This window comes from Scyliorhinus torazame, chromosome 17 (assembly GCF_047496885.1).
Source record: "Scyliorhinus torazame isolate Kashiwa2021f chromosome 17, sScyTor2.1, whole genome shotgun sequence".
Classification (NCBI taxonomy): Eukaryota; Metazoa; Chordata; class Chondrichthyes; order Carcharhiniformes; family Scyliorhinidae; genus Scyliorhinus; species Scyliorhinus torazame.
In genome coordinates, this window is record NC_092723.1 from 157,269,158 (window position 1) to 157,413,336 (window position 144,179).

The 144,179-nt window shown below is 48.1% G+C and overlaps 1 protein-coding gene across 4 annotated transcripts; it reads left to right on the forward strand.

Annotated features, from left to right (window-relative positions):
• Nucleotides 1-2,337: 2,337 nt before the first annotated feature.
• On the forward strand, nucleotides 2,338-97,815 carry tbc1d24 (TBC1 domain family, member 24). Of its 4 annotated transcripts, none has more exons than XM_072481391.1 (8): nucleotides 2,338-2,428; nucleotides 45,929-46,105; nucleotides 57,284-58,329; nucleotides 73,353-73,511; nucleotides 73,663-73,726; nucleotides 74,114-74,209; nucleotides 89,439-89,703; nucleotides 93,126-97,815. In XM_072481391.1, the coding sequence occupies exons 3-8, from the start codon at nucleotides 57,368-57,370 to the stop codon at nucleotides 93,278-93,280; spliced, it is 1,701 nt and encodes a 566-aa protein (XP_072337492.1). In that variant the 5' UTR covers nucleotides 2,338-2,428; nucleotides 45,929-46,105; nucleotides 57,284-57,367; the 3' UTR covers nucleotides 93,281-97,815. The 4 variants fall into 4 exon arrangements, with proteins under 4 accessions (XP_072337492.1, XP_072337491.1, XP_072337493.1 ...); XM_072481390.1 differs by having other exon boundaries at nucleotides 45,929-46,022; XM_072481392.1 differs by having other exon boundaries at nucleotides 2,340-2,428; nucleotides 45,929-45,998.
• The last annotated feature ends 46,364 nt before the right edge of the window (nucleotides 97,816-144,179 follow it).

A 144,179-nucleotide genomic window follows, 5' to 3' on the forward strand; every position in this document is an offset into this window, starting at 1 on the left:
ATCATTGGGCTACATTCCAGTCTTGGGTGATTGTGTGGAGTTTTCACGTTTTCCCCGTGTCTGTGTGGGTTTCCTCTGGGTGCTCCAGTTTCCTCCCACAGTCCAAAGATATGCAGGTAAGGTGGATTGGCCATGCTGAATTGCTCCTTAATGTCCAAAGATGTGCTGGTTAGATAGATTGGTCATGCTAAAAATGACCCCTTATGTCCAAAGATGTGCAGGGTAGGTGGGGTTGCAGGCAGAGGGGAGGGGATTGGGCCTAGGTTGGGTGCTCTTTCAGAGGGTCATTGCAGACAAGATGGACGGAATGGCCTGCTTTTGCACTGCAGGGATTCTATAGGTTCTATAGACTCACCACTAAGGAATGAATGCCAAATCTACAGGATGGAGGCACAACATCGGATCACCAAAAATATTTTTGGGAAAGAAAACAAGTTTTAATAATTAGTGTCACAAGTAGGCTTACATGAAGTTACTGTGAAAATCCCCTAGTCGCCACATTCCGGTGCTTGTTGGGGTACACTGAGGGAGTATTCAGAATGTCCAATTCACCTAACAAGCCCGTCTTTCAGGACTTGTGGGAGGAAACTGGAGCACCCAGAGGAAACCCACGCAGACGTGGGGAGAACATGCAGACTACAGACAGTGACTAAGCCGGGTCTGGAACCCGGACACCTGGCGTTGTGAAACAACAGTGCGAACCACTGTGCTGCATACCACTCTTAAGGAGTTCAATTCATTTATAAAAGTCAATTTCGTCTTCAGTTTAAAAGAAAAAGTTAATGATTGGAACAGTTATATTGATATAGAGGGTTATTATATTCATTGTCACACTGTGCTGTGGGCTATTTAATAATGTATCAGTCTATCAGCACATGGAAAGATGCAAAAAAAATGTACTCGATGAAGCTCCAGCATTTTGAGTAGAAAGAAATTATTCTTAGTTTACGGAATCAGAAGACATAACACAACCTTCTACATGATGCAATCTTTACCACAGTCAGATACTGGCTAGCTCCCTCTTAGAAGGCATACAAGAGAATCAGTACCTACCATGCAGTCGGCGATGCATTCCAGAGACTCACTTTTCTCTGGTTAACGGAATTGTCTAATGCCCAGTGTACAGCTACTCTGCAATGGTTTCAACAATATGCATGCATTGTGTGCAGAGAAATTAAGTGATTTGGAGTGGCTATCTGAGCAGTTACATGTGAGAAGAATTTACTGCTTTTATCTCCATTTATTAGTGGGAGTGGTACCTCAAGTATATGGATTGTGACTGAAAATCTCATACTTTGGACTTTGGTGCAAAGCTCTGGTACCACAGGTGTACATGGTATGTACAGCACAAAAAGAAGCTACGCAGCACAGCCGGCCTATGCTTATGCGCCACACGATTCTCCTCCCATTCTTTGTACCTCATCTCAACCTTTCAGCATGCCCTTTTCTGTTGAATACTCGTCTAGTTTCCTTTTGGAAACATCCAAGCCCTACCTGCCTCAACCCCTACCTGTGGCAGGAAGTTCCAGACTCAACCCACTAGAAGAAAATTAGCTTCCTCCTAATTTTCCTTGTGGATTTATGAGTGAAGTTGCCGTGGTCCCAGATGATCATAGGCTGCTTTCTCCCTTGAGGGGGAGAACTGACTGGTGGTGATTTAACCTGAGGGGGTCACCATACTTCAGGCGAGGGGCAAGGTTGAGAAGGCAAGACCTTCATGAAGGATCACAGCCTAGTGCAGCACGGTGGTGCAATGGTTAACTGCGGCCTCACGGCGCCGAGGTCGCAGATTCGATCCCAGCTCTGGGTCACTGTCCGTGTGGAGTTTGCACATTCTCCCCGTATTTGCGTGGGTTTCGCCCCCACAACCCAAAAATGTGCAAGCTAGGTGGATTGGCCACGCTAAATTGCCCCTTAATTGGAAAAAATTCATTGGGTACTCTAAAAAATGTTTTAAATGAATAATCTCAGCCGATACGGGAATTGTTGGTACCCGAACTGCTGGCCTCGCTCTGCATCATGAACCAGCTGTCCAGCCAACTGAGCTAAGTAGTTATTAGTAGCTATCTTGCATTTACAGTCGCTAATTTTACAATGTCCCACAAATGGAAACATTCCACACCTACCCTGTCAAACCCATTCAGAATTTTAGATATCTCGAGCAAGGCTTCTGTTTTAAGGTACGATTAGATCAAGTCAATTGACAGACTGGCGTGAAACACTGAGCTATTCCTTTCGCTCACAGGTTGAAATTTGGAAGTGAACAGCATTTAAAAAAAACTGACATTCATTCAGTCATAATGTCAACAACAGCTGCTCCTGCGCCTGCGCCCTGGCGAGGAGCCCGGGGCGCATGCGCGCTGGCGTCGCCGCCAGTGGGACACGGAGGGACCGGCGGCGGCGGAGGACGACGACGACGACAGGCAGGGTGAGTGACAGAGTGACAGGCGGCGGGGAACGGATACCGCGACCCCCCCACCCTACCACTATGTCGATTTGTCGCGGCCCCTTTCGTGTAACTGTCCTCCCTTCAGCTGCTGGGGGAGATGCGCTCAATCTTCTCCCCCCCACCCACCCCTGGAGCTCGAGCCCCCGAGGCAGTTGGCGCCGCTCCACCCGGCTCGGTGTAAAATGCGGGAATCTGATCTTGGTGCCGCCGGCCAATTTCTGTTCTGCATCAGGACTGCGCGCAAATTGACAAATGCACACTGACAATTGCGGCTTGGCAGCAGCCAGGGATTTCCTCGGTAGATTGTCAGTTGCTTGGAATTAGACTTATTTTTTTTTGCATTGGAAAATGTGCTTATTTCCTCATTGCCTGCTCGCTTGGAAAATTTATTTTTTTTAAAAGCGTTTTTGAGTCTTGTAACAAGTTGCATGATTTGCAGAGCGAGCTATTCAACATTTAAAATCATTAAGTGCCGTTTGAGGGCGTTTTGGGACATAGCGGAAGGGGTACGCCAATTTAAGCAAGCAGTCATCATTAAAGTTATATACAGTTCACAACACTACTGTGACTCAAAAGCGAAGTTTTAGTTGTCTGAGTCTGTGCCGCTGCATTTCACTTCTTATGTAACATCGACTGCAAACCGAGGAAGAATAGGAAATTTGTTGCTCATTACTGAGTCGGAGAAAATCAAACTTTTGTGTCAAGTGTCGCTTTAATAAAAAATCAAGTGTGTGGATCCATGACTAGCCAGGGCAAACATTGCTGACCAATGCAACGTTTTTAAAACCTAAAACTGACAGATCCTTATTTGGATTCAGTGAGATTGAATAATTTCACCACGTCAGGAAGCGCCCTAGAAATTGTTGCATTTGACGCTGCAATTCTTGCTTCATTCCTCCCTTTCCACCCATCAATGCGAAACAAACACCCTCACACCAAAATAACGTTTTCTGAGATTTGTTTGTTTACACCTGAAGCAATGTTTGAGCATAGAATCATAGAATTTACAGTGCAGAAGGAGGCCATTCGGCCCATTGAGTCTGCCCCGGCCCTTGGAAAGAGCCCACACCTCCACCCTGTCCCTCTAACCCAGCAACCCCACCCAACCTTTCTGGAAGCCGAGGGCAATTTAGCATGGCCAATCCACCTAACCTGTACATCTTTGGACTGTGGAAGGAAACCGGAGCACCCGGAGGAAACCCAAGCAGACACAGGAAGAATATATCCGCACAGACAGTGACCCAAGCTGGGAATCGAACCCAGGTCCCTGGCACTGTGAAGCAACAGTGTTCAAACTTTTTTGCCAAGGAACAAACTTAACTGACTTGGATTTGAGTCTTTCAGCAGCCTTGCTTCTGTAATTATTCTCTAGTGCATGGGAAAATACCGTGGACGCTGGAAATCTAAAATAAAAACAAATTGCTGGATGAACTCAGGAGGTCTGGTGGCATCTGTGGACACAAACCAGAGTTAATGCATTGAGTCCATATGACCCTTTGACAGAACTGAAGAAGGGTAGAAATGCAATGAATAGTTGGAGAGGCAGGTGGAGGAGGTGGGCAGAATAGAAGGACAGGGATAGGTTGGAGCAAAGAAGAAATTGACAAAGGGTCATGAACATAAGGCAAAGGGATGTGTTAAAGGTGCCATTGTGAATAGTGAAGAAAGATAAGATAGGAGAACAAAGGTCAATGTAAGCTTGGAGCAAAACTGATGATCTGATGGTAGCACCCTCAGTCACTGAATAAGACTGGCAGTCCTGCAAGTGTTCCTGTAATCTCTGCAGATTTTAAAACATTTTTATATGTGCTAATCATAGAATCTACGGTGCAGAAGGAGGCCATTCGGCCCATCGAGTCTGCACCGGCCCTTGGAAAAAGCACCATACTGAAGCCCATGTCTCCACCCTATCCCCGTAGCCCAGCAACTCCACCTAACATTTGGACACAACGGGGCAATTTAGTGTGACCAATCCTCTTCTTTTGTTCTATCTTAAACCCTCTGTAAACCTGAGGTAATCCAAAATACTTATGTCCAGCAGATGACACCAGGTTGTGTGAGAGGGTGAGCTATGAGGAGGATGCAGAGATCCTTCAGTGTGATTTGGACATGTTGGCCGTCATTTAAAAAAAAAAAAAATTTAAGAGTACCCAACTCACTTTTTCCAATTAAGGGGCAATTTAGTGTGGCCAATCCACCTATCCTGCACATCTTTGGATTGTGGGGGCGAAACCCACGCAAACATGGGGAGAATGTGCAAACTCCACACGAAAAGTGACCCAGAGCTGGGATCGAACCTTTGACCTCGGTGCCGTGAGGCAGCAATGTTAACCACTGTGCCACCGACTGCCCTCACTTTGGCCTTCATAGCGAGAGGATGCAAGTACAGTAGCAGCGATGTCTCGCTGCAATTATACAGGGCCTTGGTGAGGCCACACCTGGAATATTGTGTGCAGTTTTCGTCTCCTTATCTGAGGAAGGCTGTTCTTGCTCTAGAGGGACTGCAGCAAAGATTTACCGGATTAATTCATGTGATGGCGGGACTGACGTATGGGGAGAGGTTGAATTGGTTATGATTGTATTCGCTGGAGTTCATAAGAATGAGGTGGGTCTCATAGAAACCTACAAAATTCTAACAGGACTAGACAGGGTAGGTGCAGGAAGATGTACCCGATGGTGGAGGTTGTCCGGAATGAGGGGGTCACAGTCTGAGGATATGGGGTAGACCGCTTAGGACAGAGATGAGGAGTAATTTCTTCACCCAGAGAGTGGTCGGCCTGTGAAATTCGTTACCACAGGAAGTAGTTGAGTCCAAAACATCGCATGTTTTCAAAAAGCAATTGGATATAATACTTGGGGGTAGTTTTGGCAATCTATGGGAGGATCCTGGAGGAGAACAGGGCATCTGCGGACAGGGTTAAGGCGAAGTAGGAGGAGAAGTTGGGGGGGGGGGGCGATGGAAGAGGGACTGGGGTGTGAGGTGCTGCGGAGGGTAAATGCCTCAACTTCGTGTGCGAGGCTGGGGCTGATACAGGTGAAGGTTGAGTATAGTGCGCACCTTGCAAAATCAAAGATGAGCCGGCTGTTTGAGGAGTGGAGGATTTCTGTGAGCGATGTGGGAGGGGCCCCGCAAACCATGCTCACATGTTTTGGTCCTGCCCGAAGCTGGAACGGTATTGGTGGCAGGTATTTAGCACAAGCTTGGGGATTTTGCATACCGATGTGGAGCCCAGTCCCCTAGAAGCTATTTTCGGGTGCTGGACCGGCCCGAGTAGTGGGCGGGGGTAGACGTTTTAGCCTTTGCCTTGCTGATCTCTCATAGGCGGGTCCTGTTGGGGAGGAGGTCAGCCTCTGCGCTGTGTGCCATGGCATGGCAGGGGGACCTGCTGAAGTTTTTGAACCTGGAGATGGTGAAGTTTGAGCTGAGGGGTGTGAAGGATGGATTCTACAATTCTTGGGATTTATTTATTGTGAACTTTCGGGAGTTGGTTGCTGTTGAAGGTTGAGAGGGGAGGGAGGGGAGTTGGGCGGGGGGGCTGCTATCTTTCTGTTTTCTGTTTTTTTTGTTGGGGTTGTTTTGTTTCTGTTTCTTTTTGTATGGTGAAAATGATGAACATATGGCAAATAAAAATATTTTCTAAAAAAGATATAGCATTTGGGACAAAGGGAATCAAAGGATATAGGGGAAAGCAGGATTGAGTTGGATGATCAGCTATGATCATAATGAATGGTGGAGCAAGTTCAATGGCCTCGTCCTGATCCTATTTTCTATGTTTCTATGTCCATGTCGTAACTCGCATCAAGTCCCTATCACCAATCACCCCTGTTATTTGCTGTGGTGGCTCGTGATTAAGCAACACATCGATTTTAAAATTTTCATCTTTGTTTTCAAATCCCTCCAAGGCCTTGTACCTCCCATTCTCCAGCCCTAGAAGCCGCTGCCTCGGCCCTAAGCTCTGTCATTTCCATCTGACACCTCTCTGGCCCTCTGCTTACAGTACACCTCTTTGACTATATTTTTGGTTATTCATCAGCTGGGTTTGTTCTGCTCACGGCAGAGGAAATTGAGGGGCGATTTGACAGATGTGTATAAGATTACGACAGCGTGGCGCACAGTGGTTGGGACTCCTGCCTCAGGAAGGAAGGAAGAGTCTGTTCACGCCGACCAATGTTAAACTGGCTTCTGCATAATTCTTTTGTGGAGTATCAAGCTTGGAGTTAGGGAGTCTCTGGGTCTATAGATTTTGAATTTTGTGTGGGTCCGCAAAAATTAGCATGTGTAAGGCAGGGTTTCATTTGGTCATTAATCAATAGGGAGCATTTAAGAAACTTGAGGCAGAAATTGCAAAAGTCTCCGGGGCTGTCAGCAGCCATATCAGTCCACATTAATGTTCATTTTTTAACAGGTCAGTTCTGAAAGATTCCAAACTAATTTCTTTTGTTTTTTAAAAATAAATTTAGAGTGCCCAATTCATTTTTTTGTCCAATTAAGGGGCAATTTAGCATTGCCAATCCACCTACCCTGCACCTCCTTTGGGTTGTGGGGGCAAAACCACGCAAACACGGGGAGAATGTGCAAACTCCGCATGGACAGTGACCCGGGGCCGTGATCGAACCTGGGACCTCGGCGGCGTGAGGCAGCAGTGCTAACCACTGTGCCACCGTGCTGCCTCAAACCAATCTGTTTTAAAGTTATGGATAGGTCATGCCTCTACTGGGTATGACAACAGATAATGAAAAGTTATTCCCAATAGCTGATGGTACATATTTAGATGTATTTTTATTAATCTGAAGGTATGCAGGTTAGGTGGATTGGCCATGCTAAAGCTTCCCCGCCTCATGTCCAAAGATGAGCAGGTTATGGGGATAGGGCAGGGGAATGGGCCTAGGCAGGGTTGGTATGTACTCAATGGGCCGAATGTCCGCCTTCTGCACTATACTATGGTTCTATGGATGTGGATGTCACTGACTAGACCAGCATTATTGCCCATCCCTAATTGCCTTTGAGAAGGTGGTGGTGAGCTGCCTTCTTGAACCGCAGCTGTCCATGTGTTGTAGGCACACCCATAATGCTGTTAAGGAGGGAATTCCAGGATTTTGACCCAGTGACATTGAAGGAACGGTGATATTTCCAAGTCAGGTTGGTGAGTGGCTTGGAGGGGTACTTTGAGGTGGTGGTGGTCACATGCATCTGCTGTTCTGTACTTCTAAATGGCAGTGGCCGTGGGTTGGAAGGTGCTGTCGAAGGAGCCTTGGTGAATTCCTGTAGTGCATCTTGTAGATAGTACACACTGCTGCTACTGTGCATCGGTGGTGGAGGAAATGAATGTTTGTGAATCAAATCAAGTGGGCTGCTTTGTCCTGAATAGTGTCAAGCTTCAATGTGTTGTTGAGGCTGCACTCATCCATCACACTCCTTCCTGACTTGTGTCTGGGGAGTCAGAAAGGTGAGTTACTCACTGAAGGATTCCTAGCCTCTGACCTATTGTTGTAGACACAGCATTTATATGGCTAATCAATTAAGCTTCTGCTCAGTGGCACTCCCAGGATATTAGTGGGGGATTCAGTGATGGGAATACCATTGAATGTCAAGAGGCAATGGTTATATTTTCTCTTGTTGGAGATGGTCAATGGCTGGTACTTGTGTGGCGCAAATGTTAGATTCTAGCTGTCAGCCTGAGCCTGGACATTGTCCAGGTCTTGCTGCATGTGGACATTGACTGCTTCAGTATCTGAGGAATCATGAATGGTGCTGAACATTGTGCAATCATCAGCCAACATCCCCATGTCTGACCTTATGATGGATGGAAAGTCACCGATGAAACAGTTGGGCCTAGTACGAGAGAGAGAGGGAGAATGTGGGGAATAATTTTTTTATGCAGCGAGTGGTAATGACCTGAACATTTTATTTGTAAGGGTGGCGGAAGTGGAAACGATGAATGATTTCAAAAGGAGATTGTTGGGTACTTGAGCGTAATATGTTTACAGGGATATAATGGGAAAATGTGACTGATTGGATCGCTCTACAGAGAGCTGACATGGATTTGATGGGCCACATATCCCGTGACATTGCCCTAATATATGTGGTTTTGTCAAATTGTGTTTGATAATTCTCCTGTGTAGACCTTGGGATGTTTTATTATGTTAAAGATGCCATATAGATGATCTTAGCATTATCTCTCCTCTTTAAATCATACTTGGAATCACAATATTGTTCAACTGCAGTCCTTTACATTAGAGAGAACTGTGAATGCGTTTGTGGTTTGAAAGATTCCAAATTTTTCAGTTATGAAAGTGAACAATGATAATGTATGGGTGCACATGTCAATTGAGGATTTCATTTTGGTTCTTGTGTCTAATTTCCCAAAATCTGAGTGAAAGCCAAGCTGATAATGATGGAACCCACTCCTAGTCATTGGCCACAAATAGTTTTAAAAAATAAATTTAGAGTACCCAATTTTTTTTTTTTCCAATTAAGGGGCAATTTAGCGTAGCCAATCCACCTAACCTTCACATCTTTCGGTTGTGGGGGTGAAACCCATGCAGACACAACGAGAATGTGCAAACTCCACATGGACAGTGACCTGGGGCCAGGATCGAAACCGGGTCCTCAGCACTGTAGGCGGCAGCGCTAACCACTGCACCACCGTGCCACCCCCTTGGCCACAAATATAATGTCCTATATCTCACTGTCCATACTGTGTTGACATTGTAATTTTTTTACTTGGCCTCTTCACCGTGCCACCCCCTTGGCCACAAATATAATGTCCTATATCTCACTGTCCATACTGTGTTGACATTGTAATATGTTTTACTTGGCCTCTTTTTGTCAGCAGGTAGTCCTTTTGAGGATGTTGTACATCATTCTAATTCTGACAGCAATGCATTGTAATTGAGTAATTGGATTTGTTTACTGTCACTGTACTGAGGTACAGTGAAAAGTATTTTTCTGCGAACAGCTCAAACAGATCATTTGGTACACAAAGAGAAAAGAAAATAGGGCAACACCATGTAAATACATAGACACCGGATCGGGTGAAGCATACAGGAATGTAGTATTAATCAGGTCAGTCCATTAGAGGGTCGTTTAGGAGTCTGGTAACAGTGGGGAAGAAGCTGTTTTTGAATCTGTTCGTGCGTGTTCTCAGACTTTTGTATCTCCTGCCCGATGGAAGAATGAAGAGTGAATAAGGCGGGTGGGAGGGGTCTTTGATTATGCTGCCCGCTTTCCCAAGGCAGTGGGAGGTGTAGATAGAGTCAATGGATGGGCGGAGGGTTTGTGTGATGGGCTGGGCGGTGTCCACGACTCTGAAGTTTCTTGCGGTCTTGGGCTGATCAGTTGCCATACCAGGCTATGATGCAGCCAGATAGGATGCTTTCTATGGTGCATCTGTAAAAGTTGGTAAGAGTCAGTGTGAACATGCTGAATTTCCTTAGTTCGCTTTTTTTTTCTTTTTTAAATTTTAGAGTATCCAATTATTATTTTGCTTCCAATTATTATTTTGCTTCCAATTAAGGGGCAATTTAGCGTGGCCAATCCACCTAGCCAGCACATCTTTGGGTTGTGGGGGTGAAACCCACGCAGACATGGGGAGAATGTGCAAACTCCACATGGACAGTGACCCGGGGCCGGGATTCGAACCCAGGTCCTCAGCGCCGCAGTCCCAGTGCTAACCACTGTGCCACCGTGCTGCCCCATTTCCTTAGTATCCTGAGGATGTCTCACGCTGTCATGCTTTCTTGATGGTAGCGTCGACGTGGGTGAACCAGGACAGATTTTTGAAGCTGTCAACCATCTCCACCTCGGCCCCGTTGATGCAGACAGGGGTGTGTACAATGTTATGGGTCAGGGTTTAAAAAATACAAAAGTATATTATGGGGTTCACCTGACCTATAACTATTTATTGATTTTGGTTATGATGAGCACTCTGCCTTTCAGGTGTTATTCAACAGTTCTGAGGCTCTTTTAATTTGAAAAAACAAAGCTTTATTCTATGAACTTAACATTTGTATAAACACACACAGTAATAACTTTTATCAACTACAAACATAAAGACCCCACACAGCTACAATAATCTATGTATAACCCTTAATGAATTCCCCCTTAACTGTTCCAATTCAATAACAAAATCCAAGTAAAACCAGAAACCCCTTTTCAAAGGTGCGGCCCAGCATACGATATTCTTACTAGTATAAGACTTGTTATTGATACTCTGTTCCTCTTTTCAAACAGCAGGTTTGAATTCCTTCCAGAAAGCAATTATCTCTTTTAAGTTATCAAGCAGTCTGGAAACAGCTTTTAAAATGAAGATCGAGAGACACTTCTTTCAATCTGTGCAGTTCAAACTAGTCCAAACTCAAAGCGAAAGTAAAACGCACTGAGCCACAGCCCAGCTCCACCCATACAATAACATTACTGAAGCCATGTGATAAGATAAAAACATTTCTTAAAGGGACACTCCCATAACAACAGTACTTTGCTTCCTGAAGTCAATGATCAGCTCTTTAGTTTTACTGGCGTTAAGGGATAGATTGTTGTTGTTACACCACTCCACTAGGTTCTCTATCTCTATCCTGTATTCTGACTCGTTGTTCGAGATCCAACCCCCTATGGTTGTGTCATCAGCAAACCTTTAGATGGAGTTGGAACCAAATTTTGCCACGCAGTTGTGTGTGTTGTAGCCATCTGGGTTGGCCAAGTCCCGATGTAAAATGGAGAACAGCAAAGGCTGAAGGGAAACTCAGGCAACACAGGCAGAAACTAGCAGGTGCAAGTTACTGTGTATTAAACTCTGCAAAAGCCCAGACAGCATCGATACAAGCAGCCATCTGCATAATAATGTAGCAGCCATCTACATTCTAATAAGCGATCCCCAGGAACAATCACAACATTTGGGATAAACAAAGCCAATTGAACCAACCAAAAGTTAGCAACAGTGTATAGGGAGTATAGTAGGGGCCAAAGTACGCAGCCTTGCGGGGCCCAGGTATTGAGGACTATTGTGGAGGCGGTGTTGTTTATTCTTACTGATTATGGTCTATGGGTCAGAAAGTCGAGGATCCAGTTGCAGAGTGAGGAGCCAAGTCCTAGGTTTTGCAGCTTTAATATGAGCTTGGCTGGGATTATGGTGTTGATGGCGGAGCTGTAGTCAATAAATAGGAGTCTGATGTAGGAGTCTTGTCTTCCATCCCTTCAAACATGTTCTCTCTTCTGTTTGACCATGACTGATCTGTATCTCAATTCTGTTTCCTCTCTTTTGCGCTGTATCCCTTGATGTCCTTACCTTACAGAATTCTATTGATCCAAACACCAAAATTCTGTCACCATGACTGATCTGTATCTCAATTCTGTTTACCCTCTTTTGCGCTGGGATATCCCTTGATGTCCTTACCTTACAAAATCCTATTGATCCTAACACCCAAATTCTGTCACTCAGAGCTGAGTGAGCTGTCCCTGCCGATTCACATTCAGTGTCCTATTTGTACAAGGTGCCTTTTAATATCGTCCACCTCTCGGGCAGCACGGTGGCGCAGTGGGTTAGCCCTGCGGCCTCACTGCGCCAAGGTCCCAGGTTCGATCACGGCTCTGGGTCACTGTCCTTGTGGAGTTTGCACATTCTCCCCAAGTTTGCATGGGTTTCGCCCCCACAACCCAAAGATGTGCAGAGTAGGTGGATTGGCCACGCTAAATTGCCCCATAATTGGAAAAAATTAATTGGGCACTCTAAATTTAAAAAAAAATATCCTCCATCTCAACCAGTAAAGTAGTTCAGTCCATTGACATGCTTTCCCTAAGATGTCATTGAATGAAATGCAGGTGATCTAAGCAGTACATTCTCAATGCAGGAGCAACCAAACCAGTTTATGTGGAGCAGGGTGTGACCATCCAAATCCAACATGTATCTTAGTTGATATCCAATTTCAATTCTGTCACAATCTCCAAACGAAATGGAGAAGTTTTGCTTTACTGGTTTAGTTTTAAAATTGAATGTTTAATACTGTTTATTTAGTGTTCTCTCGTTTCAACTCAGACTGGTTTATTAAAATGTGAATTATTATTTGTGCCTTGGATGGTTTCTACTGGGCCACATCTCAGGAACAAAGTTCTTTGACTGTTTGCAAAGTATATTCCAATGCCCTCCCTCTTGCTAAAAGGGATTTTTCCCCACCAGAAAAATGTAACTATATTTTTTAAATATAAATTTAGAGTACCCAATTATTTTTTTTTCCCAATTAATGGGCAATTTAGCGTGGCCAATCCACCTACCCTGCACATCTTTGGGTTGTGGGGGTGAAAGCCACGCAGACACGGGGCGAATGTGCAAACTCCACACGGACAGTGACCCAGGGCCGGGATTTGAACCCGGGTCCTCAGCGCCGTAGTCCCAGTGCTAACCGCTGTGCCATCTGCCGCCCGATTGAGCTGCTTATATCGGGTTTCATATGGGCGGGGGAAATCCCGAGGATTCGGAGGGGGTCTTGCAGGATAGATGGTCAGTGGGAACTTGCGCTGCCAAATTTGATGTTTGTTACCGTGCTGCCAATGCAGGGACCCGGGGTCTACTTGGATGTGGATGGCATCTGGGTCATGTACAGGATCCAGTTTGGGGGCCCTGGCAACTCTGCCATTTGCTATAGCAAAATATTCATCAAATCCACTTTAAAAATATGGAGGCAACTCCGACAGCATTTCAAGTTGGGGTCAGCGTCAAGGCTGGCCCCCATTGGTAGGAACCACCTGTTTGAGCCGACGAATTTGGGGGGGTGGAAGGAGTTGGGGCTGGAGAGAGTGAGTGATTCATTCTTGGAGGGCCGGTTTGCCGCCAGTCTGGAGGATTTTAAAGAGCAAGTTCTCAGGCTCAGATGCGTTTAGGTACCTCCAGGTGTGGAATTTTGTTCGCCGGACGTTCCCAGTGGCGCCGCCATCGACCTTGCTGGAAAGGATTTTATCCTGCGAGTGGTTGGAAGAGGGTAGTATGTCTGGCATATATGGACAGATTTTGGGGGAGGATTTGGTCTCCGTGGAAGTGGTGAAGATCAAATGGGAGGAGAAGCTTAGGCCTATATTAGAGGAGGGGGTATGGAGTGAGGCTCTCCACAGGGTAGCCGTTATGTCATCCTGCGCGATGCTGAGCCTGATCCAGCTCAAGGGACTGTTTAAAGTACACCTTACTACAGCCAGAATGAGTTGTTTTTTTGCGGGATTGAGGATAGCTGTGAGTGCTGTTTGAGAGGGCCCACAAATCATACATACATGTTCTGGTCCTGTCCCAAGCTTGTGGGTTTTGGGGTTTCTTTTTTCAGCACCATATTGTCATTTTTGAACATTGAGCTGGAGCCTGTCCTTTAGTGGCTGTATTTGGGATAGCGGTCCTGCTACGGATGGTGGTGGGGGAAGATATCTTGGCCTTTGCCTCACTGGTTGCTCGGAGGCGAATCCTGATTATTTGGAGGCTGGTGACTCCACATAGTGTTGGTCGTGACAAGGTGACTTAATAGGGTTGTTCCACCTCCACCTTGAGAGAGGGTCAATTGAAGGGTTCAACTGGAGATGGTAACCGTTTATATAAATTTTATGGAATTGGTCACTGTTAGCTATTAGAGGTGGGGAGGGGAACGATGGGTGGGGTGGTTGTTGGCTTTCTGGATTATTGTTTTCATTCTATTAGTTTATTGTTGTTTGGATATTTTGAATTTTTTGCATATTTTGGTATAAAATTGGAAAAGTTTAGTAAAAAGTTTTTTAAAAGTATTTATTGCCCATCCCTAATTGCCCCTGAGAAGATGCTGGTGAGCAAATTTCTTGACTGCTAGGTTATTTCAGAAGGCAATTCGGAGTCAAACGGATTGCTGTGGGTGTGAAGACACACACACCCCAGACGAAGTAAGGATGGCAGATTTCCTTCCCTGATAGTGAACCAGGTGGGCTTTTAGGGTAATGTAATTTCATGGTCACCATTATCGATACCAGCTTTTTATTCCAAATTTTGTTTAATTCATTGAATTTAAATTTCCTAGTTTCCGCTGTGGGATTTGAATTAAAGTTTCTGAATGATTACAAGTAATATAGCCACTATGCTACTGTTTCCAACATTTGGAATACTACTTTCAGTTCTGATTGCCACATTAAACAATGGGATATAGAGGCAATGGAGAGGCTGCACAAAGATTTACGTGCATGATATCAGAAATGTGAGGTTATTACTAATCGGGCAGGATGAACAGTCAGGGTCTTTTTTTTGTCAAAATGGGAAGGCTAACCTAATACAGATGTTAAAATCATGGAAGGTTTTGATGAAATAGGCACAATATGTTCCCATTTATGGGGAAATGCAAAACTAGAGGCCATTAATATAAGATGGTCAGGGCGGCACAGGTTTAGCACTGCTGCCTCACGGTGTCGAGGACCTGGGTTCGATCCCGGCCCTCGGTCACTCTCTGAGTGGAGTTTGTACATTCTCCCCGTGTTTGCGTTGGTCTCACCCTCACAACACAAAGATGAGCAGGGTAGTTGGATTGGCCAGGCTAAATTGCCCCTCAATTGTAAAAAAAAAGAATTGGGCACCTAAAATGTATTTTTTTAAAAGACAGTCATCAAGAAAACAAATGAGAAACTCAGAAGAAAGCTCCTTGTCCAGAGAGTAGTAGAAATGAGGAACTTGCTACCATAGAAAGTGGTTGGGTCGAATAAAATGGTTGCATTTAAGATAAAGCTGGATAAGCACATGAGTGAGATAGAAATACAGGTTATGCTGGTAGAGTTATTTGAGAAATGATGCTTGAGTGGAGCATAATGGGCTGATTAGGCTTAATCTTTGCTATATATTCTATGTAATTCTATGTCAAATTGTCATAAAGGATCTGTGCTTTTATCTTCAGAAATACAATTCCTCTGTTCGAAGTCCCTGCTTATCCTGGTTACATATTGCTTGCATTGTATGCATTCTGCTGGATTAAACACATTTTTGCTAAACGCATGGGTGAAGACACAGTTGGATTCTCATTTATTTTTATTTTGTTTTATTAATTTATGGGAAATGGATGTCGCTGGTTAGGCCAGCATTTATTGCCCATCCGTACTTGCCCTTCAGAAGGTCGTGGTAAATTATTTCTTGAACCGCTGCAGTCCTTGAGGTATAGGTACACCCGCTGTGCTGTTAGGGAGGGAGTTCCAGGATGTTGCCCCAGCGACAGTGAAGGAACGGCGATATATTTCCAAGTCAGGGTGGTGAGTGACTTGGAAGGAACTCCCAGGCGGTGGGGTTCCCAGATATCTTTTAATCCTGTGGTTTATGGATTAACACCCATGATGTATCAATAGATACATACATTACTCCTAAATTTGGATTTTCTCAGGAAAGTAATTTTGCTGCTGTTATATTTTGGAGGGATTCTCATCTAGCTTTGTACTCCTTCAGAAAAGTGAAGAGGTAAAAATTGTTCAAGAAAGAGGGGGGAAATGCCAGAAAATAGACTTTCCCAATTAAGGGACAATTTAGCGTGGCCAATCCACCTACCCTGCACATCTTTGGGTTGTGGGAGTGAGACCCATGCAGACACTGGGAGAATGTGCAAACTTCACACGGACAGTGACCCGGTGCCGCCCCAATCTTTTGTTTTTCATTCACGGATTCTAAGGTGTCACTGGTATGGTCAGTATTTATTGCCCTGAGGGCCTCAAATAAGTGGACAGGGATAGTTAGGGGTTGGGTGGAACACAGGGTGCCTTTGTATTCGGATGACCTCTAACAACTGCGCCACCATGCTGCCCAAAGATAATAGACTTAACATCTGTTGTGGGGAAGTTATTAGAATCTATAATTAAGGGCAAGTTGATTGAACACGTAGCGAAACATGAACTGATAAAATACAGCAATCATGGATTTGTAAAGGAAAGATCATGTACAGCAAAGATATTTGAATTTTTTTGGAAGCAACTAATGCAGTAGGAATGCCAATGAATGTTTCATTGGGTCACTGTCTGCACGTTCTCCCTGTGTCTGCATGGGTTTCCTCACAGACCAAAGATGTGCAGGTTAGGTGGATTGGCCATGCTAAATTGCCTTTAGTGTCCAAAAAGTTTAGGTGGGGATGCTGGGTTACGGGGATGGGGTGGAGGTGTGGGCTTGAGTGGGGTGCTCTTTCCAAGGGGCGGTACAGACTCGATGGGCCGAATGGCACTGTAAATTCTATGATTCTGTAAGAAATAAGTACTGGTGTAGACGATGGCCTGCCTAGCCTGCTCTGCTATTCAGTGCAATCATGCTTTATCTAGGGCTTGAACTCCTTTTCCTGCCCACTCCCCATACCCCTTAAGTTTCTGTGACCAAAAATCTCTTTGTACTAGCCTTCAATGTATTCAATGATTGGGCATTCACAACCCTTGGGGGTAGAGAATTCCAGATTCACAACCTTTTGAGTGAAGTAATTTCTCCTCATCTCAGTCCTAAAATCTATATTCAAGTATTCTCATAACACACAGATTTTTTGCATTGTGCATAGTGCAGACATAAATATAAAATTACAAAGAGATCTAATTAAGTGAGTGGGTAAAACTGAGGCAGATGCATTTCAAAAGAAGTATGCATGATGTAATCCATTTTGGACTAACAAGAACAGATCTGAGTATATTTTAAATGGTGTTAAGCTAGGAGCTGTCAAGATCCAAAAGAATCCATGTACTCGAGTCACTAAAATGTATTTAGCAGGTACAAAAAAAATAACCAAAAAGGCCAATGAATTGTTAGCCTTTATAACTCAATGGCTAAGGTAGAGGAGGGTGTTTTGCTGTAACTATACAAACCCCTGGTTGGTCACATTGGGAGCACTGTGTACATTTCTGACCACTGCACTTCGCCTTGGAAAAAGTGCAGCACATATTTGGCATAATGGTACTAAGACTCCAAGAGTTAGGCTATGAGGAAGGATTACCTAGGCTTGTCTTCACTGGAATATAGAAGGTTAAGGGATGAGTTGATTGAGGTTTTTAAGAATTTGAAAGGAATTGATGGAGTAGATAGGAACTTCAGGAGAGAAATTTGGAAATACCTCTTCATGCAAAGGACAGTAGATGCGTGGAACAACAAAAATAAATAATTGCAACTCCGTTAATGATTTTAAGTCTGGGATTAATTTTTACTAGCTGAGGATATTAAGGAGAGGGAGTTGGATGGAGCTGGGATATGGGTCAGTGACAATCTCATTGAATGGTGGAACAGGCTTAGTATGGGGTCAGGAGCTGAATGACCTACACCTGTTTCTATGTTCCTGACTAATGAACTGTGGTATTATCACTGCAGTGTAGTACACTGTACACCAATTTTTGGTGCCATTGGGGCTGGGAATGGGGGAGGATGGGTTAATAGGCTATTCTGTAAGGACCAACAGTACAGTATCCTATCCATTATTCAATCATATCTCGCACTTGGATCACACAAAAAAAAGTGTGTTAGGATTGCATAGCAGTCAGGCATCACTTGAAAAAGACGGTGGGTGTAATACTTCACTTTTAAGGTGAATTATTTCCCTACACCTGCATGTTGAGTTTCAAAGAAGGGCCCCACCTTGAATCCATTGTTTTCAATTGATTGATTTTCTCATTTCCAGTAGATTCTATTTTTCTTTAACTTTCCTGTTTATAATTTTTCAGTTATGTGCCATGGGCTTTCCTTACCAAAGAAATGACATGCATCCTCTATCTAGAGGGAGTGTAACGGAGATTCACTGGACTGGTTCCTGGGAGGAGGTGATTATCCTGTGAAAAGAGATTAAGTACCCTAGACCTTTATTCCTGGTGTTTAAAAGGACAAGGTTATATAATTCAAACATATAAGTCTTCAGGGGTTTGACAGGGTAGATGCTCAGAAAACAAATCACAGGTCACAGAACCTAGAACATATGGTCACAGTCTCAACAGTGGCTGGGCATTTAAGACCGAGATTGTGAATCTTTGGAATTCTTTACTCGAGTTCTGGTTGTGCAGTTGTTGAGTATATTCAGAACAGAGGTTGGTAGATTTTTGGATACTAAGGGAATTAAGAGATATGTGAATAGTGTGGGAAAGTGGAATGGCCAAATGTCCTACTCCAGGGTCTGTTTCTCACATATGGGAAGAGCATAGAATCTAAAAGTGGAGATGCAATAATGAATTTACTTAACTTGGTAAGATCACAGATCTATTTCTAACCTATATTAATGATTTAGACAGAGAGTAATGCATAAAGTTTGCCGATGATACAATGCCAGGTAGAAATGTCAGTAGTAAGGAGAACACAGAGAGGCTACAACGATCTATAGACAGATTAAGGGAGTGGGCAACAAGATGGCAGATGCAGTATCATGTGGAGAAGCGTGAGGTTATTCACTTTAGTCATAAAAATAAAAAAGATGATTTTTAAAAAGATGTGAAACCTGTAAATGATGATGTTCAGAGACACTTGGATGTGCTTGTACAAGGACCTCAAAGCTAGCATACAGGTACAGCAAGCAATTGGGAAGGTAAAAGGCATGTTGGCCTTTATTGCATAGGGATTGGAGTACAGGAATAAAAAAGTCTTGCTACAGTTGTATAGGAATTTGGTGAGACCACACTTGGAGTGCTGTGTTCAGTTTTGGTCTCCATATTTAAGGAAAGCAAGACAGCGAAGGCTCACGGAATTGTTTCCTGGGATGAGAGGGTTGTCTCCTCATGAGAGGCTGAATAAAACTGGGCCTATATACTCTGGAATTTAGAAGAATGAGAGGTGATCATTGAAACATAAAAGATTCAGCAGGGACTTGACAGGGTAGACACTGAGAGGTTGTTTCTGTTGGACCATGGGTGGGGCACAGTCTCAGGTGAAGAGGTCGTATAGGTCTGAGATGAAGAAAAATTTCTTCATTCAAACAATTGTGAATATTTATAATTCTCTGCCTCAGAGGGCCGTAGATGTCCCATCGTTGATTATATTTAAGGCTGTGATAGAGTTTCTTGGTGTCTCAGGGAATATAGGGAGTGAGCAAGGAATTTTGGTGTTGAAGCGCTGATCAGTCACAATTGTAATGAATACCGGAGCAGGCTCGACAGTCCATATGGTCTACTCCTGATCCTATCAGTTGTGTTTTGCATGACATAGGAAGGATATTGAGAAAACAGAGTGAGTACAGTGTAGATTCACAAAGATCTTGCCTGGTGCAAGTATATAGAAATTTAAAGTAATTTATGAAAATTTGGGGCGTTTCACTGGAGCAGAGGAGATTAACAAATGATTTGACAGCAGTCTTTAAAATTAAGAATGGATGTGAAAGAATAGATAGAAACAGACTCATTCTAGTGGTTGAGGAATCCATAATGAGAAGATATAGAAACAAAATATGAGATTCAGGATAGAAAGCCGGATAAACTATTTTTTCTCTGCACAGGGTTGTGGGGCTGTAGAATGCACCATTGGCAAGGGCGGCACAGTGGTGCATTGGTTTGCACTGCTGCCTACAGCGCTGAGGACCTAGGATCGATCACGGGCTCTGGGTCACTGTCCGTGTGGAGTTAGCACATTCTCGCCGTGTCTACGTGGGTTTCACCCCCCACAACCCAAAAGATGTGCAGGTTAGGTGGATAGGCCATATAATTTTATTAACACCATAACCATCACCTTTTACAAGGCCAAACAGTACAAACACTAATTTTGGTTGGAGAAACAGGGTACCCTCCCCTCTGTACCAACGTACATGGAAGGGGGGGGGGGGCGGGTAGGATTCTCTGATTATTAAAACAGTTCACAACACAGTTGTACAAAAAACAAATGGTACAAGCACCAAACTTTGCGCTGGAGAGACCAGATACCATTGCCTCTGTACCAACAGAAGGGGAAGGAAGGGGGGGTTGGTGGGAAGGGAGGGAGTCGGGGTGTTGGTGGAGGGGGGCCCAATAGGGCAATGCCTAAACTATCTATGGAGGCAGAAAAACAAAAGAACCATCCCATATCTTTTTATTAAAACAGTTAAAAATATATACAAGGCCAAACGGTACAAGCACTCATTTTGTGTTGGAGAAACAGGGTACCCTCCCCTCAGTACCAATGTGCGGGGAGGAGGGGGGGGATACTGATACTCTGATTATTAAAACAGTTCACAACACGTTTCTACAAAAAACAAATGGTATAAGGACTAAACTTTTTTCCCCTTAATTGGAAAACAAATTGGGTACTCTTAAATTTATTTAAAAAAAGAATGCACCATTGGGGGTTAGTGGTTGAAGCAGAGACCAGGATTTAACAAGATTGAAGATCAAGTAATGTAGGTGATTGAAGGAAAATGGGATAAAGTGATGTGGGAACAGGAATGTTTTCCAATTAAGGGGCAATTTAGCATGGCCAATCCATCTACCCTGCACATTTTTGTGTTGTGTGGGCGAAACCCATGCAAACACGGGGAGAATGTGCAAATTCCAGACGGACAGTGACCCAGAGCCGGGTCCGAACCTGGGACTTCGGCGCCATGAGGCTGCAATGCTAACCAATGTGCCACCGTGCTGCCAAGCTGTTTGGTAATTTCTATAGATACTTCATAATTGGAAAATCAGATTAGTTGAACATTTGTACAAGAGATTGACAGACCTTGAGGAAGCTTGAGCACAAACACCATATAACTTTTTTTTAAAGATAAGCATGAAATGAACCATAACAGAAGCAGCACTTGCTGTACGGTGCAAGTGCTCCAGGTTGCAATACATAGGCTAGCATAAAGTTAGCATTCTGTATTAACAGATGTCCTCTGCGCCTGCCCCTCACATCTCAGATCCCTGCATTCCAACTTCTCTCTCTCAGATCTCAAGTCCATCTTGGATTGAAACCACCAACGATATCAACACTGATAGTAATCAAATATATTCCAAACATCCTTAACAAACAGATTAATAGTGTAAATATAATGTGCAGGTAAAAGTGCCACATTCAGCCTCTTCGAATCTCTACAAAATAGTACGCCATATAAAGCTGATGGCCACCCTAACATCTGATTTTGTTCATTGCCATAGGAACCATAGTTTGTGTTTTATGAACATTAATGCAATATAATGTGGTTTTTTATCTAATTGTGCTGCAGTATATTCTCTGAGAAATAATCGTAAGAAATATCAAATGTTTCTAAAAACAGCTGGCATTCTTGCAGTGTAATCATATTTTCCTTGGAAGATGTGTGTAATTCACCAACAATGTGCACAGGATTTGTTCTGCATGCCTTCCTGGTATATTGCCAGGAATTAATCAACCAGTGATATTGCTGAGTAACTTAAATGGACCGAGCTGCTCTTAGCTGTGCTGCCATTTTATGCTTGTATTGTGTATATACTGGATTCCCAGTGCAGTTATTTATGTTTAACACCTTTATTTAATATTACGCCTGAATTATCAAAAGAGAGTACACTGTTAATGTTTATAGTTAAAAGCACTATATTGCATTGTAATTGATTTTATGGGCTAGATTAAGTCACATGCAAGGTTGTAGTACAACCAATTTCAGAAGGTCAGGACCTCTGTATAATGCAGCAAGGTACTTGCACTATGACCCAACGAGAAAGTAATACTGCATTGCAGTAACCTAGTTTTTTTGTGGCTTGTTTAAAAAATAATGGTCTGTTGGAAATTGCCAGTGGAATTGAGTGTGGAAATGTGTAGTTAAGCTTTTAACCTGTGGATATGCTTTGATGCTGTGCTCTTGCTATTTGGTAACAAGGCACAATATAGGAGTTGTTGTGTATTCTTAAAAATATGATGGGGATTCTCCGGGGCCGCTAACCCGAGATGGGAATTGCAATGGCCCATTGAATTGGTGCAAGCACAAAACCCATTGCTAGTTTTGCCTCGCAGGTCCCAATGAGATTCTCACCCAGAGTGGGCAGGAACATGCAAACACCTAATTAAACTTCATTTCCATATCATTATCGGGCAGGAAGCCCGATTCACTGTCTTCCTGGCATATTCCAACACACACAAACCCCCCCCCCGGACAGGAATTACGCTGGTGTGAATTTGGTGCAAGTTCTGAGAAGTGGGGACATGGTGCCATGTGCCTTCTCAAAAGAAGAAGCACTTCAGAGCAAATGGACCCTTGTAGAGCTATAAAAATAAACAATGGTGCCCCTCCTTTGAAATTGCCTATACATGTCAATCAAGAGGCTTGTAAAAGACAATGGGCCATGAAATTGAATGTGGGGCGGCACGTGGCACAGTGGTTAGCATTGCTGCCTGCGGCGCTGAGGACCCAGGTTCGAATCCCGGTGCTGGGTCACAATCCGTGTGGAGTTTGCACATTCTCACCGTGTTTGCGTGGGTTTCACCCCCACAACCCAAGGATTTGCAGGTTAGGTGGATTGGCCACGCTAAATTGCCCCTTAATTGGAAAAAAATAACAATTCGGTATTCTAAAATTTCTTTTTAAATGAAATTGAATGTAAACAATTCAGTTCAAAGCTCTTCTAAGAATTCACACAAGCTTGAAAAAGTTAAAGAGCAATCAAATTGACTGTGTAAAAAGTACGTCAAAGGTTTCTGCCACATTCATCGGAATGTCTTCTGGCATTGGAACATAGGAATTAGGCAATTTAACCCTTTGAGTCTGCTCCACCATTCAATTAGATAATGGCTGATCTCTTCCTGGTCTCAAATCCACCTCCCTACCTGTTCCCCATATCCCTTTAACCCATTTTAAAAATCACCTTGAAATCATTTAATAACTCGCATTCCACCGCATTATGGGGCAGCGGGTTCCACAAATTCACCACCCTCTGAGAAGTCGTTCCTCCTCATCTCCGTTCTAAATCTACCACCTCTCAACCTATATCTGTGACCTCTTGTTCTAGATTGTCCTACAAGGGGGAACATTTAGTCTACATTTACTTTAGCAATCTCTTTTAGTATCTTGTATATCTCAATCAGATCCCCTCCCATCCTTCTAAACTCCAGTGAGTGTTTAAGGCCAAACGGTTTAATATCTCCTCGTACGTCAACTCTTTCATTTCTGGAGTCAATCTGGTGAATTTCCTCTGAACTGTCTCCAATGCCACCACATCCTTCCTCAACTAAGGAGACCAAAACTGGACACAGTACTCCAGATGTATACAATTGCAACAACACTTCTCTTTACACTCCAGTCCTTTTGCAATAAACGCTAACTTCCTATCTGCCTTTTTAATTACATGCTGTACCTGCATACCGACTTTCTGCGATTCATGAACAGACACCCAGATCCCTCTGCCCAGATGCATTTTGAATCTGTTTTCCATTTAGATCATTGATATTGATTGGGAGAGGGTTTAAAGGTTTTAAGGCTACAGCGGGAACACTTTCACTTTCTTCTGACAGAACTTTGAACTTAACATGCTGGGAGAGACTTTTAAAAATAAATTTACAGTACCCAGTTCTTTTTTTCCAATTAAGGGGCATTTGGTGTGGCCAAACCACCTAACCTGCACATCTTTGGGTTGTGAGGGTGAAACCCATGCAGACACGGGGAGAATGTGCAATCTCCATACAGATAGTGACCCAGGGCCGGGATCAAACCCGGGTCCTCAGTGCTGTAAGCAGCAGTGCTAACCACTGCGCCACAGTGCCACCCCAAAACTGAAACTTGACATGCTGAAAGACAGTTTAATGATTTTCAAAGCTACAGATGGGAAGACCTGCTAAACAACCTCCATCCCGAGAAAAACCACCGACGATGCCCTCAAGCCCAAGCCCCCCCCCCTCCCCCCAATCTCACCCCCCAACCCCTACATCCCCTGGAGACAGGTGTATAAAGGATACTTACCGCCTTGCCCCTATCGGAGTCCAAGGTGTAGGTTGGACTGCCAAGGGCCTGGGCCTCAAGGTGGGTGGGCTAAGGAAAGGAGCATTTGGCAAACCCATAACGGGGTGTCGCTCACTTGGGGTGGCGGAGAGCCTTGCCAGTAATTTGGGGGTGCTGCAACATTATTCTGAGATCGGGTGCCAATCTTTGAGGAGCAGGACCTATCAACAAGTTTAGGCCCCATCCCTCTCAAGTCCAATGAAAAAAAAATTCTAAGTACCATTGAATGCCACGTGAGCAGCGCTCCTAGAGCCAGCGGGAAACAGTCCCGAGTCAAAAGAGGAGAATTCCGCATTGTTTTTCAGATAAGTGATGTTTGGTTGCAAGATTGCTACTGGAGAGCTACTTGGCCATGATCCTCGGATTAAAAATATGGGGAAAGAAACAAACATGCTGGAAGCACTCAGTACATCTGTCAATGTCTGTGACAAAGCTAATAGGTAGAATTTTGAGCCTGTGCTAGCTGTGAGTGTAAAGGGCGAAATGGGCCCAAAATATCGCGAGGGTCGGGAAACAAGATTCTCGCTTGAGGCCCTCCGGTCTCAGGAGGAGGGAAGTTCTCATTTATGTGGCGTCCCACAGTTCGGGGCACCTTTGCTGGGGTGCAAACGCTGGTCCATGTGAGGGAATGGCCTTTCTGGGATGGTAGCTTGAAGGGATGGGAATGGGAGCAGACACCGGGTAGGCACTGCGATATTCCTAAGTGGTGTTGGGAACCACCTCTGCGCAGCTGGTCACTGTGGGAGACATTGAAAGTGGGTTATGATTTGCTCCATGTGGGCAGAAGGACACGGAGACTGAGGGGACAACAACACCACTACCATATCTGTCCCACCCTCGGGTTGCAATGCACAGCTGTAGGGCCTGAGCAGTCTGGAGAGGCCCTGCCATTGGTCTGGGAAGCCTGGCCAACTGTGCTGGTGGCTTGGTGTTCAAAATGCAAGTCTCGTATGAGCCGCAACTGAGGAAAGCAGGAGGATGCAGGTTATTGTTAATGATCAAGTAGGGGCGGCATGTGGCGCAGTGGATAGCACTGGGACTGCGGCGCTGAGGGCCCGGGTTCGAATCCCGGCCCAGGGTCACTGTCCGTGTGGAGTTTACACATTCTCCCCATGTCTGCGTGAGTTTCGCCCCCACAACCCAAAGATGTGCAGGTTAGATGGATTGGCCATGCTAAATTGTCCCTTAATTTGGGGGAAAGAAAATAATTGGGTACTCTAAATTTCTTTAAAAGAAATGTTTTTAAAAGTTAATGATCAAGTAGAGTTTAATCTGAGGTCTTGACAATAATCAGCTCACCCATGCCTACCACGGGAGGATTCTTTTGAATTCAATTTTGATCTTCTACCTTGGTGGGATTCGAGCCCAGGACCTCTGAGCATTATCCTAGGTTGGTGGATTACCCTATTTTGGGTTTAAAAAATTAACCAATTAAAATAAATAAATCAAACTGAAGGTCATAAATTTCCAGCTCACCCATGCCTGCCACAGGGTAATTTACCATCTACTGGGGTGGGATTATAGCCGTAACCTCAGAGCATTGCCCTAGGTATATGGATTACCAGTTTAGTGAACCCACTTGCTTATTAACATTCCAGAGCCTTTCTAGATGAGTCAGTTATGCCCTTTAAATTAGTTGTGTGATGTATGAATCTGCCTCTAATGATTGGCACTCACATTAACCCTTTGGATGATGAGACCCCCCTCCCTCCCCCATGCATTGAAGTCCGTGGCTTGCGCCCAGTATTCACAGAGAGCGCTAACGGAGGTTATGCACCCAATACAAAGGGCAAAGTTTACAGAGTTCAGCAGGCAACCCTGATCCAACATGTGCTGTTGCAGCGGCTTACCACTGGCACACCCGTACGGAGACCACAGAGTGCAGCTGAGACTCGTTAGAATGTATCCCATGTTGTAACTCACCCATTTGAGAAGCAGACAATCGTCCTCAAGGTGCGGTTAAAGTGCCTGGACCCGTTGGGGGAGCCCTCCAGTATAGCCCCCAGAGAGTAGCGCGCATATGTGCTGCACACTCCATAACCTGGTGCTGCAGTGGGGTGAGGAGCTGGGAGAGGAAGAAATGGAAGATCATCACATCACCTCAAATGAGGAAGATGTCAAGGAGGATGCTGAGGGAAACCCCTGCAAGAGGCAGAGGAAGGGCTCAGGCAATGGCAAGGGCCTGAATGGGGTGCAGGGCATGAGACATTCTGTTAGCCTCACTTCAGGGATGAACAGAGCTAGGGTGGGCAGTGATATCCACCCATGGGGGGTGGGCCTTCATCACCTGTGTGGTGTCAGAGGAGAGTTAGCTCTGAGATTGCTCCTTTCATGGGCAGGGAGCACCAAACCATGTAAGACGGTGATGATTGCTTGGAATGAGGACAGAGCAATGCTCTTCATATATCTCCTGCAAATGTCCTACCTGACAGAAAGCTTGGGAGCTGCCACTGAACAGGGTGATCTCAGGGCAATGAAACTCTGAATGACCCATCTCTACTGATGCCGCCTCCTCAAGAGATTAGGGATGTCAGTGCTGCCTCATCAGACGTTTAGGGATGCTGATGAGGATCTGCATCACTAGTGCAAGTTGAACAGCTCTCACAAGGGTTGAGCCAATGGCTTCCTCATGCTGAAATCAAACTTCCTCAGATAAACGGTCTGGGTGTTGACTTGGAGCCTGGAGGAGGGGTGGTTGCTCATCACCAGGTCTGCACAGCATCACAATGTTGTGACAGTGTGAGGGAAGAGCAATAATTCAGCTGACACCCTCGCAGAAAGGAGAAGGAGGATGTGCTGTCATTGGGCATCCAACCGAGGTGTGGAGAACGGCAGTGCATGCTGCAATAAAATGAGAGCAGGGAGGCACCAGGTGGGTGCTTTATGTGAGTTTTAATACACTAAATGGTGGTAATAACAGTGCTTACTATCTTATTGTGCCTAACTTCATCTGTACCCGCCCTGTGACTATAATTTCTTTCCCTTCCTAATCCTACAGCTACGTCTAGGTGTTTCCCCAGGATCCACAGCTGAGTTGGAGATGGCTTGCTGCCTGCCGCACCCTGTTGCCTGAGATGATGCTGGAGGGCTGGGACCTTGAGGTCCTGCTTTCAGGCAGCATGGGTGTTGTAGTGCCACCCTCCTTGGTGTGCGGGGCTAGAGGTGTGTCGGTCACAGAAAGGGGGGAGTTAGATGCGCTGGACACCCGAAAAGTCTCCTGGGTGGAAGATAATGAACTCTGCACCAGACATCCTCCTCCATGTAACTGCGGGGGCCCCTGGTCTCCTCAATGGGCTAGGGAGGCAACTGGAGTGAGATCCAAAAGCCCGCAATCCTCTAACGCTGACACTCGTGGATGCCCACAAGTGCCTGCACCATGCAGTTGATGCCATCAATCATGGAGTGCGTACCCTGAACCATGGAGTGGACATCCGCCGCCATGGAGTGTACATCCTAGACCAAGGTGTCTACTGTAGATGCCACGCTCGCAGCGTTGGCCTCGTTGTCTCAGGTGCCAATGCCATCTCCTCAGACAGAATGACTTCTCCAGTTAACCTTGCAGTCTGAGGAGTGTTACAGATATCCTTTCCTGATATTTGCAACTCTGCCTTTGTAGCTCCAGCAGCTGGGGGACGATCGAACCCAGTAGCACGACATCTGACCAGCGCCCAGCATAGTTCTGGCCTCCAGCATTCCTTCGAGTGCTGGATCCCTAGGATGTCCCTGCCTCCACCTGCTGTGGATCATCAACAGTGAGATGCATATCAGTGAAGTGACCCAAAAGCCTGTCTACTAATTTTTCCCATCGAGGTGCGAGAATTTGCACTGGTGGTGGAGGGTGCAGGTGACAGCGATGATGCCTCTTTGATGCTAATATTCAAGATGTTATCCTCATAGCTGCTTGGATCAGATGTTTCCAGAGGCCGAGAGTACGTGTCAGGTTGGTCGACTGATTGACCTGCAAGGGAAGTGAGATGGCATTAGTGCCTGGCAGGGGCATAAGGATAGCACATATGTAACTCAAATGAGGCTGATGCCGTGACTTGATTTGTTGAGAGTTCTCACTTTTGTCTCTTGCCTTCATCTCACCCTTAGCACAAGTGCAGTCCTGCTCCTCTCCAGCCAGCTCAAGGGCTCTCTCCTTGAATGGAGTTAAGGTTTTCAGCATGGGCATTTCTTCAGCTAGCTATGCTCGCTCCTGCCGATTGTGCTCAAGCTTGTCCTGCAATAAGACAGATGGTGAAAAGTGTAGGCAGGGCTTGTGCCAGGTCAGGTGGCAATGATGCCTACATTGCGTGGTTAGTGAGTGGGAGCTGGGATGTTATCAGCATAGGACCTGCTATGGGGATAAGGAAGGATGTGAGAGGGTGAGTGAACAAAGAACAGTAAAACACAGGAACAGGCCCTTTGGCCCTCCAAGCCTGTGCCAGTCATGATACCAACTTCTGCCAAAACCCTCAGCAATTCCTTGTGCCGTATCCCTCTATACCCATCCTATCCATGTGTTTGTCAAGATGCCTTTTGAATGCCGTTAATGTATCTGCTTCCACAACCTGCCCTGGCAACGCGTTCCAGGCACTCCCAATCCTCGTAAAAAATCTGCCTCACACATCTCCTCTAAACTTTGACCCATGGACCTTAAACCTATGCCCCCTGGTGACTGACGCCTCCACCCTGGGAAAGAGCGGTACAACATTAGCTATTCTCCAGTCCTCTGGAATATCACCTGTAGCCAATGAGGATATAAAGATGTCAGCTAAGGCCCCAGCAATTTCCTCCCTTGCTTCCCTCTGAATTCTGGGATAAATCCCATCTGGCCCAGGAGACCTATCCACCGTAATATCTAGTAAAAGACCCAATACTTCCTCCTTTTCGATGTTAACATGATCCAGACTGTCCACACACCCTACCCAAGAATCAACTTCCACAAAGTCCCTTTTAGTGAACACTGATGCAAAGTATTCATTTAGTACCTCGCCCATTTCCTCTGGCTCAACACATAGATTCCCCCCACTGTCCTTAAGTGATCCAATCCTTTCCCTGGCCACCCTCTTGCTTTTTACATATGAATAAAAAGCTTTGGGATACACCTTAATCCTACTTGCCAAGTACTTTTCATGAGCCCCTCCTAGACCTCCTAATATCCCGCTTCAGTACCGTGCTACTTTCTTTATACTCCTCTAGGGTTTTGACTGCTCCCACCCTTCTAGACAGTACAAAAGACTCCTTTTTCTTTCTGTAAAAAATATTTTTATTCTCCTTTTTCACATTTTCTCCCAAGTTTGCACCCACCAACAATAAACAATAAGCAGTAACAAATATAATGTCAATCCCCATATCAACAACAACAATCCCATCCTCCCACCAACCCCCAAACAACTGCCCGCATGTTAACATAAACAAAAAAGGAATCAGGAATCACCCATTTGCGCATGGCCAATCCACATACCCTGCACATCTTTGGGTTGTGGGGGTGAAACCCACACAAACATGGGGAGAATGTGCAAACTCCACACGGACCTTGGACCTCGGCGGCGTGAGGCAGCAGTGCTATCACCACCGTGCCGCCGTTGGGCTGTCTTCCTGGCTGCCACTCCCCTGATTGGACTTGAAATGAGTGCTGAGGGGAAAGGTGCACCCCCTGATTGATGAGCTCAAGTGATGCTGCCACAGGAGTGATGTGAGACTTGTGGAAAATTGTTTTCTTTAGTGGCTGAAGATATGGCGCGATTTCTTGCTGACAATGTCAGTAGGATCTCTCCAGTTTTCTCGCTGAAAACAACACTTTGCCAAAATATCAGGAGATTCCACTCAATGTATTGGGTGAGGAACTTTCAGAACTGAAAATTCTGATCAACAAAAAAATAAAAAGGGAGAACACGCAGAAGAAACCTCAGTGAAATTATCTAACCGATTGTCTCAGTTATGGTATCATGGCTGAAATGCTGACAGCAACCGTGGGTATGATGTGAGGAGGACTCAAGAGTGGAGGCAGCTGCCAATGGAGTCCCGTAGAGTGAGTGTTGAGAAGGCTGCTTGTAATATTTATAAATAACTTCCAGGATAGAATGTTGTACATATGTGTCTGCGACTGACACCATTATTTCCTTTTTCCTAGGCCTTCCTTGCTATTTACTAACCCCTTTGTTTCTTTAATATCATAATGCCCTGTCTATTACTTTACTGCGATGATCTGTTAGATCATTTCACTTAATTCTCCTGATGCCTCGTGCATCATTTGCATCACCTGTGGCTCCCAGAATCAGGCACATCATAATTGAAGGTTCTCTTGTTTTTCTGCCTCTGTAGATAGTTGAGGCAGTGCCCTATTGGGCCCCCCTTCGCCAACACTCCGACTCCCTTCCTCCCACCACCCTCCTTTCCCCTCACTCCCCACCACCCCCCTTCCTTTCCCTTCTGTTGGTACAGAGGCGAGAGTATCTGGCCTCTCTAGTGCAAAGTTTAGTGCTTGTACCATTTGTTTTTTGTTGAAATGTGTTGTGAACTGTTTTAATAATCAGAGTATCCCCCCCCCTCCCCGTACATTGGTACTGAGGGGAGGATACCCTGTTTCTCCAACACAAAATTAGTGTTTGTACCGTTTGGCCTTGTATATATCTTTTACTGTTTTAATAAAAAGATATGGCCAATCCACCTACACTGCACGCCTTAGGGTTGTGGGGATGAGACCCATGCTGACACAGGGAGAATGTGCAAACTCCACACGGAGAGTGACCTGGGTTCGAACCCAGGTCCTTGGCGCCGTGAAGCAGCAGCGCTAACCACTGAGCCACCGTGCCTCCTAACATGCTCATGTCTGAATTACAAGGTTCCAATTTTAAATTCCATTCCAGGGCCCCAGTTAAGTGCCAACGGACCATTGCACTGTCAGGTTTCACCTTTTGGATGACATGTTAAGCAAGTCCCCATCTGCCTGTTCAGTTGGATATAAAAGATCCCACTGTGCCATTTCTAAGAAGAGTAGGGAAGTTATCCCTAGAATTCGGGCCAATGTTTATTCCTCAATCAACATCACAAAAACATGATCTGGTCATTATCTTGTTACTACTGTTTGTGGGAGTTTGAGCACAAATTAACTGCTCTATTTCCAACAATGCAACAATTTTGAAGTCAACTTCAAAAGTACTTAATTGACTGTGAAGTGATCATCCCAGATACAAATGCGTCTGCCTTTTATTACTGTCAGTCTTTCAGCCACACTACCTTTTCTAAATACAGTACGAAGTCTTACAACACCAGGTTAAAGTCCAACAGGTTTGTTTCGATGTCACTAGCTTTCGGAGCGCTGCTCCTTCCTCAGGTGAATGAAGAGGTCTGTTCCAGAAACACATATATAGACAAATTCAAAGATGCCACATCTTTTCTAAACACAGTCTTTACTAACCAATGGTCTGGATTAGCTGCACACTGCCTTTATCCACAGAATTAGTGGGGGATCACCTGATGTGAGCTGCGTTTTTGGGAGCTCTGACTCAACTCATCTTCTATCGTTATTTTTATCCTTATCCTTGAGACTATCTTTTGTGTGTCGTTTCTCGGTTTGCATGGCTTTTACCATGTACCGAGATTTGTTGGTCAATGTTTCAACACTTTTGAGTTGAGACAATATGCTTTAACCTTGGTTGATATGTGGCGGCTGGAGTGAGTTGGAGCGGAGCCTTGTCTTTGGTGGCGCAGCTGCCTTTAAGAGGCTCTCTCTCTCTCTCTTTCTCTTGGTTATCCTGATTTAACCAGGTTTTATCATGTTATGCTGAATTTTGATTTCAAGATTTGTGCACAACTTCTTTATCCAAATCTTATCCGGGGGGGGGGGGGAGATGAGCAGAGCCGGAGCGGGTGGACGGCTTGGGTGGTAAGGTTACTTCTGTCCTTGCTACGTTCGAGGAATGTCCCCATATTCAGAGTTTTCTTTTGGTTGTGCCTTATTATCTCCAGACCCTGGTGGGCTGTATTATCCTGCTGAGGTCTGGGATTTGATGGACTTCCCTTTCGTGGGGAGTTGGTCGGTTCTTCTGAAGCAAATCTTGCTTTTGATTGTTCTCTTAGTCTGGCTGAGTTGGATGGTTAGTCTTGGTGTCAGGGACTCTCACATACGGAACTATGTTGGCTTTTGGGTGGCTAGCATCAGGAATAAGGTTGGTGAGCTTGAAGCATGGATTGGTACCTGGGATTACGATGTTGTGGCCATTACAGAGACGAGGATAGAACAGGGGCAGGAATGGTTGTTGGAAGTTCCGGGGTTTAGATGTTTCAGTAAGATATGGGAAGGTGGTAAAAGAGGTGGAGGAGTAGCATTGTTAATCAAGGATAGTATAATGGCTGCAGAAAGGCAGTTTGAGGAGGAACTGTCTATTGAGGTAGTGTTGGCTGAAGTTAGAAATAGGAAAGGAGCGGTCACTTTGTTAGGAGTTTTATATAGGCCCCCAAACGGTAACAGAGATGTGGAGGAAAAGATTGCAATGCAGATTTTGGATAGGTGCGGTAGTCACAGGGTAGTTGTCATGGGTGACTTTAACTTTCCAAATATTGATTGGAATCACTATAATTCGAATAGTTTGGATGAGGCTGTTTTTATCCAGTGTGTGCAGGAGGGTTTCCTCACACAATATGTGGGTAGACCGACAAGAGGCGGGGCCACATTGGATTTGGTACTGGGTAATGAACCGGGTCAAGTGTTAGGTTTGGTTGTGGGAGGGCCCTTTGAAGATAGTGACCACAAATCGGTGACTTTCACTATAGCAATGGAGAGGGATAGGAACATACGGCAGGGCAAGGTTTATAACTGGGGGAAGGGTAATTACAATGCAATTAGGCAAGAATTGGGGAGCATAAGATGGAAACAGGAACTGTCCGGGATAGGCACAATTGAGATGTGGAGCTTGTTCAAGGAGCAAATACTGCGTGTCCTTGATATGTATGTCCCTGTCAGGCAGAGAGGAAATGGTCAAGTGAGGGAACCATGGTTTACAAAAACGGTTGAATGTCTTGTCAAGAGGAAGAAGGTGGCTTATGTAAGGATGAGAAAACAAGGTTCAGTTAGGGCACTTGAGGGATACAAGATAGCTAGGAAGGAGCTCAAGAAAGAGCTTAGGAGAGCTAGGAGGGGGCATGAGAAGTCCTTGGCGGGTAGGATCAAGGAAAACCCCAAGGCTTTTTACACTTATGTGAGGAATAAAAGAATGACCAAGGTGAAGTTAGGGCCGGTCAAGGACAGTAGTGGGAACGTGTGCATGGAGTCTGAAGATATAGGAGAGGCCCTAAATGAATACTTTTCTTCAGTGTTCACAGAGAGTGGCCATGTTGTTGAGGAGGATAGTGCGATACCGACTGGTAGGCTGGAGGAGGTAGATATTCAGAAGGAAGATGTGTTCGAAATTTTGAGAAGCCTGAGGATAGATAAGTCCCCTGGGCCTGATGGGATATATCCTAGGATTCTTTGGGAGACGAGGGGTGTGATTGCAGAGCCTTTGATCTTCATGTCCTCACTGTCTCCAAGAATAGTGCCAGAAGACTGGAGAGAGGTGAATGTTGTCCCCTTGTTCAAGAAAGGGAATAGGTATAACCCTGGGAATTATAGACCGGTTAGTCTCACTTCGGTCATTGGTAAATTATTGGAAAGGGTCCTGAGGGATAGGATTTATGATCATTTGGAAAGATACAGCTTAATCCAGGATAGTCAGCACGGATTTGTGAAGGGTAAGTCTTGCCTCACAAGTTTGATTGTGTTCTTTGAGGAGGTAACTAAGTGCATAGATGAAGGTAGAGCAGTTGATGTCATATACATGGATTTTAGTAAGACGTTTGATAAGGTGCCCCATGGTCGGCTCATGCAGAAAGTAAGGAGGCATGGCATAGAGGGAAATTTGACCGATTGGATCAGTAACTGGCTATCACATAGAAGACAGAGGGTGGTGGTAGATGGTAAATTTTCATCCTGGAGCCCAGTCACCAGCGGTGTACCACAGGGATCAGTGCTGGGTCCTCTGCTATTTGTGATTTTTATCAATGACTTGGATGATGAAGTTGAAGGTTGGGTTAGTAAATTTGCTGATGACACCAAGATTGGTGGAGTAGTGGATAATGTGGAGGGCTGTTGTAGGCTGCAAACAGATATTGATAGGATGTAGGGCTGGGCTGAAAAGTGGCAGATGGAGTTTAAACCTGATAAGCATGAGGTGATTCATTTTGGTAGTACAAATTTGAATGAGGATTTCAGGATTAACGGCAGGGTTCTGAAGAATGTGGAGGAGCAGAGAGATCTCGGAGTTCATGTCCATTGATCTCTGAAAGTTGCCACCCAAGTGGATAGAGCTGTGAAGAAAGCCTATAAAGTGTGTTAGCATTTATTAACAGGGGGATTGAGTTTAAGAGCTGTGAGGTTATGCTGCAACTGTACAAGACCTTGGTTAGACCACATTTGGAGTATTGTGTGCAGTTCTGGTCACCTCCATTGTAGGAAGGATGTGGAAGCATTGGAAAGAGTGCAAAGGAGATTTACCAGGATGCTGCCTGGATTGGAGGGTAGGTCTTATGAGGAAAGGTTGAGGCAGCTGGGCTTGTCTCATTGGAGCGAAGGAGGATGAGAGGTGACTTAATTGAGGTGTATAAGATGATGAGAGGGATAGATAGAGTGGACGTTCAGCGACATTTTCCTCGGGTGGATGTAGCTGTTACACGGGGGCATAACTATAAGGTTCATGGTGGAAGATATAAGAGGGATGTCAGAGGTAGGTTCTTTATTCAGAGTGGTTGGGGTGTGGAACGCACTCCCAGCTATGGTAGTGGAGTCGGACACTTTAAGAACTTTCAAGCGGTTATTGGATAGGCATATGGAGTGCACTAGAATGATTGGGAGTAGGTGTATTTGATCTTAGTCTCAGACTAGTTCGGCACAACATCGTGGGCTGAAGGGCCTGTACTGTGCTGTACAGTTCTATGTTCTATTAATCCTTTCCTTTTTTTGAGTGGTCCTGGTTGGGAGAGGGTTCTCCCCAGTTTGGGGGTTGCTCTGACAGCCCTCCTGTCCTGGAATGGGTTTCTCTGCTGATCGATGATTGGGACCAGTCTATACTGCTTTTGGTTCTTGGCCCCACAATATCCTGTTGTCCTCTTGAGCGAGGTACTGGTGCTAGTGATCCAGTGATCTGTTTTGTCCTTATCTGAGACTGAGAGGTGGGATTCTATGGGATCCTGAGTATTAAGGTTTGGTTGTGCCTGGTCCCCTCTCTATCTTTGTTTTTGCCACCTTGAAGGCAGTCTGTCCTGATCTGGATCTGGAGAAGAGTTTGCATTGTAAGAGTTAGCTGCTTTCTCCTTGGCACTGAGGTTCCCAGGGTATTGTTTTTTTCTGTGATTTTGTTTTGTAGCTATGGGTGAGATTGAAATGTCTATAATGTTGCCTGTATCCTGTTTGGGTGCAGACAGCTAATTTATCCATCCAGTGAGCATGTTTGGAATTTTGTCTCCGACTCATCCGGTCATATTTGTTCCCAATTATGTAATGACTATTGTTTTGTGCTGTACCTGCTGTTCATTGATACCTATCGCTATCTTTCTGCATTTGTTTGTTTGAGGCAAATTTTTGTAAAAATGGAAAATCTCAATCAATAAACATTTACAAAAAACAGAATTAATGAGGGAGCCCTTGAATGTTTCTAATAAATCTCTCAAATTAATTGGAGTTCCTTTCCGCCTACACACTTCTAAGAATTTGAGCCCATCATTCAGATGTGAATAGGCAGTTTATTTGCCAATTTAATTAACTGGTTTTGCCCTGCATAGAGAAGGTTAGGGTTTCAATCAAAGTCAAACAATGATTGAGAATAGCAAAACTATTTAGAGCTTTAGAGGAGTAAACTATGCTTGTTTATTCTGCATATCAATGTCCTGAGAGGCTGAAATGATCAGGCGGTTAAAAGTTTTGTAGTTTTTCAAGATCTTAAATTAATTTTTATGCCTAGAAGAACTTGTCTCTCCTCAAACTGGCAACACATCATAATGCAAGAAATCTGTTTTTTGTTTGTTTTGTGCTGTCTGTTGGGACTGACGAGACGTACCAAGACATGGACAGCATGTTCACACTGCAGCTGAGACCTAAGGTTTCCAAAACTCCACCCTGCATCATGTGTTTGTTGTGGACTAATTGATGATTGATTGCTATGATTAGCCAACAACTCAATTATCATTGTATCATGCAATTACCAAGATGATGGTAGGTAAACTGGATTGAACTTGATCTTGTTTTGTTTAAAAATTCCCCTGTTCCCAGGGTAGTGTGTTCTCCAGGTTGTTGAGATGACGAGGAAAAGCATGTTACATTCTGTACCAGGAGAATGAAACTTGGAGGGTGAGTAAACTGGACTACTGCTTCTAGCTGCTAAAAGTCTGGAACTTGAACAGGTGACTTGCCTTTTCCTCTCTTGTTGGGACAGAGCTGCAGTTGAACCACTGGTGCAGCAGCGCGGATACACTGTCATCCTGCTCCAGGCAGCAGGAGGAGAGAATATTGAAAATGAAATGAAAATCGCTTATTGTCACAAGTAGGCTTCAATGAAGTTACTGTGAAATATTGTGTATTTTTATTCTGTACTGACACTAATGGATTTTGGAAACTCCCTTTACAGGGGCTTAGAAGGGGAGCATTAACACAGAAATAGTGCAGCATGGCCGCACAGTGGTTATCACTGCTGCCTCACAGCAATGGGTCCCGGATTTGATTCTGACCTTGAGTGACAGTGTGGAGTCTACACATTCTCCTTGTGTCTGTGTGGATTTCCTCCAGGGGCTCTGGTTTCCCCCCCCTCAGTCGAGTGATGTGCAGGTTAGGTGGATTGGCCATGCTAGATTGCCCCTTAGTGTCCAAAGGTTAGGTGGGGTTACAGGGATGGGTGGGGGGAGTGGGCTTGGATAGGGTGCTCTTTCAGAGGATCAGTGCAGATTCGATGGGCCAAATAGCCTCCTTCTGCACTATAGATATTCTATCTAACAGAAATAATTGTTATGTAATCCTGTTTCTTTGCAGTAGTCTAGTTCACTGAACTGGTAAACCACAAACCTATAGCAATATTGTGGGATCCTTGGTTCAAATCTTACCATAGTAGAGGCTTTCAATAAAAAAAATCATCATCTTACTATTTTAACTTGCATTTTGTAATCTTAACATTTGGATAGATTCACCTCATCTTTTTTCCAATTAAGACTTACTTTTGATGGCGTTAGAGGAGGGATTGTGGTGTGAGGTGCTAAGGAGGGTGAATGCCTCAACCTTGTGTGCGAGGCTGGGATTGATACAGCTAAAGGGGATACACCAGGGCGCACCTGACAAAGTCAAGGATGAGCCGGCTGTTTGAGGGGAAACGAATATTTGTGGGAGGGGGCCAGCCAATCATATAAATATGTTCTGGTCCTGCCCGAAATTGGAGAAATTTTGTAGGTTGTCAGCGGTCTTGCTTGTGCACTTGGAGCCTAGTCCCCTGGGGGCCATATTCGGGTTGTCAGACCTGCTGGAGTTGCAGGTGAGAGCGGAGGCCAATATTTTAGCCTTCGTCTCACTGATTGCTCGCAGGCGGGATTTGTTGGGGTAGAGGTTAGCTTCTCCACCCTGTGCGTCGGTGTGGCTGGGGGATCTAATGGAGTTCCTGCATTTAGAGACGGTGAAATTTGCCCTAAGAGTTCCACAAGTGTGACCACAATTCTGTAAGTGTGACCACAATTCTGTAAGTTTTAGGGTACTTTTGGATAGGGATGAAGGTAACCCTCGTGTTAAAGGAGAGGGAGAACGGGACGGTCTGGAACGCCGCCTGCTGGCCCTGCAGTCTAAAAATCTCCTGGTCTCCCGCTGGCAGGAGGTCCTTCCCGACGCACTCCACTCCATCCGATCGCTCCTCTGCACCGCAACTATTGAGACCCCTCATGAACGTGTGTTTGCCTTCCCCGTGGAAGTCCATCACTGGGGTCTCGTTTCCAACATGGCTGACAGTTCCTGGACCCGTCCTCCGGAAGCATGTGCGGACCCATAAGTCAGGCCCCTTGGCCGAAAAGGTCCACCTCTTGCATGCAAACCCGCAGTACGCCTACGTGGCACATCCCGACAGGCACCAGGACACAGTCTCCCTCCAGGACCTGGCACCCGTTGGATCCCCACTCCCGACCCTCGTCCTGACTGCAGGCGGCGTATAAAAGTGTGTGCTCTCCGATGCTGCAGCCATTCTGGTTCCAGCTACAGAAGGCACAACATCTTGCTCAATAAAGCCTCGATTGTTCCACCATTCTCGTCTTGTGGTAATTGACGGTGCATCAGAGGAAACGTAGCTCATCAGATTAGTAAGTTCATGGATGACACCAAGGTTGGTGGAGTGGCAGATAGTGTTGAGGATTGTCAGAGGATACAGCACATGGGATGAGGCTAAAACTAGAAGCCCTAAATTCAAGATATTTACCAATAAATCCAATAGAAATTGAGAAATGTCTTTACTTGCAGGGTCCGAGGAGGGTTCGCAGGACAGTAACACATCTGAAATCTATGGCAGATTCTATCAGAAGAAGTAAGCTCAATGGATGGAGTGAAAGCAAAGTGGGAGAGGGAGCTAGGCCCAGTGGTAGATGATGAGGTGTGGAGTGAGGCCCTTCACAGGGTGAACTCCATGTCCTAGTGTTTGAGGTTGGGCTTGATTCAGCTTAAGGTAGTTTTTAGGGCACACTCAACCAAGGAGAGGACAAGTAATTTTTTTCCCCCCGAGGTGGACGGTAGGTGTGAGCGGTGCTCCAGGGGCCTGGCAAACCTCACACATGTTCTGATCCTGTCCCAAACCTGTGAGCTTTTGGGTTTCCTTCTTTAGCAACATGTCGGCGATTCTTGATATTGAACGAATCTTGCCCTTTGGTTGCATCTTTGGGGTGTTAGATTCACAGGGGCTGTAGATGACGACGGAGGCAGAAGTCCTTGCCTTTGCTTGGTTGATCATCCGGAGGTGAGTCCTGCTGGGGTGGAGGACTTCAGCCCCACCAAGTGCCCAGGCATGGTTAGGGGATCTAATGGAGTTTTTATACCTAAAGAAGGTTAAGTACACCATGAGGGGATCAGTCAAAGGGTCCTATCAGAGGAAACGGTCTTTTATTACTTACCTCAAGGAACTAATAACCATCAGTTGCTGGGCGAGAGGGTGGATGGGGGGGTTGTGGTGTATAGGATTGTGTTCTGTTTTGTAGTTTTCTTTCTCTTGTTTGATGTTTCAAGGGTTTTGTAAAGGTATATGGTTTGTACGGTCTTGTAAAATTGTAAACTTTAATAAAAATATATTTTTTAAACATCAAAGAAAAAGCTTTATAATTATCCATTAAACAGTTCTTAAACAAAAGGAAAACACTTGAACATACTATCAACTCCTGCCACTAATTCCAATTAAGCACCCAAATACAGTTCAAATGTCACTTATAAATAAATTTAACAAACAGGTTGTTTAGCTGTGTAGTGACCTTTGGAGAGAATTCCTTTCAAGAGCAGATCCAGTACACTTTTGCTCAACTTAACAGCGTTTGGCAAAACTGCTGTTCAACGTAACATCCTATAACAGACTGCAAAAATACAGACAGACCTGGCTCCTCCTATCAATTACATCATCTGTCACCCACTAAGTTCCACAACCTGCTTAGCTAAATTCAATCCCTCAAAAATTATCTACACTCCAGGGAGCCATCCAAAAATATAAACAATGCCCCATTAACCTTTTGTCTGCCACCACGTATGTGGTAAAAATCAGTAATTATCTCACCTTTTATGACTTAATTACAGCTTTAGCAGACACATTGCCTGCACGTATTTCAAACCTGTGTTTTTAGTAACATTATTATCACAAAAATAAAATATATTATGTAACACTTTCACAATGTAAAACTTTGCTGTTAATACCTCCCTAGTCCGCAACTTCCATCACTCGGAAGCCATTCCTTACTCATCGCGCAGTCAAAATCCTTGGACTTGCTCCCTAACAGCACTATGGGAATACCTTCACCACACAGGCTGCAGTGTTTCAAGATGTCCCAATACCACTTTCTCAGGGCAATTAGAGAAGGGCAATAATTGCTAGCCTTGCTAGTGACACCTGCAGTCAAAGATTTTAGTGATTTACATTGTTGTGTTTTTTGTTCTGCAGTCAATGACTGTTGATATTCCCAGATTAGGTATGCATTCCATTGTATAACTTCCCAAATGCAACTTGGTTAGCATTCTTCCTTTATCTCTCAGTAGGGTTGACTACTACAGCTTTTTGTAAGAGAGGTACTGCATGTTCCTATTGAATTGGGTCATAATCCATTGAGTTTGGAGCTGCAAAAGATCTGTTGTGTATGTTGTGCCAAATGTACAACATGTACTCATCAAACTGCCGTATGGATCATTCCAGACACCATGAAGTGCAAACTCTTCGTTTTTGCTTTGCTGATTATTTTGTACATTTAAAAAAAAATTAGAGTAACCAATTTTTTTTTTCCACTTAAGGGACAATTTATCATGGCCAATCAACCTACCCTGCTCATCTTTGGCTTGTGGGGGTGAGACACACACAGACACGGGAAGAATGTGCAAACTCCACACGGACAATGACCCGGGGCCGGGATCGAAACTGGGTCCTTGGTGGCATGAAGTCGCAGTGCTAACCACTGCCCTTTTTACATTCTTTCTGTTCTTTTCTGAACTTCCCTTTATTAAAATCAAACTTAATTTCTTCCATTGTCATTGACGCTGCAATGATGCCTGGTTTTAAATAGCCCTATAAGTAACTGATTATAATTAGTCTACTATCTTGCTCATCTTCAACCTACTTTGTGGAACTTTTTGTTGGCATCTTAGGTATTCTATCACTTCAATGTATTTATTTTACAAACATGGGAGAAGAAAGCACAAGAAATAGAGGAAAACACGGGATTTCAGAAGATGATTGAAGAGCTGGAGGAGGTTAGGTGGGATGTTTGAGGTCAGGATTTTATAAATGTTTTATTGAAAATTTTTTCCCAAACAACAATTTTTCCCCTCTTACAAAGCAAACGCAACAATAACAATACAGAAATTTTAAACAATACACAAGTAACAAAACCCCTTTATCTTTGACCTAAACTAAACCCCCCCTCCCCCCCCCCCCCCCCCCCCTCCCCCTGGGTTGCTGCTGCTGGTCATCTGTCTTCCCTCTAACGTTCCCCTAGGTAGTCGAGAAATGGCTGCCACCGCCTGGTGAACCCTTGAGCCGATCCTCTCAGGGCAAACTTTATCTGCTCCAGTTTAATGAACCCCGCCATATCATTTACCCAGGCCTCCAGTCCGGGGGGTTTCGCCTCCTTCCACATGAGTAGGATCCTGCGCCGGGCTACTAGGGACGCAAAGGCCACAACGTCGGCCTCTTTCGCCTCCGAGGTCAGGATTTTAAACACAATTTAAAATTTGCATTTTGAGGCCGAGGCAACAACAGTGGGTTTAGTGTGGGGCTAGAATATAATGCAGAGTTTTGGATGAGTTGAAGTTTACAGAGCTTAACTTGTGAACTTAATTGTGGAATTGGCAAGTGATCGAGAGCTGTCTTGTTATACCCAAATAACTAATGAGTGCACCAGCTCTCGTGCTACAGTTTTTGTGTTTACTGTGTTTTCAGTTTAAAATATTATTGAAATGCATGCAGTGGATATCAAACATTTAATGTAATATAGTTTACCTTGTGGCCCAGTTGTTGAGTATTAGATTTTTCAATCAAGGGATTCCCATTTATATTCTATTACCAATGCTAGTTCTTACACTAGTAATTCTAGGCCTCTCAGCTGGCATTGCTTGGAAATTAAAAGTAGTCTTACACAACTGACGCCTTTCTGCAAGAAATACACATTCTTGGCCTGGTGTAAGTGAAAAATGGGCACACCAATACATGCAGCCTTTGATTAAGTTCTTCCTGTGGAAGATTATTTATCAACCAACAATCCCAAAGCTGCCATGTATGGTTAGGTTGAAAGTTTCATCTACTCATGACCTTAAACCATATCGTTGTTGAAAATCTGGTTACTATTGCTGTGTTACCTCTGGTGACATGCTGCCAGTCATCTGCACCATGTTATATCACTGCACATCAACTGAGGTTTAAGCAGAAGCGTTGTATTGCAGCATGAACATCCAGTGATACTACAGTATCTGAAATCCTCCACTAAAACCAAACTAGCACATAGGGGAACCACACTGCAGTTCAATATTCTTGAGGTATGGAGTGAGCTCAACCTGGGTTCCTATTCAGTTGCAGAACCTGAAAACTCTGCATGGGTGGACAATGGGCGGTCACATGTTTGAGATGAAATGGTCACATATTTGAGATGGGATTCCTGTCCTCCACAATCAACCAACAATAAATGTTGGACTCTTGGATTGAATACTGGTGGGTGCTCATGAGTGGAACTCAGTATGGACTGCTCCTTCTACAGAGATGGGGAGACCCTGTGAGAAAGTAGAAACCAAAACAGACACTTGCATTTTGAAACAACATCTTTTCCCAAGACTATTACATGTGTTTGAGTACCACTGTGAAAGCTTGTATTTGCTACTAGAAAGCAAACCCATTGCGCACCCAGAGCACACAATATAAGCTGCTTTCATTCAGTTTTGCAATTTTGAGTACACATTTTGTATTACTTTGTGATCCAAAATCAAACACAAAACTTACAACCTTGAAATTTAAACTCATCAAATCGACAGAAGTAGAGTTGCAAAAGAGGTGGGTTCAAGTGATTGTTTTTAAATGTATTCCAAACTGAAATAGCTTTGCTACTTGGAGATGAGTTATCACCATCTTTGGTGGTGTGACCTAGAGGTTAATGCGCTTAATGTTCAACACTAGTTTGTTTATACTGCTTTGAAGGTATTTGTCTGAACTAAAGATCTCTGGATAAAGACAGTTGTTCTAGCCTTTGTGATCTGTGAACACACTTGTGTGTTGACTCTTAAACACTCAGGATGATGTAACCTCATCAACACTCAAAACTTGGAAAATAACTCTGCAGCTGCAACACCATTGCATCCCTTTATTTTGGCAATCCTTGAATCCACACAAACATGTTGGTTCAAATGGAACACAGTTGGAATCTAGCCAAACATTTATCTGATTTATGCTGGATAATAAGCAGCTTTCTTTTTAAATATTTTTATTCAGAAACATTTTTCATTATAACAAGGTAAAACAATAACATATAACAAAACACCACCTCCAAAAACAAACAAAACTTGACAAAAAACAGCCCCTCCCTCAGCAACTGACGGTGACTAATTCCCTGAAAAGGGAGATGAAAGGCTGCCACCTCAAGTAGAACCCTTCCACCAGCCCCCTCATAGTATCCTTAAACTCCTCAAGATACAAGCATTCTATCAGATCACTCAGCCAGGCCGAGGCATTAGTATAGGGGACTTTCACCTGAGTAGAACCCGCCTCCAGGCTATTAATGAGGCAAGGTCGTCCGTCCGCCTTCACCCCTGCCTGTAGCACCGGCAAGTCCAATGCTCCAAAAAATAGCCACTAATAGTTATTGCTGCAGCTGAATAACCAGACTCCCCGACATTGTGCTGAAAAAGGAGATGCAGAAGCTTACAAGTTTAGGGCAAGACCAAAACATGTGCTTATGGTTCATAGAATCAGAATTTACAGTGCAGAAGGAGGCCATTCAGCCCATCGAGTCTGCCCAGCCCTTGGAAGGAGCACCCCACTTAAAACCCAGTCTTCCAACCTATCCCCGTAACCCCACCTAACCTTTTTGGACACTAAGGGCAATTTAGCATGGCCAATCCACCTAACCTGCACGTCTTTCGGGACTTGTGGGAGGAAACCCACGCAGACACGGGGAGAACGTGCAGACTCAACACAGACAGTGACCCAAGCCGGGAATCGAACCTGGCACCCTGGAGCTGTGAAGCAACTGTGCTAACCACTGTGCTACCGTGCTGCTCATTAGGGTTAGGCCACTAGGGTTCACCGGTCCCCTAGCACAATGATCACATCTATCGTCCATCCCCGAGAAGAATCCACTCCGCGCCCTGACGAAGTGTGCCCTGTACACCACCTTGAACTGGATCAAGCTGAGCCTAGCACAGAGGTGAAGTTGACCATGTGAAGAGCCTCACTCCACCCTACCCCCACCCACCCCCCATCGAAAACCAGGCCAGTATACCCTCCCACTTTCTCTTTACTTCCTCCAACGAAGCCTGCTCTGTCGACAGGGTGGCACAAGGCACAGTGGTTAGCACTGCTGCCTCACAGCTCCAGGGTCCCAGGTTCAATTCCGGCCTCGGGTGACTGTCTGGAGTTTTCATTTTCTCCCCGTGTCTGCGTGGGTTTCCTCCGGGTGCTCCGGTTTCCTCCCACTGTCCAAAAATGTGCAGGTTTGGTGGAATGGCCATGCTAAATTTCCCCTTTGTGTCAAAAAGGTTAGGTGGTTTTACTGGGTTACGGAGATATGGTGGAGGCATGGGCTTAAGTAGGGTGCTCTTTCGGTGCAGACCCGATGGACTGAATGGCCTCCTTCTGCACTCATTTCTATGAGGATCCGGCCATCGATATTTGAAACCCTCCCCTCGCCCAACTGGGCCATAGACAAGATCCTATCCAAGAGTGAGGGTGACAGTGTCGGGTAAATAAAGGCATCTCATTACACAAAAAGTCACAATCTTGCAAGTACCTAAATATCTTCGTTTTCAGGAGCTGGAACGTCTCGAACAACAACTCAATAGCGGCGAAGCTCCTTTCAATAAACATGTCCCCAAACCTCTCCAATCCGCCCTCGCCCAAACCTGAATGATGATTCCAAGCCAGATGGCGCAAACAAATGGTTCCTGCAAATAGGGGCCAACGTCGACATGGAGCCCAGCCTAACATGCTGCCTAAATTGCCTCCAAATCCTCAATGTGGCTACCACTACCAGGCTCGTAGTGAATCCTGCAGGGACAAAAGGAAGCAGGGCAGTGACCAGGGCCCTCAGAGTCAAACCTCTACACAAGCCCGGCTCCATCGGATGCCATGAAGAACCTGGATCCCTAAACCACCCCAACACCTTCTCAACACGTGGTAGTACCAACCTTCCCCCCCCCCCCCACCCCCCCAAGCTCCCCCTTTCTCTCTGTAGAAATGTCCTACGAGTACATGGGGTCCTAGAATAGAATCCTTAATAATAATAATAATAATAATAATAATCTTTACTGTCACAAGTAGACTTACATTAATACTGCAGTAACAAGTTACTGTGAAAAGCTCCTAGTTGCTACATTCCGGCGCCTGTTCGGGTACACAGAGGGAGAATTCAGAATGTCCAAATTACCTAACAGCAAGTCTTTCAGGACTTGTGGGAGGAAACTGGAGCACCTGGAGGAAACCCACGCAGACACAGGGAGAACGTGTAGATTCCACACAGCCAGGAATCGAACCCTGGAGCTGTGACGCAACAGTGCTACCTACTGTGCTACCAGAAGAATGCCATTCGGCCCATCGGGTCTGCACCAACAGTCTGAAGGAGCACCCTACCTAGGCCCAATCGCCTGCGCAAACCCCCTAACTCCACCTAACCATTGGACACTGAGGGCAATTTATGATGGCCAATCCAACTAACCTGCAAATCTTTGTATTGTAGGAGGAAACCGAAGCACCCGAAGGAAACCCATACAGATGAGGAGAATGCAAACTCCACACAGTCAACCGAGGTCGGAATCAAGCCCAGATTCTTGGTATGAGGCAGCAGTGCTAACTACTGTGTCACAGTCTTGCCCTCCCAAATGAAGGAGGATACAATTTTATTGACACTACAAAAGTAAGATTTGGGGAGAAAGTCTGGGAGACACTGAAACAAAAACAAAAATCTTGGGAGGACGTGCATTTTCACAGTCCGCACCCTGCCCGCAAAGGACAAAGGGAGGACATTTTCAAGTTGGCCTTGATCCCATTCACCAGACTTAACAAAGTTACATTTGTGGAGCGAGGCCCAATCGTGGGCAATGCAGGATTCCCAGATAACGGAAGCTTGACCTGGCCAGGCAAAATGGCAATTTCTCCAGATCAGCTCCCCTCCTGGGGGACCCACGGGAAAGTATTCACGTTTGCCCAAACTCAGTTTATACCCCAAGAAAGAGCCAAAACATAGCTTTATTATCTCCCCTACATTGGAGAGTGGATCAGTGATATACAGAAGCCAATCATTCGCATATTAAGACACCCTATGCACCCCCTACCCCCCCCGTTCTATCCCCTTCCACCCATTGGACAATTTCAACCTCATGGCCAGAGGCTGTAGTGCCACGGCAAACAAAAGAGGAGACAATGGACAACCCTGCCTTGTATCCCTTTTTAATTGAAAGTAACCTGTACTCGGGTCGTTTGTACGTGCATTTGCGGTGGGGGCCTTGTACAGGAGCCGAATCCATGATATAAATATTGACCCAAAGCCAAACCTTCCAAGATAAAAGCAGATTACTGCAGATGCTGGAATCGGAAACAAAAACAGAAAATACTGGACAATCTCAGCAGGTCTGACAGCACCTGTGGAGAGAGAAGGGAGCTAACGTTCCGAATCTGGATGACTGGATGTGTTTTGACAAAGAGTCACCCAGACTCGAAACGGTAGCTCCCAAACATAGAACAGTACAGCACAGAACAGGCCCTTCGGCCCTCGATGTTGTGCCGAGCTTTGAACCTTCCAAGAATTTCAGGACGGCATGATGGCACAATACCACACAGTATCGAGGACCTGGGTTCGATCCCGGCCCCCGGTCACTAACCATGTGGAGTTTGCACATTCTCCCCCTGCATGCAACACCACAACCCAAAAAGGTGTGTAGGGTAGGTGAATTGGCCAGACTAAATTGCCCTTTAATTGGGAAAAAAAAGAATTGGGTACTCGTTTTTAAAAAATAAAATAAATAAATTTAATTTTTAAAAAAAGATAAATAAATCATTTCAAATAGGGTACCCCCACTCAACCCTTTTTCAGCGTCTAGTGAAATAATCACCTCTGGCTTAGGTACTGGGGAGGGGGACAGAACAACATTAAACAATCTTTGTATGTTGGTCGATAACTGCCCGCCCTTAACAAAACCACTGCCCGCCCTTAAAACCAGCCTGCTCCTCCGAAATCACCCCCGGAAGGCAGGGATCGAAATGCATTGCCAACACCTTCGCCAATAACTTAGCGTCATCGTTTAGCAACAGAATGGGTTGGTACGACCCACACTGCATAGGATCCTTATCCTTCTTCAGGATCAGAGAAATTGATGCCTGCGTCAGCATGGCCGGCAACACTCCCCGGACCAAGGAATCACTGAACATATCCAACAACAGTGGGGTCAACTGACCAGCAAACCTTTCATAAAATTTGATAGGGAACACATCCAGACCTAGAGCTTTATCTGACTGAATTAATCCGACATACTTATAACTTCTTGCGGTCCCATTCTCACCTCCAACTCCTCCCTTCTCCCCTGCCCCACTATCGGGAAGGACACCCCTTTCAAAAACTGGATCATTGACAGTCTCTCCTCTGGAGGCTCTGACTTGTATAGCTCTCGATAAAAGGCCTCAAATGCCACGTTAACTTTCCATGAGATGAACCAACTCGCGACTCTAATCCCTTATCTGCTCTATCTCCCGGGAGGCAGCCTGGCATCTCAGATGGTGCGCCAAAAGATAATAATGATGACTAGCCTTCTCCCCATATTTGTAGAAGGTTCCCCTTGATCGCCACAGCTGGTTTACTGCCTTGCCTGTCGAGAGCAACTCAAACTCTGTCTGCAGTTTCTTCCTACTTGCCAGCAGCTCTGGTGTCTGTGCAATCGACTACTGGTGGTCCACCTCGGGAATGGAATCCATCAGACTTTGCCTGTCCACCCTACCAGATTTATCCTTGTGCGCCTCTAATCACCCACCGCCTTCAGAGCTTCTCACAACATGGAAGGAGAAACCTTGTTCCTATTGACCTCATTGTATTCCCCATAGAATCCGTTGTCCACCAGCAATGCCGTGTCCAATCCCCATGGGGGGTCACTGAGCAGCAGGGCCCGGCTCCAACATTAGATCCATAAATTGCGGAGCATGATCCGAGATAACGATCGCTGAGTACCCTGCCCCCTTCACCTCAGGAAGAAGAGACGGTACTGCCCCCCATAAAGAAGTCAATACAGGAGTAGAGCCGACTGACGTGTGAGAAAAAAGAAAACTCCTTATCCCTTGGGTACATAAATCTCCACAGGTCTGCCCCCCCCAATCTGCTCTATAAAAACCAATATTGCCTTCACTACTCCGGATGGATTTGGGACTTAGCCTATCCAACCTAGAATCTGAAACGCAATTGAAGTCCCAAAATTAGTTGATGTGAATCCAGCTCCGGGATAGGCGCCAACACCTTATTAATAAACACCGATTTCCTTTGGTGGCACCTGCCTGAGGACTGGTTTGTTTTTGGCCCTTCTTGCCTGTTTTACGGGGGTGGTGCAGGTGGAAAAGTAGTAATATTGAAGGACTAGGATTTCCCCTCCGGTGGGTGATGTTGAAGAGTTACCAGGCAAGGAGCATGTCGAGCATTCTTTGTACCTGGAATACCAAGGGGCATTCTTCGTACCTGGAGCACACGTGTGACACAGGAGGGGAACAGATTGCGGAGGAATCTGTGGTGTCGTTGCCCACATAGTGGTTGACTGAAAAGTTCGCCGAGTTCCTAACAGCCAAATTCAAAAAGCAAAGGCTGGCGGTCACTGTGACTTGGCGAGAGTGGCAGAGCCAATTCGGGTTGCTCTGGAGAGGGTGGAAAAGTGACTGGAGATGCAGGTTGCATTGATCCAGAAGGTGGAGGAGATGGTTGCTGACCACAAGGATCGTATTGCCTCTTTGAAGCAGAGATTTTAATGATGTCGTAGGGGTAAAATAAGCTGAAGGTGACGATCGATAATCTGAAGAACCGCTCAAGGAGGCAGAACTTGAGGATTGTGGGGCTGCCCGAAGGCATTGAGGTGCGCGAACCACAGAATATGTGGCCAAGATGTTTGAACAATTGGTGGGGGGGAAGGGGTCTTTGACCGCCCTCCTGAAGTAGACCGGGCCCATCGGTCATTGAGGAAGAGGGCAATAGGTGGGGAGCCACCAAGGGCGATTATCGTATGGCTCCATCAATATTTGGAAAAGGAACAGATGAGGTGGCCAAAGAAAACCTGTGAATGTAGCTGGGAAGGCCATACTGTCCAAATAATCAGGACGTGGGAGGGGCTGGCAAAGTGGCGAGTGGGGGTATAGGCACTGGGTGTATTAAAACACTTGGGGGTGGGGGGGAGAGACGTGGGTATGGAGGAGTTTGGGTCACGTGAAGAAAGAAGGGTTGGGCGGGGGGGCATTGTGGGCTTTTTGTAAATAAAGTTTGTGTTTGGCCTCCGGTAGGGGTCACCCTGCTGCAGAAAAGCTGGTTAATGGAAGTGAAATGGAGCAGGTGGGGGAGCCATGGCTGGCTATTTGGGGGGATGGAGGTTGATTTTTTTTCTGTGTTTTTTTGTTTTTTGTGTGGGTTGGACAGCAAACCTGGGGCAGTGGGGCCTTTTTTTGTTTTAGATGGGGGAAGGATTGGGGGTAGGGGTGGGTCGCCAACGACATAAGCTTCTTTATGGAATCATTGGACGGAGGGAGGTGGTGGAGACAATCTTGGGTGGGCCCGGGAGGCGTGTGAGGTAGGGACTTGGAGGAACCCATTAGGATTCTTTTCACATTGAATGTGGGCATGAAGCCCTTGACGGGTCAGGAAACTGAGGTGATAATATATTTGGATGGGGAGAGGGTGTTTGACTGGATGTAATGGGAGTATCTTTTCGAGGTATGCTTTTGGAGATCATTGGCTGGATTAGGTTGTTGTACAGGGCCCCCAAGGCTATTGTTCGCACTAACGCAACAAGTTTGAGGTATTTTCACTTACACTGGTGTACAAGGCAGGAATGTCTACTTTCCCCGTGCATTTTGCATTGGCAATTGAGCCATTGGCGATGGTGCTTGGGGCATCAACAGAGTGGAGGGGAATAGTGGTGGGGACATCATGTGTCCCTATATGTGGTCAACTTGCTGTTATATGTGACGGGCCCGATCTCTAGTATGAGTAGGATTGTGTAGATGCTGACTAAATTTGGCTCTTTTTTGGGGCACAAAGTAAATGTGGGCCTGGAGATGTTACCGTTTCGGTTGGTCAGTTTGAGTTTTCGGTATCTGGCGCATTGCGGGGCTCTTTTGCACAAATTGAACGTGGTCAACTTGGTAGAGGGGGTGAAGGAGGATTTAAAGCGGTGGGATGTTCACCCACTATCGTTGACAGAGTTTGTTCAAACCGTAAAAATGAGGATCCTTCCGAAGATTTTACTTATTTTGCAGAATCTTCTGATTTTCCTGCCAAAATCTTTTTCGGGAGGGTAAATAGGATCATTTTGGTCTTTGTATATGGGCAGGGAAGGTGCCTCATTTTTGAAAAGCCTTTTTTCCCCCATAAATTTAGAGTACACAATTCATTTTTTCCAATTAAGGGGCAATTTAGCATGGCCAATCCACCTAGCCTGCACATCTTTGGGTTGTGGGGGTGAGACCCACGCAAACACGGGGAGAATGTGCAAACTCCACATGGACAGTGACCCAGAGCCGGAATCAAACCTGGGACCTCACGCCGTGAGGCAGCAGGGCTAACCCACTGTGCCACCGTGTTGCCCAACGCTGGTATCATTATAACGTTAGGCAGCCGCCTAAAATTGAACGTCAGGTGCCTGCCTTTCACAAATCCTGTCTGATCCTCCCCGATTACCTCCAGGACACAATCTTCTATTCGAATGGCCAAGATCTTTGCCAGCATCTACATTCAAGAGGGAGATTGGCCTGTACGATCCACAGCTCTCCGGGTCCTTGTCTCGCTTCAGGATGAGAGAAATTGATACCTTCGATAGTGTTGGGGGGAACACTCCCAGCTCCTTGGACTCATTAAAAGCCTTAACCAGAAGCGATCCCAGTAACCCAGAAAACTTTTTATAAAATTTCACTGGGAATCCGTCAGGTTCTGGGGCCTTACCCGATTGCATCGCCCCCAATCCTTTTATCACTTCCCCGAGCCCATTTGGGCCCCCCAGGACTTCCACCAGCTCCTCATCTACCTTCGGAAACTAACCTCTCCAGGAATTGATTCACACCCTCCTCCCCGACCGGGGGCTCTGACCCATATAGTCGACTATAGAATTCACGGAACATGTCATTAACCGCCCCTGCGTCCATCACTACCTTCCCCCTCATATCCTTTATTTTCCCTATTTCGCCGCCTCCTGCTTCCTGAGCTGATGTGCCAGCATCCTGCTAGCTTTCTCCCCATATTCCTATATTGCCCCTTTTACCCTCCTCAGCTGTCCCTCCGCCTTACCTGTGGAAAGGAGCCCAAATTCCATTTGGAGTCTCTGACGATCCTTCAGGAGCTCCTCATCAGGAGATTCCACATATCTCCTGTCCACCTGTAAGATTTCTCCTACCAACCTGTCCAGCTCCGCCGTTCAGTCTTATCCCTATGGGCCCAAATCAAAATACATTACCCTCTAATAACTGCCTTCAATGCCGCCCACACCACCCCAGCCGCGGTCGTTCCCATATCATTGTTCTTTATATATCCCCGAATGGCCTCCCTCACTCGCTTACAGATCTCGTCGTCCTGCATCTAATCTCCACTGCGGTCGCTGGGACTTTCCCGTGCTTACCCATAGGTCTATCCAATGTGGCGCGTGGTCTGACACCAAAATTGCTGAGTACTCCGTGTCCTCCACCCCCGCTAACAGTGTTTTACCCAGTACAAAGAAATCTATCCTAGAGTATACCATGTGCATATGCGAGTAGAATGAATATTCCTTGCTCCTTGGTCTCCCGATTCTCCATGGATCAACCCCTCCCATGCTCTCCATAAACCCCCGCAGTTCTTTCCCCATTGCTGATACATTCCCTGACCTAGAACTCAACAAGTCCATTCTCGGATCCACGACCATGTTGAAGTCATTCCCCATAACCAACTGATGCGAGTCAAGTTCCGGGATGTTTCCCAGCACCTACCTGACAAATGCGACATCATCCCAGTTGGGGGCATATATATTTACCAACACCACTCCCATTCCCTCCAGTTTCCCACTAGCCATAATAAATCTGCCTCCCGGGCCTGCCTCTATCTTCTCCACCTCAAATGCCACCTTTTTGTTAATCAGGATGGCCAACCCCCTTGTTTTAAATTCCAGTTCTGAATGGAATACCTGTCCGACCCATCCCTTCTTCAGTCTAACCTGGTCTCCCAGCTTCAAGTGTGTCTCCTGTGTTATGGGCCTGGGTTCAGAGAACCCCAAAGTGTAGCATGGAGTTCACCTGACCCCCAACTTTTAATAGATTGTGGTATGGGGAGCACACGGCCCACTCTACAGGTGTGGTAGAGCAGAAATGGAAAAGTATTTTTTATAGCAAAACAATGTTTATTCTATGAATTCAAGTTAACCTTTTTAAAACATACAGTGAACTTACAACATCTTATCAGTCTCATCACCTTCAAACAGAGCCAAACACAATAGAAGAAAAATCAAACAGGAGAAGAGAAGATTATGCATGCAGAAACTCAAACGTCTTTATTTTTGTTCCCTAGAACATCGCAACTTTAAAACTTTTTTACTGTATCTCGGTACATATAACAACGAATCAAATCAATCAGAGACATCCTTCTTTTCCCGATCAACACAGCTTAAGTTACAGTGAAAGGCTGAGATTCTATAAATATAAAGCAACACAAAACTTTTAACTCAGCCCACTACCATCTAGATTTTAAAGTCTTTATGCCTCTCTACCAGATTATTGTCTTTCATGAAGGTCGTCACTTCTTCTGGTGAGCCAAAATACAGTTCCCAGTTCTCGTGGGTCACCCAAAGACGGGCCGAGTAGAGCAGTCCGAATTTTATGTCCTTTGTATACAGGGCCGCCTTAACCTTATTAAATCTCGCCCTCCGCTTTGCGAGTTCTGCTCCCAAGTCTTGATACACCCGGATCTTTGAACCGTTTTGTCTGCCTGGCCCACCTCATAATGCGTTCCTTGTCCAGGAACCGTTGCAGCCACACCACCATCGCCCTCGGGGGCTCACGACCCTGGGGCTTATGCCTGGGCACCCTGTGAGCCTGGTCCACCTCTAATTGCCTGTCAAACACATCTTCCCCGAGCATCTTCTCCAGCATCTTCCCCACATACGCACCGGCATCCCATCCCTCCTTTCCCTCTGGCAGCCCGACGATCTGGATATTCTGCCTGTGCGAAAGATTCTCCTGGTCCTCCACTTTCTCCAACAACCATTTCCTGCCGATCCTGTAAAATATTAATTTCCAATGCCATCGCAGTGGACTGCTCCTCTTGTTCCGCCGCAAGCTCTGTGGTGAACCACTGTAATAGGAGATGTAAGGTAGGACCTGCACTACAGGTTCGCCGGTAGCTCCTGCCGGCTGCTCCACCCACGGAGAACTGTATAAATATGCATGACCTCCAGTGCCCTGCCGTTTCACCAGCTGCAGCAGGAGGCAACACATCTGACTGTAATAAAGCCACAGTTGTACCCAACATTAGTCTTTGTGCAATTGATCATGCATCAATTTATTACAGTCAGATTTTCCACAGAATGGATATCCGAATTAAGCCCGATCGCCTGCAGCTGGATCCGCACTCGCCCGACGCCAGGAAAGACTTTACTCACTGGCTAGTATGTTTCGAGGCTTACATCAACGCGGCGGATCCCGAGCCAACGGAGGCTCAGAAGATAAACGTCCTGTACTCCAGACTGTGCTCCAGCGTGTTCCCATTGATCCAAGACGCCACGAATTACACAAAAGCAATGGAACTCCTCAAAGAACACTACGCGCAGAAGGCAAACACACTCTTCGCCAGGCATATACTTGCTATAATTATAAGATCTTGTATCGCCCCGGTAAACTCAACGAGCCCCCAGACGCCCTCCCCCGAGGTACATGTGCCAGCGCACAAGTGGACCAACTCCGGGCCCTACACGACAGCCTTTCTGTCACCCGGGGGTCATTTGATTGTACCATCTGGTCAAGGCTCGCAATCTGCCCTACTCCGTCGAGGAAGTAAGGACAGTCACCAGGGACTGCCAGGTCTGTGCGGAGTGCAAGCCGCACTTCTACCGTCCAGACTGTGCGCACCTGGTGAAGGCTTCCCGCCCCTTTGAACGCCTCAGCGTGGAATTCAAAGGGCCCCTTCCCTCCACCGACCGTAACACGTACATTCTCAGTGTGGTCGATGAGTACTTCAGATTCCCCTTAGCCATCCCATGCCCCAATATCACGTCTGCCACCGTCATCAAGGCCTTCAGCACCATCTTTGCTCTGTTCGGTTTCCCCGCCTTCATCCACAGTGACAGGATCCTCATTCATGAGCGATGAACTGCGTCAGTTCCTGCTCAGCAGGGGTCTAGCCTCCAGCAGGACGACCAGCTACAACCCCCGGGGAAACGGGCAAGTAGAGCGGGAGAATGGGACGGTTTGGAGGGCCGTCCAGCTGGCCCTACGGTCCAGGAACCTCCCAGCCTCTCACTGGCAGGAGGTCCTCCCTGATGCTCTACACTCCATCCGGTCACTATTGTGCACTGCCACTAATAACACACCCCATGAACGTGTTTTTACCTTCCCCAGGAAGTCCACATCTGGGGTGTCGCTCCCGACTTGGCTCGCTGCTCCAGGACCGGTCATTCTGCGTAGGCACGTCCGACTCCACACGGCGAACCCCTTGGTGGACAGGGTTCACCTGCTCCACGCCAACCCTCAATATGCCTACGTTGAGTTCCCCGACGGTCGCCAAGATACGGTCTCATTCAGGGACCTGGTACCGTCAGGTTCCACCCCAACACACACCCACCCACCAATGCGCCCCACCTCCCACCGCGCCGCCAATATTGACCCCACCAGAGCACCCCCCCCTCCCCTTTTCCGCACAAGAGGACGAAGAGGACTTCTGCACGGAGTTCCCCGATGACTGGCCAGCATCAGCACCGCCATCGGTGCCACCTCCACCACCGCCAGCACCGACTTCGCCGCCACCGTTACGCCGCTCCCAACGAAGCACCAAAGCACCGGACCGGCTGAACCTTTGACGGACTCCGGACCGTCAACATGGACTTTTCTTTCCCTACTACTGTACATAATTGCACTAATTGTATATAGTTTTACGTCACCCCCGCCGGACTTACTGTAATAGGAGATGTAAGGTAGGACCTGCACTACAGGTCCGCCGGTAGCTCCTGCCGGCTGGCTCCGCCCACGGAGAACTGTATAAATATGCATGACCTCCAGTGCCCTGCCATTTCACCAGCTGCAGCAGGAGGCCACACATCTGACTGTAATAAAGCCACAGTTGAACACAACTTTAGTCTTTGTGCAATTGATTGTGCATCAAGCTCCTGCTACTTTTGGATCGCCTGTCCCTGGGTCATCACTTCCTCCTCCACCCGGTCGACCACCTCCTTAATCGAGGCCACCGCCCGGGTCAGGTCCTCCACACATTACGATGCCGGGCGAACTTCTTGTCCAAGTATTTAACCCACAGATCCATCGTCCATTGAGCTGGTGTGGTCGAACTTTGCTTCTCTGCCATTGCATCCACCAAACCCTGAACTTCACTCACTTCCAAACAACTTTTGATTTCTTCTTTTACGATTGTTTCTTGGGCTCAGCTCCACAAAATAGGCGTCGCCTTCTCCTCTCGCTTTTATCCACTTATGTTGCAAAATTCCCACAGAAACCCAGCTTAAAAGCCGTTAAAAAACAGCTAAGGGCGGGAGCTGCTAAATGTGCGACCGTTCACTCCATGGTCACCACCGGAAGTCAGTAAGCAGCTTCCTAAATGTAGTATATCAATCTATGCCTGAGCAAACTGTTGCTGATAATTCAATGCATTAAAAAGTCTTAAGGTGAAAAAAAACTATAAAGGAAAATATTTAAGGGGAAAATGGTGTTTATACCATAAATTTACCTGCACCCTCATTCCGTTGTCATTCATAGTGTTGGGGGCAGTGCCTTTTGTTTATTTTTTTATTTAAAGTACCCAATTCTTTATTTCCAATTAAGAGGCAATTTAGCGTGGCTAATCCAACTACCGTGCACATCTTTGGGTTGTGGGGGTGAGACCCACCCAAACACGGGGAGAATGTGTAAACTCCACACGGACAGTGACCCGGGGCCAGGATCGAACCCGGGTGCACGGCACCTTGAGGCACCACTGTGCCACCGTGCTGCCCACGGAAAGTGCCTTTTATATTTCAATATCACTGGAATGCCTGCTGTGAAACTGGGATCTGATGTCACCTTGGGATGGTCCAAAGTAACTAATTTTACTTCGGCAAACATGGTAGCAGTTTGAGACTGGCAAAGTCGCACTAACAGCAAATGGATATAATCTGTTAATTACTGTGTTGAAAGAAGGAATGTCGGCTGAGGCAGCAGAAGTTCTCACTCTTCACAATATTGCTATGTTTTATATCCATCTGAATCTGGGGCCTCACCCTGATGTGAAAAGTGCTATGTAAATACAATTTTTTTTTCTCTTGGGCACTGTGTGTTGTGGAGACCTTGCCTTTAAAGGTACATGAACAGGTCAGGCAGAGGAAAGAAATATATAATTCTAGAGCACCAATCATTTTCAAATGTAGAGCAACTTAAAAATAGGAAAGAGTGAAGTTTATTTGTTACATGTTCAGATTTATGGTGTCACTTGCCTTCTCTGACAGCCCATGTCCTCATCCCTTTATCCCTTAGATTTCCTCTTGAATTGGGAATGTTGATCCCTCTCATTTGAGTATTCAAGCCATATTCCTTTTGTCAATGATTAGTCCTCAGTTCAACTTTATGTCTCTCCTTATAGATGCTTAAAGTTATAATGGATGCAAAATGCTAATTTTTGATATCCTTTGTCCAACAGTGAAAACATGATTGCCCCTTCAAATTCCACCCTACTCACCCCAACTCTCAAGAATTGAAACCGAACAATCAGCGTTCTCCAGCTATGTCTGACACACAGTGTGGACAGTTTGTGGACTGGGGCAAGATGGTTGACCTGGAGAAGGATAGTCCTATGGTCCCATCCATCATAGATGGCAACTTGCTAAAGCAGTATGCCAGACAAGGTTACTGGGCAAAGAGCCACTCTCTAAGAGGCAAAATCTATGAGCAAATTATCAAAGCAGTCTCCTGCAGAACCGTGACTCCTGATGCTGAGGTGTACAAGGATATTGTTGGAAAAATCACTGGGAAAAGGAGCCCCTCCAACATACCGCTGCCGGAATTTGTGGATGGCAGTGTTGTGCCAAACTATTGTCTGAACACAGATGGAACTGTTGCAGTTAGGAAGATTGTGGTGTGTATTTCCAATCAGTTTCCAGACATCTCTTTCTGCCCTGTGTTGCCGGCCATTGTGGCACTGCTCCTGCACTACAGTGCAGATGAAGCAGACTGCTTTGAGAAGGTGTGTCGGCTCTTGGCCTGCAATGACCGTACAAAACATTTCATAGACCAAACCTTCCTGGCCTACGAGTCCTCCTGCATGACCTTTGGAGACCTAGCCAATAAATACTGCCAAGGCGCTCACAAACTGATAGTGAGCGCTTCTGAGGATGTGCTGGAGGTTTACTCTGATTGGCTGCGGTGGATGTTTGGAGACCTGCCCTTTAACTATGCAGCAAGAGTATTGGATATATTCTTTGTTGAAGGATTTAAAGTACTGTACAGGGTAGCGCTAGCTCTCCTTAAATTCTTCCGAAAAATCAGAACCAGACAGCCTGAAAAATCTGCCAACATTCGAACTGATATTCAGAGCTTCGTCCAAAGCATCGCTGAGCACATCCCAGTTGAGAAGCTGTTGGACAAAGCGTTTTCTATCCGCCTGTTCTCCAGGAAGGAGATACGTTTGCTCCGAGATGCCAATGAAAAAGCACTGAAGCAAAAAGGCATCACAGTAAATCAAAAGAGGTATTTTACTCTGGTTTATTCAGCACTAAAATTATTTCAACCTAGAATCTTTTAGAATTGCGATGCTTAGCCCTCTGCTTAAATGTTTTCTCCATCACATTTGAAAAAAATTTAATTTAGAGTACCCAATTGTTTTTTTTCCAATTAAGGGGCAATTTAGCATGGCCAATTCACCTACCCTGCGCACCTTTTTAGGTTGTGGAGGTGAGACCCACGCAGACACGGGAAGAATGTGCAAACTCCACACGGACAGTGACCCGGGGCCAGGATCGAATCCAGTTTTGCCGTTCTCCATCACGTTTTGACAGAATTTTCTTTCAGTTGATTTTGATTGAATGGGAGCTGGAAGGAATTCCATCCTTTATCCATAGCCACTTACTAAAGATTGACATTATTCAAAAACGTTATCTGAGAGGTTTGTCATGAAGTAGAAGTGCTGTGAAATGTTCCTCTGCAGAGGAACTGATGTAACCACACTACCAATGTTGGCTTTCATTTCTACCTCATTAAGTTTGTTCATTTTTGTTTTATGCATCATGTTCCCGAGTCTGCATCCGACGACCACCTTGTCCAAGGTGTGAATAGGGTCGAGCTACTTCCTGTGGGGCAAGACAGGCCCTGACACTTGAGTCGCCTACCCTGTGCTTTTCTGATGATGTTGCCAAGAGGCAGCATGTGAATAAATAGGTGGGGGGCTAAGGATAGATTGTTGGGAGGTAGCAGAGCTGATGATCCAGGAGCAAGCAGGCATAGAAGTCATTGCAAGTGGATATGATTTGATACATATATTTGGAACTCTGCATTTCTCACCTCCATTCCCTGCATCTCGCTTCTTCCCTCCTTGTTCTTCCCCCCCTCCCTGCGCTTGCCGCACTCCCCCTCGCTCCCACCGTCTTGCACACTTCCCCTCTCTCTGCGCCTCGCGCACCCCCTCTCTCTGCGCCTCGCGCACCCCCTCTCTCTGCGCCTCGCGCACCCCCTCTCTCTGCGCCTCATGCACCCCCTCTCTCTGTGCCTCATGCACCCCGCCTCTCTCCGCCTCACACACCCCCTCTCTCTGCGCCTCGCGCAAACCCTCTCTCAGCGGGTCACGCACCCCTCTCTGCAGCTCTCGCACCCCCTCTGCGCCTCGCGCACCCCGCCTCTCTGCGCCTCACACACCCCCTCTCTCTGCGCCTCGCGCAAACCCTCTCTCAGTGGGTCGCGCACCCCTCTCTGAAGCTCTCGCACCCCCTCTCTCTGCGCCCCTCGCACGCCCTCTCTCGCACGCCCTCTCTCTGCACCTCGCACACGCCCTCTCTCTGAGCCTCGCACAAACCCTCTCTCAGTGGCTTGCGAACCCATCTCTCTGCGGCTCGCGCACCCCTTCCCTCTGTGGCTCGCGCACCCCCTCTCTCTGCGCCCCACGCACCCCCTCTCTCTGCGCCTCACGCACCCCCTCTCTCTGCGCCTCACGCACCCCCTCTCTCTGCGCCTCACGCACCCCCTCTCTCTGCGCCTCACGCACCCCCTCTCTCTGCGCCTCATGCACCCCCTCTCTCTGCGCCTCACGCACCCCCTCTCTCTGCGCCTCACGCACCCCCTCTCTCTGCGCCTCACACACACCCTCTCCCTGTGGCTGAGGCACACCCTCTCTCAGTACCTCGCGTACCCCTCTCTCTGCATCTCGCGCACCCCCTCTATCTGTGGTTCGCGCACCCCATCTCTCTGTGGTTCGCGCACCCCATCTCTCTGTGGTTCGCGCACCCCATCTCTCTGTGGTTCGCGCACCCCATCTCTCTGTGGTTCGCGCACCCCATCTCTCTGTGGTTCGCGCACCCCATCTCTCTGTGGTTCGCGCACCCCATCTCTCTGTGGTTCGCGCACCCCATCTCTCTGTGGTTCGCACAACCCCTCTCTCTGTGGTTCACGCACCCCCTCTCTCTGCGGTTCGCGCACCCCCTCTCTCTGGGGTTCGCGCACCCCCTCTCTCTGCGGTGTGCGCACCCCCACTCTCTGCAGTTTGCTCACCCCCTCTCTTTGCTGTTCGCTCACCTCCTCTCTTTGCGGTTCGCACACCCCCTCTCTCTGCGGTTCGCGCACCCCCTCTCTGCAGCTTCCGCACCCATTCACTCAGCACCACGCACATCCCCTTTCTCTGTGGCTTCCGCACCCCCTCTCTCTGCGGCTTCCGCACCCCCTCTCTCTGCGGCTTCCGCACCCCCTCTCTCTGCGGCTTCCGCACCCCCTCTCTCTGCGACTTCCGCACCCCCTCTCTCTGCGGCTTCCGTACCCCCTCTCTCTGCGGCTTCCGTACCCCCTCTCTCTGCGGCTTCTGCACCCCCTCTCTCTGCGGTGTGTGCACCCCCTCTCTCTGCGGTGTGTGCACCCCCTCTCCCTGCGGTTCGCGCACCCCCTCTCTCTGCGGTTCGCGCACCCCCTCGCTCTGCGGTTCGCGCACCCCCTCTCTCTGCGGTTCGCGCACCCCCTCTCTCTGCGGCTTCCGCACCTCTCTCTGCGGTTCGCGCACCCCCTCTCTCTGCGGTGTGTGCACCCCCTCTCCCTGCGGTTCGCGCACCCCCTCTCTCTGCGGTTCGCGCACCCCCTCTCTCTGCGGTTCGCGCACCCCCTCTCTCTGCAGTTCGCGCACCCCCTCTCTCTGCGGTTCGCGCACCCCCTCTCTCTGCGGTTCGCGCACCCCCTCTCTCTGCGGTTCGCGCACCCCCTCTCTCTGCGGTTCGCGCACCCCCTCTCTCTGCGGTTCGCGCACCCCCTCTCTCTGCGGTTCGCGCACCCCCTCTCTCTGCGGTTCGCGCACCCCCTCTCTCTGCGGTTCGCGCACCCCCTCTCTCTGCGGTTCGCGCACCCCCTCTCTCTGCGGTTCGCGCACCCCCTCTCTGCGGCTTCCGCACCTCCTCTCTCTGCGGCTTCCGCACCCCCTCTCTCTGCGGTGTGTGCACCCCCTCTCCCTGCGGTGTGTGCACCCCCTCTCTCTGCGGTTCGCGCACCCCCTCTCTCTGCGGTTCGCGCACCCCCTCTCTCTGCGGCTTCCGCACCCCCTCTCTCTGCGGTTCGCACACCCCCTCTCTCTGCGGTGTGTGCACCCCCTCTCCCTGCGGTTCGCGCACCCCCTCTCTCTGCGGTTCGCGCACCCCCTCTCTTTGCGGTTCGCGCACCCCCTCTCTCTGCGGCTTCCGCACCTCCTCTTTCTGCGGCTTCCGCACCCCCTCTCTCTGCGGTTCGCGCACCCCCTCTCTCTGCGGTGTGTGCACCCCCTCTCCCTGCGGTTCGCGCACCCCCTCTCCCTGCGGTTCGCGCACCCCCTCTCCCTGCGGTTCGCGCACCCCCTCTCCCTGCGGTTCGCGCACCCCCTCTCTCTGCGGTTTGCGCACCCCCTCTCTCTGCGGTTCGCGCACCCCCTCTCTGCGGCTTCCGCACCTCCTCTCTCTGCGGCTTCCGCACCCCCTCTCTCTGCGGTTCGCACACCCCCTCTCTCTGCGGTGTGTGCACCCCCTCTCCCTGCGGTTTGCGCACCCCCTCTCTCTGCGGCTTCCGCACCCCCTCTCTCTGCGGCTTCTGCCCCCCAACTCTCTGTGCCTCACGCACCCCCTCTCCCTGCGGTTCATGCATCCCCTCTCTCTGCGGCTTCCGCACCCCCTCTCTCTGCGGCTTCCGCACCCCCTCTCTCTGCGGCTTCCGCACCCCCTCTCTCTGCGGCTTCCGCACCCCCTCTCTCTACGGCTTCCGCACCCCCTCTCTCTGCGGCTTCCGCACCCCCTCTCTCTGCGGCTTCCGTACCCCGTCTCTCTGCGGCTTCCGCACCCCCCTCTCTGCGGTGTGTGCACCCCCTCTCCCTGCGGTTTGCGCACCCCCTCTCCCTGCGGTTTGCGCACCCCCTCTCCCTGCGGTTTGCGCACCCCCTCTCCCTGCGGTTGGCGCACCCCCTCTCTCTGCGGTTCGCGCACCCCCTCTCTCTGCGGTTCGCGCACCCCCTCTCTCTGCGGTTCGCGCACCCCCTCTCTCTGCGGTTCGCGCACCCCCTCTCTCTGCGGTTCGCGCACCCCCTCTCTCTCCGGTTCGCGCACCCCCTCTCTCTGCGGCTTCCGCACCCCCTCTCTCTGCGGCTTCCGCACCCCCTCTCTCTGCGGCTTCCGCACCTCCTCTCTCTGCGGCTTCCGCACCCCCTCTCTCTGCGGCTTCCGCATCCCCTCTCTCTGCGGCTTCTGCCCCCCAACTCTCTGTGCCTCACGCACCCCCTCTCCCTGCGGTTCATGCACCCCCTCTCCCTGCGGTTTGCGCACCCCCTCTCTTTGCGGTTCGCTCACCCCCTCTCTTTGCGGTTTGCACACCCCCTCTCTCTGCAGTTCGTGCACCCCCTCTCTCTGCGGCTTCCGCACCCATTCACTCAGCTCCACGCACACCCCCTCTCTCTGCGGCTTCCGCACCCCCTCTCTCTGCGGCTTCTGCACCCCCTCTCTCTGTGCCTCACGCACCCCCTTTCTCTGCGGTTCATGCACCCCCTCTCTCTGCGGTGCGCACACCCCTTCTCTCTGGCTCGCGCACCCCCTCTCCCTGTACTTCACGCACTATTCTTGCTTCCTGCATTTCGCACTCTCCCTCTTTCTTCATGCATCTCAAACTCCCCCTCTCCCTTCCTGTTCATTGCACATCCTCGCCTCGTGCTCCCTCTCTGGTTGCCTCTCCCTGTTCTCCATCTCTCACTTCCTCACCTCGTGCTCCCTCTCTCGCTTCCTGCCCATCGTGCTCCCCCTCTCGTTTCCTGCCCCTCACACTTCCTGCCCCTCGTGCTCCCCATCTCGCTTCCTAACCCTCGTGCTCCCCTTCTCACTTCCTGCCCCTCGTGCTCCCCGTCTCGCTTCCTCACCTTGTGCTCCCCCTCTCGCTTCCGGCGCCTCTTGCTCCCCTCTCGCATCCTGTTCCTCGTGCTTCCCCTCTCACTTCCTCACCTCTTGCTCCCACTCTCGCTTCCTCACCTCATGCTTCCCCCTCTAGCTTCCTGTGCCTCACTCTTGCTTCCTCAACTCGCGCTACCCCTCTCGCTTCCTCGCCTCATGCTTCACCCTCTAGCTTCCTCAACTGACGTTACCCCTCTCGCTTCCTCACCTCATGCTTCCCCTTCTAGCTTCCTGAGCCGACCCCTCTCATTTCCTGCACCTCGCTCCCTCCTCTAGCTATCTGCGCTTTGCCCTCTTGCTTCCTGCGCCTTCAATCCATCTATAACTTCCTGAGCCTCCCCCTCTCGCTTCCTGCCCCTCGCGCTCTCCCTCTCGCTTCCTGGCCCTCACGCTCCCCCTCTCGCTTCCTGCGCCTTCAGTCCCTCTATAACTTCCTGCGCCTCCCCATCTCGCTTCCTGCGCCTAGTGCTCCCCCTCTCACTTCCTGCGCCTCCCGCTCCCCCTCTTGCTTCCTCACCTCGTGCTCCTCCTCTTGCTTCCTGCGCCTCTCGCTCCCTGCGCGCCCCACTTCCCCTCTCGTCCTGCGCCTCCCGCTTCCACTCTGGCTTCCTGCGCCCCCTACCCCCTCGCTTCCTGTGTCTCCCGCATCCCCTCTCACTTCCTGTGTCTCCTGCTTCCCTCTCGCTTCCTGCACCTCCCGTTCCTACTCTCGCTTCATGTGTCTCCCACTTTCCTTTCTCACTTCCTGCACCTCGTGCCCCCTCTTGCTCCCTGAACCTCGCACCCCCTCGCTTCCTGCACCTCCTACCCCCCTCACTTCCTGTGTCACCTGCTTCCTGCGCCTCCTGTTCCTACCCCTATCGCATCCTGTGTCTCCCGCTTCCCCTCTTGCATCCTGCCCCTCCTGCTCCCCTCTCGCTTCCTGTGCCTCCTGCTCTCACTCTCGATTCCTGCGCCCCCCGCTCCCACTTGCGCTTCCTGCGCCTCCTACCCCCCTTGCGTCCTGTGTCTCCCTCTTCGCCTCTCGCTCATTTTTGTCGATTATGCCTTTATCTTTAGCTCCATTTCAATTTCTTCTGTTAGTCTTGGTACCTTTAAACCTTTTTTGCCCCCTCCACTTTTCTTTGATTTCCCTCCTAACATTTGACAAATAGCCTCTTGGAATTGATAGGTTACTGCCTTGGTCACAGTTTAATCTCTTTGTAAGGCCAAATCTCTGTTTTGGATTTTGCCTCAACTGGGAGCGCATTATTCAGAAAAGATATTCAATTTTCCTTTGTTATTAACAAAAAACATGTCAGATTGGTTCAAATGCAGACATGTTCCCGTCTTGGTCTTGACGGCACCTTTGCCAACAACAGTTGTTTGGAGAGAGAACCAGGTTTCTTTTTTTTCTTAATTTATTCTTACATGAGTCCTATCTCTCATCACCCTTGAACTGAGTGAGAGCATTTAAGAGTCAACCACTCTTGGAGTGATCCGGAGTCAACTAAGGATGGCAGATTTCCTTCCCTAAAGGACATTAGTGAACCAAGTGAGCACTGAATAGTTCTCAATTCCAGAATTATTATTATTTTTTATAAATTTAGAGTACCCAATTATTTTTTTTCCAATTGAGGGGCAATTAAGCGTGGCCAATCCACCTACCATGCTCATTTTTTGGGTTGTGGGTGCTCATTTTTTGGGTTGTGGGTGTGAGACCCACGCAGACACGGAGAATGTGCAAACTCCACACGGACAGTGACCGGGGCCGGGATCGAACCCGGGTCCTCGGCGCCATGAGGCAGCAGTGCTAACCACTGCACCACCATGACGCCCTTCCAGAATTATTAATTGAATTTAAATTCCTCCAACTGCCGTGATGAGATTTGAACTCGCGTCCCCAGAGCATTCACCTGCACTTCTGAATTACTCATCCAGCGACATAACCACGTTGTCACCATCCCCTCTCTATAGCTCTGTCTCTCATTTCTGGGGTCATGCACTTCTGGGGTCATGCACTTTTTCCTATCATTGCATGACCAAAGCACTGGGTCCTGCACTCGCTATTCGATGTTACCATTGACTTGTCTTTGCATTTTGCATCTTGTTCTGTATTAAAAGAAAATGTGTTGTGGTGCTTTAAGTTCACATGAAAAAATGACATTATCTTTGTGATAAAGCCAAGGATATCTGTCTCCGGAAAGAATGAATCCCAGATCAGAATCTAGATTTAAAAATCCCAAGTAATAAATGCAGTATAAAACTCTCCCATGTTCTGTATCAAACTCGGAGGAACATCCTGTGCTGTGTCAGGATGACACTTCTTTGTCTCTCACCAATGTTAGAACAGTGGCTGTGCCAAAGTGCAAGCCATTTTAAGCTCCATATCTCTGTGCACTAGATGTTGTCTTGAATCTGCCCACTCAATGTATAGTATTGCTGTTAGCCAGCAAAGTTGGTGACTTTATCAAGACCACTCTGGACTAGTTTCCCAGCGGATTTTTGGTAGTGAAAGGGCAGTGTGCTGAGACTTCCACCTTGCTCACTATGTTTTTAGCACAAAACGATGCGAGATAATTGCAGTCATATTACAAATCACTTTGCTTGATGAGCCTTTAAATTTAAGGTCAGCCACTTTAGGTAAGTGTTGATGCTGAACCTTTATTTGTGGCGAGTAACTGTCATGTGTGTCTTTGTGTGTGTGTTTGTGCATAAATCATGTGCAGACATTTTTCTCTGACCCATGTACACTGGCTCTGTGCACAGTTAATCAAATGTTGCAATTTAAAGGAATTTCAGGCACTTTGTGCCATTGTCAACTGCAATTTGGGTTATCAACTAAATAGTTCAAAGAAAATTATATTCCTGAAAATAGTGTTTTAGAATGTATTATCTAATCGGTAACAATTGATCATCTGTCTGTAATTTGAAATATAGTCCATTCATTGGAAATTAAAATATAGTGATTACATCTGCTCTCTTCGGTGGATGTAAAAGATCCCGGGCGTCATTCTCCGACCCCCCGCCGGGTTGGAGAATCGCCGGGGGCTGCCGTGAATCCCGCCCCCGCCGGTTGCCGAAGTCTCCGGCACCGGATATTCGGCGGGGGCGGGAATCGGGCCGCGCCTGTTGGCGGACCCCCCCGCTCGATTCTCCGGCCCGGATGGGCCGAAGTCCCACCGATAAATTGCCTGTCCCGCCGGCGTGGATTAAACCACCTTTTGAACGGCGGGACAAGGTGGCGTGGGCGCGCTCCGGGGTCCTGGGGGGGGGCGCGGTGCGATCTGGCCCCTGGGGGTGCCCCCACGGTGGCCTGGCCCGCGATCGGGGCCCACCGATCCGCGGGCGGGCCTGTGCCGTGGGGCACTCTTTCCCTTCCGCCTCCGCCACGGTCTCCACCATGGCGGAGGCGGAAGAGACTCCCTCCACTGCGCATGCGTGGGAAACTGTCAGCGGCCGCTGACACTCCCGCGCATGCACCGCCCGGGGATGTCATTTCCGCGCCAGCTGGCGGGGCAACAAAGGCCATTTCCGCCAGCTGGCGGGGCGGAAATTCCTCCGGCGTCTGCCTAGCCCCTCAATGTTGGGGCTCGGCCCCCAAAGATGCGGAGCATTCCGCACCTTTGGGGCGGCGCGATACCCGTCTGATTGGCGCCGTTTTGGGCGCCAGTCGGCGGACATCGCGCCGTTTCGGGAGAATTTCGCCCCCCATTGCACTATCTTGACGAATAAGGGGGGAATTCTTCTTGGTGCTGTGGCTAATATTTATCCCACAAACAACATCACTTTTTTTTTAAATCTGGTCGTTATTACAGTGATGTTTGTGAGAGTTTGCTGGGTACAAATTGCCTGCTGCGTTTCCTACATTCCAACAGTGACAATGCTTCAAAAGGTTTTTTTTCGGCTGTAAAGCACTTTGGGATGTCCTGAGATTGTGAAAAGTGCTACAAAAATGCAAGTTTTTAAAAGAATAACAAGTGACTGGCATTTAACAGAAGCAAATGATATGTGGGACTATTGGGAAAGTGCCAGTTGTAGAGTAGATTAAATAAAGGTTCAGCTGTCGGGCTGGAATTGGTCGCAACCTCAGTTAAATTTCACGTTTACTTTATTCCTGTCCTTCTGATATAATAACTACATTGTCCTAATGGAGGGTCACCCAGTACTCTTAAACATGATACCAGCCCATACTGTGCTTTTGGGTTCAAACTTTGGTTTCAACGCTTTGCATTATCATGTGTGGGCAGATAGTAGCAGAGCAGGTGAGAGCTACTGAAAAGAATTGTCCTGTCGTTCCCCACATAACTTGCTTCTCGTGGGTCTGCCAGATGCTTAAAATTCCCTCCATACGACCATAAGACATATGAGCAGAAGTAGACCACTCCAATTTTGATTCCTGCCATTCTGCTGGCTGAGATACCACCTTCGAGAGAGAGAGGGAGCACAAGAGAGAGAATTAGTGAATGCAAAATCTAGACCTCTGTTGCTGCCTTTCCTGTTTGGTGGGGTTGGAGTCTGCTTGTATAGTGACCTAATGGGATAGGTTAGGAGGTAACATTTTGAAAGCCAGTGCGCTTCTTTTGTCGGTAGGCGATTTCACCTTGTGAAATTTTCCTTCATTCTTTCCCAGTGTGGTTAAATCTCTCTATTTGTTTCGGAATTTCCTTGGTTAATTTTGGCAAGGAAGCAACAACAGTTCACAAGAACATTCCTTTTCTTCTAAGTAGTTTATTAATACATGCTGTTCTTTGGTGGACTAGTTAAAGAATGCAGGTTGGAGTGGGGGTGTAATTGCAATTTGCCTCAGGCTCATGATGCATTTTTTTCCCAGAAGGGACTAGTGGAGGAGGTCCTGCTTTGCAAAGCTAACCTTGAATCCTTTGATTAATGTACTTCAGAGTTTTAAACTGAAGATTCACAGTAGCAATAGACTTTCATAGTATAAAAATGAGAGATTTTAGGGTTTTTTGATCCCCTTCTTTACTCAGACGATCGCCCTCCAAAAGCCACAGTAGGATTGTGATGATTTTCACATTGTCTTGATCAGGGTATGAAGGCAGAAATTGCTCCTAATTGCTCAAAGTGGAAAAGCAAAATAAAACAATTGAGCAACACAATTTCCTTTCGATTATTACTAGATATTGACTTTTCTTGAGAGTTGTCTGAATAGTTCCATGAGAATCCCTGTTGTGCACAGAGCCAGGGTGTACGGTTTTGCTTAAATGATTATGATTTTGTTTAATCAAAAAGCAGTATAATGCAGATGATGGAAATCTGAAATAAAAACAGAAACTGCTGGAAATACTTAACAGGTCATGCAGCATCTGTGGAGAAACAGTTGATGTTTCAGGTCAATGACTTTTCATAGTTGAAAACATGGTGGTCTCTACATTGGGAAGACCAAATACATGATTGGGTGGTCACTTTGCAGAGCACCTCACTAATCCAGTGATTCCAAACCTTTTCAGTAATACGGCACACTTCAAAGAGACAATTGCATAGCACACCCATTTTTTTCAGCTGAATCAGTTGCTCATAAACGTCACATTTATTTACATTTGCTATGGTTACAGTCTTGCTAGAGAGGTGTGCAACATAGTGCGTGCAATAATTTAAGTGCCCAATTCTGTTTTTCCCTATTAAGGGGCAATTTAGCGTGGCCAAACTACCTATCCTGCACATCTTTGGGTTGTGGGGGTGAGACCCACGCAGACATGGGGAGAATGTGCAAACTCCACCTGGGGAGTGACCCGGGGCTGGGATTGAACCTGGGTCCTCGGTGCCGTGAGGCAGCAGTGTTAACCACTGCGCCAATGTGCCGCCCTTACAGCAATTTAAATAAGGATCAAATGTGTTAATCATAGAATTTACAGTGCAGAAGGAGACCATTTGGGCCATCAAGTCTGCACCGGTCCTTAATGTTTCTAATCACCACAAAGTACACCGTCTTCGACAGCGAGCACAAGACACATTTTCAAAATCAGCTCAACTCGGCTATTTCTTTTTTTTTTAAATTTAGAGTGCCCAATTCATTTTTTCCAATTAAGGAGCAATTTAGCATGGCCAATCCACCTAGCTTGCACATTTTTGGGTTGTGGGGGCGAAACCCAAACAAACACGGGGCGAATGTGCAAACTTCACACACTGACCCAGAGCCAGGATCGAACCTGGGACCTCGGCGCCGTGAGGCAGCAGTGCTAACCCACTGCGCCACCGTGCTGCCCTAACTCGGCTATTTCTAACCATTCATAGCCCTAATCTATTCCACACGTAGCACTTGGTTCGGATGTCTGAATTTGGCCTTTTCGCGTTATGAATTTATTTTTGTTTCATCAACAATTGAATAAGCAGAGGAATCAAACTTATCAGAGGATATAAAATAGATCCGGCAAATAATCGTGGATACGGTCAATTTTGCTGCATCTGCTAGCTTGTTTTGTCTTGTTTTGCTATTAGTACTGGCAACACGGTGGCACAGTGGTTAGATCTACTGCTTCACAGTGCCAAGGACCTGGATTCAATTCCGGCCTTGGGTGACTGTGGAGTTTGCACTTTCTCACATATCAGCGTGGGTTTCCTCCAGATGCTCCGGTTTCCTCCCACAGTCCAAAAATGTGTAGGGTAGGTTGATGAGTTGTTGGGATAGGGCAGGGAAGTGGAGTGGAATGGAGTGTTCTTTCAGAGGGTCAGTGCAAATTTGATGGGGTGAATGGCCTCTATCTGCACTGTAGGGATTCTATGGATTCTACTATCAATAAAATAGTGAGCAAACACCATTTCTTGGTTTCTATGGTGACTAGTAAATACTATCATGTCATCTCAATTTCACCCTGTGGCCATCTGCGTTTAGAATGTTCACATTTTAGAGTCGAAAGACCGATACTTTACTTTTAAAGTATTTGATGATTAATTTTCATGAGTTTAAATTTTGGTTGGATTGAATATTGTTTAAAATGAAACCATATGTTTGTTTTACATTGATTTTCATTATCTTTGTACAAAATTTTGTGGCACACTTGGACAATCCTCATACCACACCAGTGTGCAGTGGCACACTGGCTGAAAACCACTGCCCTCGTCCACAAGCTGGCATCTCTGTCTTTGGCCTGCTGTACTGTTTCTGTGAAACTCAACGTATGCTTGGTGAACAACACCTCATTTTTCGATTAGGCATTTTACAACATCCAAACTCAACATTGACCTTAATAATTTCAGACCATAAACTCTGTCCCACCTTTTGGTTTCCTTTTCTTTGCATATTTCGTTTTTTCTCTTACTTTTGCTTTCAACATAGTAGCACACCTGCTGTCGGCACATCTTTTGCTTCTTTGTTTCTTTTCTTGCCCCATCACCTTCCCTTTGGCCCTGTAAGACTAATTCTTCTGCTATTTCATCTTTACTGCCTTCCACCCCATCACATCCTTGCCCCTACCACCCCTGCTCAAATCTATTACATCTCTAACTTTTCCCCATTCTGACAAAAGGTCATCAACCTGAAACTTTAGCTCCATTTCTTTCTCCACAGATGCTGCCTGACCTGAGTATTTCCAGCATTTTCTGTTTTTTATTTTTGTTTAGTTCCTTAGTATGTAGCCAACATTCTTGTGTTTTATCAGTAGAAGCTTGCTCTTTCTCTGGGATGTGGGAATTGCACTGATTACTTTCTCTTTTTTTGTTCTTTCATCTGTCTGTTTTCTTTATGACATCCAAATATGTTCCTGTTACACTACGTCCTCAATGTCCGATTTGCAGACAAAGGTAGGCTATAGAAAGAACTTTCTTCACAAAATTTGGGTGAGTTGAAGCACACTTCTGCATTGAGAGGGTGGCTCTCTATGATCCTTTTCGACCCTCCTGACACAAAACACACATCCACTTGTTTCTGGACCAAGCCTTCTGAAATGAGTATTAATACTTTAATTGCAGCAAGAATCAAAATACATTATGTGCTGTGCTACTGAGCAATACAGACTGAGAAATGAAAGTTGCCATTGTCCCAGAGGGCCAAAGGCTGCTTTCCCCTTTGAGAGAGAGAGCTGACTGGTGGTGATTTAACCTGAGGGCCACCACACCTCAGGCGAAGGGCAAGGTTAAGAAGGCAAAGCCTTCATGGATAACCTCAACCGGTTCAGAAATTCAACCCACACTGTTGGCGTTGCTCCCCATCACAAACCCGGCGTCCAGCCAACTGAGCTAACCAGTCCCTACAGACTGAGAAGCTTCATATTCATTAGCTGGCTGGCTGACATATGCAGCATGGTTGATAATTAATTGGGTTGGGGATCTACAATTGGCCTCCGTGCCCCTGAGGTAGAAAAAAATACATATTAGTCATTGTCCCCACATCAGATCCCTGGTGACCTTTACTGGAAAGTTCACTCATTCACATTGTTCTTTGATGATTAGTGCAAATGTACCCAATGTATTCCCATGTAAAAAGATGTGGGTATGGGGATTAAATTAAGAATAGTAATGCAGTGTTGTACAAGCAACTACTCATTTCTGAGTTACTAGCTGAATTATGTTGTTCTTCTATATTGCAAGTGTACAAAATCTCCAGTTCCATCACCGGTCACAAGAACACTGCCTCAAAACTCACTTTACTATGCCAGTTCATCTGAGACAACAAGCCATTTTCAGTGCAGCATTAACTGGCATTGTTCTAAACATGACTTGTCACAGTTCTCTCACCTGAAAAAAAACGATGGAAGTGTGACCATTGTATAAATTAATTCAACCAACTCTTTATTCTATCCGCCCCCACCTAATGCTATGAAAGCCAACACATACCCAATGTCTTGGTAAGATGCCATGGCTTTTAACCCAGTGTGTCCGAACAGTGCATAAGATCATTATGCAGAGAGCATTTCAAACTGCTGTATTTTCAGAATTCCCTAGGTGCCAGCCATAGATTAGCGGGACCATGTAGATCCAGTCTTGACAAAGGCATTTAAGTATAGCAGTGCCTTGTGCGTTTTTCTAGGAGCTTCTCATTTGCCGTGACAACTCTGGACTATCTATAGGTCTCGAGTTGGCAAAAAGGGGAAAAATATGGTTAAACAAAGCTCAACTCCTTCAGCAAGAAAATTTCTATCAGTCGCAGCAGTCCATAGAGTATTGCAAACATGTATGGAGATTTGAGAGAGGGTACAAAACAAGTGCAGGCACAAAGCAAAATCACAACTTCTGAACCTTCGAGTGATGATGTACATTGCACAAGAGTAACAATAGGGAAATATTATGACTAGGATATTGCAGAAAGGTAATAATAGCTAGTACTGTTAACAGGAGGGGGTTGTGTTGCATGCAAGCATAGAACGAGACCAGTGTTGTTAACAGGGTAACATGTTGCACGAGAGAGTAATAGTAGGCAAGTATTATTTGCGGTCTTTTATTTCTCCTCTTCCAATTGCCGAGAACTGAAAGAGTACCTACCTCACCCACTGGTGTAAAGGTCCCTTCCTTTATTCAATTTTAAACTTGATGCAGTGAAATGGGGCATATAATTTAAGTAGGATGTAGGGAATCATAGAATAGCTACAATGTGGAAAGGCCATTCGGCCCGTCGAGTCTGCGCCAAATCAGTTTATGTATTTGACCCAATACAGTTGCAGGTCATTTGGCTTGATGGCAGAAGCTGTTTTTTTAGTTAATTAAACCATTTTAAAACCACGTTTATGCTTTCCTAGTTATCTTTGTATAAATGTGGAGTTTGAACAAATGGCCTCTTCTGTCAGCTTTTAACTAAAAATACAGTTTAATTGCTCTACCAATAATTGTACATTTGAGGAATCAACAGTATCAAACAGTTATTATTAAAGGGACCCAACCCGTAAAGGTGCTGTTCTTCAGGTTTTTTTGCACAGATAACTAAAATTTGCAAATGTTTTAAGTTTACAGCAAAATGTTTGATTGGGTGTTCAAACCTCTGTGCCTGTGCATTGGTGGTGTGGCTTGATTTTTGGGTTTGTCTTGTACGTAACACTGAGGGCCATGTGGTCTTTAACTATTTTACTCCATTTAAAATGTATAGTTTCTGGGAACCCCAATTTCCTTTTCATACCATAATTGAAAGGCAGTGTAGATCGACCATTCTGATCCACTCTTTAATTTGTATTTTCTTGCCCTTCTGTGCATTTCTTGTAGACACAATGTTCATCTAGCAGTCAATGTGGAAAACTTCAAATCTAATATTGTCAGCGCAAAGGAGATGAGAGAAATTTGGTCCTGGATCCCAGAACGATTTGCCCTTTGCCAACCAATGTTGATTTTCACTACTTTGGACCATGGTTATAGCCTGAACAGGTAAAATATAAAAAAGTAACATTCTGCAGGTCAGGACTTTCTGTGGAGAGAAATAAAGTTAATCTTCAGGTCAATGACCTTACATCAAAGCTGGCAAACAGGTTAAAACACAGCCACGTCCAAGGATTTAAATGTGTTACTTTAATTTCAGATTTTATGCTCACTGTGAGGGCTATGAACCAACTATCATTCTCATCAAAACGACAGAGGCTGAGGTAGGTTGTGTATTTAACACAATTTGAAAACACTTTCAGAGTTGTAATCGAGTGCGCACTTGTTTTATTTTTGAATTGCAGAAAGCAATAGCTACAATGGGGGTGGTGGAGAAATGCAAACGTGAAAAGGGAAAAGTTTGCACAGCAGGGGAGAACTATTAGTCCAACGAATTTAGGAAATTGTTGGAACTTTGCTCTAGGTGTTTTGACACCTGTCTTGAAAGACCTATACAATGACAGGAAATATAAGTGTCTTAATGAGGACAAACCCAAGAAGAATTTCTAAGGGCCTATTCAAGACTTAAAATTCACAGGGAACACCATGCCTGAAAGCAGGTCATCGAACAGCTACTGCCTGAAACTGTCACCATGCCTTTATTTCAATAGGTTTGTGGTGCTTACCTTACAACGGATTGGAGAGAACGAAGGCGAGGAGGAAACAAGCTGAGTTATTTTGGCACAGGAGAATGTTTTGTGTTCAAGGTACTGATGATGGATTCTTTTGGCTAATATTGCATTGTCGCTGTCTGTTTTACTACTGAAAGGTTAGAAATTTATGCTTATAAATAGAAAATGTATGCAGTTGGCATATTAATGGCACTGTGACAAATAGCAAGTGTTCACTGAAGGAGAACTGTGAAGAAATTGGTTTTATCATGGAGTCCATGTACCCACTCAGGAAATGACCTATTTCTAAAGAACAGACTGTCCTTACGGATAATTATTTCCTGGAGGTATTTCCTTGCTAACTACTCAGCTGCTGAATACTTGATCTAATTGGTGGGCCTATCTAATTTTTGCAATTGCTTTTTGGTCAAAATACTCTACATTTTTTGACATTCATAACCATAACCAGCCTCTGTGTGTGAAAAGTGTTCTTTCTCCCCAAGTGGTGCCATCTCTCAAATTATAGCAGCTGTTTTTAACGTTCAGATTGTCACCTTTTAAAGTTCTAACATAATATTTTTTTTTAAATATTTTTATTCTCCTTTTTCACATTTTCTCCCGCATTTGCACCCATCAACAATAAACAATAATCAGCAAGATATGTCAATCCCCATAACAATAACAATGATCCCATCCGCCCACCAACCCCCAAACATCAGCCCGCATGTTTACATAAACAAATGGCAAAAAGGAATCAGGGATTACCCATAGTCACCCTTAACCTACACAGCCCCCCTCCCCCCCCACCCCAACTAATGTTCAATGTTATCAAGTTCTTGAAAGTGCATAATAAATAGTGCCCATGACTTGTAGAACCCCTCCGAGCTTCCCCTCAGTTCGAACTTAACCTTCTCAAGGGTCAAGTATTCCAACAGGTCCCCCTGCCACGCCAGGGCACTGGGTGGAGAGGCTGCTCTCCATCCCAGCAGGATCAGCCTTCAGGTGATCAACGAGGCGAAGGCTATGACATCTGCCTCCGCACCCGTTTCCAACCCTGGCTGGTCCGACACCCCGAATATGGCCTCCTGGGGATCCGGGTCCAGTTTCACACACACCACCTTGGAAATTACCCTAAACGCCTCCTTCCAGTACTCCCCTAGCTTTGGACAGGACCAAAACATATGAACGTGATTAGCCCCCCCCCCACCCTCCTTCAAAAAATCGGCTCGTCCTAGCCCTCGTGAGGTGCGCTCTATATACCACCTTCAGCTGTATCAGCCCCAACCTCGCACATGAGGTGGAGGCATTCACTCGCCGGAGCACCTCACACCAGACCCCCTCCTCTATATCCTCTCCCAGCTCTTCCTCACACTTTGCTTTGATCCCTTCCAGTGGTGCCTTATCCTCTCAGCGTTTGACTGAGACCAGACTGAGGGCAGAAAGAACTCCATTTCAACACTAACGGTGACCAGATCTTTGAAATACATAGCAAGTGGCTGCCATCTTCGGTAGGACCCCTCAATTGCTCCCCTCACGGTGTACTTTACTTTTTCAAGGTAGAGGAACTCCATCAGAACTCCCTGCCACACTGAGGCATTGGGTGGCAAAGCTGACCTCCATCCCATCAGCACTTGCCTCCGAACAATTAGCGAGGCGAAGGCCAGGACATCTGCCCCCGCACACATCTGCAGTTCCAGCAAGTCTGACACCCCAAATATGGCCACTACGGGACAGCACTTGAGCTCAATTTTCAGAAACGCTGACATGGTGCTAAAAAAGGAGGCCCAGAACCCCACGAGCTTAGAACATGACCAGAACATGTGCATTTGGTTAGCCTGGCCCCTTCCACATTTGCCCTTCACTCCCACAAATAATCTACTCCTCCTTGACCGAGCCAGATACGCTACTTTTAAGCTGTATTAAGCCAAACCTCGCGCACAAGGACGTGGAGTTCACCCTCCGCAGGGCCTCACTCCATACCCCATCCAACACCAGCCCCAACTACTCCCACTTGGCCGTAACCCCCTCCACCGATACTGCGTCATTGGACATAATCCTTCCATAAATACCCCCCCCCCCCCCTCGTGTCTATGTGGGTTTCCTCTGGCTGCTCCAGTTTCTTCCCACAAGTCCCGAAAGACGTGCTGTTAGGTGAATTGGACATTCGGAATTCTCCCTCTATGTACCCGAACATGGGCTGGAGTGTGACGACTAGGGGCTTATCACAGTAACTTCATTGCAGTGTTAATGTAAGCCTACTTGTAACAATAATAAACATCCATACGCAGAGCCCCAAATTTGCCAATCTCTCAAAGTGCTTGCCGAATTGTCTCAAAATTCGACTGCCATTACCTCCGTCAGATTATTCACAGTAGTAGGTGCAGCCCCACCCGACGAGCTTGCCTCTGCCATCTTTGTTCCCAACGGACTCGCAACTCCCCTAGTTCCTCTGAAGGGCCTCTGTACCCTTTTTCCAGTGTTTTTTTCCCCGGTCTTTAACATCATCTTGTAAATAACTATTAAATGGGCGGGTCTGTTGTCTACACGTTGCCCCCCCGGATCATTGTCCGTGTGGAGTTTGCACGTTCTCCCCGTGTCTGCTTGGGTCTCACCCCTACGGCCCAACATGTGCAGGGTAGGTGAATTGGCCACGATAAAGTTGCTTCTTAATTGGAAAAAAGAATTGGGCACTTTAAATTTGAAAAAAGACTAAAAACCGAGCTACCTACCTTAGCTTTTATTGGTAGAGGGATTGAGTTTCGGGGCCATGAGGTCATGTTGCAGCTGTACAAAACTCTGGTGCGGCCGCATTTGGAGTATTGCGTGCAATTCTGGTCGCCGCATTATAGGAAGGATGTGGAAGCATTGGAAAGGATGCAGAGGAGATTTACCAGAATGTTGCCTGGTATGGAGGGAAGATCTTCTGAGGAAAGGCTGAGGGACTTGAGGCTGTTTTCGATAGGAGAAGGTTAAGAGGTGATTTAATTGAGGCATACAAGATGATCAGAGGATTGGATAGGGTGGACAGTGAGAGCCTTTTTCCTCGGATGGTGATGTCTAGCACGAGGGGACATAGCTTTAAATTGAGGGGAGATAGATATAGGACAGATGTCAGAGGTAGGTTCTTTACTCCGAGAGTAGTAAGAGCGTGGAATGCCCTGCCTGCAACAGTAGTGGACACGCCAACACTAAGGGCATTCAAATGGTCATTGGATAGACATATGGACGATAAGGGAATAGTGTAGATGGGCTTCAGAGTGGTTTCACAGGTCGGCGCAACATCGAGGGCCGAAGGCCCTGAACTGCGCTGTAATGTTCTATGTTCTTCCAAAATAGCTCCGTACACTGCTGACACTGCCCCCTTCTCCAGTCCCCTTGTCGTCAACACCTCCTCCAGCAATGTGGAGGCCGGTTCCTCTGGGATGCTCTGTATCTCCTTCCTGGCAAAATCCCGAACCTGCATGTACCTAAACCCTTCTCCCTGCTCCAGCCCATACTTCGCTTTCAGCTCCCTCAATCCTGCAAACCGACCCCGAAGAAACAAATCTTTTAGCGTCTTAATCCCCTTCTCTTCCCATTTCCGAAAACTTCCATCCCACCTCCCTGGCTCAAATCTGTGGTTCCCCCGAATCGGCATTTCCCTTGACCCTACCCCCAACCCAAAATGTTGACGAAACTGCCTCCAGATTTTCAATTAAGCTATTATTACCGGACTCCCTGAATATTTCCCCGGAGCTATCGGGAGTGGCTCTGTTGCTAGTGCCTTCAGCCCGACCCCCTGCACAAACGTCTCCTCCATTCTGACCCACTGAGAATCAACCCCTCTGAAGGCATACGGCATACTTGCCTTCATTGGCCGGGGCATTGAGTATAAGAATTGGCAAGTCATGTTGCAGCTGTATAGAACCTTAGTTAGGCCACACTTGGAGTATAGTGTTCAATTCTGGTCGCCACACTACCAGAAGGATGTGGAGGCTTTAGAGAGGGTGCAAAAGAGATTTACCAGGATGTTGGCTGGTATGGAGGGCATTAGCTATGAGGAGCGGTTGAATAAACTCGGTTTGTTCTCACTGGAATGAAGGAGGTTGAGGGGCGACCTGATAGAGGTCTACAAAATTATGAGGGGCATAGACAGAGTGGATAGTCAGAGGCTTTTCCCCGGGGTAGAGGGGTCAATTACTAGGGGGCCTAGGTTTAAGGTGAGAGGGGCAAGGTTTAGAGTAGATGTACGAGACAAGTTTTTTTACGCAGAGGGTAGTGGGTGCCTGGAACTCGCTACCGGAGGAGGTGGTGGAAGCAGGGACGATAGTGACATTTAAGGGGCATTTTGACAAATACATGAATAGGATGGAAATAGAGGGATACGGACCCAGGAAGTGTAGAAGATTGTAGTTTAGTCGGGCAGCATGGTCGGCACGGGCTTGGAGGGCCGAAGGGCCTGTTCCTGTGCTGTACATTTCTTTGTTCTTTGTTCGACCCAGCTCCGCACCTTCTCCACATTCGCCGCCCAGTAGTAGTACAACAGGTTCGGGAGACCCAAGCCCCCTGCCTGCCTTCCCCTCTGTAGCAGCACTTTCTCACTCTGGCCACCTTCCCTCCCCAGATGAATGAGGTAATCCTTCCCTCAATCTCCCTGAAAAAAGACTTTGGCAGGAAAATGGGTAGGCATTGACAAATAAACAGGAATCGCGGCAACACATTCATTTTAACCGCCTGTACCCGACCCGCCAGTGACAGAGGAAGGCCGTCCTACCTTGCCAGATCGGCTTTCACTCTCCCCACCAAACTAGTGATGTTGTACCTGCGAAGCCTCCCCCACTCCCGGGCAACCTGCACCCCCAGATACCTAAAATGAGTCCCTGCTCTACGGAATGGCAGCCCCCCCACCCCTGCCGCCCCCACCCCGGCCGAGACACCACAAAATACTCACTCTTGTCCAGGTTCAGCTTGTACCCTGAGAAAGACCCAAATACCTGCAGTAGCTCCAGTATTCCTCCTATTGACGCACTCGGTTCCGACACATACAACAGCAAGACGCAAGACGTCGGCATATAAGGACACCCTATGCTCTATCTCTCTCCCCCCCCCCCCCGCACTATTCCTTTCCATGCTCCTGAACTTCTCAATGCGATGGCCAACGGCTGAATCACAAGTGCAAACAGCAGGGGGACATAGGACATTCCTGTCTCGTCCCACGGTGGAGAGAAAAGTATCTCGAACTGATATTATTTGTGCAGACACTCACCTTCGGCTCCTTATTTAATAGCTTTACCCAGTTCACAAACCTTGGTCCAATCCCAAACCGCTCCAGCACTGCCATCAGGTACCCCCATTCTACCCGATCAATCGCCTTCTCGGCGTCTAATGCCACAACTACCTCGGTTTCCTTCCCTTCCACCGGTGTCATAACGACGTTCAAAACCCTCCTAATGTTCAAAAACAGCTGCCTCCCTTTCATGAACCCCGTCTGATCCTCCCCTATCACCTTCGGGAGGCCCTCCTCCAGCCTACCCGCCAGTACCTTCGCCAACACTTGAATGCGTCCACATTCAGAAGTGATATGGGCCGGTACGACCCACACTCCGTCAGATCCTTATCTTTTTTTAGCAACAGTGAAATCGATGCCTGCCCCAAGGTTTGCGGCAACACCCCCTTCCCTATCGCCTCCTCAAACATCCCCACCATCAGGGGTGCCAACCTATCCTTATATTTTTTATAATATTCCACCGGAAACCCATCCGGCCCTGCCACCTTCCCCAACTGCATCTGCCCAATCGCATCCTTTATCTCCTGCTCCACTATTGCTCCTTCTAATGTAGCCCTGTCCCCCTCCCCTAGCCTCGGGTACTCCAACCCATCTAGAAATTCCTGCATCTCATGGTCTCCTCCGGGGGGGCTCTGACTTGTACAACCTCTCATAAAACTCCTCAAAAACCTTGTTAATCAGCACTGGAACCACCACCAACTTCCCTGCCCTATCCTTCACCTGAAGAATTTCCCTTGCCGCTGCCTCCCTCCGGAGCTGACCTGCTAACATACTGCACCCTTGCTCGTCTCAGTTCATAAACTTCATAAACTGCACCCCTTGCTCATCTCAGTTGGCGCACCGCCTTCCTTGTGGACAGTCGGTCGAAGCTCGCCTGTAGTTCCTTCCTCTTTTACAGCTTCGCCGGGTCCCCATCCTCTGCATACCTCCTATCTACCTCCAACATCTCATCTATTACCCTCTGCCGCTCCAACCTCTCCTCTTTGTCCACCCTGACCTTAAACAAAATTACCTCACCCCTCACCACCGCCTTTAGAGCCTCCCAGACAACTGCCTTCGACAACTCACCCGTACAATTGAAACCTACATATTCCTTAATTACCTTTTCGACTTCCGGTTGCGGTGATGCCTTGCTAGCCGCACGTTTCGGCGGCTCCTGCTCCGACGGACCTTTGGGCTCTTTTAAGAGCCCCAACGGGAAATTTTGGGGCGACGCAACCCGGTGTGGGGTGAGTGAGAAGGGAGTCGTCCCCCGTCCCCCCCACGAAGGAGGAAAATACCGGCGGCGGCGGCTGCAGCACGAGGAATCGTCGACCAAAGAGACAGAAAGGGAGAAGCACAAGATGGCGGCGGAGAAAGCGCAGGCGACATGGGGGCCCGAGCAGGACGAATTTTTGAGACGGTGCGTGGAGCTACTAAAGAGGGAGGTGCTGACCCCGTTGCTACAGGCAATTGAGGGGCTCAAGGAGACATTAAAGACCCAGGAGACAGAGCTCCGCGTGGTGGAGCAGAAGGTGACAGATATTGAGGACGAGATCCTGGGCCTGGCGGTTAAGACACAGACGCACGAGGCACAGACGCACGAGGCACTTCATAAAAAGTGTACTGAAAGGATCGAAGCCCTAGAAAATGGAGCGCGAAGGAAGAACCTTCGGATACTGGGTCTCCCTGAGGGTGTGGAAGGAGTGGACTGTGGAGCGTATGCAAGTACGATGCTGAGCTCACTGATGGGTGCTGGGGCCCCTTGGAGGTGGAGTGGGCACATCGGATCCCGGCGAGAAGACCAAAAGCGGGAGAACCACCCAGGGCGATAATCGTGCGATTTCACCGCCCTAAGGATAGAGAAGAGGTCCTGAGATGGGCTAAAAATGTGCGGAGTAGCAGATGGGAGAATGCTGTGGTATGGGTGTACCAGGATTGGAGTGCGGAGGTGGCGAGAAGGAGGGCGAGTTTTAACCGAGCCAAGGAGGTGTTGCATAAAAAGGTGAAGTTCAGGATGCTGCAGCCGGCAAGACTATGGGTCAGGTATCAGGAGAGACACCATTATTTCGAGACGGCGGAGGAAGCATGGACCTTTATTAAAGAGAAATTGGATCGGAACTGAGGGACTGATACTGCAGGAAATGTTATTGTTAATGTTATGGTTGATGTTAATAGAGAAGTAAATTGGGAAGGGGGGAGACATTGGGAAATGTGGGCGCCGGTGAGGGGGGAAAGACGGGACATAGGCGGAGAATGAGGAATGGGAGTGGGAGGGGAAAGGGAGCTGCGCCACAAGAGGCGGGTCAGATAAAGGGATGTTCCCGCGCCAGAAAGATAATGGCGGGAAGACAGGCGCAAGGCGGATGGGAGTTCCCCACACGGGGGGTCGAGGAGTGAGCAGGAGTAGCCAGGGTCAGTTGAAGTCAGCTGACTTACGGAAGTAATATGGGGGGAGCAATCACGCTAGAAAGAGATCTAGCGGGGGGGGACAACTGGGTTGCTGCTGCGGAAATCCAAAAGGAAATGGCTAAACAGTGGGTGCACGGGGATGGCATGCGACGCTGGGGGAGCGAGTGGGAGCGCGGAGGCGGGATATGGGACTGGCCTAGAGAAGGTAATGGCTAGTCGACACGGGAGGGGGGCAGGTAGCCCCCTAGTGAGGCTGATCACGTGGAACGTGAGAGACCTGAATGGACCGATAAAAAGGGCCCGAGTGCTCGTGCATTTGAAAGGACTAAGGGCAGACGTGGTTATGCTCCAAGAGACGCACCTAAAGGTGGCGGACCAAGTTAGGTTAAGGAAAGGATGGGTGGGACAGGTGTTCCACTCAGGACTAGACGCAAAGAACAGAGGGGTGGCCATATTGGTGGGGAAACGGGTAGCATTTGAAGCAAAGAACATCGTAGCAGATAGCGGAGGTAGATATGTAATGGTGAGTGGCAGGCTGGAGGGAATGGAGGTCGTGTTGGTTAATGTATATGCCCCGAACTGGGACGATACGGGATTTATGAGACGGATGCTGGGGCGTATACCGGACCTGGAGGTAGGAAACTTGATTTTAGGAGGGGACTTTAATACTGTGCTGGACCCGGGGCTAGATAGATCCAGCTCAAAGATCGGAAGAAGGCCGGCAGCGGCCAAGGTGCTTAAGGGGTTTATGGACCAAATTGGGGGAGTGGATCCATGGCGATTTCTTAGACCTAGGGCTAGGGAGTTCTCCTTCTTCTCCCATGTCCATAAAGTGTACTCCCGGATAGATTTTTTTTGTTTTGGGAAGGTCGTTGATCCCTAGGGTGGAAGAAGCTGAGTATTCAGCTATAGCGGTTTCGGACCATGCCCCACATTGGGTGGACCTGGAATTAGGAGAGGAAAGGGAGCAGAGAGCACTCTGGCGATTAGATGTGGGATTGATGGCGGATGAGGGAGTGTGTGTAAGAGTGCGGGGGTGTATCGAGAGATACCTGGAGGTCAATGACGATGGCGAGGTCCTTGTGGGAGTGGTATGGGAAGCACTAAAAGCGGTGGTCAGAGGAGAGCTGATCTCCATTGGGGCCCACAAAAGGAAAACCGAGGCCAAGGAAAGGGAAAGATTACTGGGGGAGATTTTAAGGGTGGATAGGGAATTTACAGAGACCCCGGAGGAGGGACTGTACAGGGAGAGGAGACAACTCCAGACGGAGTTTGACCTTCTGACCACCAGAAAGGCGGAGGTGCTGTGGAGGAAGGCACAGGGGAGGAGGTATGAATATGGGGAAAAGGCTAGTGGCCTGCTGGCTCATCAATTGCGAAAGAGGACAGCAGCGAGGGAGATAGGAGGAATTAGAGACGAAAAGGGAGACACGGTGCGAAGAGCAGGAAAGATAAATGAGGTGTTCAAGACCTTTTATGAGGGACTGTATAGGTCTCAACCCCCAGAGGGAGAGGAGGGGATGCGACAGTTCCTGGATCAATTGAGGTTCCCGAGTGTGGAGGAGCAGGAGGTGGTAGGCTTGGGGGCACCGATTGGGGCAGACGAGGTTATTAAGGGACTGGGGAGCATGCAAGCAGGGAAGGCTCCGGGACCAGACGGGTTCCCGGTGGAATTTTACAGAAAATATGTGGACTTGTTGGCCCCGTTAATGGTGAGGACGTTCAATGAGGCCAGGGAAGGAGGGACTTTACCCCCGACAATGTCGGAGGCGACGATATCGCTAATTTTGAAGAGGGATAAAGATCCGTTGCAGTGCGGGTCCTATAGACCTATTTCATTATTGAACGTGGACGCCAAATTGCTGGCAAAGGTACTGGCATCGAGGATAGAGGACTGTGTCCCGGGGGTGGTGCACGAAGACCAGACAGGGTTCGTAAAAGGGAGACAACTGAATGTGAACGTGCGACGATGACTTAGGGGTGATGATGATGCCCCCAGTGGAGGGGGAGGCAGAGATAGTGGCGGCAATGGATGCAGAGAAGGCATTTGATAGGGTGGAGTGGGAGTATTTATGGGAAGTGTTAAGGAGGTTTGGGTTCGGGAACGGGTTTATTAGCTGGGTCAAACTTCTTTATGGGGCCCCAACGGCAAGTGTAGTTACGGGTCGACAAAGATCGGAGTATTTCCGACTATATAGGGGTACAAGACAGGGATGCCCACTGTCTCCATTGTTGTTCGCGTTGGCAATTGAACCTCTGGCCATGGCGTTGGGAGACTCCAGGAAATGGAGAGGGGTGATTAGAGGGGGAGAGGAACACTGAGTCTCGCTATACGCAGATGACCTATTGTTATATGTGTCGGACCCAGTGGGGGGGGGATGATAGAGGTTATGCGAATGTTGAGGGAGTTCGGGGATTTCTCGGGGTATAGGCTAAACATGGGGAAGAGTGAATTATTTGTGATACATCCAGGGGACCAGAGTAGAGAGATAGAAGGCCTGCCTCTAAGGAAAGTGGAAAGAAACTTCCGATACCTGGGGATTCAGATCGCTAGGAGCTGGGGAACCTTGCACAGACTTAATCTGACACGGCTGGTAGAACAAATGGAGGAGGACTTCAAGAGGTGGGACATGCAGCCTCTGTCGCTGGCGGGCAGGGTGCAGGCAATTAAGATGATGGTCCTCCCGAGGTTCTTATTTGTATTTCAATGTCTCCCTATACTAATCACTAAGACCTTTTTCAATAAAATAGACAGGAGCATCACGAGCTTCATGTGGGCAGGGAAAGTTCCGAGAGTAAGGAGGGGGTTCCTTCAGCGTAGCAGGGACAGAGGAGGATTGGCACTACCGAACTTGGGTGATTACTATTGGGCCGCCAATGTGGCAATGATACCTAAATTGTTGATGGAGGGTGAGGGAGCGGCGTGGAAAAGACTGGAGAGAAAGTCCTGTAAAGGGACGAGTTTAGAGGCGCTGGTGACGGCGCCGCTACCGTTCTCACCAAAAAAGTTTACCCCGAACCCGGTGGTGGCGGCAACATTGAATATCTGGGGACAGTGGAGGCGACAGAGAGGGGTGCGGGGAGCCCTGGTGGGGTCCCCAATCAGGAACAACCATAGGTTCGCCCCAGGAAGAATGGATGGAGGATTTCAGAGCTGGCACCAGTTGGGAATTAGGAGGGTGGGAGATTTATTTATAGATGGGACTTTTGCGAGCTTGGGAGCATTGGAGGAAAAGTATAAGTTGCCCCGGGGAAACTTCCTGAGATATATGCAGGTGAGGGCATTTACTAGACAACAGGTGAGGGAATTTCCGCTGCACCCGACACAGGGGACTCAGGACAGAGTGCTTTCAGGGGTGTGGGTCGGAGAGGGCAAGGTGTCAGAGATATACCGAGAGATGAGGGAAGAGGGGGAGGAGTCGGTGGGCGAACTAAAAGGAAAGTGGGAAGAGGAGCTAGGGGAGGAGATTGAGGAAAGTATGTGGGCTGATGCCCTAAGCAGGGTAAACTCCTCTTCCTCATGCGCCAGGCTTAGCCTGATTCAATTCAAGGTGCTACATCGAGCACACATAACGGGAGCAAGATTGAGCAGGTTCTTTGGAGTGGAGGACAAATGTGGGAGGTGTGGCGGAAGCCCGGCAAACCACGCACATATGTTTTGGGCGTGCCCGGCACTGGAGGGGTATTGGAAGGGAGTGACGGGAGCGATTTCGAAGGTGGTGAAGGCCCGGGTCAAACCAGGCTGGGGGCTAGCTCTATTTGGAGTTGCGGATGAGCCGGGAGTGCAGGAGGCGAAAGAGGCCGACGTTGTGGCCTTTGCGTCCCTAGTAGCCCGGCGTAGGATCCTACTTATGTGGAAGGAGGCGAAACCCCCCGGACTGGAGGCCTGGGTAAACTATATGGCGGGGTTCATTAAACTGGAGCAGATAAAGTTTGCCCTGAGAGGATCGGCTCAAGGGTTCACCAGGCGGTGGCAGCCATTTCTCGACTACCTAGGGGAACGTTAGAGGGAAGACAGATGACCAGCAGCAGCAACCCAGGGGGGAGGGCGGGGGGTTTAGTTTAGTTTATGTCAAACGATTATGGGGTTTAGTTATTTGTGTATTGTTAAAATTTCATTACTGTTACGTTTGCTTTGTAAAAGGGAAAAGATTGTTGTTTGGAAAAATTTTTCAATAAAATATATATATATTTTTTAATTACCTTTTCAATTTTCTCACAGAACATTTGGTTCCCCAAAAGCCCCACATCCAGTTTCCACTCCGATCTCTGCGCTACCCCCTTCTCTAGCACCATATCCACCCAATGTGGAGCGTGATCTGACACTGCAATTGCAGAGTATTCCGACCCCTTGACTCCAGCCAGCAAAGCCTTCCCCACCACAAAAAAGTCGATCCGCGAGTATACCTTCTGGACCGCTGGGAAAAACGAGTACTTCCGTTCCCTTGGGTGCAGGAACCTCCAGGGGTCCACCCCTCCCATTTCCACCATTAGCCCAGCCAGCGCCTTCGCTCCCCCCTGATGGGACCAGCGAGCGCGGCTGTGATCTGTCCAACCTTGGCTCCTGCACCAAGTTCCAGTCGTCTCCCCCCCCCCCACACACACACACAATCAGCTCATGTGTGTCCAAGTCGGGAATAGCCCCAAACACCTTCCTTGCGAATCCCACATCGTCCCAATTGAGACCGTATACACTTAACAGCCCCACTAATCTCCTCTCCAGCGCCCCTGCCACAATCACATATCTACCTCCCTGATCTGCCACCACCTTCTCCATCTGGAAGCGTACCCTTTTGCTGACCAACACCACTACCCCTTGAGCCCTTCCATCAAATTCGGAGTGAAACACTTGGCTAACCCAGCCCTTTTTAAGTCTCACCTGGTCCTTCACCCTCAAGTGAGTCTCCTGCAGCATTGCTACATCGGCTTTCAAACTTTTAAGATGTGCAAGCACCCTTGACCGGACCTCCTAGCCCTCTCACGTTCCACGTGACTATCCTTACTGGGGGGGTCTCTCACACCACCACCACCACCACCACCACCCTTATCCACCATCACCACCACCACCACCACCCTTATCCACCATCACCACACCACCGGGCCCTGCCCCATAAGCCTGACCCACCCCTGTCCATTGTTAACATCGAACCCCTTCACCCCCCCCTCCCAAGAACCCCCCTACAGAAACATCCCCCAACATCCATCCCTCCACACCCTCTTGCTCGCCTCGTAGGCCCATTGAAGCCTGCTATCCAGGCTCCAACGTCCGCAGCCCTCCTCTCACCTCACCTCCGTTCACTAACTGACTTTAGTTAGCTAGCGCGGCCCCCGCCAAGGCCTCTCGCCCCCTTCCACCCAGTCCCAGAGAAAGAAACACCAAAGCAAACCCAACAATCCAACCCCTACAATTCACTAACATAACATTTAACCGTCGCAACACAGAACGCCATTAACTTGAACTCTGTAACAATGCAAAGAGAAGTAAATTTCAATACAAATCAGTAAAAAGAAAGTTGTAACATTTGTACATTTACAAGCCGCTCAAACACAGTCCACAGTCTCTCTTCACGTCTGTCCCAAGCCTTCTGCCCTCACGAACACCTCAGCCGCCTCCGCTGTCTCAAAATAAAAGTCTTTGGCGTTATATGTTACTCTCAACTTCGCCGGGTACACCACACCAAATCGCACCCCCTTCTTGTACAAGCCGCCTTCACTCGCCCAAACGCCGCTTGTCTTTTTGCCAACTCCACCATCAAGTGCTGGTAGATCCGAACCGCAGTACCATCCCACAGCACCTCACGCTCCTGCTTCGCCCAGCTTAATACCTTCTTCATGCAAAACTTATGGAAGCAGATAATTACTGCCCTTGGCGGCTCGTTCACTTTGGGCTTCGGCCTTAATGACCGATGAGCTTGGTCTAGCTCGTACAGGATGGGGCTCTCACCCTCCCCCATCAGCTCCGCCAACTTCTTAGCGAAGTATTGCGTTGGCCTCGGGCCCTCTATCCCTTCGGGCAAGCCCACAATTCTCAAATTGTGCCACCTTGAGCGATTTTCCAAGTCTTCCAGCTTTGCTCGGAGTCCTCTGTTAACCTCCACCACCCTCTGCAGCTCGTCCCCCATCAAGGTGACCTGGTCACTGTGTCGTGACACGGCCTCCTCCACCTCCTTCATCTTCTCGCCCTGCTCTCTCACCTCGGCCGATGCCTTTGCCACCTCCACCCTCATCGGGCCGATTGCCTCCTCCACCAATGACCTCAACACGACCGCCGTCTCTTTCCTCAAAGCCTCCACGTGCCTCACAAACTGTTTTTCCAGCTCCACCGCCATCACCTCGGTCATCTTCTCCACCGTAAGTAGTGCGGCCGTGCCTTGCAGTTCGGCTTCCGCCATCCTGTCAACACTTTTGCTCGTCTTCTCTTTCGGCGGCGAACCCGCGTTTCCTCCTTTCTTCAATGCTGCTCTTCGCATCCTTTAGCGGCTTATTGTTTTTTATCTTCTTTCTTTTCTCCTCTCTCCCCCTTCACCCTCCTGTCCTTCATCAATTTGACATTCTTTTTTTGAAAAAAAAAGGGGGAGAGAAAAAAAAACTTTTACCAAACTTCCCTAAACATTCTTTCTTTCTTCTCTACATTCACCCTGAGCTCACCGGGACCAGGCTTCAACCTTCTTTCTTCTTCCTAGATGGGAGCCATCCGATGTGGAGCACCCTCCCTACATAGTGCCCTGGCCTCGGGCCTGCCGCCCCACCCTCCTCATAGCTCCGCCCCGGCTGCTCTGACCTCGACGCCGGGCCCAGCGCCTCAGCGCCCGACACCCGCGCGGGGTTCTTCGCCGGTTTTTAAACCGGCCCCGCTGGCTGCTCGTGACGGCCCCAAAGGCCGACAATAGTCGGGGGGTGCGTGAAGACTCGGGGGTTTTCCCTGAAATCGCGGCGGGAGCTCTTGTTGCTGCGGCCGCCCTGCTCGCCCACGCCACCGGAAGTCGTTCTGGCCTAATCTAATGAAGGGTGTTAAGACTTTGGCAATGCTTTTCTACAGGTGATCCACTGGCATCAGTTTTACATATCCCCTACTCTGCTGTAGAAAATAGAATTGAAGTTTAGTCCCAAAAAAAATCTTTCATTGATTAAGTTGCTTTCTACAAAATAATACTTTTGAAAAAGGAAGTACAGAAGGTAATGATAACATATTGCTGTATGGATTAGTATGGCATTGTTGTAGTTTTATCCAAGAGCAATACACAAAGGAATAGTTCTGGAATTTCTGTACATTGAAATAGTGCCTACAGTTCAAAATAATGCATTGGCTGTGAAGTGATTGGTGAGATCTTGAGGACATGTAAAGCTAAATAGCGTTTGTTCTTTAATTATGCAAAAAATCAACTCTCAATCAAATTTTTTGTCAAGCAAATTATTACAGTTAGTCTTTTCCTAGTCATCTATTAAAGTCATTCGAGAACTGGAGAAAAAACTGTTTGAATTTTTTTGAAACTCACCACAACTGTGGGTTCATATTGCCAGTCTTTTGAAGCTTTGCTCACGTGTATGTGGCAGGCTTGTGATGGCCCTGAGCCCTTTCCAAATATCCTATAGTCATGGCTAAATGCTGTTTATGCGATTGCCTCTCATACCTGAATTGTAAGCTATTTTTGTTTTTGTTATTTGTAGCTTCAGCCTGAAATGGAACGATATGAATGGGTTATCATTAAACATCCAGAGATGGAAGCTTCTAAAAGTCTTCTGGATGCTTGCCCAGAATCACCGCAGCAGCTTGGTATCTTGAATACAGAGTCCCCCCAGGAAGAGAGTTTGCTTACTTCATCTGAGGAACCCTCAGACAGATTATCACCCTTCCTTGCCACACGTCACTTCAACTTGACATCAAAAGCTACTTCGATGTTCATGGCTGGAAATGCAGAATCCATTATAGTTGGTGAGTAAAACCATGTATATACCAGAACACTGAGGATAACTCCTGTGCTCCATTTTTGACGTTGTAGCATGGGATCTTGAGAAAACAAATGGGGCCTCGGTTTAATATAAAATCCAAAAGGTAGCACCTCTGATAGTGCAGGTCTCTCTCAGTACTGCACTGGAGCGCCAGCCATGATTTTTGCACTCAAGCCCTTGGGGTGAGACTTGAACCAACAACCTTATGACTTTGAGGTGAGAATGGTATCAGCTGAACCACGCTTGACACCAGTGGAGAGATGAGGAAATTAGAATAAAGCCAATGACCTCTCACTTGATGCTGTCCCCCAAGGATATTTTTATGCAAAATATTGTCAGCAAACAGTATATCCTATTGGAGGTGGTAATTCTTACTAAGTGCATGAAATGACACCATATCTTTCTCTTGAATTCCCAGCCAATACCAAAAAAAACCTCTATTCATAGAGAAAGCAAGATGCCTGTTAGGTTTGACTTTGTAACATCCGGTGGAGGCCATGGTGTGAGTGGTCGCACATAGGGCAGCTCCTGCTTGAAGGCGTAGAAAAGAGCTCTTTTTATCCAAAATCGGGTGTAACCAACGGAAAAGTGTAACTGAAGGTCGGAGAAGTTCCCCCTGGGAGTGGCATGTCTGCTGGTTATCAAACCCGTCAGAAGGTGAAGGACCTGGCCAAGGAGTTGGAAGAGACCTGTGGTGCAGCAGCTAGTGGAAAGATGGCGGAGGGGGAAGGGTCAGTGCAAGTTAGAAAGTCCCAAATGGAGCAGTTGATAGCCTTCATCAAAGACGAATTCCACCAGCAGAGGAAGGAGATGCAGGAGGATCAATCAAAGACCATCGAAGGGGCTGTGGCACCCCTGAAGGGCTCGATAGAGGGGGTGGAAAAATGTCTGGAGGCTCAGGGGTCACAGATCGGATAGAGAGGGTGATCTCCGTGATAGAGTGGTAGCATTGGAGGCGGAGGTGGGGCTCTTAGGAGACCTTAGGAAGATATGGTGTCATTTCATGCACTTGGTAAGAATTACCATGGGGGCAGCACAGTGGCGCAGTGGGTTAGCCCTGCAGCCTCACGGTGCCGAGGTCAAAGGTTCGATCCTGGCTCTGGGTCACTGTCCGTGTGGAGTTTGCACATTCTCCCCGTGTTTGCATGGGTTTCGCCCCCGCAACCCAAAAGATGTGCAGGCTAGATGGATTGGCCACGCTAAATTGCACCTTAATTGGAAAAAATTAATTGCATACACTAAATTTATAAACAAAAAAGAATTACCACCTCCAATAGGACATACTGTTTGCTAACAATAGTTTGCATAAAAATATCCTTGGGGAACAGCATCAAGTGAGAGGTCACTGACTTTATTCTAATTTCTTCGGCCAGAGGGTGGTGAATCTGTGGAACTCTTTGCCGCAGAAGGCTGTGGAGGCCAAATCACTGAGTGTCTTTAAGACAGAGATAGATATGTTCTTGATTAATATGGGGATCATGGGTTATGGGGAGAAGGCAGGAGAATGGGGATGAAAATGTCTAACCCACACCAGCGGGACTGGCCAAGAACGGCTGGCCGCTCGGCCCATCGGAGCCCGGAGAATTGCCGGGGGTGGGGGCTGATGCAAACGGCCCCCGACCGGCGTGGCGTGAACCCCGTCCCCGCCCGAAAACAGGCGCCGGAGAATACGGCAGCCAGCGGCGGGGCGGGATTTGCACTGCCCCCCCGGGGATTCTCCGACCCGGCGGAGGGTCGGAGAATCCCACTGCACAAGTGTGTGGAGAAAGAGAAGATCTTGCAATGGGCCAGGGAGAAGTGGAACTGTGAATGGGAGGGAAACAGGTTTAAATATACCAGGACATTGGAGTTGAACTGGCAAAACGGTGTGTGGAGTTCAAAAGGGCCAAGGCAGTGTTGTATCGACGGCAGATCACGTTTGGAGTCCTCTACCCGGCAAAACTATGAAGGCCGGGAATATCATTTTGAGACACCAGAAACAGCCAATGACTTTATTAAGGAGCATAAACTGGGAGGGAACTGAATAATTTGGGGAGACAGAGGTGCTGGCACTCTGGAGTCATGGAGAATGCGGGTAGAGGGGAGGAGGGGGGCCTTTCCTCCAATGTGGAGGGATTTTCTTTTTTTTCAGTTGGGTTGACAAAGGGTAGCAGGGGCAAAAGGTTTGCGAGGGGACGGCTTTCTTTTTGCTTTTCTTTGGGGGAGGTGACCTGTGGTTTGAGATCCGCAGAGAGCCGCCTTCACAGAACAAAGAAGTGAGGGTGAGAGAGAGGTGGGGGGGTCAGTTGGAGGAACCTTTGGGCAGGAGTTGCCACACTGACAGGTAATGCTGGGGAAGAAAGCCGAGAGAGGTGGCCATGGCCTGAGGAGTTTAAAAGTGGAGGTGGTCTTTCTGCAGGAGACGCACCTCATCATGAAGGGCCAGGTTAGGCTAAGAAAGGGATGGATGGGTCAGGTTTTCCACTCGGGGCTTGATTCAAAGTCATGGGGAGCCATTTTGATGAGCAAGAAAATGGGGTTTGTGAGCATGAAGGAAGTGAGGGACCCGGGTGGGAAATATGTGACTGCGAATGGGGTATTAGAAGGGACGTCGGTGGTGTTGGTGAATGTGTATGCACAGATTTGGGACAATGTAGGTTTTATGAGAGGGTTGCTGGCAGTGATCCCGGACTTCGTCATGCACCAGTTGATTATGGGAGAAGATTTTAATTGTGTCCTGGAGCCGCGGTAGATAGATTGAGCCCCCGGTCAATGGGTAGGATACGAATGGCAAAGGGGCCGGGCAGGTTTATGGAAAAGATGAATATGGTGGGCCCATGTGAGAAGTGTGGGTGGGGAATAACAAATCATGCACATATGTTCTGAGGCTGCGAAAAGTTGAAGAGGTTCTAGACGGGAGTGCTTGCGGCGGTAGCAAGGATAGTGGGGGAGGAGGTTGAGCCGGACCCTTTGGTGGCGATATTTGGGATATTGGAGAGGCTGGAGCTGATGGAGGGAGGAAGGCCGACATTGTGGCCTTCGCCTCTCTGATTGCCCAGCGAAGAATTCTGTTGGAGTGGCGGTCAGCAACGCCACGGAGGGTGGCAGCTTGGCTGGGGGATTTATATGACTTTCTCCGGCTGGAAAAGATCAAGTACGAATTAAGGGGTTCAGCAGAGGACTTTGAGGCAAGGTGGGGAATGTTTGCGGCTGTGTTTGAGGAGCTGTTCTTGCGGGGGAGGGGGGGTGAAAAAGGGAAACATTTGTAAAAACTGTATAGTTGTGTGATGGGGAGTTTGCTCCCTGAATTATTTGTTTTGTAACCTTTTATGTAACTTTGGAATAAAATATATATTTTTTAAAAGTGTGGCTTTGTAAATTTGTAAGTAAAGCATAACCAAGGTGTTGCTGTTACCTTTCCATCAGGTGGTGGCAGTTGCCCAGCATTGTACATCGATGGGAACCTGAACCACGGCACAACAGGACGCTCCAGCACCTTTGATAATCTTCCTCTGTGCTCAGAAACTTTCCAGATTACTGTACTGGAAGTGTGGAGCTTCCAGGATGTCATGCCCAATTGAAGATGTTGTTTTGTCTCAAGGTCTCTCTCCAATGACACTATTCCCTTTTGGTCACGTTCTGGTGCCTGCCCAGTGAACTGGATGGCTGCGAAGGTGGGACTCCTTGTTTCTCTTAAAACAGTATTATTTTTACCACCAGGGAATAAGGAAATTAAATGATCCTTAGAGAGGAAGCAGCAACCAGATCTGCTGTGATTACATTATGTTTGTGGAAGTTCCATCAATCATGAACTTAGCTGTAACGAATATTTCAACCATGCGGATCTCACACTCCTCAGACAGGATGCTATATTGTGCTAGGAAGTAGCCTAGTATTTCAGTTATTACTGAGAACTAGTCTGTGTTTCTAATTCCCTTTTTATAATAATTCATGCTACAGTGAAAAATGAGGTTCCCTTGTGACTACATACTATCAGATTATAACACCTAGCTTTGGCACTGATGATCCCAAAGACTGTTTCAGTGAAGTCTACATTGTAGTGAAGACAAAGCTTAGTTCTTATAGTTGGAATAATGCTGCTTTTGGAGGGAACTGACTGACTGACAAAAGGAGATTCATTTATGAAGCGTTGAGAAGAGTCTTGTCTTAATCTAATTGGCTTAGCACTGTGTATAGACTGTTTACACAGCTCCCAGAGACTGTCTTGTTTCAAATATTTCGGTATTGCTTTATGTTGCTCATTTCAAACAAAAATGAAATTGGCATAACAGACCACTCACCTTTCCATCAAAGCCTGTTTCTTCTTTCAGGCATAGACTCTCTGAGGAGCAAAGCAGTTTGACAGACCTTCCCATGCTTCAAATTGAACCTGTTCTCTCTCTACACCACAGTAAGAAGTCTTACAACACCAGGTTAAAGTCCAACAGGTTTGTTTCAAACACTAGCTTTCGGAGCATTGCTCCTTCCTCAGGTGAATGCAGTGCTCCGAAAGCTAGTGTTTGAAACAAACCTGTTGGACTTTAACCTGGTGTTGTAAGACTTCTTACTGTGCTCACCCCAGTCCAACGCCGGCATCTCCATATCATGGCTCTCTACACCAGTTATGCCCTCTGTCAGCCTGGTCAACTTCCAAATTGCAGTTAGATTCAGAAATTCCGTTTTAAGGAGCCAAGCGTCAATCCGGCCAATTTTAGCTGTTGGCCAAGCTGGGATCAGCTAATCTATCACTGGCTGGGAAATGAAGCTAGTATCTCTGGCCTGTGTGGCGACTCAGGAACCAGGCATTGCATATCTTTAACATCATTTAAAAAATGCTAAATATAGTGGAATTGCAGAAGTGTGCACAACAATCAAGAATTTCCTTTTGCAGTATTCTAGAAATATGTAATTTTTTTTAAAGTATCAAATGTAGTCTTCAGTGTTAATACTAAATTCTTGAGAGCAGCTGCTTGTTTGTTTACATGCAATAGGCACAGTGTATCCTTGCATCCTATGCCTCCATATCTCGACCATGAAAGGTCTACGATAGTTTGGAAACTTGCTGCACCCAGGACGGGTAGAACAAAGTGTAAGCTGCACTTTCAAGCGGGTATAAATCTTTTATTGCACTTGGGATACTAAATGTTCTTGGTGCACAGATATACTTTCAGCTAACTTCTTGCTAACTTCTTGTAGGAGATATTATGAGGTTTACTGATTTTTTGAAAGACATCAATACAGGGTGAAGTTTACATGTATAAATTGCATTTTCTCTTTACAGTTTAAGAATCCCATTGCCCTACCCCAGCCCTGCCAATTCTAGAAAATGAATTGAAATGTCAGTTAGAAACCACTGGCCATGAATTTATTGTTTAAGGATATTGCGCTCGTGGGAAATTATCTTGTCCACTAAGAATTAGCCTGTTTACAATAAACTGACCCCAGTAAAGCATTGGGGGAATGTTCTCCATACATTCTCACACATGTATATGCTAATATTGATGGTGTGATTTCAGAACCAGGTGTTTTCATCTCTCCTACTGGCGAATGATTTATTTATGGTATCTCGTAGAGCTCATTATCAGATTACAGGTCTTGCAAAACTGATCCATGGAGCTCACTGGGCACCATAATTTTGGGACAAAAAATTGGATATCCAGCTCCAGCGTGTCTTCAAAATTGACCCTTCACTGTCAACTGTATGCTGGGAAATAGTCAAGATCAAACCTAAATTAAAATAACCTCAAAAATAGGGATGCAGTGACTAAACATGTACCGACTGGACACCGTCAAATGGTCATGAAAAGCAATGCAAGTGATAAATGATTGAGGCTTCATTATGGACTGACTCACACTTCAGTAGATGGAGTAACATAACTCGGATCCAGTGGATAGAATGGCAGCTTGTTATGGTAGGGAATGTCCTGATCTCAACACAACCATTGGTCTCGTGGCGCTTAGGGCCCCCACTGCAGAAACTGCTGTTCCTATTCACAGTGTTAAACCAAAGGTCCCCATTGCCAGCTTATTTTTGTGGGAGAAGAGTTTCACTTTGGGTGATCTGAAATTTATGGAGTATTAGGTTCATATTTTACCTTCTAGATTGCAAATGGTTTTTTTTTGCTCAGGGTTTTATGTTGAGCAATGAAATAATTACAAAATCTCAAGTTAAGCTTCAGGGCTTTAGCATAGTTGATGCCTACCTTAGGAAAGGGTTCATTCGTATAAGTGTGCAATATTTTTAAGATCAATGAACCATATGTTTAGAAACTTAATATAAGGAAGCTGAAACCATGCGTTGGTTTGGAATATTTGATATGTATAAGTGTCCAAGCCACTCGGCTGCCAGCAGAATGGCAGAAGTGAGAGCATAGCATGGTGTCTGGGGAAAATGGGGATAACAGTTGGTTCACTTTTACTATCAAGCCATTGTGAGTATCTGAAACTGTGATGTGCAATGTAACTTTGAGTTTGTGGTTGGGTAGCACGGTGGCACAGTGGTTAGCATTGCTGCCTACGGCGCTGAGGACCCGGGTTCAAATCCCGGCCCTGGGTCACTGTCCGTGTGGAGTTTGCACGTTCTCCCCATGTCTGCTTGGGTTTCACCCCCATAACCCAAAGATGTGCAGGGTAGGTGGATTGGCCACGCTAAATTGCCCCTTAATTGGAAAAAATAATTGGGTACTCTAAATTTAAAAAATAATTAAAAAAAAAAAAAAAAAAAAAAAAGTTTGTGGTTCATTCTGATTTAGTACTATTGTGAAAGTAGTCTCTTAGGTCGAGAAAAGTGCATTGTATTGTGTAGATGCCGCATGTAATGCCAGATTCATGTTGTATTATGTGAAAACCATTTAATTTGTTGTAAGATGGTGACCAAAAGTTTAGATTTATATTGAGAGGCACTGAAACCTTTCGCTATCAGAAGTGCTGTCAGGTTATTGCAAGTCTGATAACTCTTGCCACATGGGACATGTGCTATTGATACTATGGAATATTAACATGCCTTTCCCTTTGGGCTCCTGATGGGAAATGTCCTAAGCTCCCTTCAAAGTGCAACAGTGCCAACCTGGTTCATCTGTTACTGGAGTATGGCAATAACATCATGGCATCAACTGTTGATGGACACACCATGCTAAAGCTTACTGTGCCAACGCAAGGGAACCAGGTGTGGAGCAGTGGGTAGAGGAGTCCCCTTCACCAACTGGTGGAATAGCTCATGCTGGTCACCTCTGGGTGGCCCACACTCCCAAGTGCAAGTAAAACTGGCTGCCCCAGTCAACTACAGAAACGAAAAAGTCCAGCGAGAAATGGTTTCTATCTTTGTTTATTTTGAAAGAATGTGGCTGAACTATATCTTTAATCTACATGTGCTTATTGTGAATGTCCCGTATATATTTAAAATCAAGTGTATGTTTTTGTTCTCCTTAATTGTTTGTTGATCTGTGTTCTGATTCAAAGTGTAAGTGCTATGTGTGGTGATGGAGTAAAATTGCTTCCTGATGCTTGTGTTGTGGTATGCAAAACGCTATAATGTCACAATTGGGCTTTATTCGGATGCCATTGCAGCTGGGCTGGAAGCAATCTTGTGGCAAGGTGACCTGCAGCAATCTTCAAAAGTGTCATTGACAAGCTGATTTACAAGCTGAAATGAAATGCATATCCGGTATCCTGTTTACATTGCATCACTGTGTGGGTGGATGGAGTGCCTCTTCAATTTATCAGATCCTCAGAATCTTGACTGTGTGCACATACTTAGCAATGGCAGCAAGCATTGGGAGACACCCTGTTCCCAGGTGACAGCATGAGCAGGGAGGCAACGAAGAGTTTGCCAGAGGCTGATAAAGGCATCTTGGGCCACAGCACTGCCAGGTCAAGGCAGTTTCAAACTCATCTTCAGGAAATTTGTCAAATGTCAGATTTGTGTATATCAACTTGAATATAATTACTAATATCTGTGCTCTGCTGAGGAAACCCATTAATGTACCTGACCAATTAATGTCATGAGCCCCAATACAAATGACTTGTGTGTAGAATAGGTTACGTATTTAAAAAAGCAAACCTGTTGTACACCATTGATGAATTTGACTGCAATAAAGTGCACACAATTTGAAATTGACTATGACAAAGTGATTTGAGTATTAACTTTTGCAGTCTGCCTCCTTCTGTGACACCAATGTTTTGTGTTGTGAATGGATACATTTGCTTGGACATGCAGCTGAAAACTGAACACTTGCCCGTAAAATTCTAGCTCTGGGGTGGCACAGTGGTTAGCACTGCTGCCTCATGCCACCGAGGACCCTGGTTCGATCACGGCCTTGGGTCATTGTCCATGTGGAATTTGCACATTCCCCCTGTGCTTGTGTGGGTCTCACCCCCACAAGCCACATATGTGCAGGGTAGGTAGATGGATTGGCCACGCTAAATTGCCCCTTAATTGGAAAAACACATTTTAAACTTAAAATTCTATCTTCGGAAGTGACCCCACATTTGGTGTGGGTGAATGTCGTGAAACAGGGTTTAGTCTTGAAGTGCTTTCCTGCAGAAGTGTATCCAGTATTGTGAGGGGTGTGGTATGGAAATGCTGTCCAGCACTGGCAGAGGTCCTTGTATGATGTTTCTACTCAACCGGTTCCATCCTGAGACTCTGCAGCACCACCTAGTGGATATTTATTATTACAAGCACTTCTTTTTTTTTTTAAATTTAGAATACCCAATTATTTTTTTCCCAATTAAGGGGCAATTTAGCATGGCCAATCCACCTAACCTGCACATCTTTGTGCTGTGGGGGTGAAACCCACGCAGACATGGGGAGAATGTGTAAACTCCACACGGACAGTTACCCTGGGCCGGGATTCGAACCCGGGTCCTCAGCGTCGCAGTGCTAGCCACTGCGCCACATGCCGCCCATCACAAGCACTTCAGTTTTTTAAAAAAAAACATTTTATTAAGGCATTAATGATTTATAACAAAAAATACAAATGCAACTGTAAACATTAGTCAATACATAACACCCCCAAACAACAACCACACCCAGCCCACATGCATGACTTTTATACACACAAATCCTTATACACACAAATCCCCAGTCCCCCCATCTCCTCTCGCTGATCCCGCCTAAACTAACTACCCCCCGCTAACAGTTTTGTTTCCCCGAAGAAGCCGATAAACGGCTGCCACCTCCGGACGATCCCTAACATTGATCATCTCAGGGCAATCTTAATTTTCTCAAGCCTGAGAAACCCAGCCATGTCGCTAACCCATATCCCCGATTCCGGGGGCTCCGAGTCCCTCCACGATAATAGGATCCATCTCCGGGCTATCAAGGAGGCAAAGGCCAAAACATCAGCCTCTCTCGCCCCCTGGACTCCCAGGTCTTCCGACACTCCAAACATCGCCCCTCTGGACTCAGAACCACTCTTACCTTCAGTACCTCCGACATGACATCAGCAAATCCAGGCCGGAATCCCCTAAACCTCGGACATGCCCAAAACAGGTGGACATGATTTGCGGGCCCTCCCACACACCGCCCACACCTATCCTCCACCTCTTCAAAAAACCTGCCCATCCAGGCCATAGTCATGTGCGCCTTGTGGACCACCTTAAATTGTATCAGGCGAAGCCTGCCACACGATGAGGACACATTAACTCACCTCAGGGCACCTTCCCCCAGCTTAGCCTCCAACTCCCTATGCAGCTCTTCCTCCCACTTGCGTTTCACTTCCCCTATCGGGGCTCTCTCCCACTCCATGAGCTCTTTATAAATTTCCAATACGTTCCCCTCCCCCACTCCCATTTTCAACACTACCTTATCCTGTATCCTAGTTGAATCCATTATCAAGGATTTTATAGCGGAACATTTAGAAAGCAGTGGCAGGATCATAGAATCATAGAAGTTTACAGCATGGAAACAGGCCCTTCGGCCCAACCAGTCCATGCCGCCCAGTTTTTACCATTAAGCTAGTCCCAGTTGCCCGCACTTGGCCCATAACCCTCTATACCCATCTTACCCATGTAACTATCTAAATGTTTTTTAAAAGACACAATTGTACCCGCCTCTACTACTACCTCTGGCAGCCCATTCTAGACACTCACTACCCTCTGAGTGAAGAAATTGCCCCTCTGGGCCCTTCTGAATCTCTCCCCTCTCACCTTAAACCTATGCCCTCTAGTTTTAGACTCCCCTACCTTTGGGAAAAGATGTTGACTATCTACCTTATCTATGCCCCTCATTATTTTATAGACCTCTATAAGATCACCCCTAAGCCTCCTACGCTCCAGGGAAAAAAGTCCCAGTCTATCCAGCCTCTCCTTATAACTCAAACCATCAAGTCCCGGCAACATCCTAGTAAATCTTTTCTGCACTCTTTCCAGTTTTATAATATCCTTTCTATAATAGGGTGACCAGAACTGCACACAGTATTCCAAGTGTGGCCGTACCAATGTCTTGTACAACTTCAACAAGACGTCCCAACTCCTGTATTCAATGTTCTGACCAATGAAACCAAGCATGCCGAATGCCTTCTTCACCACCCTGACCACCTGCGACTTCAAGGAGCTATGAACCTGTACTCCTAGATCTCTTTGTTCTATAACTCTCCCCAACGCCATACCATTAACTGAGTAGGTCCTGGCCTGATTCGATCTGCCAAAATGCATCACCTCACATTTATCTAAATTAAACTCCATCTGCCATTCGTCGGCCCACTGGCCTAATTGATCAAGATCCCGTTGCAATCCTAGATAACCTTCTTCACTATCCACTGTGCCACCAATCTTGGTGTCATCTGCAAACTTACTAACCATGCCTCCTAAATTCTCATCCAAATCATTAATATAAATCGGTCAGAGTCCGCATTGATTTATGAAGGGAAAATTATGCTTGACAAATCTGTTGGAATTCTTTGAAGAGGTAACCAGTACAGTCGACAAGGGGGAGCCAGTCGATGTGGTATATTTGGACTTTCAGAAGGTGTTTGACAAAGTCCCGCATAAGAGATTATTGTGCAAAATTCAAGTGCATGGGATTGGGGGAAATGTATTGAGGTGGATAGAAAACTGGTTGGCAGAGAGGAAACAAAGAGTAGGGATTAATGGGTCCTTTTCAAATTGGCAGGCAGTAACCAGTGGGGTACCACAGGGATCGGTGCTGGGACCCCAGCTATTCACAGTATATATTAATGATTTGGATGAGGTAACAAAATATTACATCTCAAAGTTTGCAGATGATACCAAATTAGGTGGGAGGGTGAATTGTGACGAGGATGCAGGGATCCTACAGCAAGATCTGGACAGGTTGGGCGAGTGAGCAAACCAATGGCAGATGCAGTATAATTTGGATAAGTGTGAGGTTATTGGGAGAGGGGAGTGTGAGGGACCTGGGTGTCCTTGTGCACCATTCGCTGAAGGTAAGCATGCAGGTGCAGCAGGCGGTAAAGAAGGCTAATGGTAAAATGGAGGTTTCGAGTATAGAAGCAGGGATGTGTTGCTGCAATTGTACAGGGCCTTGGTGAGACCACACTTGGGGTATTGTGTGCAGTTTTGGCCTCCTCTGAGGAAGGATGTTCTTGCTCTCGAGGGAGTGCAGCGAAGGTTTACCAGACTGATTCCAGGGATGGCAGGACTGTCATATGAGGAGAGATTGACTAAGTTAGGATTGTTCTCACTGGAGTTCAGAAGAATGAGGGGAGATCTCATAGAGACTTATAAAATTCTAACAGGACTAGACAGGGTAGATGTAGGGAAGATGTTACCAATGATGGGTGTGTCCAGAACCAGGGGTCACAGCCTGAGGATTCAGGGTAAACCATTTCGGACAGAGATAAGGAGACATTTCTTCACCCAAAGAGTGGTGAGCCTGTGGAATTCATTACCACAGGAAGTAGTTGATGCTAAAACTTTGAATATATTCAAGAGGTGGCTGGATATAGCACTTTGGGTGAATGGAATCAAAGGCTTTGGGGAAGATGGGAACAGGCTATTGAGTTGGATGATCAGCCATGATCGTGATGAATGGCGGAGCAGGCTCGAAGGCCCAAGAGGCCTCCTCCTGCTCCTATCCTCTATGTATCTATGTAACCCCTGGGGCGGTAGGTGCGGAAAGGTTGAAATCTGCCTCCGCACAAAGTCCCTCACCTGCAAGTAACTGAACCTGTTCCCACCGGGCAGCTCAAACTCCTCCTCCAATTCCTCCAAACACGGAAAGTCCACATCTATAAACAAATCCCTGAACCGCTCGATCCCAGCCCGCTGCCATCCCCAAAATCCCCCATCCAGCACCCTGGTGTAAACCCGTGGTTGCCGCAAATTGCTGCCTACATCGACGCCTCCTCCAACCCCATGTGCTTCCACCACTGTCCCCACACCCTCGGGGCAGCCACTACTACCGGGCGTATGGTGTACCGGGCCGACCAGAATGGCAGAGGCGCCGTTAGCAGTGCCCCCAAACTTGTGGCTTTACATAAGGCCGCTTCCACACGCTCCCAAACCGACTCCTCCCCCACTACCCACTTCCTGACCATCGTCATGTTCGCCGCCCAATAATAATTTATAAAGTCTATGCACCTTTATCCTCTTTGCTACTTATATATGTTGGTTCCCAATGCCCATCAATTATGTCTCGACTTTCCTCCGGCAAACTAGTGAACTTTCTGCAAACAACTTGGTCCCAGTCGGGTTGAGGTGCAATCCGTTTCTTTTGAATAGAGTGCCCTGCCCCATTGTCCCAATAACTGTCGTCCTCCCTGTGCACCATGCTTCAAGTCACATATTGGTCCTTATATCTCCTTATCCTTAAGGTCCAACTTTTTAATTTCCTCCCTATAGCTGTGGCTATTTCCTCTTTTAAAACCCCAGGATGCAAGCCTTTTGGTTCAAAGGATTTGTCCCATCAATTTCTCAAGTACTATTTATTTACTAATAATGTTCCTAAGTATCCCTCAAGTCAGGTCAAATGTGTGAGGTCTGCTATAGGTATCATTGTAACCCGTTCCTACCTGTCAAGTTGTCATAGTGATCAATTGCTATTAATTTATCCACAACAGATGCGTAAAAGATGTGCAGGAAACGCCATTGGTGGGAAAGCTTTGGGAGTCATCAGTCAAAATCACCAGTTTCTCTTAAACACACTGCACTATATCGTATTCCAAAATGTTGTTTTCTGAAAGAAATCTATTTAGTTTGACTTTAACTCTCTGCTTCCAGTATCTCACCAGGGAGTCTATTTGTCTATTCCATAGATTAACCACTTGCTTACTCCCGTACTGGCTGTGGTTATTCATGAAGGCCCTGCCTCTTCAGCCTCACCCATCGCCTGAGGTGTGGTGACCCTCAGGTTAAATCCCCACCAATCAGCTCTCCCCCTCAAAGGGAAAAGCAACCTATGGTCATCTGAGACTATGGTGACTTTTGTGAGGGGCACGAAGAATCCAGCACGAGTTTGTAGAGTGAAACAGAAATTAACTTTAATTACAATATGTGCACAGTACCAGCAGTTCACTTCTGGTTCCCTCTAGCCAGTACCAACTGGCCAGCTCTATTTATACAGCTGCACTGCTAATGATTGCTTCTCTCCCACCCCCTCATTGGGAGACCTCACATTCCCCAAGGATCACGGGGTAACCACAGGTCCAGGCAGCGGGCAACCGAGAGGGACGTCCAACTGGACTGTCTGCCCCTCTTCTGTGTCTTCATTCGTGGCCTGGTGTTCCTGGAGAGGGAGCATGAGGTGTCCATGGGCCTTCCATGCTCGGTGGGCACCGCAGGGGTTGGATTGCTTAATCGACCCGTCTTTTCACATTTTGACTTGATATTTTTAAGTTTCCATTTCTCTTTGTTATTTTTGGGCAGTGCTCCTTGCAGGGGGGCCACTTTCAATTTGTCCCTTAGTTAATTTCTGTTATTCTATTAAGTTGATTGGCCCTAAAATACACCATGGGTGAACCAATTCTCCCCAGCCAATAGAATTCAGGCAGGTTATAACAGTGATTTTACCTTTTACTGAAATATTATTCTGCAGATTTATTTTGCATTTATCCTCTTCAAACACAGATGTCTTCTCTGATTCTGCTTCTGGAATAATGAAGTAGGTTGTTTTGTATGTCTATGCCCTTCTGCTGATGTGATGAGCAGAGTACTAGTGCTCCCAAATATAATGCTACACAATCCTCACGGCACAGTAGCAGTGGTAGTGCTGTTGCTTCACACTGCTAGGGTCCCAGGTTCGATTCCCGGCCTGGGCCACTGTCTGTGCGGAGTCTGCACGTTCTCCCCGTGTCTGCGTGGGTTTCCTCTGGGTGTTCTAGTTTCCTCCCACAAGTCCCAAAAAAGTGCTTGTTAGATGAATTGGACATTCTGAATTCTCCCTCTGTGTAACCAAACCGGCACCAGAGTGTGGCGACTAGGCAATTTTCACAGCAACTTCATTGCAGTGTTAATGTAAACCTACTTGTGACACTTAATAAAGATTATATTATTATTATTATTATCAGTCAAGTGAGACAGGTGAAGGGCTATGTGGGACCCTGATGCAAGAAGGACAGACTGGATCATTCGGACACCTGTGTAGCTGATGGGAGTGGCAAACCTTTGGCTGAGATTGTGACTAAAGGGCATCACGGTGGCACAGTGGGTTAGCCCTGTTGACTCACAGCACCGAGGTCCCAGGTTCTATCCCGGCTCTGGGTCACTGTCCGTGTAGAGTTTGCATTCTCCCCGTGTTTGCGTGGGTTTCGCCCCCACAACCCAAAGATGGGCCAGCTAGGTGGATTGGCCACGCTAAATTACCCCTTAATTGGAAAAAATGAATTGGGTACTCTAAATTTAAAAAAAAAGAGATTGTGACTAAGCAGTTAGTGAGGAATTAGATAGCAGGCGGGTGTGATTGTTAATGTAATGGGTTAGAACCACAGATGCCATGAAGCCAGTAGGAACCCAGCAAAGACTGGTGGAGTGGAGTTGGCTGGATTCCTCGCGTCAGCTGGCCTAGACTGGATGGACTGAATGGCCTCCTGTGCCATAAATAACTCTTATGACTCTTGAGTGCAGCAATATGGGAACCTGAGGGGAAACAAAATTATTTTATTATTTTGTAGATGTCATTCCTCCTTTGGCCATCAGAGGGTGCCAGTCTTTAATAATGGGGACTGGAGAGCAGCAGGTCTCAGTTTATCATTGTGAGATTGATGAGAAGCCCTTCTCCAAGTGGTGGTGAAACTTCAATTGCAATTGATGTAAGTGAGTGGCTTGCTCAGTCCCCTTAGGGGACAGTTAAGAGAGTTACACATGGCAAGGATGGCAGGTTTCCTTTCCCAAAGAGAAGCAGTTGTTTTTTCACAATAATCCGAGAGCTTCATGACACCAGCTTTTTGAAAAAAAAAACTTATTTCCAGATTTTCTTTAAGCACTGAATTTAAATTCTCAAACTCTATGGTGGGATTTAAAATTGTGTTCTCTGGATTCGTTTTGGAAGTATTTTTATTCAAGTTTAACATTTACAAAACATTACAACCCAAAATAAAATAAATCGAGCACAAAGAACTACCCCTGCACCCCCATCCCCCCAATCAACCTTCCCCCCCCCCCCCCCCCCCCAATGCAGAATAAACCGTCTCTTGTGGAACTCCTCATTCGCCCCTTCAGGCAAACTTCACCTTCTCTAAATGCAGGAACTCCATTAGATCTCCCAGCCACACCAACGCACAGGGTGGAGAAGCTAACCTCCACCCCTACAGAACTCGCCTGCGAGTGATCAGTGAGATGAAAGCTAAAACATCGGCCCCCACTCCCGCCTGCAACTCAGGCAGGTCCGACACCCCGAATATGCTCCCAGGGGACTGGGGCCTAAATCCACATGCAAGATCGGCAACATGATGCTGAAGAATGACCTCCAAAATTCCTCCACCTTCGGGCAGGACCGAACATCTGTACATAATTAGCTGGACCCCTCCCACACCATTCACAAATATCCTCTACACCCTCAAACAGCTGGCTCATCCTCAACTTCGTCAGGTGTGCCCTGTGTACCATCTTTAGCTGTATCAACCCCAGCCTCGCACACAAGGTTGAGGCATTCACCCTCGGCAGCACCTCACACCACAGCCCCTTCTCCAGCGCCATCCCCAGCTCCTCCTCCCACTTGGCCTTGACACCCTACAGAGACACCTTGTCTTCCAAAATCTCCCCACCCTCCAAACCCATTCCTGACAACACCTCCTCCAGCAGCGAGGAGGAAGGTGCTACCAGAAAGGTCAGAAAGACCTTTTTCGCAAAGTCCCGCACCTACATATACCTGAAACCCTACCCGGGTGGGAACGCAGAATTCTCCCCCAACTCCTCCAAACTTGCGTACCTTACTTCCAAAAACAAGTCCTTCATCTCCTTCACCCCTTTTTCCTCTCATCCTTGAAACCTTGCATCCACCCTCCCCGGCTCAAACCTACGATTCCCTCAGATCGACATCAACCTCGACCCCACCCCTAAGCTAAAATTTGTGTTCTCTGGATTATTAGCCCAGTAATATCATCTCTTAGCGAATGACCTGACTGGTTGGGGGAGGGGGTAGAATAAGGCCACAACAGTTAGCCTGAGTACACCCTGAGCTAGGGTAGAGAAAAATTGGTCAAGACAACTTTTCCTTGCTCAAAAGAAAAATAATACTTGCATTGATCTAGTGCCTTTCACATCCTTAGGATGGCACAAAGTGCTTCAGAGCTAATTAAGTACTTTCAGAGTGTTAGTCATCATTGTAACGTCGGGCAGCATGCAACAATGTGAAATAAATGATCAGATCACCTATGTTTAGGTGTTGGTGGAGGGATAAATATTGGGCAGGACACTGAGAAGTACTCTCCTGTTCTTCAAAGACTGTCATGGGATCACTTTCATCCATCTGAAAGGGCAGATACAGCCTTGGTTTAATGTCTGATCCAAATGGTGGCACCTCCAATGCAGCGGCACTCCCTCAGATTACCCTTCAGGCAGTGCAGAATTCCCTCTGTACTGCACTGGGAGTGTTAGTCTGGAATATGGAGCTCCAACCTCTGACTCAGAGGCCAGAGGGCTAACACTGAACCACGGCTGAAGCAGTGCTAAGTTTCAGTCACAGCATGCCCTGAATGTCCTTCATCCTGTGCACAGCGCAGCATAAAAACACACAGAAAGGCTCCGAGCCAGTGCTGCCTCAGCCTTCCCCGTTCTATCCAGACTCACTGCAGCTGAGATGGGAGAAGCTGGATTAAGGCAGAACCTCCCAGCGGCGATTAGATTTTTCTGATAGCCAGCAGGCGTCATTTGTTCAGCATGCAGTAAGCTGTGACTCTGTGGTCAGAAACCCAACATTCTCAAAACCGGTTTAATATTTGCACCTTAAAATGTACAATTTTCATTTATATAGCCAAGATTCCTCACGAGAGTGATACGACACCAAGTAACATAAGGTAATAGGGCAGGCGAGAAAAAGCTTGGGAAAGGAGAGCGAGGTGGAGAGGTTTAGGGAGACAATTACAAAGCTTCGGGTGAGGGTCCAGACTGTAAGCTTGGTGGCGAGCCTTGCAATACTTCTCTATTTTAAAGATGCTATAGGTACAGGGTGGCCCACCTCTCCTCCACTGTAGCCAGCAGTATCTCCGGTTCTGCATCAGTGAAAGGCGTGCTGCTCTTCTTGCTGCCACCTTGTTGGCTGGGATGAGTGCGTGTGGGGAGCAGAGTGCTTCTATGCAGCTTGTCAGCTCCTCGAGTATCAATCCCGACTTTGGTGAATCGGACACCGTTTTTCTTTGGAATCTATTGTGTTCCACGTGGTGTTGGTGCTCGCCCATTAACGGTTGATGAATAGCTCTAGGAACGGAGCCAATTTTCCTGTCGTAGAACGCCACTGATTCAGTCCCGGCATCAACACTTAGTTCTGAAACAGACAATACCGCAGTGTATGCTTTCAAGATTAGATTTAGCGCTTAGAGGGCAGCACGGTGGCGCAGTGGTTAGCATTGCTGCCTCAGGGCGCCGAGGTCCCCGGTTCGATCCCGGCTCTGGGTCACTGTCCGTGTGGAGTTTGCAGATTCTCCCCGTGTCTGCGTGGGTTTCGCCCCCACAACCCAAAAATGTGCAAGGTAGGTGGATTGGCCACGCTAAATTGCCCCTTATTTGGAAAAAAATTATTGGACTATCTAAATTTCTTTTTTTAATTTAGCGATATTGAAGTTTGTGCCCTGTGCCGGTGGGTCGATGCAAAACTGTCATTTGCATGAATTTAAATACCATTAGCAGGTTGGACACTTCATGTCCCACCCCTCCGTGATGCTCCGCCCCTCTTAGCGGGTGTCACGCGGTGTGAATTGGTGCAAGTATTTACAAGTGGGGCCTGGGCACCAAGGCTGTTGAAAGGGAGTGAGAAGGTAAGAAAGATATCAAAAACTCTCCCAAATTGTCGGGCTTGCTGGGGTTGGCTGCCTGGGCCCAAGGAGTAACTGGGAACAACCTGGAGCCATGTCCGTGGACTCGGGATGTCCCTCTCGGGATTGGGGTGGCCTGGCTCAGGGATGCAGTATGTGGATTTAAACGTGCCCATTTGGCGCTATTCACAGGCCCCTGGATGCTCACATTGCTGACTGCTCACTGTGTCCTGTTAATGCTCAGAGAGCCTCTGGTCATCTGGGAACCCACCCAGGCCACTCCTCTGGAAACCCTCAGACCCCAGCAGTATCGTCAACGGGATGGGTGAGGCCATATCTAATAAACGGCACACCTCCTCTGTGCACTGCTCAAAAGCTCAGTCCCACTGTAGGGGAAGCAGGGGAATAGCAGAGCTCACCCCAAACAAAGGACACCTGCATCATGGCCTTTGGCACCCTCCCTGGCACACTGCCCCTCTCAGGGCAAAGGCTTCACCAGTCACACTATTAGCTAGCCCGCCCCTTAGGACCATGAGCTGTCTCCCAGCCCACTGCATCCCTACTCACATCCATCCTGCCGTGCCCAGGTAACCTGACCAGCTCTCTGTCACAATTTGTGTGTCAGACCCAGGACCCACATCACACTGCAGCTAAACTCTCAGCAAATACACACTCCCCTCACTCACCCCCATCTGCAGAACCTGCCCACACACAAACCTCTAAGCATCGAGACGATTGATGGCACACGGTGACCTTAGACACTGCTCAACCAGTTGCCACACTACTGGTGGGATAATAAATGGCTCACCAACTGAGGAGACACGCAGTAGACCCCACTGGACAGGACAGAGGCCACAGAGCTTATCACTGACACGGGCTGCAACAGCCACCCAGTTGACAGGGATGAGAGGTGAGGATAGAGGATCTCACATCACAAACCATTGGTGGGACAGAGGTGCAGTGCGAACGTCAACATATTGTGGGGGCCAGTGAGGGGTGTGGGTGGGGTGGGGGGTGACGTGTTGAGGGTGCTGCTGCAGTACAACTAGCATTACAATGTAATCTGGTGACTTTGGATGCTACAGGGAATACGCACCTTGTTAGTATTTCTCTCGTTCCCCCCCAGAGAATGAATTTTCGAGTATAACCAGCTATGCTTGCAGTCTAATTGGCCGCTGCTGCTCTGTGGATACACCCCAACTCTGGAGCAGCAGGGCCAACTCAGGGAGGACCCTGCACAAGAGGATCCCACACCAGAAGAGCAGGGGCCAGCTGGTGAGGCTCAAGTGCCAGCCACCCAAGGGCTGAGGAGAAGATGCAAAGGAGGTGCCGCATCAGGGCACATGTGTATCGTCGGTGCCCCTTCTTCGAGGAGCTGCCAGACCGTCTGTACCACTGAAGACTTCAGCTACCCAGCGAGGCCTTGTGCCACCTGTGCCATATGGCGGCGCACCTGTCATCCCGGTGGTCGTCAAGGTGATGGTTGGCCTCTGGATCATTCCAAGGCTCGAGCGGGGACCTGTGTGGTCTCGCAAACATCAGTTCACAGGTGCACCGTACTGTGATGGATGCCCTATGCAACCCCCCACCGACAGTGGTACACCTCATGAGCAGCGGGCAGAGCAGCATAGCACGTCTTCACCTGTGTAGCACGTCTTCACCTGTGACACCCGAAAGTCAGCCAGGCTGCCAGGAACATCACCGGTCACAGGACGAGGCAGGCCGCCTCCACTGCTGATCTGCTGGGAGGGTGGGGCAGGGCAGAGCCCCCACGTCACATGAACGTCCCACATGGTATGACCGTATGAGAAGTGACAGGGCACAGGGCCAGAATTGAGAGCCCACCCTGCATGACAGCTTACCCGTGAATGAGCCCTAATCTCTCATCATCTCCTGCAACTCCCCTACCCCCGGCTTTATGGGCCCATAAGGTGGACTTTGCCAAACCATGCTGGGCACCAGAGCTCATCTCACAGTGAGTTGTCCTGTGGACAAGACACACTGATACTGCCAACCCAGGGCCAACACCCTGTAGTGATGCTGGTAGGACCCTCGGGGGCGGGGTGGGGGGGGGGGGTATTGGTCTGGAGCGGAAGGCTAAGGGGAAGGTGGAGTGAAGGACTGAGGGACAGGGAATGTGGAGTGATGGACTGAGGGACAGGGAAGGTGGAGTGAAGGACTGAGGGAGAGGGAAGGTGGAGTGATGGACTGAGGGACAGGGAAGGTGGAGTGATGGACTGAGGGACAGGGAAGGTGGAGTGAAGGACTGAGGGAGAGGGAAGGTGGAGTGATGGACTGAGGGACAGGGAAGGTGGAGTGATGGACTGAGGGAGAGGAAAGGTGGAGTGAAGGTCTGAGGGACAGGGAAGGTGGAGTGATGGACTGAGGGAGAGGGAAGGTGGAGTGATGGACTGAGGGACAGGGAAGGTGGAGTGATGGACTGAGGGACAGGGAAGGTGGAGTGAAGGACTGAGGGAGAGGGAAGGTGGAGTGATGGACTGAGGGACAGGGAAGGTGGAGTGATGGACTGAGGGAGAGGAAAGGTGGAGTGAAGGTCTGAGGGACAGGGAAGGTGGAGTGATGGACTGAGGGAGAGGGAAGGTGGAGTGATGGACTGAGGGACAGGGAAGGTGGAGTGATGGACTGAGGGAGAGGGAAGGTGGAGTGATGGACTGAGGGAGAGGGAACGTGGAGTGATGGACTGAGGGACAGGGAAGGTGGAGTGATGGACTGAGGGAGAGGGAAGGTGGAGTGATGGACTGAGGGAGAGGGAAGGTGGAGGGAAGGATTGAGGGAGAGGGAAATTGTGAGCGGCTATGGGGAAGGGGGTTTCCATTTGAAGTGGGGAAGGGGGGCACATGGAGAGATGGGACAGGGTGGCATAGCTGCCAGTGGCCAGGCCTCTTAGTTGGCAAATCGAGAGGTGATGAGATTGTCCCGTGTGTGCCGGTACTGGATCACACTTTGGGAAGCCTGCCCTGTCAGCCTGGGCCCATGTCTAGTTCTTCCTGGACACCCATCTCGTCCTTCTCATCACGAGGCCTGCTGTTCTTCCTCCTCCTCCAGTATGTCCCCCATCTGTTGTGCGATGTTGTGCAGGACGCAGCAGGAGAAAGGACCATTTAACCCGACGGCAAAGTTGGAGGTGGAGGGGATCTGGCCCCCAGGTGGTCGGGGACAGGGCAGGACAGTAACCCTGGAACACCCCGTGGCACCTGGCCACCCTGGGTATCTGGTTGGTACTGCACGGTGCCAGGTGTGCTGCCCAGATGCCAGACCAGCAGTGTCTGGGTGCCAGGTTAGCACTACTAAGGGGTCAAGACCTGAGAGGGGTCATTCCATGAAAGGGGGGGGGGGGGGAAGGTGAACGGTGGCTATAAAGGGGTTTCATAATAGTTAGGGGAGTGAAGGAGTGGGGGTCCTGAATGGTGATGTCGGGGGTGCCTGAAATGGGGTGGATCCTCAGTAACCCCCAAATGGAGTGTGCTCACTCTGAGGGGGGGGGGATAATGCCCATGTCTGTGGGGGGGTCGCATTGTCAGTGGGTGAGGGATATGGGGCACCCTCCAGCTCACTTCGAGATCAGGGCACCCTTTCAAAATGACGCCCTGATTTCTGAGGCACTGATCTCAACAGTGAGTTCATCTCCCCACTGCTGAAAGTGTGGGCTAGACGGGGGGAAACTCCCCAAGGTCCCTAAAAATGACTAAGGGCACAGTCTACCAGCCACGTTCCGCCTGAACCGGGCACATCAGCAGGTAATTGCTGGGAGAGGCCTCTTCCGGGATTTACTCGGCTCGCCTCGCCTCATGACAACTGGGCACCTTGGAACTGCCAGCCTGACACCCTAGAAACGCCACCTTTGCAGCTTGGCAGTGCCACAGGTGCCAGCCTGGCCTTATCGGGGTGCCCAGGTGCCACTGCCAGGCTGATAGAGGCACTGCCAGGTTACCAGACTGGCATTTTTCCTGCGCCACGGATTGGCCATGGGGATGCCCTGCCTATATGAGGGTGGGGTACGGGGGGATCTGAGGCCCCCCCCCCTTCTCGGTGAGTTGGGGCATTGAGGGGGTCCGGGGGAGTCACGTTAGGGTCAAGAGCGGACCTCAAAAGTGCAGGAAATGCGCCCGAGTGCTGCCTCGAGGATCGTTCCCGCTGGGCCACCAATAAAAAGTGTGGTTAGATAGCGGGATTGTTCCCGCCTCTTGTAGCGCCAGGCACGCCCCCTCGATTCCACCCAGAACTGATCTCTTTTTTTGGTTAGATCGCACCCTAAGTGAAGCCAGCGGGAAACACCCCGCTAAACACCCAAAATGGCACTTAGAAAACCTTTCGTTGAATCGCGCCCTTAGTCTCCCAAACAGAGAACACCAGCCCACAATATCTTATCATTTTCTTTTAACTTCTTCTCATTAATATTGGAGATTGGGAGGGTGGGTGGGGGGGGGAGGAGAGAGCGAGCGAAAGAGACAGAGAGAATGGAGGGAAGCAAAGATGAGAATTGGGCTGAAAAGTCTGCACTCCACACTAACTGCTTTGCACCCTTGAGAATCCTGACATTCAACTGCTCTCGAGCTGTTGAGCTGATTGACCTGTTCCTGTGCTGTAAATTTTTAAACAAGGGAAACGTCTTTTTTCAACTTGAGCTGATGTCTCCTTTCCAGTAGGAAAGTGATAACAAGTTATATAGCACTTTTGATGTAATAACACACTCCAAAAGCACTTCGAAAAGATTTTTAAAATAATTTTAGAGTACCCAATTAATTTTTTCCAATTAAGGGGCAATTTAGCGTGGCCAATCCAGCTAAGCTGCACATCTTTGGGTTGTGGGGGTGAAACCCACGCAAACACGGGGAGAATGTGCAAACTCCACACGGACAGTGACCCAGAGCCGGGATCGAACCTGGAACTCGGCGCCGTGAGACTGCAGGGCTAACCACTGCGCCACCATGCTGCCCTGAAAAAGTTAATTATAAAGCAAAATTTGAGACTGAGCCACGTGACATTTTAGGGCAGACGGCCAGAAGCTTGATCAGAGAGGTAGAGTTTAAGAAATGACTTAGAGGAGAAAAGCAAGAGAGCTGATTGGAAACAAGAACTTGATGACTTGCTTGATACAGATGTGAACAGAGTGCAGCTCTGTACACAGTTCACCTCTGTATACAGTTCTAACAATTTGTCCCTGTCCTCCCACTGCACCAGAATACCATACATCAGCCTCGCTAAGTGAAATATTTATGGCAGCAACTTTGTGCCACAAGGAATGAGGGTAGAAACGCCCCAAATTCACTTCATGTCGAACCCTCGCAGCCAGGTGTAGATAGTAACGTTTGAAGCATTAATTAGCACCCAATTGGAACTCTGGCACCAGAAGGGAAAGTTGAGTACGTAAGCCATTGTATTTGATTATCTGCAGCACTCCCATAGTGTAACTGTGACACAAATGCAGCAACAATCCTGGGTCTTTATCTGAACTGTCTTTCTGCTTGCTAGGCAAGTGTCCTCCACTTATCCAGCCCTCCAGATGACGAGGGATCTGCTTCGGTGGCCTGTTTATGATTATGTTACTGATAGAAGGAGCATTACACAGTGTTATTTGTCTCATGGTGTTAAGCTTCATCCTCATGTTCAGCATGACACTGAACTCAAAATGGCATTCAAACTGCTGAATCCACAAGGACCTTATTAATAATATATTTATATAAATGGGCTTTTAAATCCGGCGTGTGATATCGTGGGAGAAATCCTCCATTTGGGAGACTAAGTATTGACGCCATTGGGGGCGCTATTTGTGGAGGAATTCAGGATGTACGAATGGGCCAAGTGAATCTAGAGCAATTCTCTTTCCCGCCAGCGTTGGATTCGCTGGGGCCAGAATTGGTGCTGGAGAGCTTGACGAACTTGAGCTGCTTTTAAGCACTCCACTCCACTCCCCACACACTCTCATTCCAACCAAGAAGACAGCTCAGTGAAGAGTGGAACCGTGGTTCACCGAGTTGGATCTCGATTGAAAGTTGGATGCAGTGGAGGAGAGGCAGGACATCCTATTCCCCAGGGTGGGCAGGAGGCTCCGTCCCGTGGTCGTCAACCGGGCCTGGGTGGAGGTGGTCAGTGCTGTGAGCTTCACCAGGCGGACTGGCATGCAGTGTCGCAAGAAGGTGAATGACCTCCTCAGGGCAGCTCGGGTGAGACACCACCTCAGTGCCCCTGGCATCACTCCTGTCCTTCACTCCTCACATCCCACTCCTACTCACTTAGAGGCCAATCAAAACCCACCTGCCTCACATCCCACCCTGCACCAAACCCCAACACCTGTATTGTCCTCTTTAGCCAGATGTATTACACACACATGCCACCAGTCACAGACCCAACCCCCTCCTCCCCCCCCCACCCCCTGTGTAACTCACCTCTATGCTTCTCACCGTGTCCTTTATGTGTCCCCTAGGAAAAGGCAGCCCATGACTAAAGAGAGCGGGAGAAGACCGGAGGGGGCATCCTGGACCTGCATGCTCTCACCCCCGCTGAGCAAAGGGTGATGGATTTAGCCAGCGAGGTGCAGGAAAGGACTATCTCCTCAGCGGAGATCGGCATGTGACAACCAAGTGAGCCCCCAATGTGTGGTGATGTCCCAATAGTAAGTGAGTTCCCCCACCCCCCAGACCACTTCTTTCCAAGATCTCACCATGTGACTTGTCTTTTGTCTTGCAGGATCACCATCAGACCAGGCCGGCCTGTCTGGGAGGGGGGGCCTTGCCCCCAGCCACAACCCCAGCAAACCCCAGAGGACCAGTCCGGGAAAGATTCCGCTTTCTCAGCAGTGCTGTCAGCTGCACCCTCCACCATCGCAGAAACTATCACCTCGGTGGGGCATTTTAGTGAAGAGGCTCCTGGGTCATCTTCTGATGCACAGGTCACACATGCTGCAGCAGCACATCAGGTGAAGGTAGGAATTCCCGAGGGAGTGCTGCCCGATCCCAGGAAACCGTTGTGTTCCAGACAGGTATCGCGCTTCTGGTGGAGATGCAGACGCAGAGCCAGGATTTCCAGGAGGGGGTGTCAGCAACTTTCCAGTGCCAGCAAGTGCAGCTGGAGGAGTCCAACCACCTTCAGGTGCAGGAGATCATGCCGACAATGCATGTTACTCAGGCCAACACTGAACTGGTCAAGATGTCAAAGGCTTAGCGCACATTGTGCGGTGGATGGGTGAGGCCCAGGACAGGGGAGCACAGTCACAGTCAGCCTGTACCGGGCCCACATGGACATTGCTGCGGGAGAAATTGGTCAGAGCTTGGCCCCTTATCAAAGGGTCATGACTGAGGGCGTCGAGAGCGTTGGCAGGGCACTGTTTGACCTGGGCCAGTCACAAAGGGACATGGCAAAGACCCAGAGGGACATGACTCACTCGCTGAGGGACACGGCACAGTCTCAGTGCTCCATGATCCATGCACTTGATCTTCTCAAGCCTGAGAAATCCGGCCACGTCACTAACCCACACCCCCCGACTTTGGTGGTTCCGAGTCCCTCCATGCTAACAAGATATGTCTCCGGGCTACCAGGGAGCCAAAGGACAAGACATCGGCCTCTCTCGCCCCCTGGACTCCCGGGTCTTCCGACACACCAGAAATCGCCACCTCTGGACTCGGGACCACCTCCACCTTCAGTACCTCCGACATAACGTCAGCAAACTCCTGCTACGATCCCCAAGTTTCAGATGTGCCTAAAACGTATGGATATGATTCAGAGGTCCACCCGCACACCGCCCACGCCTATCCTCCATCCTTTCAAAAAACCTGCTCATCCGACACACAGTCATTTGGGCCCTGTGGACCACCTTAAATTGTATCAGGCGAGGGCAGCACGGTGGCGCAGTGGTTAGCATTGCTGCCTCACGGCGCCAAGGTCCCAGGTTCGATCCCGGCTCTGGGTCACTGTCCGTGTGGAGTTTGCACATTCTCCCCGTGTCTGCGTGGGTTTCGCCCCCACAACCCAAAGATGTGCCAGCTAGGTGGATTTGCCACGCTAAATTGCCCCTTAATTGGAAAAATTGAATCGGGTACTCTAAATTTATTTTAAAAAAAATTATATCAGGCTACATGCCACATGACGAGGTCGCATTGACTCACCTCAGGGTGTCCTCTCATAACCCAGCGTCCAACTCCTACCCAACTACCCAACTCTTCCTCCCACTACCGCTTCACCTCCCCTATCAGGGCTCCCTCCCAGTCCATCAGCTCCATATAGATTTCCAATACCTTCCCCTTCCCCACTCCCACTTTCAACACCACATTTTCCTGTAGCCCCTGGGGCAGCAGGTGCAGGAAGGTCGATACCTGCTTCCACACAAAGTCCGCTCCAGCAGCACCGTCTTCACCCACGGGGCTTTACCCACCCACGCAAACCCTGAGATCACCGCATTCACTTTCCTGAAAAATACCTCGGGAATGAAGATTGGGAGGTTCTCAAATACAAACAAGAACCTCGGGAGGACCATCATCTTTACCGTCTGAATCTTCCCCGCCAATGACAACGGGAGCGGATCCCACCTCCTAAGGTCACCCCTCATCTGCTCCACCAATCGAGTCTGATCGTCCGCATAAAGCGAGGCCCTATGCTCCACCCCCCAGCACTATCCCCCGCCAGTCCCTCAACACTCTCAGCGCCATTTCCAATGGCTCTATAGCCAGGGCAATGGGGAGAGTGGACATCCCTGCCTTATCCCCCGGTGCAGCCTAAAATAGTCCGAGCAGAGCACCACTAGCACTGGGAGAGATCATGGACAGCATTAGCTCCATGCAGGCGGGGAAGGCGCCGGGACCCGACGGGTTCCCGGTGGACTTCTACAAACAATTTGCGACAGCCCTGGCCCCGCACCTGCGGGAGCTGTTCACAGACTCGCTAGCGAGGGGCACACTGCCGCCCACGTTAGCACAGGCCTCAATCTCGCTGATACCTAAGAAAGACAAGACCCAATGGAATGTGGGTCATACAGACCCATCTCACTGCTGAATGCAGACGCCAAAATACTGGCCAAAATCCTAGCCAAAAGGTTAGAAGACTGTGTACCTGAGGTGGTCGCAGAGGACCCAGACGGGCTTTGTCAAAGGTAGACAGCTTTCCTCGAACATCAGGCGCCTGCTGAAAGTGATAATGACCCCCTCCGGGGAGAGAACACCAGAGGTGATCGTCTCCCTAGATGCAGAAAAGGCCTTCGACAGGGTCGAATGAAAATTCCTCATAGAGGAATTGGAGTGGTTCCGGCTTGGAACAGGATTCACCTCCTGGGTAAAGCTCCTATACAACGCTCCCATGGCGAGCGTATGGACAAACAACACCAACTCCCGATACTTCCAGCTGCACAGGGGCACCAGACAAGGATGCCCACTGTCCCCGCTGCTGTTCGCCCTAGCGATCGAACCACTAGCAATTGCGTTCAGAGCAGCAAAAAGCTGGAGGGGGATCCAAAAGGGAGGCAGAGAGCACAGAGTCTCACTCTATGCAGATGACCTGCTCCTCTACATATTGAATCCACAGAGCAGCTTGGACGGAATCATCGCGCTCCTGAAAGAGTTTGGCGCCTTCTTGGGCTACAAACTCAACATGAGCAAAAGCGAGACCTTCCTGGTACGCCCACAAGTAGGTGGGGCAGCACTAACGGGACTGCCGTTTAAACAAGCCCCACACAAATTCCGCTACCTGGGGATCCAAATAGCCCATGACTGGAAAGGGATCCACAAATGGAACCTCACCAGTCTGACAGAGGAAGTAAAAAAGGACCTGCAAAGATGGAACACACTCCCACTCTCCCTCGCGGGGAGAGTCCAGACGATCAAAATGAACGTGTTCCTATTCAGATCCATCCCGATCTACATCCGCAAGGCCATTTTCAAAGCACAGGACAAACTAATCGTGGCGTCCGTATGGGGGGGAAGAATCCTAGGATCCCAAAGAAGGTCTTACAAAAAACAAAATCCAGGGGGGGGGCTAGCCCTCCCAAACCTACAATTCTACCACTGGGCGGCGACGGCCGAGCGAATAAGGGGATGGATCAAGGAGCCAGAAGCCGAGTGGGTGCGCGCGGAAGAGGCCTCCTGCAAGACCTCCCTCCGGGCCCTCGCCACGGCGGCACTCCCATCCCCACCCAATAAACACTCCAGCAGCCCGGTGGTAATAGCCACCCTCCAATCCTGGAACAAACTACGGCAGCAATTTGGCCTGACCAAAATGTCGGGTAAAGCTTCCATCTGCAACAACCATAGGTTCACGCCAGCGCTGAGTGACGCCACCTTCAAAAGGTGGGGACAGGACAGAAGGACACTGACAGTCAGGAACCTATACACAGATGGCAGGATCGCAACACTGGGCAAACTGACAGAGAAATTCCAGGACAGCCAGGGGGAACGAGCTAAGGTACCTGCAACTAAAAACCTTCCTACGAAAGGAGACAGGGACATACCCACAACCACCATGACAGACATTACTGGAAGAGTTACTGGACGCAAGCATACTAGATAAAGGAAACTGTAGTGACATGCATGACCGACTGATAGAAGGGGCCGACACCGTATTGGACGCAACAAGAATGAAATGGGAGGAGGACCTGGGATCTAAATAGGGTGGGGACTCTGGAGCGAAGCACTGCATAGGATCAACTCCACCTCCACGTGCGCAAGGCTCAGCCTGATGCAACTAACAGTGGTACATAAAGCCCACTTGACAAGAACCCGTATGAGTGGGTTCTTCCCGGAGGTGGAGGACAGATGTGAGCGATGCCAAGGAGGCCCAGCCAACCACGCCCACATGTTCTGGTCCTGCCCCAGACTTGTGGAGTACTGGACTGCCTTCTTCGAGGCAATGTCCAAGGTGGTGGGGGTGAGGGTGGAGCCATGCCCGAAAGTGGCGGTCTTCGGGGTTTCAGACCAGCCAGACCTATTTCTGGGGAGGAGAGCGGACGACCTTGCCTTTGCCTCCCTGACCACCCGGCGTAGAATCCTGTTCGGCTGGCGGTCAGCAGCACCGGGGGGGGGGGGGGGGGGCGGGGGGGGGGGGGGGTGTAGAGGGAAGAGACGGAACAATAGAGGAGAGCCAGGGAGGGGGAGGGAGGAGGCAGGGAAACGTTAACAAACTTAATGTCCACAGGAACAGAGAAAACGGGGAAGACGGGAGGGCCGCAGAAGAGGAACGAGACGACAACGGCAGCGAACACCGTCTGGGAGAAGCAAGGGACAACACCACGAACAGATGCCTACTTATGTGTGTAAACAATTTTGCCAAGTGTACAGAGCTGCTGCTGTTGAGTGGGGGCATAATACCGTCCGATGGCTTCTCAGGGAAAATTAAAACGTCAGCAGCAGTAGCGACCCGTAGGGGAGTGGGGGTGAGTGCTCCGTTGGGAGGGTATGGGAAGACAGGCGCGTGGGGTCACGTCTAGTCAATTGCTATTGTATATTCTCTTTTTGCACTATGTTAATGTTCACTCTATTTTGCTGTGTTAGGATTATTACTATTTATTATGAAAAACATTGCAAAACTTTAATTTAAAAAAAATTTGTTTAAAAATAGTCCGAGCAGGACTAACCCACTGCGCCATCATGCTGCCCAGAGAATGAATTTTGGAGTACAGTCAGGAATGCTCATTATAAGGGCGGCACGGTGGCGCAGTGATTAGCACTGCTGTCTCCAGGCGCCGAGGGCCCAGGTTCGATCCTGGCTCTGGGTCACTGTCCGTGCAGAGTTTGCACATTCTCCCCGTGTTTGCATGGGTTTCGCCCCCACATCCCAAAGATGTGCAGGGTAGATGGATTGGCCACACTAAATTGCCCCTTAATTGGAAAAATTTATTGGGTACTCTAAATTTATATTACAAAAAAGAAAAAGAATTTTTGAAAAAAGAGATCTAGTTTGCCCTGAGGAGATCGATGCTAGGGTTTGCCCGGAGGTGGCAGCCATTTATCGACTTCTTTGGGAAAAATTAAGCTGAAAGCAGGGATTGGGGGGGGGGGGGGGGGGGTTTAAAAAGGGGAGGCTTGGGATAAAGTGGGGGGGAAGGTTGGTGAGGAATTGTTGTTGGGGTGTTGTTTATGTAATCAATGTTTTTGTTTATTTTCATAAATTAACCTACCCAATTTTTTTTTCCAATTAAGGGGTAATTTAGCGTGGCCAACCCACCTACCCTGCACATCTTTGGGTTATGGGTGTGAAACCCACGCAGACACAGGGAGAATGTGCAAACTCCACACGGACAGTAACCCAGGGCTGGGATTCAAACCCGGGTCCCCAGCGCCATAGTCCCAGTGCTAACCACTGCGCCACGTGCTGTCCCTGTGTAAGCCATGTTGGCTGGGTTTTGTTGTTGGTGTGTGGTTGCTTATTCTATTAAAATTTATCGTATAAATACCTCAATTTTTAAAAAATGTTTTTTTTAAAATTATCTGTGGTCAGGGACGACATGTGGTGCAGTGGTTAACACTGGGACTGCGGCGCTGAGGACCTGGGTTCGAATCCCGGCTCTGGGTCACTGTCCGTGTGGAGTTTGCACATTCTCCCCGTGTCTGCGTGGGCTTCACCCCCACAACCCAACGATGTGGAGGCTAGGTGGATTGGCCACGCTAAATTGCCCCTTAAGTGGAAAGAATGAATTGGGTACTCTAAATTTATTTAAAAAAAAAAAAAATTTCATTATCTGTGGCCATGGAATCAACTCTTTCAAACGGTTGGGGAGTAGGGAATCAGCAGAAGAAAGGAGGAAAAGCACACCACAAAGGCCAAGCATGTGCATCATGGAAGCAAGGCGCCAATGGAGCAATCCAGATTCTTTGTATGCAGATTTTGAGAGTAGTGAATCCTGGCACGAGAGAGCTTCAGGGACGGCAGCAAGAAGCAGTGTCTGGTACATTGCTATCACCAGCTATGGGGGAGGTATGGTGTTCCTACCTTATTTTGAGGTGAAAATGCTTCCTCCCAGCCAGCCAAAACAGAAACAGCCACAACTGGAATTCCTGTCCGAGAGAAGAGAAGATTTACAGCATAATATCAGAACTCAGGGACGATAACTAACAGATTATTTTCTTAAGACAAAAAAGCAGGCTTAGAAATGGTTTGAACAAAACCTTTAAGATTATGACGGTTAGCACTGCTGCCTCATGGCGCCGAGGGCCCGGGTTTGATCCCGGCTCTGGGTCACTGTCCATGTGGAGTTTACACATTCTCCCCGTGTCTGGGTGGGTCTCACCCCCACAACCCAAAGATGTGCAGGCTAGGTGGATTGGCCACGCTAAATTGCCCTTTTAAATAAAAGATACTGAAGGTGCTGGATATGATAGATATAGAAAAAATGTTCCACTTGTGGGGGAGTCCAAAGTTAGGAGCCATCAATGTAAGATATTTCTTGATGAATCCAATAAGGAATTCAGGAAAAACGCATTTACCCAGAGAGTGGTGAGACTGTGAAGTTCACTACCACAAGGAATAGTTGAGGTGAATAGTTAAGATGCATTTAAGGAGAAGCTAGAAAAACACATGAGGGAGAAGAAATAGAAGAGGTGGGCAAAACATTTGCCTGGAGGGCCACATTTGGGTATGGAAATTGTATGGGAGGGGCAGCTGAGGTCAGCCATAAATGCTCAAGAAGCAAATAATTAAGATAAAAATAGATTTTGCTACAAATGAACACAATATCTCTTAAAGTAATTATCATAGAATCCCTACAGTGCAGAAGGCCATTCAACCGATCAAGTGTACACTGATCCTATTCCTGTTACCCCATAACCCCTCCTAAACTTTGGACACTTAAGGGTCACTTTAGAATAGCCTGCATGTCTTTGGACTGGGGGAGGAAACCGGAGCACCCGGAGGAAATCCAGACAGACACAGAATGTGTATATTCCATGCAGTCCCCCAGTGAACAAAGAACAAAGAACAAAGAAATGTACAGCACAGGAACAGGCCCTTCGGCCCTCCAAGCCCGTGCCGACCATGGTGCCCGACTAAACTACAATCTTCTACACTTCCTGGGTCCGTATCCTTCTATTCCCATCCTATTCATATATTTGTCAAGATGCCCCTTAAATGTCCCTATCGTCCCTACTTCCACTACCTCCTCCGGTAGCGAGTTCCAGGCACCCACTACCCTCTGCGTAAAAAACTTGCCTCGTACATCTACTCTAAACCTTGCCCCTCTCACCTTAAACCTATGCCCCCTAGTAATTGACCCCTCTACCCTGGGGAAAAGCCTCTGACTATCCACTCTGTCTATGCCCCTCATAATTTTGTATACCTCTATCAGGTCTCCCCTCAACCTCCTTCGTTCCAGTGAGAACAAACCGACTTTATTCAATCGCTCCTCATAGCTAATGCCCTCCATACCAGGCAACATTCTGGTAAATCTCTTCTGCACCCTCTCTAAAGCCTCCACATCCTTCTGGTAGTGTGGCGACCAGAATTGAACACTATACTCCAAGTGTGGCCTAACTAAGGTTCTATACAGCTGCAACATGACTTGCCAATTCTTATACTCAATGCCCCGGCCAATGAAGGCAAGCATGCCGTATGCCTTCTTGACTACCTTCTCCACCTGTGTTGCCCCTTTCAATGACCTGTGGACCTGTACTCCTAGATCTCTTTGACTTTCAATACTCTTGAGGGTTCTACCATTCACTGTATATTCCCTACCTGCATTAGACCTTCCAAAATGCATTACCTCACATTTGTCCGGATTAAACTCCATCTGCCATCTCTCCGCCCAAGTCTCCAGACAATCTAAATCCTGCTGTATCCTCCGACAGTCCTCATCGCTATCCGCAATTCCATCAACCTTTGTGTCGTCTGCAGACTTACTAATCAGACCAGTTACATTTTCCTCCAAATCATTTATATATACTACAAAGAGCAAAGGTCCCAGCACTGATCCCTGTGGAACACCACTGGTCACAGCCCTCCAATTAGAAAAGCATCCCTCCATTGCTACTCTCTGCCTTCTATGGCCTAGCCAGTTCTGTATAAACCTTGCCAGCTCACCCCTGATCCCGTGTGACTTCACCTTTTGTACTAGTTTACCATGAGGGACCTTGTCAAAGGCCTTACTGAAGTCCATATAGACAACATCTACTGCCCTACCTGCATTAATCATCTTAGTGACTTCCTCGAAAAACTCTATCAAGTTAGTGAGACACGACCTCCCCTTCACAAAACCATGCTGCCTCGCACTAATACGTCCATTGTCCAGTGTCTGAATTTGAACCAAGGTTCCCGGTGCTGTGAGGCAGCTGTGCTAACCACTGCGCCGCTATGCCACCACTGTTCCAGAATGCTATCACAATGATACATTACATACAATAACAAACCAAATTACCCTCTTTTTCACGTCATCTTGGCTTATTGTGAACAATGCAGTTGGTCATCTCCCTTTACAGTGACATCAGATTTGGTGTCTTTTTCTGTCTCTTTCGACAGAAACTGCTTAATTTGCTGAGTACTTCCAGCATTTCCTGTTTGATTTCAGATTTCCAGTATACATTCCAGTATACAACACCATCCAAATGGTGTTGCAAGAAGCGCCAAGGTAAAAACAGTAAAGAAAAGGTCACGGAAATATGACAGACCAAAAGGCACCTCATGTGGTGTTCTGTTGTCTTGCCGTTGCAATGATGCACACAGAACGGCTGGTGACTTAACTAGAATGATGATTTATTGATGAACACGTGGAAGGATAACATACAGAACACTACACAGACTAGATTGCTCTAGAACTACCCGATGTGCGACTGACCTACTGTACGCCTTACTACCAACTGATGAGTCTCCCATGTCACGTGACCAAGGACTGACGCCATAGCTGGTTGGAGGTCACATTGATAACTATGTACAATACTATTCACAGGCCTCACTACACCTCAGAGACAGTCACCCTATCCTCTAAGCATTTTAGTGATCTGTATCCTTTCCCTACCTCTGATTCCTAGAGCTGGGATTCAATCATCTCATGGCACATTTTAAAAGGGGGCATTACCTATGCATCTCTGTTCCACACCTGTTAGAGAACATGTTCCTAACTTTAAATTTTCCTTAACCTAAAACCACATGTTCTTCATCTTCTTTAATGTTCATCAACCTCCTTCTAAAAATCTAAATCTTAGCTGCAGGAGTAGAAAATGCTTTTAAATTCGAATTGTCAGAAGGGCATAAACAACAAATCACTGAGATGCCCAGTTCAATCAAGATTGTTTTTTTTTATTGAGAGTTCCCAATTCTTCTTTTTCCCTATTAAGGGGCAATTCAGCGTGGCCAATCCACCTACCCTGCACATCTTTGGGTTGTGGGGGTGAAACCCATACAGACATGGGGAAAATGTGCAAACTCCACATGGACAGTGACCCAGAGCCGGGATCAAATCCGGATCCTCGGCACTGTGAGGCAGCAGTGCTAACCACTGTGCTATCGTGCTGCCCCTTAAATCAAAATTGTTTGTGGAGACCTTCAGTCACACATATCATGGGACTCACTGCAGATAGCAACATGTTATGCTTTGATATCTCAATCCCTTGTCCACCATCATCATTGTAAATCATTTTTGCTAGTTTACAAATCTGGTTCTGGTTCTTTTGACTATTACCTTAAATCTGTGTCCTCTAGTCAACAATCCTTCTGCCACGAGAAACAATTTCTCCTGATTTACCTAATCAATGTCCTTCAATTTACTGAACACCTCTATTAAATCTATCTGGAAAGAGAATGAGTCCAGCTTTTCTTATCTGCGCACTTAAATGATGTTCCACATTCCTGGTACCATTAAAACTGTGACTGTAGGATCTTGTAATGTAAAAAATTGTTTAATACACGTAAGATTATTTAATACATTATAGATATATAACCATTCTAGTGGGTGAAGGCCAATATCTTTTTTTTATTCATTCATTGGGGAGTGAGCTTCACTGGCTGGCCAGCATTTATTGCCCATTCCTAATTGCCCTTGGGGAAGGTGGTGTTGAGCTGCCCTCTTTAACTCTTAAAGCGCAACAGTCCATGTGGTATAGGTACACCCACAGTGCTGGTAGGGAGGTAATTTCAGGATTTTGTCCCAGTGTCAGTGAAGAGAATGGTGATATATTTCCAGGTCAGAATGGTGATTGACGGGCATCACGGTGGTGCAGTGGTTAAGCACTGCTGCCTCATGGCGCTGAAGGCCCGGGTTCAATCGTAGCCCTGGGCCACTGTCCGTGTGGAATTTGCACATTCTCCCCGTGTTTGCGTGGGTTTCACCTCCACAACCCAAAGATGTGCAGGGTAGGTGGATTGGTCACGCTAAATTGCCCCTTAACTGGAAAAAGAATAATTGGTCCTCTAAATTTATTTTTTTAAAAGGGTGATAAGTGACTTGAGGGATTTCCAGACGGTGTTGTTATCATGTATATGCTGCCTTTTTCCTTGTAGATGGGAGTGATCTTGGGTTTAGAAGGTGATATCTAAGGACGGTATGGTGTCACTGCTGCCTCACGGCGCTGAGGACCCGGGTTCGATCCCGGCTCCGGGTCACAGTCCGTGTGGAGTTTGCTAACTCTCTCTGTGTCTACGTGGGTCTGTTGCTAACTTGGTTCACTTGGCTCTGTTTTATAAACTTTGCTTTCGAGTTGCCAGGTATCTTTATGATACCGCCACGAGGTTCAAGTTCGAGTAATGACCAATAACTCAATACACCGATTAGTAAGATTTAAATCAAAGCACATTTATTATACACAGTAATCGCTACTCATGCACAAACTCTACGTCTAAGCTACTTCTACGACTAACAGGCCTGTACTTAGCTTCAGACTGGCCCACCAGGTCAGGGGAACAAATGGCCTTTCGTTCGGGTTCTGAGTCTGCGGGATTCGAAGTTGGTACGGATTGGTAGCTAGGAGCGCCTATCTCGTAGTGAGTGTTGACTTAAGACTTACGATCTCTCGGTAGCCACTGGACTGGTCACGGTCAATGTTGGTTTGCGTTGCTGGGTGACACGGTCAGGAAGAAGAGGGCCGATTTGAACTTGGGGGCTTAACTTTACAGTAAGGAGTTCCAATCGCTTGGTTCGATTTCTCCAATACTGGAGCGGTTCTCTGATCGATGGGCGGTCTTGAGGTGTCCGTTAACCTCTTTTGTGTTGGCTCCTGCTGGCGCCGGGGAGTCTGGCTTAGTTTTGTCTGTCCCAAATGTTGCTATTGTTCCCGGGGATTACTCATTAGTATGTAGATGGCTGCTACATTATTATGCTGATGGTCGCTGGTATCGATGCTGTCTAGGCTTTTGCAGAGTTAAATACACAGCAAACCTGCACCTGCTGGTTTCTGCATCTGTTGGCTGAATTTCCCTTCAGCCTTTGCCGTTCGCCATTTTAAATCGGGACTTGGCCAACTCAGGTGGCTACAGGTCTCACCTCCACAACCCAAAGATGTGCCGGGTAGGTGGATTGGCCCACTAAATTGCCCCATTAAAAAAAAGATACTGAAGCAGTTCATGTCCAAATGCAGCAAGAACTGGACAATATCCCGCTTGGGCTGACAAATGGCAAGTAACATTTGTACCACAGAAGTGCCAGGCAATGGTCATCTCCAATAAGAGAGGATCTAACCATCACCCCATGACATTCAAAGGCATTACCTTCACGGAATCACCCACTATCAACATCCTGGGGGGGGTTACCATTGACCAGAAACTGAACTGGCAAGCCATATAAATAATGTGACTACCAGCGCAGTCAAAGGCTAGGAATCCTGTGGCGTGTACCTCACCTCCTGACCCCCCAAAATCTGTCCACCATCTACAAGCCACAAGTCAAGAGTGTAATGGAATACTCCCCACTTGCCTGGATGAGTGCAGCTCCTACAACATTCAAGAAGCTCGACACCATCCAGGACAAAGCAGCCTATTTGATTGCTCCTCCTTCCACAAACACTCAAACCCTCCACCACCAACAAACAGTGACAGCCCTGTGTACCATCTACAAGATGTACTGCAGGAACTGACCAAGCTTCCTTCGGCAGCACCTTCCAAACCCACGATCACTGCCATCTAGAAGGACAAGAGCAGCAGATACCTGGGAACCCCACCACCTGGATGTTAACCTCAAGTCACTCACCATCCTGACTTGGAAATATATTGCTGCTCTTTTACTGTCGCTGGGTCAAAACCTTGGAACTCGAGGGCAGCACGTGGCACAGTGGTTAGCACTGCCGCCTACTGCAGCCTACGGCGCTGAGGACCCGGGTTCGAATCCCGGCCCTGAGTCACTGTCCGTGTGGAGTTTGTACATTCTACCCGTGTCTGTGTGGGTTTCACCCCCACAACCCAAGATGTGCAGGGTAGGTGGATTGGTCACGCTAAATTGCCCTTTAATTGGAAAAATTAATTGGGTACTCTAAATTTATTTTTTAAAACCTTGGAACTCCCTCCCTAACAGCTCTGTGGGTGTTGCTACACCTCAGGGACTGCAGCGGTTCAGGATGGCAGCTCACCACCACCTTCTGAAGGGCAACTAGAGATGGGCAATAAATGCTGACCTAACCAGCGACAGCCACCGTGAGCTTTTATTTTCCGTACCTTATCAAATGCTGTCTGGAAATCTAAGTACAGCCACTGCTTCCCCTTTATCCACAACACATGTGACTCCTTCAAAGGTCTCCAATAAGTTGGTTAAATATTCACAGCGCTGAGGACCCGGGCTCGATCCTGGCTCTGGGTCACTGTCCGTGTGTTTGCGTGGGTTTCACCCCCACAACCCAAAGATGTGCAGGCTAGGTGGATTGACCACACTAAATTGCCCCTTATTAAAACAAAAAAAAACGTTGGTTAAATATAATTTCCCTTTCACAAAGCCATTTGGATTCTGCCTGATTGCCTTGTATATTTCAAAGTGCTCTGTTATAACATCTTTAATAATGGCTTCTAACATTTTCCCTATGACAGATGTTAGGTTAAGTGGCCAGTAGTTTCCTGCTTTCTGTCTCCCTCCCTTTTTGAATACAAGAGTTACATTTGCTATCTTCCAATCTAACGGAACCTTCCCCAAATCTAGAGAATTTTGGAAAAAATGATTTTTAAAAAATTTAGAGTACCCAATTATTTTTTCTCCAATTAAGGGGCAATTTAGCGTGGCCAATCCACCTAACCGGTACATCTTTGGGTTGTGGGGGTGAAACCCACGCAGACACGGGGAGAATGTGCAAACTCCACATAGACAGTGACCCAGGGCAGGAATTCGAACCTGGGTCCTCAGCGCCGCAGCCCCAGTGCTAACCACTGTGCCACATGCCACCCTCGAATTTTGGAAAATTAAAACCAATGCATCAAGTATCTCATTTAGTCACTTCTTTCAAGACTTCTCCAACCGGACCCTGGGATTTCCTGCAGACCCAACAATTTGCTCAATACCACTTCTCTGGTGAATGTAATTTTCCTGAATTCCTCCCTCCCTTCTATTTCCTGATTTACAGTTATTTCTGGGATGTTAGTTGTGCCCTCTATAGTGAAGACAGATGCAAAATACCTGTTTAATTCATCCACCATAGCCCCATCAGTAAAGGAATCAAGGATTTTGGGGATAAGGTGGGAAAGTGGAGTTGAGGATTATCATTTCAGATCAGACATGATCTCATTGAATAGCAGAGCAGATTCAATGGGCCGAATTACCTACTTCTGCTCCTACATCTTATGGTCTTACTTTTCATTACCAATTCCCCAGGCACAATGGACTTTTATTATTTTTGTACCTCTAACCTTATCTGCTGATTTACACTTAGATTTGTACCTTCTGTCCCTTCCTACCATGGTCTGTTACTATTTCCTACATTAGAATCTATCTTGCCTTGTCTCTAATCTTTGCTACACCACATCTTCCTGAATTTGATACCTTGCCCCACTACTTAGTTTGTAACTTTCTCTACTTCCCTACTTTTGCAGCTCATTAGCACATCAGCCCGAGCACGGCCCAGGTGTACACCTTCCCAACAGTACAAATGCCACTTTCTCCAGTACTGGTGCCAGTCCCCCACAAACCAGAACCCACTTGTCCCACACCAATCTTTGAGCCATACATTCGTTTCTCTAATCTTATTTGTCCTGTGCCAATTTATACGTGGCTCAGATGATAATCCAGAAATGATTACCTTTGAGGTTCTGCTTCTTAATTTGGTGCCTAGTTCCCCATACTGACTGTGCAGAACCTCTTTCCTCGTCCTGCCTATGTCGGTCCCTACATGGACCATAACCAATAGATCTTCTCCCTCCACTGCAAGTACCTCTCCAGCCCTGAGCAGAGGGCAGGCAACATTGCCTTCTGGATTCTTGCTCCTTGTTACAGAGAGCAATGTCAATCTTCCTCACTATACTGTCCCCTCCTACCACTGTATTCTTATGTGCTCCCCCCCCCCACTTGAATGGCACACTGTACCGCAGTGCCATGGTTAATCAGCTCATCCACCCTGCAGCCCACACTCTCTCCAAGTAAGTTGAATGAATCTCAAACCTGTTGGACAATTACAGAGGCTGGCACTCCTGTCTTCTGGATCCTCTTACCTGCCTCAGCAGCAGCAGTCACATCCTCCTGTCCCTGATCACGTTCCAAACCAGAAGATCCTAACCTAAGGGTTGCGACCATCTCCTGAAGTAAAGCTTCCAGGTAACTCTCGCCCTCCCTGACGTGTCATAGTATCCGCAGCTCAGCCTCCAGCTCAATAATTCTGAGCTAAAGCTCCTCAAACCACAGACACTTACTGCAGCTATGCTTCCCCTGGACATCACTGGTATCCATGAGCTTCCATATGCTGCAGCCTTGTCACACCACCATACGTATGAGCTTTAATTAATTGCTTGATTATTCCATTCAATTATTTATTTTCTTTTAGGGCAGCACGGTGGCGCAGTGGGTTAGCCCTGCTGCCTCATGTCGGCGAGGTCCCAGGTTCGATCCTGGCTCTGGGTCACTGTCCATGTGGAGTTTGCGCATTCTCCCCGTGCTTGCGTGGATTTCGCCTCCACAACCCAAAGATGTGCAGGGGTAGGTGATATTGCAGGGAATTGGCTTTGTTAAATTGCTCCTTTAATTGGAAAAAATGAATTGGGTACTCTAAATTTTTTTTAAAAATTATTTTCTTTTAGATATTTATTAATCTTATCAAAAACTCCAATACTCATAAAATGTTTTTGTTTTTTTTAAAAACTCCAATACTTTCTTAAACCTTTGAAAAAATCCTTGACCACTGACCAGATTTCTCTGGATATTCACCAGCAGCTCACTTCCTCCCCTGCAGTACTGCAGAAACCAATCCCTACAGGGTGGAAAAGTTAGAAAAATGAAGAATAAGGGCAGGGAATCTAATACAGGGGTAGCTAGGAGTTAGGGCGGGGGGAAGTTGGGTATGTTACTGTGAGGTTTTTGCATGTGTTGGACCGCTCTGTTGTTTAGAGTATTAAAATGTTAAAATTATAAATGCCTGAGTATCATTGTCTGGTCGGCCGCATCGAGTGGAGCTCCCGCCGGTGGCCACTGTTTGCAGTGCTTTCGGGGGTCCCCCCCCCCCCGTCCCCCCCCACCCCCACCACCGGTTATTGCCGGCCTTTGGGGCCGTCCCGGGCATCAAGCGGGACCGGTTTGGAAACCGGCAAGAAACCCCACGCGGGTGTCGGGCGGCTGGTGCTGAGGCATCGGGCCCAGCGCGCGCGGAGGTTGGCGCAGCGGGGGCAGAGCCAAACGGAGGTCGAGGCGGCAGGCCCGAAGCCAGGGCGCGATGCAGGGGAGATGTCCCACATCGGGTGGCTCACGCCTAGAATGTTGTAAGAAAACTGAAGTCCGGTCCCAGGGGAATTCTGGAGGAATACAAAAAAGAAGAGAAAGAAGTTTTAAAGAAACGTGGTGAAACTTTTTTTTCTTCTTTTTTTTGAAGGAAGAATTTTTTGTTTCTCCATAATAAAAAAAAAGATTGAAGAAGGAAAGAAGGGTGAAAAAAAAAGAAAAATAATAAGTCGTTAAAGGATGCGAAAAGCAACGTCGAGGAAGGGAGGAACCGTTGAATGAGAGGACCAGCAAAAGTGCTGACAAGATGGCGGATGCCGGACCACATGGTGGGGCCGCACTACTTATGGTGGAGAAGATGACCAAGGTGATAGCGGTGGAGCTGGAAAAGCAGTTTGCAGGGCATATGGAGGCTTTGAGGAAGGAGATGGCGGTCGCATTGAAGTCATTGGTGGAAGAGGCAATCGCCCCGGTGAGGGTAGCTGTGGCAAAGACATCGGCCGAGGTGAGAGAGCAGGGCGAGAAGATGAAGGAAGTGGAGGAGGCCGTGCGCAGCACAGCGACCAGATCACCTCGATCGGGGTGCGGAGGGTGGTGGAGGTCAACAGAGGACTCCGAGCAAAGCTCGAGGACTTGGAGAACCGCTCGAGGCGGCACAATCTGAGAATTGTGGGCTTGCCCAAAGGGACAGAAGGCCCAAGGCTAACAGAGTACTTCGCTAAGAAGTTGGCAGAGTTGATGGGGGAAGGTGAGAACCCGTCCAGGTACGAGCTGGACCGAGCTCATCTGTCATTAAGGCCGAAGCCCAAAGTGAATGAGCCGCCAAGAGCAGTAATTGTCTGCTTTCATAAGTACTGCATGAAGGAGAAGATGTTAAGCTGGGCAAAGCAGAAGCGTGAGGTGCAGTGGGATGGTGCTGGAGTTCGGATCTACCAGGACTTGACGGTGGAGTAGGCAAAAAAGATGAGCAGCGTTCGGGCGAGTGAAGGTGACACTATACAAAAAGGGTGTGCGATTTGGTATGGTATACCCGGTGAAGCTGAGGGTGACATATGATGCCAAAGACTTTTATTTCGAGACAGCGGAGGCGGCTGAGGTAATCGTGAGGGCAGAAGGCTTGGGACAGACGTGAGGAGCGGAGCTGGAAGTGAGACTGGGATGTGATTGGGGAGCTGGAAAATGTATAAATGTTATAACTTTCTTTTTACTGACGTGTACTGTAATTTACTTCTCTTCACATTGTTACAGAGTTCAAGTTATTGGTTGGGTTGATTGGCATTCTGTGTTGCGACGGTTATATCTTATTTTAGTGAATTGTATGCGTTGGATTGTGGTTTTTGTTTTTTCTTTCTCTGGGACTGGGTGGGAGGGGACAGTATACCTTGGCGGGGGGAGCCACCCGTGCTAGCTAACTAAAGTTGGCTAGTGAACGGAGGTGAGGTGAGATGAAGGCTGCGGACATTGGAGCCTGGTTAGCAGGTTTTGATGGGCTTATGAGGTGAGCGAGGGGGGGGGGGGGGTGAGGGATTGATTTTTTTTTTTTAATAAATATTTTATTGAAAATTTTTGGTCAACCAACACAGTACATTGTGCATCCTTTACACAACATTATAACAATACAGATAATAATGACCTTTTTTATATAAACAAAAAACAACAAATAAATAAATATTAAATAACAAAAATGAAAACTAGCCCTAATTGGCAACTGCCTTGTCACAGGCTATACCCCCCCCCACCCACCCACCCCCATCCCTCCCCCACCCCCAAAGTCCTGGGCTGCTGCTGCTGCCTTCTTTTTTCCCCCATCTATCTTTCCGCAAGATATTCGACGAACGGTTGCCACCGCCTGGTGAACCCTTGAGCCGACCCCCTTAGGACGAACTTAATCCGCTCTAGCTTTATGAACCCCGCCATATCATTTATCTAGGTCTCCACCCCCGGGGGCTTGGCTTCTTTCCACATTAGCAATATCCTGCGCCGGGCTACTAGGGACGCAAAGGCCAAAACATCGGCCTCTCTCGCCTCCTGCACTCCCGGCTCTTGTGCAACCCCAAATATAGCCAACCCCCAGCTTGGTTCGACCCGGACTCCTACTACTTTTGAAAGCGCCTTTGTCACCCCCACCCAAAACCCCTGTAGTGCCGGGCATGACCAAAACATATGGGTATGATTCGCTGGGCTTCTCGAGCACCTCGCACACCTATCCTCCACCCCAAAAAATGTACTGAGCCGTGTTCCAGTCATATGTGCCCTGTGTAATACCTTAAACTGAATCAGGCTTAGCCTGGCGCACGAGGACGACGAGTTTACCCTGTTTAGGGCATCTGCCCACAGCCCCTCCTCGATCTCCTCCACTAGCTCTTCTTCCCATTTCCCTTTTAGTTCGTCCACCATAGTCTCCCCTTCGTCCCTCATTTCCCTATATATATCCGACACCTTACCATCCCCCACCCATTTCTTTGAGATGACTCTGTCCTGCACCTCTTGTGTCGGGAGCTGCGGGAATTCCCTCACCTGTTGCCTCGCAAAAGCCCTCAATTGCATGTACCTGAATGCATTCCCTTGGGGCAACCCATATTTCTCGGTCAGCGCTCCCAGACTTGCGAACTTCCCGTCCACAAATAGATCTTTCAGATGCGTTATTCCTGCTCTTTGCCACATTCCATATCCCCCATCCATTCCCCCCGGGGCAAACCTATGGTTGTTTCTTATCGGGGACCCCCCCAATGCTCCGGTCTTTCCCCTATGTCGTCTCCACTGTCCCCAAATCTTCAGTGTAGCTACCACCACCGGGCTCGTGGTGTAGTTCCTCGGTGAGAACGGCAATGGGGCTGTCACCATAGCCTGCAGGCTGGTCCCCCTACAGGACGCCCTCTCTAATCTCTTCCACGCCGCTCCCTCCTCCTCTCCCATCCACTTACTCACCATTGAAATATTAGCGGCCCAATAATACTCACTTAGGCTCGGTAATGCCAGCCCCCCCTATCCCTACTACGCTGTAAGAATCCCTTCCTCACTCTCGGAGTCTTCCCGGCCCAAACAAAACCCATGATACTCTTTTCTATCCTTTTAAAAAAAGCCTTCGTGATCACCACCGGGAGGCACTGAAACACAAAGAGGAATCTCGGGAGGACCACCATCTTAACCGCCTGCACCCTCCCTGCCATTGACAGTGCTACCATATCCCATCTCTTGAAATCTTCCTCCATCTGTTCCACCAACCGCGTTAAATTTAGCCTGTGCAATGTGCCCCAATTCTTAGCTATCTGGATCCCCAGGTAACGAAAGTCTCTTGTTACCTTCCTCAACGGTAGGTCTTCTATTTCTCTACTCTGCTCCCCTGGATGCACCACAAACAGCTCACTCTTCCCCATGTTCAATTTATACCCTGAAAAATCCCCAAACTCCCCAAGTATCCGCATTATTTCTGGCATCCCCTCCGCCGGATCCGCCACATATAGTAGCAGATCATCCGCATATAAAGATACCCGGTGTTCTTCTCCTCACCTAAGTATTCCCCTCCATCTCTTGGAACCTCTCAGCGCTATCGCCAGGGGCTCAATCGCCAGTGCAAACAGTAATGGGGACAGAGGACATCCCTGCCTTGTCCCTCTATGGAGCCGAAAATATGCCGATCCCCGTCCATTCGTGACCACACTCGCCACTGGGGCCCTATACAACAGCTGCACCCATCTAACATACCCCTCTCCAAAACCAAATCTCCTCAACACCTCCCACAGATAATCCCATTCCACTCTATCAAATGCTTTCTCGGCATCCATCGCCACTACTATCTCCGTTTCACCCTCTGGTGGGGCCATCATCATTACCCCTAACAGCCTCCGTATATTCGTGTTCAGCTGTCTCCCCTTCACAAACCCAGTTTGGTCCTCGTGAACCACCCCCGGGACACATTCCTCTATTCTCATTGCCATTACCTTGGCCAGGACCATGGCATCCACATTTAGGAGGGAAATTGGTCTGTAGGACCCGCATTGTAGCGGATCCTTTTCCTTCTTTAAGAGAAGCGATATCGTTGCTTCCGACATAGTCGGGGGCAGTTGTCCCCTTTCCTTTGCCTCGTTAAAGGTCCTCGTCAGTACCGGGGCGAGCAAGTCCAAATACTTTCTGTAAAATTCAACTGGGAATCCGTCCGGTCCCGGGGCCTTTCCCGTCTGCATGTTCCTAATTCCTTTCACCACTTCTTCTACCGTGATCTGTGCTCCCAGTCCCACCCTTTCCTGCTCTTCCACCTTGGGAATTTCCAGCCGATCCAAAAAATCCATCATTCTCTCCCTCCCATCCGGGGGTTGAGCTTCATACAATTTTTTATAAAATGTCTTGAACACTTCATTCACTCTCTCCGCCCCCCGCTCCATCTCTCCTTCCTCATCCCTCACTCCCCCTATTTCCCTCGCTGCTCCCCTTTTCCTCAATTGGTGTGCCAGCAATCTGCTCGCCTTCTCCCCATATTAATACTGTACACCCTGCGCCTTCCTCCATTGTGCCTCTGCAGTGCCTGTAGTCAGCAAGTCAAATTCCACATGCAGCCTTTGCCTTTCCCTGTACAGTCCCTCCTCCGGTGCTTCCGCATATTGTCTGTCCACCCTCAAAAGTTCTTGCAGCAACCGCTCCCGTTCCTTACTCTCCTGCTTCCCTTTATGTGCCCTTATTGATATCAGCTCCCCCCTAACCACCGCCTTCAACGCCTCCCAGATCACTCCCACCTGAACCTCCCCATTGTCATTGAGTTCCAAGTACTTTTCAATACATCCCCTCACCCTTAGGCACACCCCCTCATCCGCCATTAGTCCCATGTCCATTCTCCAGGGTGGGCGCCCTCCTGTTTCCTCCCCTATCTCCAAGTCTACCCAGTGTGGGGCATGATCCGAAATGGCTATAGCCGTATATTCCGTTCCCCTCACCTTCGGGATCAATGCCCTACCCAACACAAAAAAGTCTATGCGCGAATAGACTTTATGGACATAGGAGAAAAACGAGAACTCCTTACTCCTAGGTCTACTGAATCTCCACGGGTCCACACCTCCCATCTGCTCCATAAAATCCTTAAGCACCTTGGCTGCTGCCGGCCTCCTACCAGTCCTGGACTTCGACCTATCCAGCCTTGGTTCCAACACCGTGTTAAAGTCTCCCCCCATTATCAGCTTTCCCGTCTCTAGGTCCGGGATGCGTCCTAGCATTCGCCTCATAAAGTTGGCATCATCCCAGTTCGGGGCATACACGTTTACCAAAACCACCATCTCTCCCTGTAATTTGCCACTCACCATCACGTATCTGCCCCCGTTATCCACCACTATAGTCTTTGCCTCGAACATTACCCGCTTCCCCACTAATATAGCCACCCCCCTGTTTTTCGCATCCAGCCCCGAATGGAACACCTGCCCCACCCATCCTTTACGCAGCCTAACCTGGTCTATCAGTTTCAGGTGCGTTTCCTGTAACATAACCACATCTGCTTTAAGTTTCTTAAGGTGTGCGAGTACTCGTGCCCTCTTTATCGGCCCGTTGAGCCCTCTCACGTTCCACGTGATCAGCCGAGTTGGGGGGCTTCCCACCCCCCCCCTTGCCGATTAGCCATCATCTTTTTCCAGCTTCTCACCCAGCTCCCACACAGCTGTATCTCCCCCAGGCGGTGCCCCCCCGCCCATCCTCTCCCGTACCCACTCCCCCCTTTCCCCAGCAGCAGCAACCCAGTAATTTCCCCCTCCCACCCCCCCCGCTAGACCCCCCGCTAGCGTAATTACTCCCCCCATGTTGCTCCCAGAAGCCAGCAAACTCTGGCTGACCTCGGCTTCCCCCCGTGACCACGGCTCGCACCGTGCGACGCCCCCTCCTTCCTGCTTCTCTATTCCCGCCATAATTATCATAGCGCGGGAACCAAGCCCGCGCCTCTCCCTCGGCCCCGCCTCCCATGGCCAACGCCCCATCTCCTCTCCCTCCCCACCTCCCCCCATCACCACCTGTGGGAGAAAGAAAAGTTACCATACCGCAGGATTAGAACGTAAAACCCCTCTTCGCCCCCCCCATTCGCCCCACCACTTTGTCCAAACGTTCTTTTTCATAATCCACTCATTCCAGTTTTTCTTCTACAATAAAAGTCCACGCTTCATCCGCCGTCTCAAAGTAGTGGTGCCTCCCTTGATATGTGACCCACAGTCTTGCCGGTTGCAGCATTCCAAATTTTATCTTCCTTTTGTGAAGTACCGCCTTGGCCCGATTAAAGCTCGCCCTCCTTCTCGCCACCTCCGCACTCCAGTCTTGATAAACGCGGATCACCGCGTTCTCCCATTTACTGCACCGAGTTTTCTTCGCCCATCTAAGGACCATTTCTCTATCCTTAAAACGGAGGAATCTCACCACTATGGCTCTGGGAGTTTCTCCTGCTCTCGATCCTCGCACCATAACTCGGTACGCTCCCTCCACCTCCAACGGACCCGTCGGGGCCTCCGCTCCCATTAACGAATGCAGCATCGTGCTCACATATGCCCCGACGTCCGCCCCCTCCACACCTTCAGGAAGGCCAAGAATCCTCAGGTTGTTCCTCCTTGCGTTGTTTTCCAGTGCCTCCAACCTCTCCACACATCGTTTCTGGTGTGCCTCCTGTATCTCCGACTTCACCACCAGGCCCTGTATATCGTTCTCATTCTCGGCTGCTTTCGCCTTCACGACCCGAAGCTCCTGCTCCTGGGTCTTTTGTTCCTCCTTTAGCCCTTCGATCGCCTGTAGTATCGGGGCCAACAACTCTTTCTTCATTTCCTTTTTTATCTCCTCCACGCAGCATTTCAAGAACTCTTGTTGTTCAGGGCCCCATATGAAACTGCCACCTTCCGACGCCATCTTGGTTTTTGCTTGCCTTCCTTGCCGTTGTTCCAAAGGATCCGCTGCAATCCGGCCACTTTCCTCTCCTTTTTCCATCCGTGTCCAGGGGGAACACCCTCCTGGTTTACCGCACGGTGTTTTTAGCCGTTAAAATTGCCGTTGGGGCTCCTATCAAGAGCCCAAAAGTCCGTTTCACAGGGAGCTGCCGAAACGTGCGACTCAGCTGGTCATCGCCGCACCCGGAAGTCTCGGTGAGGGATTGATGCTGGGAGATGTTTTTCCGAGAGGAAATGTAGGGGGGGTTTTGGGGAGGGGGGGAAGGGGTTCGATGTTAAATAATGGATAGGGGCGGGGCAGGCTCAAGGGGCAGCGCCCTGTGGTATGATGATGGTGGATAAGAAGGGGGGGGGGGGTGAGAGACCCCCAGTTAGGATAGTCACGTGGAACGTGAGGGGGTTAGGAGATCTGGTCAAGAGGTCAAGGGTGCTTGCGCATCTTAAAAGTTTGAAAGCCGATGTAGCAATGCTGCAGGAGACTCACTTGTGGGTGAAGGATCAGGTGAGACTTAAAAAGAGCAGGGTTACTCAGGTGTTTCACTCTGGATTTGACGGAAGGGCTCGAGGGGTAGCGGTAATGGTCAACAAAAGAGTCCGGTTCCAGATGGAGAAGGTGGTGGCAGATCAGGGGGGTAGATATGTGATTGTGACAGGGGTGCTGGAGGGGACGTTAGTGAAAAATGAAAATCGCTTATTGTCACAAGTAAGCTTCAAATGAAGTTACTGTGAAAAGCCCCTAGTCGCCACATTCCGGTGCCTGTTCGGGGAGGCTGGTACAGTAGTGGCGCTGTTAAGTATATACGGTCCCAATTGGGACAATGTGGGAATCGCAAAGAATCCCCGACTTGGACACAGACGAACTGATAGTGGGGGGGGACTGGAACTTGGTGCAGGAGCCAAGGTTGGAAAGGTCACGGCTGCGCTCGCTGGTCCCATCAGAGGAGGGAGGGGGGGCGGGGGGGGGGGGGGGGGGGGGGGGGGGACGGGACGAAGGCGTTGGCTGGGCTAATGATGGAAATGGGAGGGGTGGACCCTTGGAGGTTTCTGCACCCGAGGGAACGGGAGTACTCGTTTTTCTCAGCAGTCCATAAGGTATACTCGCGGATCGACTTTTTCGTGGTGGGGTAGGCTTTGCTGGCTGGGGTTAAGGGGTCAGAATACTCGGCAATTGCAGTGTCAGATCATGCTCTGCATTGGGTGGATATGATACTGGAGAAGGGGGTAGTGCAGAAGCTGGGTGGAAATTTGATATGGGACTTTTGGGGGACCAAAATTGAAAAGGTAATTGAGGAATATGTAGGTTTCAACTGTACGGGTGAGGTGTCGAAGGCGGTTGTTTGGGAGGCTCTAACGGTGGTGGTGAGGGGTGAGGCGATTTTGTTTAAGGCCAGGGTGGACAAAGAGGAGAGGTTGGAGCTGCAGAGGGTAATAGATGAGATGTTGGAGATAGGTAGGAGTTATGCAGAAAATGGGGACCCGTCGAAGCTGGAAAAGAGAAAGGAACTACAGGCGAGCTTCGACCGACTATCTACCAGGAAGGCGGTGCGCCAACTGAGACGAGCAAGGGGTGCAGTTTATGAACATGGAGATAAGGCAGGTCAGCTCCGGAGGGAGGCAGCGGTAAGGGAAATTGTTCAGGTGAGGGATAGGGCAGGGAAGTTGGTGGTGGCTCTGGATCTGATTAACAAGGTTTTGAGGAATTTTATGAGATGTTGTACAGATCAGAGTCACCTGGGGAGACCGTGAGATGCAGGAATTTCTAGATGGGTTGGAGTACACGTGGTTAGGGGAGGGGGACAGGGCTACATTAGAAGGAGCGATAGTGGAACAGGAGATAAAGGATGTGATTGGGAGGATGCAGTCGGGGAAGGTGGCAGGGCCGGATGGGTTTCCGGTGGAATATTATAAAAAATTCACGGATAAGCTGGCACCCCTGATGGTGGGATGTTTGAAGAGGCGATAGGGAAGGGGGTGTTGCCACAAACATTTGGGCAGGCATCGATTTCCCTGTTGCTAAAAAAAGATAAGGATCTGACGGAGTGTGGGTTGTATAGGCCCATATCGCTCCTGAATGTGGACGCAAAAGTATTGGCGAAGGTACTGGCGGGTAGGCTGGAGAAGTGCCTCCCGAAGGTAATAGGTGAAGATCAGACGGGGTTTGTGAGAGGGGGACAGCTCTTTTCAAATGTTAGAAGGGTATTGAACGTCGTTGTGGCACCGGCGGAGGGGAAGGAAACAGAGGTGGTTGTGGCATTGGACGCTGAGAAGGCGTTTGACCAGGTAGAATGGGGGTACTTGATGGCAGTTCTGGGGCGGTTTGGGATTGGACCAAGATTTGTGAACTGGATAAAGCTACTATATAAGGAGCCGAGGGCGAGTGTCCGCACAAACAACATCAGCTCGAGATACTTTTCTCTCCGCCATGGGACTAGGCAGGGATGTCCTATGTCCCCCCTGCTGTTTGCACTCGTGATTGAGATATTGGCCATCGCATTAAGAAGTTTGAGGGTATGGAAAGGAATAGTGTGGGGAGGTATAGAGCATAGGGTGTCCTCCTATGCCGATGACTTGCTGTTATACGTGTCGGAACCAAGTGTGTCGATAGGGGGAATATTGGAGCTGCTTCAAGTGTTTGGGTCTTTCTCGGGGTACAAACTAAATCTAGACAAGAGTGAGTATTTTATGGTGTCTCGGCAGGGGTGCGGGGGGGGGGCGGGGGGGGGGCTGCCATTCCATGGGGCAGGGACTCACTTTAGATCCCTGGTGGTGCAGGTTGCCGGGGCGGGGGGGGGGCTCCGCAGGTACAACATTTCTAGTTTGGTGGGGAGAGTGAAAGCTGATCTGGCAAGGTGTGATAGTCTCCCTCTGTCACTGGCGGATCCGGTACAGGTAGTTAGAATGAACTTGTTACCGCGATTTCTGTTTATTTTTCAATGCCTGTCGATTTTCCTGCCAAAGGCTTTTTTCAGAGAGATTGAGGGAAGGATTACCTCATTCATATGAGGAGGGAAGGTGACCAGAGTTAGAAAGGTGCTGCTACAGAGGGGAAGGCAGGCAGGGGGTTTGGGTCTTCCGAACCTGATGTATAACTACTGGGCGGCGAATGTGGAGAAGGTGCGAAGCTGGGTCAGAGGGGTTGATTCCCAGTGGGTCAGAATGGAGGAGAGTTGGTGCAGGGGGTTGGGCTGAAAGCACTAGCAACAGCGCCGCTCCCGATAGCCCCGGGGAAATACTCAGGGAGTCCGGTCATAATAGCTTAATTGAGAATTTGGAGGCAGTTTCACCAACACTTCGGGTTGGGGGCAGGGTCAAGGGAAATGCCGATTCGGGGGAACCACAGATTTGAGCCAGGAAGGTGGAATGGAAATTTTCGGAAATGGGAGAAGGGGATTAAGACACTAAATGATTTGTTTCTTAGGGGTCGGTTTGCAGGATTGAAGGAGCTGGAAACGAAGTATGGGCTGGAGCAGGGGGAAATGTTTAGATACATGCAGGTTCGAGATTTTGCCAGGAAGGAGATACAGAGCTTCCCGGTGGGGCCGGCCTCCATATTGCTGGAGGAGGTGCTGACGACAGGGGGACTGGAGAAGGGGGTAGTGTCAGCGGTTTACGGTGCTATATTGGAAGAGAAGGCACCACTGGAAGGGATCAAAGCAAAATGGGAGGAAGAGTTGGGAGAGGATATGGAGGAGGGGTTCTGGTGTGAGATGTGTTGTGTTATTCACCCTGGGGTAACACGGACTGCAACAGGATGCAGATGAACGGTAAAGCATACACCAAACGTAGGCGTTGGTTCAATACAATTTACTGAACTTCTGTAACAATGCACACAGCTGGCTGTGAGTTGACACTCTACTACTCTAAGTGTACTAACTCTAACTTACCAGACCAGGCTAGCTCTGATCCATGTGTAGAAGGTGCTGACTGATATATACACCCTGACTGTCGCTACAGTTGTCACCAGTGGAAAGAGGCAGAGTGCTGATGCCTCGTGTGTTTTATAGTTGGAAGCCCCCCTCTGGTGTTCTGTCTGGTGATTGGTTGTGTTCCATCCTGTATGTTGATTGGCTAACCTAGGTGTCTGTCACTGCCTGTTTTTACCTCATGATGTGCATGGGTGCATATTATGACAAGGTGCTCCAGAGAGTGAATCCCTCCACCTCGTGCACAAGGTTGGGGCTGATACAGCTGAAGGTGGTATACAGAGCACACCTCACGAGGGCGAGGATGAGCCGATTCTTTGAAGGAATAGAAGATGTGTGTGAACGTTGCCGGGGGGGGGGGGGGTGCTAATCACGTTCATATGTTTTGGTCCTGTCCAAAGCTAGAGGATTACTGGAAGGAGGCTTTTAGGGTAATTTCTAAAGTGGTGCACGGTGCACGTGAAACTGGACCCGGGCCCCCGGGAGGCCATATTCGGGGTGTTGGACGAGCCAGGGTTGGAAACGGGTGTGGAGGCAGATGTTGTAGCCTTCGCCTCGTTGTTCGCCCGAAGGCGGATCCTGATAGGTTGGAAAGCAACCTCTCCACCCTGTGCCCTGGCGTGGCGGGGGGACCTGTTGGAATTCTTGACTCTTGAGAACATAGAACATTGAACATAGAAGGTTAAGTTTGAACTGAGGGGAAGGATGGAGGGGTTCTACAATTCATGGGCATTATTCATTATGCACTTTCAAGAACTGGATAACATTGAACATTAGTTGGGGCGGATGGGTGGGAGGGTTGGGTGGAGTGGGGCTGTGTGTGTTAATGGCGACTATGGGTGATCCCTAACTCCTTTTTGTCATTTGTTTGTGTGAACATGCGGGCTAATGTTTGGGGGTTTGGTGAGAGGATGGGATCGTTGTTATTGATATGGGGATTGACATATTTGTTACTGATTATTGTTTATTGTTGGTGGATGTAAATTTGGGAAAAAATTTGGAGCTGGCTTAGCCTGGGCTGGCAAAGAGCTGGCTTTTAAAACAAACCAAGGCAGGCCAGCAGCACGGTTCAATTCCCATACCAGCCTCCCTGAACAGGCGCCGGAATGTGGCGACTAGGGGCTTTTCACAGTAACTTCATTTGAAGCCTACTTATGACAATAAGCGATTTTCATTTCATTTCATTTTCAAATGTGAAAAAGGAGGAGAATAAAAATATTTAAAAAAAAAAAAGTATAAATGCCTCAATAAAATATTTTCTAAATAACAAGTTAGAAAAAGCAAAGGAGAACTTCTCTCCCCTCCTCACTGAACTTCCTCTTCTCACCAAACTTTCACACTCCGGTTGATGCTGCACTCAGTGGCGCACAGACTGAATCCAGAAATCTATTAACATTCCAGTCTTGCCTCTCCACATTTCAATTTGTCAGAGTTGTGAGGGGCGAACAGTGTTATTGCCATGTTATGTGAAGGGTGGACAGTGTTATTACCCTGCCCTATGAGCGTTGTACAGTGTTATTAGCCTCCACTGAGGGGTCTGTACTCCTGTGCTGTGTGTGGAGTGCAGTGAGCTATCAGTTTCTTTACTTCCTCCAATAAAAACGCTCTTGAAATCAAGACACATCATGCGGCTGTTCGACTGATTCTCTAGCCACAACTATGTGGAACTCTGGTGCTGTGAGGGAGTGTCTAGTGTTGTTATCCTGTGCTGTGTGAGGTGTACAATAATCCATTGCTAACTGCACAACTCTATCATCACTGCCACTCACTTGGAGAGTGGTACCATTCACCATTCACCCGAGGAAGGAGCTGCGCTCCGAAAGCTAGTGATTCGAAAACAAACCTGTTGGACTTTAACTTGGTGTTGTAAAACTTCATACTTGGAGAAAATGGGAAAAGAAACCAACAATTCTCTTGCAAAACATATTCCCAGCAAACATACCACATTGAATTGCAAACCCCTGACCTCCAGTGCTGGTGAAAGAGGAACTGAAGTTGGAAAAACAGGAACAGAATTCAGCATTTCAATGTAATAACCAACTCCTGTTTGGAAATAATTGTTAATACGCTGTTGTGTAACACCTCTTTATGTATCCATTTATAACATCCGTGTAAATATGTTTAAATTGAGGTGTCTAATTTGTATGCAAGGTGTCATGTTACCTTGCGCCAAAACTTTGCTGTGGTTTCTGTTCACATATTGGCCGCACAGTTTCACTGTTAGCCTAGTTCGCCTCCTTACTTCCTCCAATAAATATGCTCTTGAAATCAAGACACACCATGTGGCTGGTTCTCCAGCCGAAACAATGTGGAACTTGTTTCCCAACCTTACTATTGCCTAATCACCCTGTAAAGTAGCTGGGTGGTATAGAAATGATGACAAAGGACGAACAGGTTGAACCATTTACTGAGAGATCTTAGCAGCTCTTACATGACAAGTGTCTGCCCATGGTGAGGAAGATGTCCCGCGCTACTGACATGTCACTTCCAGTGGATACACGGCCCCGATGTACACG

Coding starts and splice junctions, on each gene's coding strand:
- tbc1d24 (XM_072481391.1), top strand. CDS start 57,368: ATGTCTGACACACAGTGTGGACAGTTTGTGGACTGGGGCAAGATGGTT. Junction 58,330..73,352: donor ATCACAGTAAATCAAAAGAG/GTATTTTACTCT, acceptor CATTTCTTGTAG/ACACAATGTTCATCTAGCAG. Junction 73,512..73,662: donor CATGGTTATAGCCTGAACAG/GTAAAATATAAA, acceptor CTTTAATTTCAG/ATTTTATGCTCACTGTGAGG.